General features: G+C 41.3%; 9 protein-coding genes and 1 long non-coding RNA gene across 16 annotated transcripts; 6 read left to right on the top strand and 4 right to left on the bottom strand.

The window, feature by feature from the left end:
• Positions 1-506: 506 nt before the first annotated feature.
• On the top strand, positions 507-35,694 carry LOC112574965 (deleted in malignant brain tumors 1 protein-like). 2 transcript variants are annotated; one of them, XM_025256417.1, is made up of 52 exons: positions 507-1,226; positions 3,473-3,583; positions 4,133-4,202; positions 4,895-5,067; positions 5,347-5,500; positions 5,858-6,054; positions 6,382-6,541; positions 6,988-7,151; positions 7,498-7,654; positions 9,189-9,355; positions 9,587-9,743; positions 10,392-10,561; positions 11,425-11,587; positions 12,471-12,664; positions 13,353-13,503; positions 14,264-14,436; positions 14,688-14,841; positions 15,131-15,303; positions 15,818-15,977; positions 16,189-16,361; positions 16,982-17,144; positions 17,798-17,970; positions 18,596-18,755; positions 18,921-19,084; positions 19,440-19,595; positions 19,953-20,129; positions 20,786-20,942; positions 21,189-21,364; positions 21,556-21,712; positions 22,480-22,649; positions 22,765-22,924; positions 23,238-23,410; positions 23,808-23,964; positions 24,179-24,351; positions 24,722-24,923; positions 25,765-25,934; positions 26,137-26,373; positions 26,764-26,932; positions 27,446-27,573; positions 28,073-28,238; positions 28,519-28,628; positions 29,821-29,946; positions 30,354-30,548; positions 30,851-31,090; positions 31,329-31,520; positions 31,963-32,157; positions 32,332-32,577; positions 32,824-33,009; positions 33,419-33,598; positions 34,092-34,251; positions 34,780-34,889; positions 35,256-35,694. In XM_025256417.1, the coding sequence occupies exons 1-51, from the start codon at positions 1,178-1,180 to the stop codon at positions 34,844-34,846; spliced, it is 8,355 nt and encodes a 2,784-aa protein (XP_025112202.1). In that variant the 5' UTR covers positions 507-1,177; the 3' UTR covers positions 34,847-34,889; positions 35,256-35,694. The 2 variants fall into 2 exon arrangements, with proteins under 2 accessions (XP_025112202.1, XP_025112201.1); XM_025256416.1 differs by lacking the exon at positions 34,780-34,889.
• Positions 35,695-36,233: 539 nt separating this feature from the next.
• On the top strand, positions 36,234-46,144 carry LOC112576338 (dopamine beta-hydroxylase-like). Its single transcript, XM_025258705.1, is given in 16 exon segments — positions 36,234-39,231; positions 39,639-39,856; positions 40,293-40,439; positions 40,809-40,982; positions 41,566-41,649; positions 42,070-42,135; positions 42,257-42,376; positions 42,509-42,611; positions 42,796-42,962; positions 43,343-43,379; positions 43,382-43,524; positions 43,822-43,881; positions 44,025-44,152; positions 44,609-44,762; positions 45,212-45,297; positions 45,768-46,144. Coding segments are annotated over 16 exon segments (1,980 nt in total). The 5' UTR covers positions 36,234-39,113; the 3' UTR covers positions 45,943-46,144.
• Positions 46,145-47,435: 1,291 nt separating this feature from the next.
• On the top strand, positions 47,436-52,823 carry LOC112576192. Its single transcript, XM_025258471.1, has 4 exons — positions 47,436-47,501; positions 48,338-48,445; positions 48,958-50,189; positions 51,080-52,823. The coding sequence occupies exons 3-4, from the start codon at positions 49,703-49,705 to the stop codon at positions 51,559-51,561; spliced, it is 969 nt and encodes a 322-aa protein (XP_025114256.1). The 5' UTR covers positions 47,436-47,501; positions 48,338-48,445; positions 48,958-49,702; the 3' UTR covers positions 51,562-52,823.
• Positions 52,824-53,448: 625 nt separating this feature from the next.
• LOC112576340 lies at positions 53,449-57,007 on the bottom strand. 2 transcript variants are annotated; one of them, XM_025258707.1, is made up of 3 exons: positions 56,937-57,007; positions 55,404-56,044; positions 53,449-54,544 (listed from the first exon to the last, which is right to left on the bottom strand). In XM_025258707.1, exons 2-3 carry the CDS (start codon positions 56,026-56,028, stop codon positions 54,144-54,146), a joined length of 1,026 nt encoding a protein of 341 aa, XP_025114492.1. In that variant the 5' UTR covers positions 56,029-56,044; positions 56,937-57,007; the 3' UTR covers positions 53,449-54,143. The 2 variants fall into 2 exon arrangements, with proteins under 2 accessions (XP_025114492.1, XP_025114493.1); XM_025258708.1 differs by having other exon boundaries at positions 55,404-56,037; positions 56,937-56,979.
• Positions 57,008-59,190: 2,183 nt separating this feature from the next.
• Positions 59,191-63,268, bottom strand: LOC112575754 (ribosomal protein S6 kinase alpha-5-like). The gene is made up of 8 exons (XM_025257761.1): positions 63,217-63,268; positions 62,804-62,940; positions 62,296-62,493; positions 61,705-61,895; positions 61,530-61,551; positions 60,765-60,865; positions 60,090-60,438; positions 59,191-59,745 (listed from the first exon to the last, which is right to left on the bottom strand). The coding sequence occupies exons 1-8, from the start codon at positions 63,266-63,268 to the stop codon at positions 59,191-59,193; spliced, it is 1,605 nt and encodes a 534-aa protein (XP_025113546.1).
• Positions 63,269-65,141: 1,873 nt separating this feature from the next.
• On the bottom strand, positions 65,142-67,879 carry LOC112575516. Its single transcript, XM_025257437.1, has 3 exons — positions 67,007-67,879; positions 66,690-66,751; positions 65,142-66,409 (listed from the first exon to the last, which is right to left on the bottom strand). Exons 1-3 carry the CDS (start codon positions 67,504-67,506, stop codon positions 66,006-66,008), a joined length of 966 nt encoding a protein of 321 aa, XP_025113222.1. The 5' UTR covers positions 67,507-67,879; the 3' UTR covers positions 65,142-66,005.
• A 3,713-nt stretch (positions 67,880-71,592) lies between these two features.
• LOC112576024 lies at positions 71,593-73,657 on the top strand. Its single transcript, XM_025258223.1, has 2 exons — positions 71,593-71,736; positions 72,370-73,657. Exon 2 carries the CDS (start codon positions 72,406-72,408, stop codon positions 73,267-73,269), a length of 864 nt encoding a protein of 287 aa, XP_025114008.1. The 5' UTR covers positions 71,593-71,736; positions 72,370-72,405; the 3' UTR covers positions 73,270-73,657.
• Positions 73,658-75,440: 1,783 nt separating this feature from the next.
• LOC112575132 (deoxynucleotidyltransferase terminal-interacting protein 2-like) lies at positions 75,441-79,962 on the top strand. The gene is made up of 7 exons (XM_025256738.1): positions 75,441-75,653; positions 76,289-76,534; positions 76,785-76,848; positions 77,809-77,898; positions 78,716-78,880; positions 79,466-79,572; positions 79,846-79,962. Exons 1-7 carry the CDS (start codon positions 75,529-75,531, stop codon positions 79,943-79,945), a joined length of 897 nt encoding a protein of 298 aa, XP_025112523.1. The 5' UTR covers positions 75,441-75,528; the 3' UTR covers positions 79,946-79,962.
• Positions 79,963-81,906: 1,944 nt separating this feature from the next.
• Positions 81,907-97,670, top strand: LOC112575131 (carnosine synthase 1-like). 4 transcript variants are annotated; one of them, XM_025256737.1, is made up of 10 exons: positions 81,907-82,229; positions 86,397-86,844; positions 88,537-89,054; positions 89,264-89,471; positions 90,018-90,088; positions 90,512-90,743; positions 91,208-91,470; positions 92,066-92,443; positions 92,763-93,081; positions 94,115-97,670. In XM_025256737.1, the coding sequence occupies exons 2-10, from the start codon at positions 86,427-86,429 to the stop codon at positions 94,702-94,704; spliced, it is 2,997 nt and encodes a 998-aa protein (XP_025112522.1). In that variant the 5' UTR covers positions 81,907-82,229; positions 86,397-86,426; the 3' UTR covers positions 94,705-97,670. The 4 variants fall into 4 exon arrangements, with proteins under 4 accessions (XP_025112522.1, XP_025112519.1, XP_025112521.1 ...); XM_025256734.1 differs by lacking the exon at positions 81,907-82,229 and adding an exon at positions 85,119-85,699; XM_025256736.1 differs by lacking the exon at positions 81,907-82,229 and adding an exon at positions 85,847-85,984.
• LOC112575134 lies at positions 84,807-85,916 on the bottom strand. Of its 2 annotated transcripts, none has more exons than XR_003101569.1 (2): positions 85,779-85,916; positions 84,807-85,122 (listed from the first exon to the last, which is right to left on the bottom strand). It is a non-coding gene; the product is annotated as an uncharacterized LOC112575134 (long non-coding RNA). The 2 variants fall into 2 exon arrangements; XR_003101568.1 differs by having other exon boundaries at positions 85,764-85,898.
• Positions 97,671-121,896: the final 24,226 nt, after the last annotated feature.

Raw genomic sequence — 121,896 nt, 5'->3', positions numbered from 1 at the left:
TAGTTTTCTAAAAGTTAAGAGAGAGGGATGAAAAATGAAAAGCTGCGAGAAAGAAACAGAAAAAGATAAACAGAGGGGGAAGGAAGATAATCCTCGAGGTTTGTCAAAATAGATACTAACAGCCAAACAATAGCCAAAAGTCAATGTTGACACCTAGACTTAACAACCGAGAGATCAAATATACTGCTTTTTTAACATTTTCAACATAATAATAATTATAATAATAATAAAAATACGAAGACCATCTTTATCGCTGGCTATTCTACTAGACTTTGAAAGAAAATACTCTTCTCTATAATTGCTGAGATATTTTGCTAGATTTCTGTAGTCACAAAGTAGCAAGGGACTACAAGTTGAGTAACAATTACACTGACTACTTGAACGAGCAAGTCAGTACAAGATGTTATTGTCGGTCGCGATAAAGACGCAGGTCTTTGTTTTATTTTTTTTATCATCTCGCCTCAGATATACTTTGTCCAGGGTGCGTTACGTATCAGTCACACCCATCCCGTAAACCCGAGCGGGATGAGAGAGGAGTAAGTTTTTATTGGTTTCTGTAAACTATTGAAAACAGAATAGAACTCCCCCGCCATACGAGACCAGTCCAACAACATACTTAGTTGTTATTTTGTCTGCGGATTATGAACGTGAGGTGAAGTACATCCGGGATTACGTGCACTCTCACGTGCAGCAGATGCTAGACGAGACCCCAGTGACGAAAGAGGGGGCGGGGCAATGACGTCAGGTTGGGACCTGGACTCGAGGTGTTGACTGCTCAGTTGACGTGTGTTGCGGTCCCAGGCACGTTGCTGTGCGTAGCTGTGCACGTGTAACGTTGCTGGCACCAACCGTCCCGTCTTCTCTTTAAGTGACCGCGGGCGGGGCGGCCTTTATTAACTTTCACCTGTTCGTCATCGCGTTCAAACTTCTCTTTCATCTTCGTGTAACTGCCATGTCAATGGACTTGAACTATCACTGGACTTCAAGCCGCGAGACAGACGAGCTCCCGTTTCATCTCAAAGTAAAGTGTTCAAACTTTTGCAGCAGTGCCAACGTCGTTTCCATCCAAAATATTATTGTGTGAAAGAGTACCATCGTCTTCGCAAGAAAGATCGTTTCTGCCACCAAATCTGAAAATTCCGGACAAAGACTTTTTTTAAAAATAAAATTGAATACGATGAGGGAAAGGATATGTTTATTCATCCTTGCAACAGTCTTGCTTGGAGGTGAGTAATACAACTCAAATACAATGACTTACTTAAGTCACTAAATGCTATTATTTCAGTATACTTTGATTAATAATGATAATTCAAAAACGATTTTCAGGGTTACATTGTAGTTAGTATACGGGGTTTTTATGTGTACAAAGTTTTTAAAGTGTTTCTTTTTCTTTTTATTTTTTTTGCATCGGTTACTAGAATCAGTGAATTCAAGTGTTAATTGAGTAACAGTGAGAATGAACAAAATTGGTCACATGGAATTTTAAGATCGTCACATCAAGAAGTTGTTTTGTTTTTGAAAAGTTAATGTTAACATGAAATGGAAGCGATTGGTATCGTTATCATTGAACTCGCAGTATTTTCTCTTTCTCTCTTTCTCTTTCTGTGCATTATTCTATCTGTCTACTTGTCTATTTGCCGTCCTGTCCGTCTGCCTGGTTGCCTGTGTGCGCGCGGGTGTGTGCGTGTGCGCGGCTCAAAACCCATTAAGGAACTCAAGGTAGACCTACCTTAATCGTCTTATCATCTGATATTGTAGGATAGGCATGTTCCCTTAGGATAATTACCTCCAGTTTTCTAGGCCGGACAATGAAACCGAACAGTCATAGTAGCATAGAACTGTTCAGTTTATACTGTTTCTTCAACTTTATCATAATCAGAAAGATGCAGACGCTTCCTAATTCCTCCCTCTCCACCCCCCCCCCAAAAAAAAAGAAAAAAAATCGACATAAACTTTGCAATCGACATCGCGTCCTTTGGTTATCTTCTGGCCTTTTGTTTTTAAATGAAAAAAAAAAATATTGTTGCCATCTAATGCTTTCTCGAAGAACAAAATACATCATCGCTTATCTAATCAGAATGAATAAATTTGACTTTTTATAAATTCGTTTTTAAATTTTTAAGTATTTCTTGTTTTAGTTACAAGTTTCACGCATCCACTAACCGCAAAACGCATGCGCAGTGGCATCTTTTATCTGGAATTCCCGCTATATCACTAGACCTGTTTAGTCCCTCATGAACTGACAGTTCAGGCAAAGCTACCAATGTCCATAAATGCGAGAAATAAAGACCAGAAATACCTGAATCCATATATTCAAATGCACTCTTCTTTTCCCAGGATACCGAGCGGTTTTGTAGATAACCTTTTTTAATTTAAAATTAGTTATCAGTATATTTAAAATCACATTAATGACATAAATAACAATTTTCAACTATCTAGAACAGGGAAAAAATCCAAGAAATTAGTAGCAGTGTTATCTGAACATTTTGTACTAGACAGATCAAAGTCTTTTACGAGAGTAAGATGACAAAGCAATCACAAAGGTAGACACGATAAAAGCTTTAGCTTACAAAATCAAGGGTGATACGGTAATTTACCGTAGTATAACTATGAACACATAGATACATTTCAATTAAATCAGATTAAGAAATATATTTAATTTATTTGTATAATTATCTATTTTAAATATTACAAAGGTCAACAATGCATACTCGGGCAGTAGGTCAGATAACTAGTATTCTTTCAATTAGTTACAGATAACATATTTACAGGTGTAGGGTTGAGATGACCTGCTGCAGATAAAAACTCGCAACTTCATATCTGAAACTTAATATTTTAATATTAAAAATCACTCACATTGAGACATTCCTTAAAAAAAGCTAAACATGGATTCTACTAATCTGGAAAAAAAAGCTCAGGTAGACTCATCTACCGGTCCGTTAGGTCACTCTCTCATTTTACTTTTAAACGATTAAACATTTGAGGAAAATAAGAGGCTAAAAAGATATTTAGTCATTCCTTAGCAGAATCATGGTCTATGGTGTTCTTGTGTACGCTGAAGGGTGACCTAAGGACAAATAAAATACACATTTTTGTACCAGGGTAACAGCGTTAAGAATTATTTTGTGTTCAGCTTTGATCTTTTGTTCAGGTGCACCATGTAATATCCTGCTGCTGCCGTAGTTATGAAGCGAGAGTAAGTCGTTGCCCAAGGGCAAAATATGGAACTCAAGGAAAAGCGTCTCGTTTCCAAGTTTAAGGGTGATGTCCAAACCCCGCCGGAACTCCTTTTTTTTTTTTACCCCTGTTGATTTATAACCAAGATACCATGAATAAAACAGCATCTGAGGGGTCTTTGTGATTTGGGGAACAAGACGCTTGTCCTTGAGTTCCCCATATTCCCTATTGAATAGTACACGAAGCCACTTGTTGCTCCCTTGCATCATAAAGTACTTCCGCTTACGTCATGCAGGTGCGAATGGCCAGACGGCAGCGCCGAATGAAGGCGCTCTGCGACTGGTGCCGGGTACGTCAAGGGTGTCCGGGGCAGGACGGGTGGAGATCTACCACAACAATACCTGGGGTGAGTATTTGCTGGGGTCTTCATGTTATGTGTACAGGTGTGCAGAACACAGAGTTCCTTGTGTGTTGCCGTGTGTGAGTGTGTGTGTGTGAGAGAGAGATACAGGTAGAAATGTGATTTCCGCGCGTCCTGGTATATGCAATCCAATGACTGGTGTCAATAAGCGCAAGTTAATGATGCGGCTATGTGCAATATGCTGACTTCTTTGTGGGTAGGTGCTCATGTGTGCAAGATGTTGGAGTACAAATTCGCAAAATATTAATAGAATCAATCAAGATACAACACAGTTATGTGGATTTGTGGAAGATACTGGCCAATAGACTCATACAAGATACAACATACTGAAATAAATTTTATAAAGATACTGCATTCCAGTGTTCCAAATACTGATGTTCATTTGTGGTGGAGATGGTAGAATCCCCAAAACACTATTGATTTGTTGACACACCAATGAATCACATAATGGTGACTAGTTGTAAACAATGAACAGTAAAACAGGGGGAACCCATGCAGTGTGAAGGATAAAACATACACGTGTACAATTTGCAGGAACAATATGTGACGACGGCTGGAACCTGAATGCGGCCACAGTGGCGTGCAGGCAACTGGGATATCAGTCGTGGGTATTCAGCGGATGACTTTCAACTCTTTCTGTCACGTGAGACAGTTAGGCGCGAGGGCATCATAAAAGTCGTTGACGCCACCATGCAGCCATCTTACCACCATCTTACCACTCCCAGTACCGTCAACCGATTGACACATTCCTCTTCAGTCTTCAATCAAAGAACTCGAGCAGTTTAATATAACAATCACAAAAAGCATCCAGCTTTTACTATTTAAGGATAATACTAAAATTCAATGGCAGTGTATTTCAAATATGGAAACAGGATTATCAGGGAAGTTGCAATATGGTGGTCAATCGGTTCCAAACAGAGATAGCTAGAGTCTGTCCATTAGTTTCAGACTAAAGTAGAAAGAGACGAAGGGCATGACTGCGAACATAACCTTTTTGACATTTGACTTTTGAATTAACTAAATACTCAGAAAAACATTTGACAACGGTGAACATGAAGCAAACAGTTTTTAATGATCATTTCAAGTTGTGTTTAATTGTAGTTTGTCATGTAGTGTTATATGACTACTTGTTATGATGTCTATACACACAACACCCATTCAATAATATAATGATACTGCTCTCTGTAGAAATAGAAGTAGGAGATAGAAGTAGAAATATTAGGAGGAGACGTGCTCGTAAGGATTCGAGGATAATGTAATGGGAATAATTTTGTGACATATGTCTGTTGCTACTAGACACCAGATAATCTTCAGAACTCAGGCTTTCTACGGAGCAGGGACTGGCCGCATCTGGCTGGATGATATCCACTGCACGGGTTCCGAGACCTCCATCCTGCAATGCCAGCACCGACCCCTAGGGACGCACAACTGCAATCACTACGAAGATGCTGGTGTAGACTGTTCTCCCAGTAAGTCCTCTTTCAGGTCATGTTGAGAGTTTAGTTTTAACGGGTCACCTAGCGACCTGTAAGTGGTTCACCGCGACAAAAGGGTAATGAAATGGACAAGCGGAGACAACTCTCGTTCCTTCTGTACATTGTCCCACTGTCAATGTTTTGTATCCTGAGTGTTTTTTCTTTCCACAGTGACGTCCCCTATTGTATGTTGACAAGCATCGATGTTTCAGTTCCTAAGTTCTTTTTGTCGCTTTTGTTGTAAGCTTTTGTTTTAAATGTCTGCACTGATAGGCAGCAACAACTACCCCATTCGTCTGAACGGGTCTTCCGTGGCCTACAAGGGCCGTGTTGAGATAATGTACAACGGCCAGTGGGGGACCATCTGCGACGACAACTGGGACGACCATGCTGCCCAGGTTGTGTGTCAGCAGTTGGGGTTTGTCGGGTAGGTAAACAGCATTGCACTCTTGATGATATTTAGCCTCCACTATCAAAGCTACATTTCTTCTTTTATTCTTCTTACAGACTTTGCAAAGAAAAAGTACTATCATGCTTTTTAAGGATTTTTTTCTTTTTTTTTAGAGCTGAGTTTTATTTTTTAATTCTTTTTTAACTATCTAATTTTATTTTGTCTTGCTTTCTTTCTTGGTTACCCAAGCTCTTTCATAACGTAATTTTACACATCTTTATTCTTCATGTTTCTTAAACTTCTTGATGAAGAAGCTTTCCCACAATCAACAAGCATCTTCATCTTCAGACTAGATGTATAAAAATATTTTTAAAATTATGAAACTGCTTTCAGGACCCTCGCCATTCCCATGACGTCAGCTTCCTTCTCTAATGGCACGGGCAATCCCAGCATTCCAATCTTGCTGGACGACGTGCGCTGCTCTGGCTCCGAGGCCTCGATAAGCGACTGCAACCACCGCACGTGGGGCACGAGCAACTGCAGGCACTCGGAAGATGCTGGCGTCATGTGCCTGCCGCAAAACGCTCAGGGTATGAACTGAAGAAAGTATAGTTAGAGAATGGTTCATTAAAGTATGGTAAGCGGACCAATTTAAAAAATAAGCTGCATGCGGACGTAGACGCTCTCCCATTGGCTAAGGTCTTCACAACGTAAATATAACCATAAACAACCTGATCTCTGTAATGTTGACTCTAACCTCTGTATGGCGATGGTTCTCGCCCACAATCTCGAGACGGATGGAAGACAGTATTCAGCGAGATTTGAGAAAGTAGCAGGTTTCCCCGAGGTTTGCCCAATCATTAGAAAACTAAGTTACACCCAACAGCTTTTTTTTGTTCTTTCTTCTCTCATGCCAGCCAGCGGACTCAACAACACCCTTCAGATCCGCCTGACAGGGGTGAACAGATACACCGGCCGTGTGGAAGTTCAGATGTACGGTATCTGGGGCACTGTATGCGATGATAGCTTCGACTCTCGGGCCGCCCAAGTTGTTTGCCGAATGCTTGGTTACCAAGGGTACGTATCAATCTCTTTTATGTTTGCACAAAAAAAAAAGAAATCTGTTTTTTGCAGCTTAGCAGGGGAGAGGATGCAGAAAGACGAAAAGAAAGAAGTCAGTTTACCGATTTACAGCGAAAATCCAATTTGAAACAGACGAGCAAGACGAACGAACGAACTAAAAACAGGCAATTAAACCAGCAAACCAACAAACCAAATGCCCAAAGCCAGTTCTTTAAAATTAAAGAAATAAATAAAAATGAAACTCAAAAACAAACACATCCCTTAAAACTTAAAATAACCCCAGACAACAATGAGACAAACTGACATTTAAAGGATGGAAATGAAGTGCGCGAGGTAAAAAAAAAAAGTCGATAAACGACGACAGGTAGATGACCAATGTTAGTGAATGGTTCGTTGCGAACAGAGGAACATAAGCCACGCTGAGCTTTTCTTTTCGACAGGGGGACGGTAAATCCGACACACTCCAATGGGGGTGGGGCAGGACCGATCTGGTTCGATGACGTCAGATGTCTGGGGACGGAGAGCAGCCTGCTGAACTGCACCCGGAAGAACTTAGGTGTTAACGACTGCAGCCATTACGAGGACGTTGGTGTCACCTGCACGCGTAAGATTCCCAGTGCTTTTCCTCTTATGTTGACTTTCTCCATTAAGTTTGCTTCATACGGGTGCTCACACATGAGTTTGTTCCCTGAGAAATCAAACACACCCCTGATAAGAAATGAGCACTGTAAGCTAAGATGTACTTTACATAAATCAGATTTATCATAATCTTTGTCACTTCTATAGCAGCTTGATAAAATGGAAATGTAAAAGCAGAAATGTAGAAATTTGGACATCAATTAGGAAAAAAGTAAGATTTAAAAACTAGATATAAAGAAGGGAAAAAATACGCAAACTAACAGATAAATTAATAAATATTAATAAATTATTCCATGTGCTTTTGAACACAGCACCCGGAAATGCGGACACTATAGAGACGACAATCGAGGGCGGTGGCTCAAAGGGAAGACTTATCGCCACCGTCAACGGACGACAAGGCACCGTGTGTAACAACATCGCCACCAACGCCGTAGCCATAGTTGTGTGCAGGCGCCTCGGCTTCACCGGGTGAGTCTGATGAACATTGCTCGTACCACATGCTCACGTGATGAACATTGTTCATACCACGTCACCGTGTCTTTCTGAGGCTGTCCATCTGGCCTGTAATGTTCGCACTGCTTATAGTATAATCATTGCCCCATTACATTTTTATTTAACTCTGTGTGTTTGTTTGTTTAGTGGGAATTTTGTAATCGATTTTAATCCACTTTCCATCGTCCTACAGGGTGGAAGTTCTCACTTGTTACAATACAGTATAGTGACAATGCAATATTTAAAAAATAGCAGCAGTCCACAAGTACTACAATAATTGTAAAAGTTTGTTCTTTAGAAAAGTAAAATGTCAAGAAATGTAACTCTGCAGACTTGATTTCGCTAGCGCATGCAATAATTCACTCCCTTGGACTGCGTGACAGAATTCTGTTTTCTTCTGATAATGTTCTTACGAAGAAGGCTATATTGAGAATTAGAATAATGACAGATTCAGTGTCATCATTTGAATATTTAATAGTCGTAATCGGTATTTAGTTCACATTTAATTAGAGAGGGTAATAAATATACAAAGTAAAACGAGAAAATCGATGATAAATTCAAAAAGATTTTAAAAACTTTTAATAAAATTTTTAAAATTTGTTACATTTTTTAGTTGAAATGTACCAAAAAGGGTGAAGTAAATGAACCTTAGGTCTCAGGATGTTCTTTAATACAAATAGCCTAATATATAACTGTGATGGCATTCTTGGAACTTGGAGCAATCCTGGATCACTCACAATTTTATATTTTAAATTATTTGTACTAAAAAAGATCTCAAGACGTAAGTAAAAAAATTACTTTACTCTTTTAAGTATATCTTAAATAAAAGTGTGTTTGAAAATTTTTTAATCACTTATGTTACCCGTTCTGTAAATTTCTTGGTGTCGCGTTTGGTGAGAGTAAACATGATAGTATAAGTATTGTTCATACAAAGCAAAAGGTTACTTCTTTCATGTTGTGATCTTTGTTGACATGTGGACTGTCAAAGATGTCATGTGGACTGACTTTCGCGCTGTAATGTACCATGAACATTGTTTCTGTCCTACCATTGTATTCTGCTGCAATCCTGTCCATCTTTGGCTGCTTCTCATATGTGCACGCATTGTAGCATGAACAATATCCTCGACATCAATCTGTAGCACAAAAAGTACACTGCAATGTACACTTGTTAATATTATCGTGACCTTTATCCCTGATACCACGTGTAGGTATCTTACTGATGTTTGATAATAAGTAATAACAATATGTCTGGTTGATTATAAAATGTCTCACAAGTTGATATCTCATATCGACATTTTTTTACGTTCTCAGACCAATTACAAATTACAAATTAAAATGTAAAACGAGATGCAAAAAATCAAGATAAAGATTCACAATTTCTTTCCGTAATAAGGTTTTTATTTGATTTACACTCGTTTATATTGTATGGCAAAGTTTGCCTACAGAAACTAGTCTATCACTTTGTGTGTATACAATTCAATAACGATCAAATTTTTCTCTATGGTAACAGAACCAATCCGGTCATCCTGGCCAGTCCGGCAGGTAACTCAGCCACTCTCCCTATTGTGCTGGATTTTGTCAGGTGCGTTGGCACGGAGGACTCGCTAGCTGGCTGTCGCTACAACAAACTAAGCTACTGCGACCACAGTAGAGACCTTTGGGTAGACTGCAGAGCTGGTGAGTTCAAGGCACCCTAGGCCTTTCATCCACCGATTGTGCGTGTGTGTGTGTGTGTGTTCGCGCGCGTGAGTGTGTTTGTATGCTTGCCTAAGTGTGTTCGTGTCTATGTGTACTTGTGTGCGCGCACGATGCTTTGAGCCTGTGTGCATGATGACGACGACGACGATGACGATTATTGATTGATTGATTGATTGATTGATTGATTGATTGATTGATTGATTGATGCAGGGACCCCCGCCAGCAACCTGCAGGTTCGCCTGGTTGGCGGTAACCAATGGCAGGGTAGATTGGAGGTGCTTTATAACAACACCTGGGGCACCGTCTGCGACGACCACTTCGACACCAACGCCGCACGAGTCATTTGCAGACAGCTGGGTCTGAGCACGTAAGTACAGATATTCACAGTTTGGGTCCGCGAGTTCCGGATGTTTCATGCCCACCATCTTTATTGGGCTGTGATTTCAGGAAGATTATTTAAATGTTGCGCGATACTTGCTGGCAAATGTTAGTGTTACTACTCCACACTGCCTCCCCTGTTTGCTCTGATTTGAAAAACAGATCTCCAGTTTTGGCCGTGGTTGTCTTATGACCCATGGTTATTTGCCATTGATGCAGTAGCAATTATACAGTGTGGTATAAAAATTAAATGTAAGCAAATCTGGAGATGTCGTTAAGTTCTTGTTCAGTCTTCTTAACTTTTTCTTATGGGCTAAAACTTTCCGCCTTTTAGATACACACCTATAAAACATGACCATGCCTAGAAAGGTTCTCTTCCTTTTCGTTTTGTTATACTTTGAATGTCTTTAAATGAATAACTTTTGTGGTCGTTTTTTTTTCTTTTCGTTTTTTTCACACATTGAATGTATGATTTCAAATAAATATTTTCAGATATTGAAACCTTTTGCTAATATACATAGTGTTCGTCACGTACACTGTCATTTTCAGAACATTTGAAAAACTGTCAACCGTAGCGGAGTTGCTATAACGGGAAAATTTCAAATTTCTTGTCAACTTTAATGGTTCTTATTTCCAGCGCTAGCCCAATCTCGGTGGGCATCGCTTCTTTCGGGCAGGGAACGGGCCGCATCTGGCTTGACGATGTTCTTTGCTCCGGCACAGAGTCCAGCCTCGTCAGCTGTCGCCATTCCAGCTTTGGGACAAATGACTGTCGTCATTCAGAAGACGTTGGAGTTCTCTGCCCGCGTAAGTTTAACTCAAGCGAAACATCGCAGGACTCAAAACTACTGACAATGCCACGGAACATATAATATAATACGATGTAATGCTACTTTATCTGTCTCTGAGGGCAGTTAGTAAGCAGCGCACACACTTATGGCCAATGAGAACAGACCGAGTAGCGACCATCTTGTACACAAATCTGTCTTCAAAACGTGTCGTGATATATTATTTCATTTTCAAGGGAACAAAAAAAAAATTGACTGAATGAAAAAGTATAGATTTGAAAGTCTTTGAAAACGACATTAATGAATGGCTGCTATGACATCCGACCTTCTTTTAAGACGGAGATCTTGGAAGTGAAGTTAAATGGAATGTAATCGTTTAAATAATAACATTAAATGGGAATTTATGCAGCGCAATATCTCAGCCAAAGGCGGGCTTAGAGGGATGAACAAGATCACAAAATAGTAAAAAGATGTAGAACAAAATCACAAAATAGTTACACACATGTAGAAGGAAGGACAATGCGAGGACTCGGTAAAGGGCGATCACTGGAAATGTAACGGTAACGACACCAGAGAATAAGGTTAGGGATACTAGGAGAATACTGGGAAAATATTGAGTAATCTTGAGAATAGTAAGAAATGTTATCACATGAAAACTGCAAGAGGGTGATCATCACTTCAATTTATTCAATGCAGATCAAGCTCGCCTTTCGTATTAGGCTAAAAAATAATGTAGGTTTGGTCGAGGATCAGATGAAAGGAGTCAAAGCAAGTAGTCGCACACACTCATGCAAAGGTGCACGCGCATTAACGGACTATTCCAAATAAAAAGCAGCAACAAAAAAGCAAGCAAACCGAACTGATTCATTTTTCTGTTGTCAGCTACTAATCTCGGCAACCCCATGAGAGTGAGGCTGGTGGGGCCCTCACCAAACGAGGGGCGACTAGAGGTCAGCTACAACCAGCAGCCGTGGGGCACCGTGTGTGACGACAGCTTCAACAATGCGGACGCTGCGGTGGTCTGCAGGATGCTGGGTTTTAGCCCGTTAGTATCTCTTTCTCCTGTCCTCCGTTAACTCTTTTGTTTTTCCTTGCACGCCTCATTCTTTTCAGTCCTGTCTCTCTCTTTCTAAACAAGCTATGCGCATGGAGCACCGAAATGTTATATAATAAAATACAAGCTTTTTATGTGGTTGTAAATGCATTCATTTTGTAATTATATATATATATGAATTTATTTTAACATTTATTCTTTAGTAGTTACTTTTCCTTAAACTTCATTATTAGCTGTTTTGTTTTTACTTTGATTATCACTGATTACCTCCCTGAAGTTACGGTCGTGAACTTATACTGAATAAAGAAGTCAGGTCATTCTTTTTCCCCTTGATACCAATGGTGTACTGTCATACATCGAAGAACCAAAATCATAAAAAAAATCTCTTTACATATTTTAATTATCTCCTTTGTCTTAGTTCTCTCTTGCTCATTACCTCTATTATTATATACAGTGTCATTTCTCTAATTTGATTATTCCTCCCATCCAACTTGTCTCGCTCCCTCTTCTTGAAACAACCCCCCACCACCACCACCACCCAATGCAACACACAAGCACGCTAACATACACGCGTGTGCACATACATACAAAAATACACACACACGCACGCATACGTATTTTTTTTCTTCCATCTTGATCCTGTCTTCATCCTCATGATACTTGGAATACTCAACGCCCGAAAGACATGCAGTCGTTGCAGAACACAACAAAACAAAGAATAAGGGCAAGAACAGCGAGGTGAAGAGCTTCTGATGAACTCAGAAAGATTCTTGCCCGATCAGAGTGACACTCACTTGGTCAGAGTGACATTCGTATCTGTTCAAAGTGACGTGCCTGGCACCGTACTAATTGTTGTCCTGCTTGTCGTCTACAGCCAAAACGCCGTTGTGCGCCCCACCAGCATTTACGGCAGTGGCAGCAGCAACATGTCCATCCTGCTGGACGACGTGCACTGCACCGGCAACGAGACCAGCATCTTCTTCTGCGCCCACAGCGCCATCGGCGACAACAACTGCGAGCATCGAGAGGACGTGGGCGTCTTGTGTGGAGGAAGCTCACCAACTGCTGGTGAGTAGAGAGCAGGGTCCGTATTCATGAAGCGAGATGAAGTCGTCGTCTCTGGCAAACCAAGGACAAGCGACGTGGTTATAAAGTGGTGTCCGTGCCATGCGGATTTCATTTAGCCTAAGATAGTAGTCATAAAGCAGTGGGTAAAATAAGATAAAGCAATATTCCCAGGATCTGTCATAACTTACCACCACCACCCACGCACAGGTCAAGGTCAACAACATAGCAGAAAGGATAGTGAACGGACATACTTATGTTGTGAAGGTTCTCAGCCTATAGGAAACCTTGAACTATATGTTAATTAGGTATAAATGTGTGCTTGATGTTTCGTAGGCGTGCATTTCGAGAAAGGAAGGGAGGTAAATCACTCAGGTTTTTGGAAATTCTATCTTGTAACGAAGTTTATTAAGTTATTTAAAAAAAAACAAAAACAAAAAACAAACAAAACATTCACACCACTTGTCTTTTAAAAGTAAATTTTTACAGGCAAATCAAGCTTCATAGATATTTACATAATACAAGCTAGGTAAGGGAGGCAAGCCGTGCTTATATGAAGTGAGAAATGCGTGAAATGTTCTCATCATCTATTGTTAGTGTCCACTAAATGCTGTGGGAATATAATTGAACCATGACTTTACGTTTAATCTTTGCTTTGTACGAAAATGTCAGTATGAGTTTCCTGGCTCAGGTCTGCAGCTGCGTGCGCGTCTTGTGAACGGATCTTCCACATCCAACGGGCGTCTGGAGATTCAATACAACGGCACCTGGAACACGGTGTGCGACGATGAATTTGGCAACGAAGAGGCGCAGGTAGCCTGCAGAATGGTTGGCTTTTACAGGTGTGTAATAAATGCTTGGGCTCCAAAGTTGTGCTTTCAGGGCTTTTATTTGTAAATAACATTAGTATTTTTTTCTGTGACTAATTTTCCTCATTTTTAGTTGGATAAAATTGTTGTTATTTTTTTTTATCACACTGAATTTTCGGTATAATTGTTTTGTATTTTTTACCATTCGCTTTTCCGTTGTCTACAACAGTAAATTATTTGAATTAGGTATTGTAATACTTGCAAAATGTGTAATATAATACTACACAAGTCATGTTATAGTTGTTGCTGTTAGATCCCCACTATTCCCAGACATGTCATTGGAAGAAGCAAAATAAATAAATAAAAAACAGAAAACGAAAAAAAAGTCTAATATCAACAGGCAAGAAATATTTTTAATTGGATTATTTCGCCGTCAACTATTTATCTCCTTTGTGTATTTAAAGTCCAGGAAATCCGAACAAACAGTTCTGTTGTGTAGTTTCCCTGTAGGGCTGTGTTGGTATCGGATTCAATGAGATTTAACCAGTATAAAAATATATACAAATTTACTGATTGCTATTGGTATCAAAATAATATTTTACTTAATAACCTTCGTGCCTTATTTTTAGCAATAACATTTCATCTTTCATAAATCAATTCACAGCTCGCCGAGAATAAGTTCTTGTGTGTGTGTGTTCGCGTGTCTGTCACGGAGTTTTCACAACATGTACGCGTACGTGCATCTACTTTTCTTCTTTTTTTATTTATTATTTTTTTGTTTGTTTGCTGCCAGCACCGGGGCCATTGCTGTAAACCGTGCTATGTACGGCAGCGGCACTGGCAACATCATCCTTGACGACCTCAGGTGCGTGGGTACAGAGACCAGCCTGGGCCAGTGCGGTAACAAGGGTTTGTTTAACAGCGACTGCGACCACAGGGAGGACGTGGGCGTTGTCTGCAACAGTCGTAAGAATTTATTTTTGCTTCTTTATTTTTCTATGTTTGAAGAGTTCTTATTCTTATTCTTATTCTTATTGTACCTTTCTTATTCTACCTTTCTTCTTCTCTGTCTGCTACTTTATCTGTTAGTCATATTCCCTTTCCGTCCATCGCTCTGTTTTCCATTTATTCATCCATTTTCTTTTTCTTCTAAGTCTGGAGATGAGAAGATTGATTACAAAGATGAGGTAAATTTTGATGTTTATAATGATGATCAGAGGTGGTCGCGGTGCGCCTGGCGGGTATACATCGTACGAGTTACCAAATGGGTCGGGTAGAGATCCAGATCGGACGTGAGTGGGGTACAGTGTGCGACGACTACTTCAACAACAACGCCGCAAAGGTCATCTGCAGGCAGCTCCACTACCCTTCGTAAGTTTCGATCGCGCTTTTCACTTGAATATCAAGTGTCTGTAAAATAGTTGTGTTTTTGAAATATTTATAATTAAAATATTTTAAAAGATACACAAAGTGATAAAGATCCTTCTGATGATTGTTTACAACTTATGTGAAAGTAAAGACACATCGCTTTCAACTGTACTTTCATAATAAACATAGCTGTACACTAAATTGTACATTACATTTTCACACACACGCACTTATGTGTATATTTCTAACTAAAGATCGTTTTGAAACTGCTTTATATCTGTTTTGCATTTAGAGGCGCAGCAAGGGTTGCGGCCGTGAATGCATTTGGGGCAGGGCAGGGTCGTATCCTGCTGGACAATGTTCGCTGCAGTGGCAATGAGTCAACTGTCCTGGCCTGCTCCCACAATCCCATCGGCCAACATAACTGTGACCACTCGGAGGACGTTGGTATCATCTGTTCTGACAGTAAGTCCAGTCCTAGCTTCTCACATAAAGTAAGGAAACGAAGGGCAGGTGACTCATGAGAGAATGTGTTTCTCTCCCTTTTTGTCCACTTGTCTATATCCCATCCACGCCACCACCATCAAAGAGACCGAATAAAAAAACAGCAACAACAATGACAATACTTAATGTGTTCCCTTTAAAAACACACTTATTTGAAACATCTGGAAGTTTAGGCCTTAAGACTTGTTTTATTTTTGCACATCATTTTTTTGTTATGTTTTACAGTTGTTATTATTGATCACAGCTCAGAGCATGCCTCTAGTGTTCTGCCAGAACGCTAAACAAAAAAATTATTATTTTTATTTCATGTTCAATCTGAATAATAATATTAATAATGACCATACCAATATTATTACAATACTAGTAAGAATAGTAGGAGGAGTAAAACGCCAGCAACAAAAAATAAATAAATAAAATAAAGCTTCTTTCTCAGAAAGATGAGGAATTTTGTACATCATGGTTCCATCTGTCTTAGCTTCCCCAACCAGCAGCCCAGTGACTGTCCGCCTGGCTGGGGGCACTTCTACCCGCGGAAGGTTGGAAATCTTCTACAACAACCAGTGGGGTACCGTCTGCGACGACGGGTTTTACACCCAGGATGTCATCGTCGCATGCGCCATGTTGAATATCCGTGGGTAGGTGCCGTGAACTTAAGTAATTACCTGTCTGTGTATTTGTCTTTCAAGTCATGCCAAAATATAAACTGAATTTTTTTGAAAATATAAATGTATTTTCTCTAGGCAGTCTTGAGCCATGGAGGTGTACTGTAAGGGGTTCAACGTGTTGAGGACACGGCACCACCTGCTTTTCTTTTCTCAGAAATCTTTCGTCTCCTCGCTTTCGCAGGGGTACACCTAGGGCGCTACCCATGGGTACCTACCCACCAGGAGCTGGCACCATTTGGCTGGACGATGTCATTTGCCTAGGCAACGAAACATCTCTTATAGACTGCAGACACAGGGCCATCGGCACTAGCAACTGTGACCATTACGAGGACATCTCCATCGACTGTGGACAGCGTAAGGCTCGTCCGCCTTTTACATCCGCACTTCCCTATGAGCTACTTTCCTTCAAATATATTATCTGTTCAAGAAAACAATATGTCAAAAAAGAAGAATCATTTCTACTTTTTAATTCTTAGCCAAGATGAGATTCATGTCCTTTTCTGTAACCGATAATGTAGTTATGAAACGATGTTATGAAATCCTATATGGAAGGCCACATTATTAATAAAGTTTCATCTGAAAGCAATATCGGTTAGAAGACTTAGTGATAGGAATATAGGTTTATTATTACTGTTGGGAAACAATTTGTCCTGATTTTGGTCGAAGGGATGTGTCTCAGCGCGCAAGCATGTATGTGAGAAATAGAGATAAAGAGGGAGGACTTACTGATTAATATAGATTTATTTTGTAGAGTATATTTTCTGTGATAAATACATTAGTTTTATTGCTGGTTGAAAATCGTTCATCTACTTTTGCTCCGATGGTGTATGTTTGTGTGTTTGTAGTTGTGTGTATGACAGAGAGAAAGAGAAAGATAGAAAGAGAGGAACAATGACGGTACAAAAACGTTGGACGGACTGACTGTGCTTTTTACATATGCAGTTTGTTTACGTAGCTGTTGTCATGGTTTCCAGAAACCGCCTCATCGACCCCGATTCGCCTGGTGGGCGGTCCCGTTGGAGACAACCGTCAAGGCCGGGTGGAAGTCCAACACAACGGCACCTGGGGCACAGTCTGTGACGATGGCTGGGGCATACCGGAAGCAAGAGTTGTCTGCAATCAGCTGGGCTTTACAAAGTGCGTTTTTAGAATAATCTATCGCACTTACAGTCTCCCAACCTCGCCAGAAACCTTTTAGCCTCCATCTGGTTCACTTCAGAAGTGTGTGATATTGTCTGATGACGCCACACGTGAGAGTTATCACCGTATATTATTACTTCACGCGGTTTGCTATAACGATATTAGTGCGCAGATACACAATCATGGGAATAACAGACTTTTTCTGAAGCAACTGGACTTCTCCGGAAAAAATTAGAGTACGAAAGAAAGATGCCAAAGGCACCGCGAGAAGAACGACTGATGAGTGGTGGTTAGATTCACATATACACATAACCGTCATGGAGGAAAAGAAGACAATTTTGGTTTATCGAGCGTTGAAAGGTGAACCATCAGGCTAATTGTTTTCTACCGAGTGCAAAATGAAGTTTATCGTGAGAAATTTTTTGCCGTGTCTGCAATTGTTTTTGTGGTGTGTTCTTTCAGGTTAATCGTGAACAAGTTTTGGTTTATGTCACTTTAACGAAGGTGAGGGGAGAGCAAGAAATAAAAAGAGGAGACTTAATTGGGAGAAGAGAGAGGAGGAGGAGGAGGAGGGTTGAGGTCAAATACAGTTCAGTTTTGACAGGTAATCACACAGCAAAGTTTAATTCTTTCGCTTGCTCTACTTTCAGTGCCTTGCCTGTTCCCATGGCAAACGCCTTCTATGGCCAGGGGACCGGGAATATCTGGCTGAGTAATGTAAACTGCGTCGGCAACGAGACGAACCTTGACCTCTGCTATCACTACCCATACACGTTTACTGATTGCGACCACTCGGAGGATGCCGGACTTCTTTGCTTGGACCGTGAGTATGTCCGTCCAGCTGCCGAATACAAATGCAACTACAAAACATCTTTATTAATCCTTTTCAGGAAATTGTCTGCCAATCTTACTATTAAATAATACATCAGACATTATAAGCATGACATTAAATATAAGCATACATAAAAAAAATTCACAAAAGACCGGGACCGGGAGCCAGCAGCGTAAGGACCTTTACACAAAGACTTGTCTTATCCATAAACTGTCAGACACCCATTGTGAACCGGGGGTCGGAGTAATGCCATCATGTAGAGGCGAGGCTGTACAGTTATGGTAGTGTGCTGTCACAGGACTGTGATTATGTAATGTCAATATTCAACAGTATCATTGTAATGTCATCATCCGGGGTATCATGGGATTATCATTCTGCAGCTGAATGGTCTATTAAAATTTATAGTATCGACGAATTGTCGAAATTCAGCTGTGCTACTTTAATCTACCTTTAATCGCAACACTAAAGTGTCACTATGGTATCTTCATTCGCCATCCATGTGTATGTGAGAGAGAGAAAGAGAGAGAGACGAGAAGTGAGCGAATACAAAACAGCTCAAATATAGAAGTATCTGTGATATTTGGACTTTCTTGACTCCCTGTGAACGGTTTCCCAGGTAACACAAGTCCTATGCCTGTGGCCGTGAGACTGAGCAGCGGAGCGTCAATGTACGAAGGACGGGTGGAAGTTCTGTACAACAACATCTGGGGCACCGTGTGTGACGACCACTTTGATGCTGTAGACGCTCAGGTGGTGTGTCGCACGCTTGGATACACGTGAGTGCCATTCTCTTGTTGATTACCTTTTCTCCTCTTCTTCTGGTTAAGAATTCCATTCACTCAGTGTGATCACGACAGCAAGACATGTAAAGTGCAGAAGTACATACATCGTAGAAATAAAACAGTGTGGCGATGTGTGTGTGTGTGTGTCTGTTCGTGAAGTGGCGGGACGGTGCTGCAACATGCTGGGCAAGGCAGGGGGCCCATCTGGATGGACGATGTTGGATGCACGGGCTCGGAATCAACGCTAACTCAATGCCCGTTCCCCGGGTGGGGTGAGCACAACTGCGACCACAGCGAGGACGTCGGCGTCCGGTGTACAAACCGTAAGTAGAATTCATCACCTGGTGTACAAATCGTAAGTAGTATTGAGCACCTAGTGTACAAATCGTAAGTAGTATTGAGCACCTAGTGTACACAGTCGTGTGCAAAAATCGACACATGGATTACACAGCCGTAAGTAGTATTCAGCACCTGGGATCGTAGTTATGAAGCGATAAAATTTTTTTTTAAAGTAGAGAAAGCAGGAAAGTCAGAAAGAAACTAAAATGGAAACAAGAAGAGAGGCATGATAATAAAAAGGAGAGGCAGAAAAATAAGAGGTCATGACTCAAGTAGGATGTGAAATACTCCAATGGTCTCTACAAATTGCCTCACAGTCGTAGCGCCCTCTGTCCCTAGCTTCCGTTCAGGATGTTCAGGTGCGTCTGGCCAACGGAGCGGGCCCTGACTCCGGGAGGGTGGAGGTGCTGCACAACGGTCAGTGGGGGACAGTGTGCGACACCAACTTTGACAACGCCGAAGCCGCTGTCATCTGTCGTCAGCTCGGCTTTGGAACGTGGTGAAATTAAAGCTACTCTATTTTCTTTCACGTTTTAAACAACGAAATCAATGTAATAGAAACATGGTCTTTACCACACGATGTGATATTTTACAATTAAAATAAATAATGTTTCAGTTAACGACATGTCATTGATATTCTCTCATTTTCTTTCATCTAGAGGCCGAGGAATAAAATGTACATGCTAAGCATTTAACAAGTCATCTTATGCAAAACACTTTTATCCTTTTTAAATCAGAAAATAACTCCATCGCCACTTCTTCAGGTAATATATTCTTTCTTTCTCTTGCTCCTCGTTCTTTTCATCGGTGATATTCAGGTTAGATCAGCTTCTTGGTTTTTTCTGTTCACAGCGGGAACGGCAACAGCCTTTTCAAGTTCTCACTTCGGACAGGGTCAAGGGGCAATAGCGGTCAGGAGAATGGACTGCAGAGGGCCGGAACCTCGCCTTAGCCAGTGCAACATCACCTGGACTTCCTTTTTTCCTACTTGCACGCATATGCACGAGGCTGGGGTGTCCTGCCGCGGCAGTGAGTTCTTCTTATATCATAATGGGCAGGCTGGCTGGTTTGTTGTGGCGGTTGACAGATGGATGGACAAAGAGCGTACGATGGAAAGATGAATGAATGAGCGCACACACGTTTGGGTATGAGAGAGAAAGTGAGTGAGAAAATGGGAGTGAGAGACAGAGAAAGAGGAAAGGAGCTATTAGAGAGAGATCGTGTATCACAGCATGCAATTTTAGCGACGTGTGCGTGTAAGTTTTTGTATGTGTGTACGAGTGTATGCACTCGTGCGCAAGAGATCGTGTGCATAACTTGCAGATTTGTGGTCCTTTACTAAAACCTCACTGGGAATTTCTTTAACAGCTTTTTAAAATTTTTGTTTTACTAATTTCTTTTATTATTTCCATTTAGCGTTTGTTTTTACATATTTTGTAATCTACGTATATTTATTAGTATATTTATCAGCTGATTATTTATTTTATGTATTTATTTAACATATCGTAATATGCCTGGATCAATGGACGTCGATGGACAATGATACCGACCATGAAGATGATATACACAACAAAATTAATGACTGTGTGTGTGTACAGAGAGAGAGATAGGAGGGCGTTCTAAGACCTTAAATAGCATTCAGCTAAGCATTTCAAACATTTCCAGAGACTTGCCTTTTTTTTCAGCTGCTTTGCCGTCGCTTCAGGTCCGTTTGATAGGAAACTACAGCAGCTACCAGGGTCTGGTGGTGGTGTATTATAACAACACCTGGGGTACTGTATGTGATGACGACTGGGACGTCAATGATGCTACGGTCGTCTGCCGCATGTTAGGGCTGTCGACGTGAGTGGACGCAGCTACTATGGGGTCTAGTCAAGCTTTGACAATAAGCACCTCAAGAAGAGCTTAAGAAAAAGATGCTGATGAAGAGATAGAAAAACAGTTTGAAAATAAAGAGCAGTAACTTCGGTAATAATTTTGAGAGGTTTGACTGCTCACCTAATGCTGTACATAATGTGCACGATTCCTCAAATAATGACATGCAATGTCCTAAGACATGTCAGTAACAATGTGTCGCCCTGTCTCCAGGACCAATGTCCGGGCCATGGCTGGCGGCCACTTCCGGGTGCCATCACCGCCCAGTAAGATCTGGCTAGATGACGTCAATTGTAACGGAAGTGAGTCAAGCCTCGCGCAGTGTCCGAGCAGCCAACTGGGGAGAACCAACTGCTACCATTCAGAGGACGCTGGGGTCGTGTGTGGAGGTGAGCGCCTGCTGCTGACACTGGCTTGTGTGTGCGTCGCGTGACATAAGGAAGTGACGTGGATCTGTGCGTCCGCTTTCTTTTCTTTACCTTGTGTGAATCATTATTTACCTTACTGTTTCCATCCACTACAGTGTATTTTTCTCCATTTATCTTGTGTAAACTTCTCTTACTTTTCTTGCTGTCGGTAGGATTTGTAACAATGTCTCCAATACGACTGGCTGGCGGACTGACCCCTCGTGAAGGGCGCGTGGAGGTGTTCCACAATGGCTCATGGGGTACCGTCTGTGACGATGATTTCGGAAGCGAAGAAGCTGCCGTTGTTTGCAGATCGTTAGGGTTCATGAGGTTAGCTTCCTTGCTTTTTTTCTCTTTCTAACAAGCACACATATAAAGGCACTTTCTGATGTGACCGTCTCTCTCTTCTCTCTCACTACAGTAAAAAGAAAGGGAAGATACTGAAATACAGAAGACTAAAGAGAGTAAATTTGTCTGAAATGTTGCAGTAACATACTATATGTTAATGAAACCCTTGATAGATATATTTTCAAAGTGCTTGCTTATACCAATCTTCATTACGAAGGACGATTTTACGATTAAAGATTGTAACAGGGTTTTATTAATACAACATTTTATTCATACATCTAAATAATTTTGAACAGTTTTGGTTTAAAAAAATAAACAATAGCATCCCTCCATAAAGATTTTTTACTTCATTTATTTTGCAGTTAGCGTAACATATCTTTAGAAATAGTTATTCCACAAATATCTAGATTATTCAGACAGTTTCACAAAAACACAACCTATTCTCTTTCAATTATCGGTTTCCTATAAGAAATGTTCTTCGATTGACAAATATTTGAAGAAAGATAAACAAGTAAGAGCAAAAAAAAAAAAAATTTAAATTAAACAGTTGGAAGCGAAAACAAAATATAACTCTGACGATTATTAAACTTACCGCTATCTTTATAGCCCTTACTATACAACACGTGAGCACGCGCAGAGAGATTTAAACCCCTTATACTTCAAGGTTTCATTCTCAGCTACTTAGTGTTGTTTATCCACGGTAAGTTTTGAAGTGAGTGCTAAGGAGATCACCTGGTTCACGTGTCCAGTCAGGGGGCCGTGGCATACCCGAGAGCTCGCTACGGGCCGGGTACCGGACCCATCTGGCTTGATGACGTCAGCTGCGCAGGCACAGAGCAGTTCATCGACAGGTGTGCGTACAGACCGTGGAACCAGGGCAACTGCGACCACAGAGAAGACGTCTCCGTGTCTTGTGGAGGTCTGTGTTGTTGACTCTCCCTTTAATGTCCGGATCGTTAAACCCAGTGAAGCCAGACAAGTAAGAAAGGCACTTCCGGTCCTTGCATCTTTAGGTATATGATGTGTTTCCTCAGGTGTACCCAGCAGCGTCACTGTTCGGCTGGCAGGGATAGGCTCCACCCCTAGCCAAGGTCGGGTGGAAATCTTGTACAACAACACGTGGGGTACGGTGTGTGACGACCTCTGGGACGCCAATGAGGCTCGAGTCATCTGCGCTATGCTGGGCTTCCCCAGGTATTTGCTGCATTCTTCTGTATACGTGCATTCTCTCTGCCCTCGATTTGACAGAAAAATGGAAAACTTTGATTACAGAAGCAGGGATTGTCTTACCGCTCACTCAGTGGCTCGTGAAGCTCGTCTTCCTGTCGCTCACACCAGAGAATGCTGGCCTTTTTCAGCATCAGCATCAGTTAGCAAATATTATAACAGATGAACTGATGAACATTAGCAACAAAACTTCATTCAGATCAACGGACAAATATGAGAAAGTTAGGGGAAGGATTCACCCTCGAAGTGGACAGGTGTAATGTGTAAACTCTGTTCACAGAGCCGGAGCAGTGGCTGTCAGCAACGCCCGCTATGGTCGAGGATCTGGACCAATATGGCTGGACGACACACAATGCGTGGGCAACGAGGCCAGCATCTTGCAGTGCCGGGCCAAACCTATAGGGTCACACAACTGCTACCACAGCGAAGACGCCGGAGTTATTTGCTCTACTAGTAAGAGTTGTCTCGCATTGTTGTATTTTTTAAGACTCTTCTTAACCACCTCTAATTAAGCAACAGATATCAATATATTATTTCTTACCGCCTTGACCACTTTGCAAAGGTGATCAATAGATAACATTTATCATAGTATAGTAACTTAACAAATGAGTTGGCAAAGACGGCAATCGCGTTTTCTGCTTTTTTATGTTGTTTTAGTTCTGATAGATTTTTGTCTTTGTTCTTCTTGTTCTTGTTCCTGTTGTTGTTCATTTGGCTCCCTGGCTTATTAGCTTCTTGCTTTTATTATTTCTCTCTTTTTGTTTTTATTGTTCTTGATTTCGTTGCTTTTATTTTCATTAAAGATTATTTGCTGTTATATCTATTGCTTTCTATTTTCTTTGTTTCTTAGGCATCGTCACACAGATACGACTGTCTCCTGGACCGACGTCTGGGCGGCTGGAGGTCAACTACAACGGCACCTGGGGGACGGTCTGTGACGATGGACTCACGGGCTCCTACGGCACTGGGTTGGCACAAGTCGTGTGTCGCCAGCTCAGACAACCTTAGTGAGTGGCTTTCACCTGTCACTATGCAGCGAGCACAAACGTACACTTGATCCACACGAAAAATGGATTGACAGACAGACAGACAAGATAGTTGGGGGTAGGAATAGACCTGATGTATGAATAGAAATTGAATGTCAAAATAAATGAGAACGGCGATTGACGGCTAAATTTCCAAACATTCTTTTTACAGTTTTTGAACCTTTCAATGTTCTAGCACCGGGGCATACGCAGTTACGAACGCGAGGCTGGGCCGGGGCACTGGACCCATTCTGCTGGACAGCGTTCACTGCTCAGGCTCAGAGACATCCTTGCTTCAGTGCTACCATGACCCTTGGGGTCGAAGCGACTGTTCTCATTATGAAGATGTGGGCGTCGTCTGCCAGGCAGGTAAGAGGTCTCTCGATGTCGTCTAGTCAGATTCTGTTTCGCTCCAATCAGAGTTGATTGCTGCAAGGATTCCTTGGACAGATGTATGCTTAATTCATCTTCTTGAAAAATAAAACTTAACGTTAAGCGAGTCAAAGCAGAAAGACGAGCTTGCCAGGTAGGTCAATGTAAAGGTCGCCTTCTGACATTATTATTAGGTTGATGAGGAGTGAGTTGTTTGAGACCTCACTTTTCTCGGGGCTACAAACACACCCACGCACGCATACAGACACGCATGAAGACTTTTTTCCAATTATGCTATTAAGATGACGTTGCTAGTACCCTATAAAAACAGTTTTTAAAGGCAAAATACTGGAATCTTCTATTTCAGGAACCAGTGCAATCAGTACCACGATGAGGCCGACAGCGCCTACTAACCCAGCTAATATGTTCGTCACCCTCGAGGGTACCGGGATAACAGCTTATGCAGGAAGGGTCAAGGTTTACTACAACGGCAACTGGGGTACAATCTGTAACGACCGCTGGGACTACAGAGATGCGGCTGTCGTCTGCAGCATGCTGGGATACCCGAGGTCAGTGTCTTGGTGATGGTGATTTTAAGTCTAGACGACGATAGTACTCCATGGCATTTACTCATTTTCTTCTCGAAGATGCAGCCCGAGGACGTAGAAGATGATGAAGAGAAGGCGACGATCATGATGATACCAACAATAAAATCTCTGGACGACTAGAATGAGCGATGAAAAGAATGACGACGACGATGATAATAACGATGATCGTACATTACAATTAGATGTGTGTGTAGGCTCGCACCAAGCTCTTGACATACCAAGCCCTAATTTAATTAAGACCGCGATCGGGAGACAGAGAAATCCCATAAATATAAACAATTAGCAACGAACATTGGATTGAGTTGCACGTAAAGTCGGACTTAAAGTTAACTAAAATCCCTGTTGGATGGTGTGTATGTGAGGTCTTGAAAATAAGACAAAGGTCCTAAGCATCAACTTAGTTTAGGCCAAACTTAGCGAAGTCGATCTACGCTTGAGTCTGATGACTTTTATGACTGCTATAAGGCCGGCAATTTAAGATTCCCTCATGTAACCGAGCCCAAAACTTATATGACTTTTTATTGTAGGGGGGCACGGTGTTGTTTCTGAGTTTACCACGTGTTATCAAGGCTGGTTTAAAGATAGGGAGGGCAGGGTTGTTCTTCGGGTACGCCGCTTTACCCATCCGTTCACCATTCTTCCCCATTGCCAATTATACATGTCTTCCAAATCGCCTCCCATAGTATGAAATCGCTGTAAACGCTTTTCTGTCTACTAAACCAACCAGCTAACCAACTAATCAAGCAACAAATCCTCCATCCACTTCCTGTCTCCCTAAAGTCTGTTTCTTTGGCTCGTGCAGGAACGGGTCCGTTGCCGTGACTACCACCAGCGTGTATGGTCAAGGTACGGGCCGCATCTGGATGGACAACGTGCAGTGCACGGGGATGGAGACCAACATCGGCTCGTGCAGTCATTCGGGGGCCAACTTCTGCGGACATAACGAGGACGCTGCTGTGTCCTGCCCAAGAAGTAAGTTGCAGCATACGTGTGAGTTTATCCTGCATCATAATCATTGTCGTCTTCGTTATCGTCCTATTCTCCCTTTTTATATCTGAGTTGTATTTCTGTCCGTTTTTTTTTTAACTTTCTTTTTCGGATATGACGATGTTAATTTTGATGGTAGTGAAATTAATAACAAAAGATGTATTGATGGAGGTGATTCTGTTTCTAGCTCAGGTGCCCAGTCAGTTCATTCTGTTCACGGACAGCACCTCTCAGACCCTGTATCGCATGGACTTGAACACCTACAGCTACATCAACATTCCCGTGGGTGGCAACGGCAACCCTGTCGCCATTGACTACGACTTTCTGAACAATCGAGTCTACTGGACAGATATTGCATCCGCTGAAATTTGGTCCTCCAACCTGGATGGTACCAACCTCATGACAGTGCGCAAACTGGCATCCGGTGAGTGACGGAAGTGTTTGCAGAGTTATGAAACATTTGATGATAATCTGTAGGATACGGTTAGATACAATATGACAGGATCCAATACACGGCAATGAGATACACTTTGCAATACGATTTGATATGATATAATTTCATACAAAGTATTATTATTAGCTAAAAGCTACTTATCCACATTAAATATTGTATACACACCCACCTCTGAAGTTTCTGAAAAAACAACCAAAACAAAACAATACTAGGAAGATAATTCGATGCAATACGTGACTGTGTGACAACCTTTCTTGATGCATACCTTGCGAGAGAAACGAATTCAATCGCATGATAACATGGAGTTGGTCTCTATGTTAGCATGTCACAATAGTGATTAAATGATCTGACCAATCGCAGGTTCCCACGCAGACGGCATCGCCGTGGACTCCATTTCCGGTTTAATATTCTACTCTGACACTGGCTTGAACCTCATCGTTCTCATGACTATTTCCGGGTTTGATCAGAAAACCATCGTCAACAGCGACCTGGACGAGCCAAGGGCCATCGTTCTGGATCCCCAAAACGGGTAGGTTATCTACCCATTGATTTTAATTGCTTCTTTCACACTCGGAATCTTAAGGAAGGAATATGTGAAAGAAACCTAAAAGAAGAAATAAAAGAGAAGAAATGAACAGAAAGATGGAAGAGACAAATGATGAATGGGAGGATGAATGAAATAAAGGAAGGAATAATATAATAATGGGCAATAAACAATAAACAATGAACGAAAGAAATAAAAGAATAAGAGAAAATTATGAACAAAAAAAAAAGAATGAACAAAAGAAAAAACCGAAAGCAAGAATGAAGAAAGGCAAATGAGGCTGGAACGTGAATAAAGAACGAACGAGTAATGAAACAATAAAAACAAGTTATAAAGAGTGCATGCGAGCGCATGTTTGTTTGTGTGTGTGGAGGGTGGATAGGTGGCTGTTTTGTGGGGGGGGTGTATGGGTATTCACTAGTATTGTTAAAGGTCTGTAGCTGTTTGCCTTGTGTTATTGAGCATCTCTCTGTCTTCTCCTCACGATGAATCTGTCAGAGTCCTGTTCTGGACTGACTGGGGAGCTCGCGCCAAGATCGAGCGGGCCAACTACGACGGGACATCTCGCCAGACCATCATCAACAGCAACCTCACCTGGCCTAACGCTCTGGCCCTTGACATGCCCAGTAAGTGTTTAGCTTGAAAAACCTTGCTGGCCACAGAGTAAAATCACCTTCTCTGTTAAGCAAACCAATCGTTCAATATTCTTTTGTGTTTGGTCCATGTTTACGGTTTGCGACTATAAACAAAATAATAATGAGACAGTCGTGCAACGCCTGAAACCTTCAGATTTTGTGAGATACATGAGATAGCACAGTAAGGTAAACGTTCATGTTTAGGGACCATTTGTTTGTGTGTTTTTGTACATAGAGTTTTGATCTTTTTTTAGTGAGTGAGAAAATGTCGATAACAATTTTGTTTTACTTACAATAGAGAAGCAAATTTGCGTGTTCGGTTTAGACCTCTCTTTCACCGTAAGCAGAAAAATATGTTAAACTGCTAGACCGCTTTAATAAAAAATAAAAAATAATTTGTAGCGGGGGTGGGGAAGAGATAGGAAGAGAGCGAAAGAGAGAAACCCCGTGAACGAACATCTCGAAACATTTTCTCATTTTGATTCCTTAGATCAAAGACTGTACTGGGTGGACAGCAGCAGTACCCAGAATGACAAGGTGGAGTATTCCAGACTAGATGGCACCGGCAGGACCGTCATCTACAGCGTCGCCAACACACAGTTCTTTGGCATGGCACTCTTCAACAACCAGCTGTTCCTCACAAACTGGAATGGAACGTGAGTGTTTATCCTTTGTGGCTGCAAACTTTCAATATCACTACGTACTGCATTATGTAAATTTTTGAAATAATTTAGTTCTATGTGTAGACATTTTTATTGAAATCTTTGCTCTCTGTTTGCTGCGGGCTTCTATTTCTGTGCCATCACAAGCATGTGCAGAACAATCCTTGTTAACTTGCTTTTCTGCGTTGTTGCTGCTGCTGCTGGTGCTGCTGCTGCTGTTGTATGTTTGTTAACGTTGGATCTTGCTTGCTGACAACGAACTTGATTTGTCCAGCGGTCTGACACGCATCAACACTGATGGCACAATGGCAACGACGGTTGGTCCTCCCATCTCCCATCGCCTGAACGATGTGCACGTGCACTTCAATGGCGCTGGGGGACAGGGTCAGTATCGCCCTCCTCTCATTCGTTATGCATTAGACACGTCACATCGTGCACATAGCTTTGTATACGTCACCTTCTGGGGTCGCATTATGAAGTGATATTATATAACAACAAGAAAGATCACTTATTTAGTGTATTTCCTTACAGGAGAGCAAGCTTAATGTGCTCCTTCCTAAAAGAAACGGTGCAAAAATATTATACAGAGAACTAAGGTATTGACGTTAGAGTAGAGTGAAAGAACAATACACGTTCAGAGTCTGTTGATGCTTTCGAACAGTTCAAGATGGCAGGTTTAAATGGTTTATATCTACACACCTTAGAAGAAGGGATTTCATGAGAAGACACGTCACATTATACAGGTCACATCACACACCTTTCTATATTTCACACTACCCACTTCACACTGCACATTATATTGGTTGTTTAGAAAGTATGATCTCAAAGCTGCTGAGAGCTTTTAAACAGACAGGTAATGTAGGTTTATGTTTAAAGGACTAGTGGGGTGCAATTTAATATTCTAATGACTTGGTAGTGGAAACTCAAAGGAAGATACTATTTATCCAATCTGGATGCGTACCCCCTTTTCGTTCTCTAGTATTATCGCCTATAAACATCATTATGCACAGAAACAGGTCAACAACACAGACATCAGGCGGGTACATGAATGTGTATACATTGCCAATGGGAAAACTGGGATCATGTGGTGGGATTTTATTTTTACAAATGGGAAAAATCCATATGAAAATTCCAAATAAGAAGTTAGTAAATCTCACATTTCATGGCACTCTTACTTACAAGGACTTAGGAAACGACCTGGGGGTGGCTGGAAATGGTTTTAAAATATAAAACTGTTTTATAGAAGTAAATTTAGAAATGTTTTTCCATTCTATTTTAATACTTTGCATTAACACGTAGGAATTTGTGCTGAAAATGTGACCGAAAGAGCTATTTTTTATCTTTTTTTAAATAAGTTTAGTATCAAAGTTTTAAATTGTGCTGTACACTTTGTTTCTATATAACTAAATATTTAAGCAGAATTGAGGTTTAAACATATTTGAAATTCAAAATGTGTTGTGCAGCTGGCTTTAGATGACAGGAAGTAGTGAACAACATTACATACCCTGATGATACAATTTTACACTGTGATGTTAACTTCCATCACAAAAACTGATGGTTTTTTTTCCTATCGTAGGTCCAAACGGATGTGCAAATAACGGTGGGTGTAGCCACATCTGTACTCCTCGGCCTGGCAACACCAAAACATGTCTTTGTCCCGATGGTCTTGTCCTTCAACCTGACAAGTCAACGTGTGGACAGGGTGAGCCTAGACCCAAGAAGTTCAGGATTTTTAAAACATCCTTTGAGTATGATAGTTAAAAGAATGTTGTGCTTTTGGTATAAATGAGTGGATCTCCCGCAATTTGTTTTATTTCAGAAGCATCAATTACAAGTTTTCTTTTAAATTACACAATTGTAACTTATGAATATAGTACAAATAGAAAAGATATGTGTGGAGGTAACTGATATTTAAAAAGGGAAGGAAACAACAAATAAATGTTGAAATTATTTTTCCTTCAACATGCTGAGGGAACTGAAGGCTCCAGTTACCTCTGATCCGTTTTTATTTTCCTTTTCTATCGACTAGCCTGTAGTCAATAATAATAACTTTTAAAAACTTAGTTCCACTAGTAAGCTTTAACCTGTTGTTGACCTTTCTGTCTTTAGGACAAGGCTGCACACCCCTCCAGGCTCCTGTGAACGGTGGCATTATGCCTTTCTCATGCACGAGTGGCAGTGTCAACTCCGGCAGCACGTGCACCGTGGCCTGCAAAGCCGGCTTCACTCTCAGGTCGCCATCAGTTCTCGCTTGTTTGCCATCCGGGTCCTGGAGTAACTATGGCCTCCAGCCTGTCTGCGTTGGTGAGCACCGATTTTTTGTGACTGTTTTTGAAAAGAAAAACCCAATGAAAACAATCGTTATATCGATAAAAGCGAATCAGAAGAACGATCATGAGCGGAAAACATTGCAGAAATCACAAGCAAGGTGAGATAACAATGACCAACTTAAACTGGAAAAGGAAGATAAAAATGTCAAACGAGTTTGTATTTTGATCAGAAATCAGCTATATTTGCATCTTCAACGTACAATTTCACAATTATAGTGAATAATAATAACAACAAAAGTTATTTTACTAATGGGGACCGTGTTTCCTGTCTTCCAGATACGCAGCCCCCGAAGATCACGTGTCCCTACAACATCAACGTCAACGCAGAGAAAGGCAAGACATCCGCCACTGTCAGTTGGTCCCCCATCGTTGCGAGCGACAACAGCGGCTCAGTCACAGTCATCACCAGCATGACGTCACCGATCGTCCTCAATGAAGGGATGTACACCATCACGGCCAAGGCCTTCGACTCCAGCGGCTTGAGCTCCTCCTGCTCCTTTTCTGTTAACGTTAACGGTGAGTCGCACGAACGTGAACCTCATTGGAAACGAGTCTATTAAGTTCAGTTGAATTCTGACTCAGCTACATGAATGTTCATAACCCACTTAAAAATAATTTTAAATGAAATATACCATGATCCTTTGCAAAGGGGATTGTTCCAATCAACCAACTGCTTATTGTTACTTCCCTAAGCAGATCCCCCCACCCCCATGTTCAGTATGTCTGTTGAAGGCTTTTTGTGTTGTGTGTTCAGTTAACAGGTGTTCGCCGATCACGTTGCCCCCATACACACAGTTGCTGACGTCACCATGCCCCTCCTATTACGGCTCCGTTTGTCGGGTCGCGTGTTCTGCCGGCTACCAGATGGCGGGTGCCTCTACCATGGACGTCACCTGCGAATCCCTCGGCATCACATTCCGATGGGACCCACAACCTTCATGCAAACGTAAGTAATTGGTGCTCCTATCCAAAACAAACAAAATAAAAACGCGACAGAGTAGAGCCAAACTGGATTTAAAGGGTTCGCTTTTTTGTTACATCTCCAAGAAAGAAAATGACTGAGTTATTGGACTTATTCTCTAGGAGATGTTTATTAAAATTACTGTAATTGAATTCATTTTTCGTGTTTGGGTAATTTACCTTATTTCGCACTTCAGATTTCAGTAGTGGTATGGCAGAGTAATGTGTAAATGGTTAGAAAGAGACAAAACAATAAACTACACAAAGACGAAAATGTGATCGACATTGTGTTTGAAAACCTTGTTAAATCTCTTTTTCAAGACATAAAGTCCTCTCGAAAGTTAAATAAAAGTTACGGCCTGTCAATCAACTCTTTCACGTGACAATGACATCATCATCAACACACGTCATTTCCTCTCGTCGTGCAGCTATTCCCTGCCCAGCGCTCACAGCCCCTGACCACGGGACGGTCAGCCCCGCGTCTTGTCTGACCCCAGGGTCACCGGTGGGCAGTCAGTGCAGCCTCACGTGTCAGACAGGCTTCACGCTCACTGGCAGCTCGCAAACCGTGACGTGCACTTCCGCTGGCCGTTGGGACAATGGACAGGCAGCGGTGTGTCTAGGTAAGCTGAGAAGATGTTATGAAGCCAGTCCTCTCGCCCTCTTCCCGCCCACCCCTCCTCATCATCATTTCAACCTAAGTAAAGTAGCAATATGATCGTCTTAATAATAATAATAATAAAACATTTCTCTTATCTTATTAGTTCTATTATTATTATTATCGGACTAATCCACAGACGTTACGCCACCGACGTTGAAATGCCCCACCAACGTCAACGTTGTAGCTGCTAACGGCATGACGTCAGCAGTGGCCAACTGGCCAACAGCCACCGTACAAGACAACGCAGGAAACGACCAGGTGGTCGTCACGTCCAGCCTGCCCTCGGGCATGACCCTGGAGGAAGGTCAGCACAGTGTTACCGTGCGAGCCATTGACCGCTCGGGTCAGTCGTCCTCCTGCACGTTCATGGTGACCGTTACAGGTAAGCAGAAACCAGTCTACCGGTCAAAAGTTGTATTTGATCTTTGGGAAGTTGGGAAGGCATTTCTGTAATCAGCGAAGCAGTGAACTGTTTACTAACGTATCACTTTGCTGAAGTCGAAACTACTGACCTGTGGGACAAAATCTTAAAAAAAAGGTAACGATAAATGTTTAAGGAAAAGAAAATCTTTAATAATAATTCCACTGAGAAGAAGATTTAAAAAACCCAATGTCGATACCGTTACAGTTCAGAGGTGCCCCTCACTGACGCTGCCTCAGCACGCGATCCTCATGACGCCATCTTGCCTGCCTGTGGCTGGAAGCTCTTGTCGCATCGCCTGCCGATCCGGATACTTATTGAGCGGAAATGACGAAATCACGTGTTCATCCAATGGGGCACAAGCGGCATGGGACAGCAGTCCATCATGCAACCGTAATTCTCTTTTTCTGTTCTTTTTTTCCCCATTTCTTTGCATCTTTCTCCTCGAGACAAAGATTAATTTTCTGCTTTTTAAGCAAAGGAAAACATTAAATTGGAAAAAAACTTCAAGAAGATAAGAGGAGTCTCGGTGTCAGAAATAACTGTTAAATCTTTGAACTTTTTTTCAAATGTACTGCACAGATAAGTTTATTCTATCTCGTGGCGCATTTCCTGGTTTTCCTTTTATCAGTTTTTAACTAGCAGGTATCACGCCTCTGGTAAATTTCATTTTCTAGGGTCCTGCCACTGCGCAAAGATTTTTGTTTTCTATTCAAGTATGGTCATAAGAAAAATTGTTATTATTATTATTGGCGTGGAATATATGGTTGGGGTATCAATAACATTTTTTTCGCTTTGGCAGCCATCACGTGTTCGAAGCCACCTGTGCCAAGCAATGGGGCACTGAGTGGATGCCAAAATGCCAGTCCTGTTGGAGCCACGTGTCAACAGACGTGTAACAGTGGGTTTCAGATGACGGGCGGCACGTTAGTCAGAACCTGTGATGTCGATGGCCAGTGGTCCGGCGAGGTCGCCACCTGCTGTAAGGGGACTGAAGCTCGCTTCACTGTTTATAAGCTCTTGGCTAAGTCGAAATTCACTTATTTGCATAAATAAATTATTTAAAAATTAAATAAAACAAATGCTAGGAAAATTGTGCCTCACATGTAGTAGGACTCATCTCGTAGGAAAGAAGAATATTCCGACAAATCTATTAAATCAGAGTTCAGTAAATTAGTGCTGTTCATAACTAGGAACAGTACTAAATTCATGTGGTTTGCATATAGGAATCAGGCTACCAGGCACCACGCCATTCTCTGTTCGCTTATAAAATTACTTTACCTGACTTGTTTAGGCATACCATACGAGTACATACAAAAGGATAGTTTACCTAATTTAACTATCTCATGCTACTTTGTATGGGATGAAATCTTGGAATAATTTAGCTTTAATAAATCATTTTCCTATCCAAAGAATATTTCTGTAGGATGAATATGTAGGTTGTTTTCTGAACTATCCCGATTCTTCGCCGACAGTGACAGGGGCTGCTGCGGCTCGGGCACAGCAAGGTAACAGCGGCGGTGGCGGTGGTAGCAGCAGTTCGTCCAACACTGGGTCTGTCGTCGCTGGCGTTGTGGTGGGCATCATCATCATCGCGATCATCGTGACTGGAGGCTTCCTTTACTACAAACGAATGTGAGTCAAAGAGATCGTTTGTGTTCACGGTTGATTTCTCGTGAATGCTCCAGATTTCAAAATTTCTCGTGATTCCGCGTGATTGCGGATCTTCACGATTCATTCCTCGCGATTTTTCGAAATTCCTCACGAGAAATATTTAAAAAAGACCACCGGTGGAATAATTTACGGCTTAACTGCCTGGCCTATTCATTTATCAGAAGAGTTCATACGTCTAAAACAAACATTCTTCATAGTGTTTAAAGTTTGCCCGGTAAATATTAAAAAAGACGGAAGATGAACTGTAGACGTGGAGGGTTCTACTTCGTGATGTTTACAAATGACGTGTATTTGTGCGTGTGTATATATATATATGGACGAGCTTGACGATCTTGTACGAGCTCGTGCTAATCATCCAGTGTACACTGAATGAGATAGGCTAGAACAAGGGTGACCGCCGCACGCGCTCTATATACTTTTGTGACGTATGTTGTTGAAACCGCGCAGTTCTCTCAACACTAGCCTCTCAGTGTCCACGTTGGTTTTCAGGCAAAACCTTGTCAGCGGCACACAAGGTGGTCTTGACAATCCGATGTACAGCTCAGAAATGATGTGATCTGGCCGTTAGTCACATTCAGAAGATTTGCCCCAAAATAAGAGTAAGGAGTTAAGGAGTTTATTAAAATCTATTGCCTATGATTTTCAGAGCAATGGCAGTTCTTATGCACCTTCTGAAAGTCGGGGACTTGCAGTTTGACTCGAGCCTTTAAGCTGTTTCTCGCAATGAAATCCGCCGTCTGCAAGGTTCAAGAGTTAAAGAACATAATGTTTATATAATTTGTTACACATTATAATTATGTTTTGAGGGTTTGGTAAAAACATCGGTTATTTATTAGCTTCTAGGCTCATGTGTGCCGGTAATACAGTAGCTTTTATTTCGCTTCCATCATCATCATAGTTTTCGTCTGCTTTGCATCTTTTTCATCTGGTTTAAAGATGGGATTTGTTATGTCCTTTGGTTGCAGGCTATGGGGCCCACAGAGCAGGTCAAGACGAGGTATACAGCTGACATCCACTTCCGGAAGTGGCCTCGACAATCCACTGTATGATACAAACTGATAAACAAAGACAAATCTTGCACACTTGCACGTAAAATTCAGCCGCTCATATGACACCCATTCCTTTTTTTCTGATTTATTTTATGTGAGGACAAATGCTAACAAGTTCATTGAAACCATTTTCATTTGTCGTTTCTGTGTTAATCTTCGGCCCATTATTAATATTGTTAGTTTGTTGATGTTGCTGGGCTTTTTTCGGGTGTTGGCGGGGATGGGGGAGTATTTATTGAGCATCTGAAGATTGAACGGTGTGCATAGAAGGATATCTTAGCTACTGCTTGTTGTGTAATATTCAGAATGCTAGTTTACTGAAAATGATGAAATAAAATTTTGTTATAAAACCGTATCCAGGTTGTGTTGTGAAGTGTTAACTGTGTAGTTGTGAGTGGTACAGCTGATATATTTTGTAGGATGCACTTGAACGGCTTATGCATAAAGTGTCTCCCACATCTGCAGTTTTATAAAAAAAATTAAAATACCTAATTTTCAAGTGATATCACCAAAGGGAAAGGCTGTCCGCTGTACGTTTGGTCGTTTGGGGGTAATGTGATAGAGCTTTTACTCAGGACAAGCTTTATCTGGGGGCGCTATCCTCCTCCTGTCCCTTTCTGTCTTATCTTCCCCGAGTTTTCATGAAGTCATGTTTCTACTTCACAGAGTAAAGTAAATAAGTTTGATGCTCCTCTCGGATTTCGAACCTGTGTGTGATCATGTTCCCTGCCGAAGACGCCAGTCCTCTAGCTATCCGCTTCTAACTGATATGACGAAGCCAGATGAAACTGAGAACATAAGAATGTAAAGATTAAAAAGTTGATAGGTTAATATAATTTTCATTCACAGTCTATGAACGTTAGTCAGAAACTTAAATTGAAATATTGTCGACAGTAATGTTATCGCTGTGTTATATACGTCACGATTACTGGAAGAGAAAAATAACGAAGCCATTCTGTCATCTGTCTTCTGTTTGGTTTTACTCTGTTGTAGTAATTCAAGCTAGGAGAGGGTTTCAGGTGACGACTAAAGACGGTTTGGGGGGAAAACAGTTGACGACAACACATGGTGTCAAGTGAAAAGCGTCAAACCCAGACGTCAAATCCCTTCTCCCACTCAGGCAGTGTTCTCGTCGCAAGAAAATAAAACTTGACGGCTGCTAGCGAATGCAAATTTGATCAAGGGAGACTACCAGAAAAGAACGAGCAACCGCATTTGCACGCACGAGATCACCAAGCTAGGCAAAGCATGAAACCGAAAAGAGAAAAAAATAATCACCTCCCTTACCGCTTCCATCGAGTTCTCATGAATCTCTCTCTTCTCTCTCCCCTCTCCTTCCCTCTCTCTCTGTCTTCTCTCTCTCTCTCTCCTCTAACTCTATCCCTCTTTCCCTTCCTGGAGGGGCAACCTTATTGATGTTCCTTCTGGGAAGTTTATTTTGGCTCTATAGACAAGCCTTGGGCAGCTACCGTATGATCAGAAGGATTTTAAGAAGTGTTGTTTTCACGGTACAAGGCTACAAAAAGGGTGTACACAAAAGAGTTAATCTGTTTGTTACTGCAGTGCTTTACATTTTCAGAGAAAGGTAACAGTATTTATGTTTATAAGTAGGCGTTTGTGTATTAGACTGTATTTGTTAAATTATATGTTATTTGGTCTGTTTTGTCAAAATGTTGAGTTTCGTTTTTTTTTTTTTTGTTTTTTTGTTTTTTTTTCAAAGCACGGTGATTCTAGCTTTAACTTGAAAAATCGCGCTAAAAAACTTCTTTTTCTTTCTTCTTCTTAATTAATTTCAATGAGCATAAACATTTATTTACATATAATAAAATAAACAAATTGCTATCAGTGAATTTTTTTTTAACGTATCAAGTTTAAATTTCCATTTATAGCATCCAGTAAGTTGTTAGTTTAGTAAAGCACATGCCCGTATACACAGACACGCTCACACGCGCACACACATACCACAAATAAGATTGTTCACTCACCGCACACACAGAATTAATTCTGCGACTACAACATACAGCTGGAAGAGCCAAGCATCGTCCAGGTCTGCGCTTTGAAGTTCTCCTTCCCATAATTCTTCAGCAGAGTCTGAAGCCCTTCAGCAGGACCCATGGTCTATTTTTCAAATGAATGCAATTATTTAAGCGTGCAGCAAGCAGCTGGAATGAAAGAGGAGCCCGCCTCAACGTCTGGTCAGAGAGAAGATCCATTTTCCCAACGGAAATACGATCATGTCTGCCAATCAACAGTGATTTCCGTACTTGCACCGAAGCGAGGTTTAGCATCCTTTTGGGAGAAGATCCATCAAAAAACAAAAACTGTCAACCTGGTAATCGTGGCGCAGTCACATCTAAAAGTTTGCGAAATCCTTTAAAAAGAATTATAAAGTGCATTAAATTGCTTCCCATGTAGAAACAGAGTGAAAAGCAGTTGGCTTTAATTAAACACGATGGAGGCAAGATTCTGAGCATGAAAGATCAGCAAAGGGAGTTCACAGGCCATTTTTATGGCTTAACGGACGTTTCCAGAACTATTTAGAGCCCTAATGAATACTTGAAATAGAAAGAGAAGTATCGTGCTGAAAGTGCTAACTCAATTGGGAAATACATTCTAAAACAATGAAAACGTAAACCGACTTTATTCTCTTGCTTTTTTTTCTGGGTTTTTTTTGTTTTGTTTTTTGTTTTTTTTGGTTTTGTTTTTTTTGTTTGTTTTTTTTTGTTTTGTTTTGTTTTGATTTTTGGTTTTTTGGTTTTTGTTTTGTTTTTTGGTTGTTGTTTTTTTTAAATCTGCAGATTGATTAGCTGCAGCATACAGAAGTCAGACACCATGAGATTTTTTTTACCTAAAATTTTAATTCACTTGAATTGAGTGATAGACCTCCACCAGTCTCATCCTCGCCTTTGGAGATTCACTGTTTTAGATACACATGCACGTCAGCAAAAAAAAAAAAAAAAAAAAAAAATCCAAATGAGGAAACTGCAGATATTTTCGCTAATAGTTCTCAAATATTGAGACGATATTTAGGGTACCTTCCCACCAACAGACCTGCTCTTTCCTTTTTTGAGCAAGCCCAGCAGAAGAGATGAGGAAATGTTGAGATATAGCTCTGTGTCAATGTATTTATTGAAGAAGGCCTTGTAGGACATGAAGGTGGATGGCAATCTGTGTGGGACATGGTCCCGAAATCAGAGGACAGAAACGGAAAACGTTTTGCGTGTGAGTTGAGTTGGCGGGGGTTCGGGAGGGGGGAGGCAGATGGCGGTTGGAAGGGTGGATGACTCTTTAGATAGTCTGGCACTGAATGCTCCTTGCCTCAGCCTCCAACGACGGGAGAATTGAGGAAGAATGGGACAGGAGATTACAAACGTCTTGTGGCCGCCTGCTGGATGGTGGCAGTCTTTGTGCCAGCATGGTCTTGACGTTAAGATCGTTTGCATATTTGATGAGCTGAAAGGCTCTGCCTGCCTATATAAGGTCCGTGTGGACGGACATGAAGCTCTTTCTCTCTGTTCTAATAAAAAGATATCACTTTCTGGAAGATATCATCAGACTGTATGTTTAGTTTTAGTTTATTCCTTTTTGCTCCTGGAGGAGCATAGAGCGCAAAAAGATTGTAGATAGGTTTGTTGTTTTTTTTTTCATCTAAGCAACCACGAGGTTCAGCGTTTACTCTAAATAAATATATCAGAAATAAACAGCCACCTTGTTTCGGTTATAGAATCTTCTCGAAGAGTCCAGTTTGTGGATGTAACGAAGGCTTTCCGTGAAATGTCTCACTCACAGGTCTGCTATGCTTCAGGGTCAAAGGGTGTGTCTTATTTATTACTCATTTGTGTACTGCTTGGGCGCCTGTGTATGGCGTCCGTCCGTGAGATGCAACATTCAGGTAAGAATTTTTCTCTCTCTCCCCATTCAAACCCCGTATCTGCTAGTTCCCTCACCTACCTTTGTTTTCCTTCATCTTCAGTCGTTAAATCACATCATTCAAATACTCGTGAACCGATTTATCATTATGGATTGTACATGTATACACAGTGTATACACAGTTTTTTTTCTAAATATTAAAGTGGAAATATAAGTCGTATAAGTCTTCTGATCGAAAGCAGAATAACGATTCTTTATGTGAAATATTTAAAATCAAGTTAAAAACTGTAATTCATCAACATAACCCCTCCGCCAACATTGCAGTAGTTATTGCGATAAAGAAAATTTTGTTTAAAAAAAATCAACTTCAGTAAGCCATCAAAAATATAAATTATTTTTTTCTCGATCTTTTGGCATGGGATCTTCCAGAAGACGGAGAGTTCTCTTACTCTGTACCTCTGGACAGCGAAGGTCACCTAAAGCTGCTGTGGAAAGTAAGCTATGAGTCTAAACTAGTATACTTCCGGTTGCGCGCGCACTTTCGCAAACCGGCATGGTTTGGTGCTGGATTCTCCGATCACGGGGAAGTGGCTTCGGCAGATGTTTTTATTTTCTGGACCGAAATCAACGGGCTCCATCATTTTCAGGTAATGGCATTACCTTTTCCAATTAATAACTGTTTCAAGGTATTAATTTTATCATGTCAGGTAATGGCTGCGTCCTTGTCGGGCAATAACTCTATTGATCATCATTTGAAGGAACTAATTTTTTCCAAATCATAGCTGCTTTTTTTTTAAGACAGTAGCTGCTTTTTTTCCTGACAACAGCTGCATCATTTCATGCTAATAATGTCTTTTACATGTGATATGAAATCATTTTCATTCGTAACTGATTTTATTTTTGTTTTCATCACCGTCGTCAAATCCGCAAACCCTTTTGCTACTTGGTGTAGTCTAATTTCTCAGTTCACGAAACTTCACGTTGACGCAGCGGAAAAGGGAAAAGATAAAATAAAATAAAGAAGAGGAGAGATCAGAATAAAGTTTTGCTGGAAGTGGATCTCATCAAATGCGACTTTTTCAGGACGGTTGGACCGACCAAGATGGCTTCATAAACATAGACACACAGCAGGACTACAAGCTGAAAGCCTCGTTCAGAGATGACGATGAGATGGTCCTCGATTTCTCCCGCGCCTTTGACACGTGCGACGACAAAGATTATCAGTTCGACGTAAGTCATGCCCCGACTTTTGTTAAAGTTTGAATGTGTTAATATAATAGTCACAATAGTCAATGGAGTGAGGGACAGAAAAAAGAAAATAACACATAAAACAATACACATTGCATACTCAAACATTTTAATTTTTGATATTTTTTTAGAATTCTAAAATATACTGTTTACCGTTCATGGAGGCTTAACCAAACAACAGGTGTATTTTTAAAATAACAACAGAAAGTATGTAGTAACAATGAAAGTAAGTAATCTTGTTGATAACTGGAAATTTTGTTTGTTCTAGTTTTTAGCTTTCTGTTACAATTTTCGCTCTTCAGAATTCGAGTTCGATTCTGCCAAGTTCTATTTTCCTATTGGTATGCGTAGAATGGCACGACACACATAATCTATTTCATCGGGGAAGGCAGTCCTAGTGGCATCAACGACATCCAGGTACCGACATTGCTCCACGGGGTTCAGCGAGTACAGCTGCTGAAGCCTGATTGGCCTGACGTCAAGATGCCTGATGACGTCACAGTTATTGACATCACAGTTCCTTCTGTAAGCAGATGATGTGGCTACTATACGAAAAAATCTTAAGTTATTTTTAAACTAATGGCTAACTCTTATAAAGCAGCATCGACAAAATTAAATGTTAAATTACAGTCAGAAACTGAATAAATAAAATAAAGGAGGTAGAAAGACTGGATAGACTGAAAGATACATATACAGATGGATATTGAGGAAGACATACAATACAACTTAATTCATGCACGAGGGCAGTTCAATATAGTGCTCGAGCTAGATAATGTATATATATATTGAAATAATTTATATCTCTCTCTCTCACACACACATTCCCAGCAACAGTAGATGCATTTGATAATATTTATGCAGGCAGACAGAAAAAGTTCTGTTTCTCTGATTTTGCAACTTTCGTTGTTTTCATTTTCTGTTTTCCCATTTCAATTTATGTTTTTATTTTAATCCGTATGGCTACGAATCTAATTGATTGATCCGCCATTACTCCAATGTCACTTATCTGTAACACTTGTTTGCTATTCCTGTCGTCTAATAATTTAAGTGGAAGTTGTAACTTTGTCAGCGTTAGTCCACCTTAAAATGTCTGCTTCCGTCTGTGCAGATCCACGTGCCTTCGAGGGAGACAACGTATTGGTGGTACGTAGCTCGTCTTCCCTCGTTCCGGACAAAACATCACGTGATCAAGGTGTGCTTCTTAGATGTTCATATTTTATAAGAACTGCTTGAAAAATAGGCTGTCAATTCTATGAAAGGCTAATGAGTAGACACTCATTGTTTATTTAGTTTGTTCCTTGGTTGGTTGATTGGTTTATATTTTTGTTGTCGTTTTTATTCTCTCCCACTGATCAATTTTCTGTTTATACTAGTCACTGTGTTGGGTATCGAGCTTTGCAATCTGCATATTGACAATATTTACTTTTTAAAAAAAATCTATTAATTGTTTGCTGAAGGGCTGAGATTAACATGCAGAGTGACTTGACACTTAACTGTCCCACTCAGTCTTTGCATGTAACTTTAAACCCTCAAACTTCACTTTTAATCAGACGTAAGGACGTAAAATCCGTATCTGCCATTGTGTGTGACTCACGTGATTTTTTACTTGCAGTACGAAGCCGTCATTGACAAGGGGCATGAAGGCTTGGTCCACCACATGGAGCTTTTTCACTGTGAGGTGAGGAGCCATTAGCATATTAGAGTTATACATGTATGAAATACAGGTGACTTGGACTGTGAGGTGAGGAGCCCTTAGCATATTGTATGGTCATACGTTCTTCTTTCTTTCGTTCCTCAAGGTGCCTCCAGGTACCCAGATACCAGAGTTTAACGGACCGGGACCAGGTAAGGGGGAGGAGAAGCCATCACGTTTGTCCAGTTGTCAGCAGGTGCTTGGCGCCTGGGCCATGGGGGCAAAGGTCAGTGTAGATCACTGAAATCTGGGAATTCACGTGCGTTATACAAACATGTTGAAAGGAATTGCTTAACTAGCGAATATTTTCATTTCAGCGAAGAACTTTAAAACCAAATTGTCAGAATTCGCTCTGCAGGCTATGGTGTACCCAGAAGAGGCTGGAATACCTGTTGGGGGAGAGCACTTCTCACCCTTTGTCCTTCTTGAGATTCACTACAACAATCCAAGTCGCATACCAGGTGCGCTGGTGTCTAGTTTTTACTTTTTTCTTTGTGTTTTTTTTTTAAAAATTTCTTTAATTCTTTCTTGCTCTGTTTCTAATCTTTATCTCCTTAATTCCTTCTTTCATTCCTTCTACTCATAATCCAGACTATTCGTTCCTCGGAAAATGTAAGTTGGCGAGGAGTATATTTTATTTTACAGATCTCGTCGACTCCTCGGGAATGCGCTTCTACGTGACGTCAAAGCTGCGCGAGGACGATGCTGGCCTTCTGCAGATTGGATTAGAATACACGGACAAAATGGCCATCCCTCCTCACCAAAAGCTCTTCACTTTGACAGGATACTGTGTTCCTCAATGCACGCGAGTGGTACGAGGTGATAGGTTCCTCTTTAGCTGTATACAATATTTTCTTCGCTTCGTCCTAGTCAGCCTTCCGACAGACTGGTGAACGTCAAATAGAAAACATAAAAAAGATACAATTTTTTTTTGTATCCTGATATATTTTTATACTTGTATACGTGTGTATTGTTAATATGAGTATATTAAAATATTCATTATTAAATCGGTATACATTCATATTGATCAATCTGTGTACCCCTATATAAATATGTATACGTATACCTTATGTTGCTCAATCTGTATATATTTGGCTTAGCTGGTTATCTCAACCAAGGGGTCAACATTGTCGAATCTTTCATCGTTTTGCTGTCGTCAAAGACCTCCTAAGCTCATCAATGTGTGTTATAGGCATTGCCTCCATCTGGAATCACCATCTTTGCGTCCCAGCTCACTCGCATTTAACAGGACGCCGCATGCGCACAAAGCATATCCGGTTTGGTGTGGAGCTTCCGGAAGTGAATCGGGACGATCACTACAGTCCTCATTTCCAGGAAATTCGCCGTCTGCAGCATCCTGTCAAAGTGCTGCCTGTAAGTGAGAATGATGTCTCTTCCCACAGTTCCTCCTGTAAATCTTACTCTCATTGGCAGGATTCTAAAACCCATTGCCACGTGCTTTTTGTACGCAGTACTGTTGACATATTGTCATTGTTTATTTTACTCGCATCTTGGACACTATTTTGTGTTTGGATCCCCCTTAAAGGAATCTTTCCTGCGATGACATAACTGGACACAGATGAAAAGATCTCTTTTTACAAGAACGAGGCTGTTACTTGCGATGTGGTCTGTTGTTGTGGATCCTAGAAAGTGTTTGCTGTGTGTGTGCAGGGAGACGCTCTGATAACATATTGCGATGACAGTACGTTCGATCGTGATCACGTGACAACGGTCAGTTCACGTCATTTTCTATCAGTGTGTGCGTTTACGTGCGTGTGTGTGTGTATTTGTGTGAGTGAGAGAGAGAGAGCGTCTCATAAAGAGGGTTTTTAAGATTTCTAAAATATCTTTTCCTCTGTGCTTGTGCGTTCCAGGGAGGTTTATCCATCCAACAGGAGATGTGTGTTAACTACGTCCACTACTACCCTCGTGTCAAGCTTGAATTGTGCAAAAGCTCAGTGGACACTCGTACTCTCAACGCCTTTTTCAACTTTATGAGTGTGTTAGTATACCCGCTTCCCAGTTCTGTCTGCTTCACCCTCCCTCCACAGCCTATTTGTTTGTCTGGTTTGTCTTCCTGTCTTTTTTCCACTATCTGTCGATTGGTAAACATCTACATCGATGTGCAGGCTAATCTTCTTTGATACAAATGTTTGATAAAGGATAATTACATATTATTTTTGTACTTGTGGTATTGGTGTGATTGATTGATTGATTCTACGGAAGAAAGATACAGATTGTCAGTCACTGATACGAAGGAACTCGTCAGTTTTTTTAGGTAGTGGAATTAGTAAACTGCAAAAAAAAAAAAAAAAAAAAAAAAAAAACACACGTTTTTCCCAAGCTAGTGTAAAGACAAATGAACTCATGTGTGAGGTATATACTGCTAGTTAGTTGCATATCAAGCATTCACCTAACAGCTTTCTGTTTTGATTTGTTTTTTGTTTTTTTGTGACAGGATGGAGAACGAAGAAACGGCTGCTGACAAAACTCCCTCAGACAACTATGAAAAGATTTCTTGGACGCCTCTGAACGTTCATTTGCTGAAAGCTTTGTACCGGGAAGCGCCGTTGACTGTTTTATGCAACCGTTCAGATGGCACAAGTTTTCCAGTAAGTCAAAAAGAATTTATAGACTTGTCCTACACACATCATCAAGCTTTTCGACAGGGCTATCATCATAGAGTCCCCTTTCAGTTGCATATAAAAGAGTAGGTTGGACAACTGCATCAAAAAGCTTTAAGTACGTTTGTCTACTCATGTTGTCTATATTTTTAGGGCTCTATGTCAAAGGTGGCATTTGAATGCTAACTGCTTAGCCCCTTGAAAAGAGCTCACGGTTATCATTAATGTAGAACCTACCTATACGTAACTGTTGACTACATCTAGGGCCATTTCTCCTAAAGACCACGTTTCCAAAAATCCCCCTTTCCTAAAGACTAGCTTCGCTACAATTAATTTCTAATCAAGCGTCTCCAGTGAGTTAGCGAGGCAATTTATCTGGTTTTAGAGGAGAATGTAGTGGCAGATGCTGTTTATTTTTGTGCCCACGTCTGTTGCAGGGAGAGTGGGAAGGTGTGACAAAGCCTCGGATACAAATACCAATTCTGGAACCTGCGCGGGAATGTTCCAAGAAAATGGCGGGCTCGTAAGCTGGCTGTTGACAGGCGTTTTCAAGAATCCAAGAAGAACCCTCTATGTCATCTTTTATTTATTTATGTGACTTGGACAGTTTATCTGATCTATTGCCATTCATGTGGCTGGCCTGCTAAGCTTGAATTACTCAAACCACGTGACCACAAACCCATCAACTGTCCCCTTCCTCTGGGGCTTTATTCTTTCCTTCGTATTCTGGTCTTTAATAATTCTTTTCTCTTTTATTTCTTGCTACTAAATTTCCTGCCAAATCTATATGCTGCTGTTACTAACCACTGCTACTGATAGCGTTTCTCATCAATCATATGCTGACGATACACAGCTGTACTGGTCCATTCCACCGGCTGAGTCTCACTATGCTACCAGCACCATAGAAGTCTGTATTAATGAAGTCAAAGACTGGATGATGTCAAACAAACTTAAACTCAACGATGATAAAAAGGAAAACCTCCTATGTTCCAGAAGAAGAAATCCATCTTCACTCGTTTGTCTACCAAATCACACCAAGGTGGGCGAAGCCAGCATCACCTTTGTGTCCTCCATCAGGAATCTGGGATTCATTGTCACTGCAGACATGACTCTTACCGCTGTCTGCCAGTCGGCCTATTATGATAAACAAGTGACAGCTCTTGTATGAGCACTTTCATCTTTCGAGAACGGTTGAGCATTTTAACATTTCTCGAAATAAAGGCATTTGACAAAAGAAGAATGTCTATCATGAATGAATGAAGCGAGTGATAAAGTGAATGAGTGAGTGAATAAGCCGATGTAATGATACTGAAGTCGATGTTATGTCCACTATTAATTAAACAGTTTGATAAACTCAGTACCTCCATTCTCTCCCATAATTAGGCAGACTGACCAGGTCAGTAACTATCCTGACAGGATAAAAACTTTTGTAAAATGTTTCTATATGTATCCATGATATCATCCGGGATTTTTCCACCTTCTCTTCTCGGAATATTTTACTAGTCCTATAAATTTGTAATTTGTAGACCTGGGCTCGTCTCAGAATTTCATTTGCCAGAATGGAAATAAAGCTTTTTCTCTATGTGTGCTACTCCGCAGCTGACTCCTCATGAAGGAAACATCCGATTTTTTTCAGAAGATAAGTTATCGCAAGAAAAAGTAAATTTTCGACACTCCTGATAGAGAGACGGATAGGGAGCGACCGTTGGGGAGCATGTTCGAGGTCAAGCAAACATTTTAGAACTTGTGTTTGTATATTTCTCCTTACAAACCAGGAACTGGCATATATCATGTATGTGTAAACATAATTAACCTTTGCCCTGCAGTTCATGGCCGTGGAACTCTACTTCGGTTGAAGCAATACAAACCTAGCTTATGAAACGAAGTGTTTCAAGTACTTCAACCGTAAAATTATGTAAGAAAGTTTTTGATCAAGCACAAACAAACACAGGAAATACTTTATAATTGTTTTAAAATAAAAAGCATATTTTAAATATTGCTTATACAAGGAGTAGTAAAATATGCAGAGAATAGGCTCATCAAAGAACACTAGCAAAAGAATACTGGACAGCAGCAAGACTCCTTGCTTCATTTCCATGAATTTAATAAAAAAAAGTATTTTAAAAGGAATAAAATAAATGTCTGCAACGATCTCTTGGAGGAATGTAAGAAATTTAAAAAAGAAAACGAATTCTTCAGAGAGAAGCCAGTCAGCCGCCGTGGTAAGATGTTGTACCGGGACAAAATGAGAGCAAGAAAAATATCTTCTCCGAAGTTACAGAGCTCGTGAGTATTGTTTTCTACCCCAGTATATCTTTGCCACTGCTTTATAACATCCACAGACTCTGTACAAATGTAGAGACAAAACCCTTATCCTTAATTTTCCCGTTTTGATGTTTGGACGGTGACTTACCCTCGCTTCGTGAATACGGCCCTCGTACAGAAAATCTCATCTTTCGTTATGTTTAGAGAAAGAGTAAACACCGACCCACTCATGAAACTGCTCAACAGCTTATCTTCCCTCCCCACAGATATTTACGAAATACCAAGTGCACGTTTTAAGATCCGTTACTGCCAGCATGATTTTACTTATCACTTTTCCAGAAATATACAGTTTCACTAGAAAGATTTAAAGATAGAAATAAATCTTTTTTCAAGGAAAATAGTAGATCCTCTCTCTCCACGTCAACTACCTCACTTGGTTACTGGCCTCCCACCACAATACACGTATGCTTTTTACTCTTGAACTTTATGTGTAATATCATATGTATAGATGATTAGTAATTCAATATTTCGATGAACGAATTTTTTTCTAACCTGAAATAAGTATCAAATATTTTTTTTGCTATTTGATCCTTTATTATTCCGTTTCCATTCTTGAGAGTAGTTACTTGCATTTCTACTAATACCATCCCATCAATCTCTCTACCATTACCTCTAATGCCTCTTTGCGATTATCGTCTTCATTTTCTGTCTTTTATTTTATTTGTTCTCCCTTTTTTCGTGTTAAGTATCATCGTTACAATAAACCTGAATGTAATATGTGCAAATCAGTCTATTTGTTAGAGGTAACCTGAATCACAGGTTCAGAAAATTGTGTCCGCAATAGTATTTTTGTGCTTTTAAAAATTGCGTGCTTCTTGAAGAATTAAGAGTTTGGTAACTGTAAAAGCTGAACATCCAATGACAAAGACTTTTGTGTGACAGTGCTTTATAAATTCCAGTCCAACTCAACTTACGGTGTATCTTTACCTCTTTGCACTCATTTTTGTGGTCTTATTGTGCGATGTTTGGTGAGGTGCATTCTCGATCTTTAAGAAACATTTTTTTCACTTGGATATTTGAGTTATCATAGTTTATTTTCGACATAGGTGCATTTGTTAAAAAATGGATTTATCAAACTAAGCAATGGCAATCTTAAAGGAAAAGGCAAGTAAAATGGCGGCGATTCATGAAACTTTTAAGATTGCAAAACAATCGCTTACTTACAATCTTGTCTACCTTACAATTGTATCGACATGTCTTTGAGTGACTTGGTTCCACCCATTGGCGCAACTCTTCAGTTGCAGTCTCCTACAGTCTACAAAACCCTGGCATCAGGGATCTGGTGATCGTCCACACACTTTGGATCCCGACTGCAGTGAAGAAGAGCTGAGCAAGGAAAGACTGGAGTAACAAAGAATTTCATTTTCCTTTTCCCTTAAACGTTGAAAATTATTTCCTCAAAATAAAAAAAAAAATTACTGCCACTGTTTATTTTTACCTATGTTATCCGACTTCATCTAGCGGAAATTTTAAAACGTTTTAAAATTACGTTAACTGGTTATTTACAATATGTTTACTTATGTGTTCTGATCGAAATACATGATTATGGTTTTGTTATTATTATTATCTTAAACATTATTGTTGAAACTTGTGATGCATCTATATCTATACAACGCATTCAGCTGTGTTTAATGAAAACAAATGTAAAAGAAACCACAAAAAGTTGTAAAAGGCTATTAGTAAATAAGGTGTGGCTCGTCCTAGGGCATAACATATAGTGGATTTCTGTCTGTAGCCTAAGATGAAAGGTTAAGAAAATAGGGAAATAGTAAACAAAATCTGAACTTTTATTTCTCTTCTCTTTCCTTTGTGTTTAAAATGATTTAAAAATTAAAACATTTGGCTATGTATGTTTCAGTGTTTCTCTTCAATCAAAGCAGACCGGAAGAAGCTAAAGATGTCAGCCATATTTTACGTTATTTTCATGATTATCTTGGTAAAGTGCGACACTACCGTCGTAACAAACGGTCGCACGGAGAGCGTTACACCTTGGTCTAGTAGGCTAGGTGAGGACAGTGAGGGTTTAGAACCAGGAACATCAGAATCACTTGCTCCATCTGCATCTCAGGGATCACGATCAAATGTCAAAGTCTTTGCTCGTTTCTGGGAAAATGAGCCAAAGGAAACACGTGTCTCATCAACTTCTGATCAAGCAACTGATATCAGTTTAAATGCAAGCAGCACAACTGCAGATGAAGATGAAAAGGAACAACTGCAACTGATTAGAAGACGACGTGATATGAATGAGTCCAGTTCTTTCCAGGTGACTCGCCTTGCCATCGCCATGAAAGCAATCGAGTTAGAAAACACTCAGCTAAAATCCACTGTCAAGGAGCTTCAGAGTGCAACTAAGAACTTTGCAACAAAGGAGCAAGAGTCTGACTTCGCCTTCTCGCAGGTTAACGCAGCACTTCAGCAACAGCAGCTGGCGATAGGACAGTTACAGCTGCAGGTGTCGCAGCTGTCCACGAACATGATGAAACTGCAGGACGAGAACGAAGCTCTTCGCGCAAAGACGTGCTTGAGAATGGAAGACACCGACTCTTCCCAAGAGCGGATGATGAAGATTTTCAAACCTAACGACCAAGTTACAAGAAGAAAACATGTCTATTTATTTACAGCTGTTGAACGTTTCATCTCTGATATCTGAATTACAAGCAGCAAACAGTTCTATTTATTCACAGCTGTTAAATGTTTCAGACTTAACCTCAGGGTTACAAGCTGAAACCAGCTCCATTTACTCGCAGCTGCTGAGAGTGTCAGACCTAACAACAGGGCTACAAGCAGAAAATGGTTCTATTTATTCACAGCTGCTGAATGTTGTTGATCTGATGGCGGGGCTACAGTCAGACAACAGCTCCATCTACTCACAGCTGCAGGCTTTGTCCGCTGACGTCATCCAGCGTGGGGCGCAGTACGAGGAGCAGCACACGGCCTTGCAAGAAAAAGTCCGGATGCTTCAAACACAGACGACTAACCTGGACTCCAACCTGTCCAAGCGCAGCTCCGCACTCGAAGAACGGCTAACGTCTCAGGTGAACCAACTTCAACAGAAAGACCAGGAACTGGTGCAGATGGTCATAAGACGCAGTACGTAGTTCGCCATTAATCACTCTTTTTGTCTTAATTAATTAATGCTGTTAATCTAATTATAAGCTAGAAAAGACAAAATGTGTGCAGATTTGTTGACATTGAGTTTACCTGTAGACCGTACATTTTCTGTGGATGGAGATTAAGTTTCTAACAATTAATAACCAGGGTACAGTTTTACAGTGGCTCGATTTAGCTGTGACGTCATCATTGTACATGGATACGCTGCGTCAAGGCTGTAGCCAGTAGTCAAGCTAAGAGTATACTCAATAGGTAACTGACCTAATTACGTCACTGATTGACCTTTTCTTGTGGACACATGAGATTATAGATGCTGTAAACAAGGATTTTCCTCGAAATAAAGTGAATTATTCGCTTATAATTTTGAAATTATATCAATGTCTTAAAATTAACGAACATTTTTTTTTTTATCTGAAAGAGCAAAACTAGCAAAAAGGTTTAGAATCATCATCGAAATGGTCACGACACCCAGACTAGTATTTCTTTAAATCCAATGCCTACAACTAATTTTTATAAACATGATAAAGAATATTTCTTTAAGGGGTCTGCATCGTATTCGTCACTTAAAACAAGGCCACGATGCTGTAGGGGCGATACACCTCTTTCATCACTGCGAGTTCAGTTTGAAATCATGTGGTTCTACTGAGTACCCTACCTTTAGTTTCGAATTATTTCTCACCGCTTTTTACTAATCACCATAACGCCTTTCACGCTAAAAATTGCAAAATTAATGTTGGTGAAATTTAATAAAATTCTAGAGTCTTTTGTAGATGTTTCATACTTGAACGACGCCAATCAGTTTGATGTTGTCCTTGTCTTAATTTGGTTTTTCATTTTTCTTTTTTTTTCTTTTTTCTTTTTTTCTGTAGCTTCAGAAGATTTGATTGGATTTCATGCAAGGTTAAGCCAAAACGTGGCAGGTGCGACCACCGAAACCCTTAAACTCGACGTTGTGCATTTCAATGGAGGGGGAGGTTATGACTCGACCACGGGTATCTTCACTGCCCCGGTCACTGGCCTCTATCTTTTCATGGCCACCATAGGTGGCGTCGGTACTAGCACTGCTGCAAGGATTTACATTGAAGTCAACGGGAATCCACTGACCGGCTGCTACTCGGGATTAGAAAACGATTTAGAGCTTGCCACTTGCCACGGTGCAAACAGGGTCTTGAAGGGTCAGCGGATAAGGATCGTTAAGGAAGGTTCAAGTACTCGCCAGATCTGGGGAGGCAACTGGACGACGTTCACCGTGGTGCTGATCCGGAGAGAACCTGAACGGACAAACAACCAGCGAGGAGTCAAAGAACTGGGTCTCGTGGTCAGATTACATAAAAGTGTTTTGTTGTTGTGACTATAGTGTGGGCTGTCACATCACTAACGGCAGAAAACAATTCATTTTTTATGTTTGTGCCTACCAATCCACTCATCATCTTGGTGACCGAACGTTTGCTTGACCACTGTAGACTGTCTTTGCTAAAGTTCCTGAAATTAATTGATTACTACGTGCACATGTAAACATATTTACAAATTTGTGTATGACAAATGTAACACATCTGTAACTTGTCTGCATCTTGACATTTGACTCCAGTGCAACTCGTATTGTTGTATTACTGTGTATCTTTATTGCAGCACTGCTAATATTTGCTGAAGTACAGTTCATCTTTACTGTAGGCTTTGTAATGAGTAATGTGTAATATAATGACAGTTGTGTCCTTTCGCCAAATATGTGGGAGCGGCCCGGTGGCGCAACGGTTAGCGCCTGTCACCAATACAGTGAAGGTTGGCTGCCCAGAGTTCATTTCTCGTCTCGGGCACGCTGTTCTTTCTCTGCATGTGGCATCTGTTTACAGGGCTGGCTGCTTGCCGTAATATAGCCTCAGTTGCTGACACGGCGTAAAACACCCCCTCGCCAAATATGTCTTCAGTTCGGCATAAAACACCAAAGCCTCGACCTCACCCTTTTGTCACTGAATCTACATCGACTTGGGTGTCTTCTGTCATCTGATACATTTTGTTGTTCCGGATACTTGTTATCGAGTGTAATATTGTAACCGAGTGGTGGTCCGTTTTTAATAACCAACCTTTGTTCTTCATATTTCGCCAGGCTAGTTTTGTTTTTGTTTTTTTATGTTTTTGTTTGTTTTTCTTGATGAGAATTCTTGTCCTTATTTCTCAATAGCTGCAATTTGTTGAAATTTTCGCTAAGTGAATTTTCTCGACTGCTTCGATATAACTCATACTTTCTCATACATTTGACGACATTGCTCCTTTCAGTTATTATTATTGTATGATGTTTGTTTTGTAAAGCACTTCCAGTCCGGAGAGGAAAGCGTAACTGATATCAACGTCGTCGTCGTCGTCGTCGTCGTCGTCGTCGTTGTTGTTGTTGTTGTTGTTGTTATTATTATTATTATTATTATTATTATTATTATTATTATTATTATTATTATTATTATTATCTTCTTTTGGAGAAGTCATCTTTATTTTAGTACTGCTTATCTTTATTGTATTACTGTCTTTTCAGTATCTTTACTGTATCACCTTTCATTTTTACTGTAGTATATCTAATGTTTACTTCACGACTGCAATGTTAATAAAAGTGCTGTGCAATTTTACATTTTAATTTTTGGTGATTTTTTTCATAGTTTTCTATCTTTTAAAATACTAGCTTCCTGGAAATAAAGTTATAATATTTTTCGCGAAAAGGGTAAGTGTTTTCATGAAAGTGTTTTCCCTTTTCACGCCATAAAGACATGTCCCGGAAGCAGAAATCTTGAACACGAGTGAGTGATACTGAATCTGATACTATTCGACCACCAGTCAAACAATAACACAATTTAATCTTAGCCCCTATTTTTCCTATCATAAACCACTTTATACCTTATGCAAACACCTCTGGATCAACATCATTATTGATCATCCAGTCAACGCACGGATTAACGAACGTGTAAATAACACAACAAACATACAATATCAATGTACATGCGTATGAATGACCACCTGCGACTGTTAAGTTATTCGTCTTTGCTTTCGTCAAACAATCTGGTCTTCTATCGACGTCTACCTCTTGCCGTGATTCAAACCTTCTAGAAGTGGTCAGGACTAGGTCATGTAAACTGCTTTGCTCTTTCGTTTCACCGATTGGTCGCTCCTTCTTTCCTTCCTTCGGTTCTTTAATTATTCATTCATTCTTTCTTTCATTTGATCAGTAATTTCATTCAATTATTCTCTCCTTCAATTACACATAATTATGTTTATTTTTTGTTACACAACCAGATTTTGCAAGTAAATGCCTTTACTCAAACATAGAAATGCTAATATTTCAATTTTTTTCGAAATGTGACAAGACAATTTTTTTGGCCATGAAGTTAACATCTGTTATGGGGAGATTTCCAAGGTGGGCACAAGTTTATGTATAATTCCACAAGATTTATTACTATAGTAAATATGTACTTTACAACAGTAGTAACACTACAGTACAAAAAGGATTATTAGTCTAATAAAGTAAACATGTCAAGCAAATTATTTGTTACAGACGCGGGAACTTTTTATACCAAAAAAAGTTTAAATGTCATCTGAAGATTACATTCTAAGCAAGTTAATTGTAAAATATTATGTCTTAAGACAAAAGATTGCTTGCAGGCAGGCAGGTAGGGTTCACGATATGAACTCCGAATATTTAGTTGAAGCAAGCAAAAACATTGAACAGTAAACCTTCAATGGTCAACTCTTGCTTGAAGATGGTTGAGCAGAACATACAGGTAGACAGGGTCAGTTTATAGGGGAGTGTGTAAAGCTTATAGTCACTCGACAATACATGGTGTTTCTTGTAACAAAGTGAGGCTTTTACTCGACAGACCACGTCTGTTAGATCAGGAAAGCATGAACATGTAACATGGATTTCTTTCATTGCTTGATGGTTATTTTGTGTTCTCAGCTTTTTATCAACACCCCAGTGAACGTGGTCCAGAAGTCTCCACGGATTTTATAACTGGCCGATCCAACCATAACTACCCTCACTTGGTTACCCTTGATAAGTGATGTTGCTGCGTGGCAACTCGCCATCTCTATCTCAGTAGAGTACCGCGAATATGTTTTGCAGAGTTCATTCTGCCCCAAAACAATCTTTATCCAAACCGATTCCCCAGCAGAGTTGGCAGCAATGTTGACCAAAAACAGATAAACGCCACCAACAGGGGCCGTGAAGATACCCGTTGTCTTGTTATAGCCATCCCCAAAGTTGAATTCCACACTGTCCAGCACGAGAGTTCCGGTCGTCTTGGCGTCGATGGAAATACTAAGTCTGGCGTGGAATCCAACCTTATCAACATGAGCTATGAATAAAACAAGAATAATTTATATCACATTTCTGTTCTCGAGCTACAAGCTGCAGATGTCACCATGCACAAAGAAAAGTCACAGTCGTGATGTCACGTTTGTACATGAAAAGACCTTATTAACATTACAATCCCAGCTTGGTAGCCCGCTGAGGCCTTCCCATTAATATTTGTATTTTGATATCTTTCTATCAATGGTGATGTTTTGTGGAGTGTATCTCAAGAACGGAACGTTGAAATGACTGGTATTCATCTAAATTTTTACAAAAGTATCTTGCATTGTGTTTTACCCAATCATTTTAAAAAAATGCATCCTACTAGTCCTGAATAAATGTAAGGTAGTAATAAAAAAAAACATAAATGGAATAAAATTTTGCATTCTTCTTTATTATTTATCTTTTGGGAGAAGAATTACAATGCCAAAACTCCCGCTTTGCTGCGAGAAAAAGTAGACTACTCAAAACTTCCTCTTTTACGATTTTAACACGAGCTACTCTTGGAAAAACGAGGCGAAAAATTAAGGAAATTAAGGACCCTGCTCCTGTAGCCATGTAAACGGATGTGTCCAGACTAAACTTCTTGAACTCGAAAAGCTCGTACAAATTTCAACAAAGAATCGTCTGGCTTCTCCAGTCTACTAAACTTTGAAAAAATGCATTTTCATAGAGGTTCTGAGATGTATAGACCACCATTTCACCCTCTTTTTCTGTTTACACGCTGAAACTGCAAAAACTGCTTCAAGTTGATTGGATGTTCCCTTAAGATTACAAATCGATAGGAAATAGAGTCATTTCTAGAATAAAAGTAAATAGCAAGTTTAAAAACCCAACAGAGTGATAAATGGTCAACTACTTACTGCGATTTATAATCGTCTGCATCAGTTCCTGGTCTTTCTGTTGAAGTTGGATCACTTGAGAGGTTAGGCCTTCTTCAAGAGCAGAGTCGGCTTTCTCCTGTAACGAGCGCACTTGTGTGTGAAGAGCCTCGTTTTCGTCCTGCAGTTTCATCGTGTTCGTGGAAAGCTGCGACACTTGCAGCTGCAGCTGTCCTATAGCCAGCTGCTGCTGCTGGTTGACTGCAGTAAGCTGAGAAATAGCAAAGTTTGACTCTTGCCACTTTGTTGCAAATTTCTCTGTTGTTGCTTGAAGTTCCTTGAGAGTGAATTTCAACTGTTTGTTTTCTAATTCCAGCGCTTTCATGGCGACAGCAAGCCGAACCGGACTAGAGGAACTGGAATCTTCTACACTGTATCTTCTTCTTCTCTCCCCTGTCTCAGTATTCCCGAAGGATGCAATAGCTGGTGAAGATCTTTGAGTAGCGATTTCAACTTGATGATCCGAACTGTCGTTGTGGAAACTGTCACTATTGTCTCCTAGCCCTCCATGCCTCGGTGTAGCGAGCTCTGCGTGGCCATGTGTCACGACAATAACTCCTCGTGTGACCAGCATAAGCATGAAAATAAGCAGCAATCTGTCTGACATCTTTAGATCCTGTATGCTTTCACAGAGACAACAAACACACACACACACACACACACACACACACACACACACACACACACACACACACACACACACACACACACACACACACACACATATTTATATATACATAAATAAATTTACATCTTAGCAACCATTACAAGTACTATATGGAGACCTCATGCCCTCATTTTATTTAGTCAGTCTTCATAATAAAGATGTTCAAAAATGGAGGGATCCCTTGCCCTCCGCACTTCGCAATGCCAGGCCATCAATTTGAAATACAACAGAAAGGTTACAAGTAATATACTTTCTCTTTTTCTTGCCAAAAATCACACACAGAGACTAAAAAAAGAGAAAACATATCTTAACCACTGACAACAAAGGATTTATCGAAAAATCGAGTAACTGCAAGAAGTATTTCTGAAACAAGAAAGTCTTGAATATAATCATGAAGCTTAAAACATGTATTAAGGGCAGACGATGAGAAGGAAATGGTATTAGTCCGCGTTTGGTCTGCTGCAGGATGATACTGTGAAAGACTTGTTGAAACGCCGGGAATAGAAAAGGAGGCCTTAGTTTTAGTTCGCTGGTCATCCAGGACCTCACATCTGTGACAGAACATTCCAGCTTTGGGACAGTACTGACATATCAGAGTTGGGCTAGGTCCTGCAGCTGGGTTTCACTTTTAACGATAAATTTATTTATTTATTTATTATTTATGTGCTTCTTATTGCAACTAATGTCAAATTACTGAAGTGAATTCTTTTTATATCCGTGTTGTATTGTTCATTATTCATCGGTATAGAAACGGACCTAAGTCTCTGGAAATACTAGACATTAACAAAGTAACTTAACACATAATAAGACATGATCATCGAAAAATCAAAAACTGATGTGGACTATACCTTATTTTTCCCTTTTGAAGCTTCGCCCACACATATATTTACGGGCCAGTCACCAAATGCAGACTGTTGTGTCGCAACAAGTGTCCGCGTTTTATTCGTCTGATAAGGAAATCTCTCCATCTTTAAAGGACTAGTAGGGTGCACATTTATTCCCAGTAATTAGGTAAAGCTCTCTTTAAGATGATATTCCACCAAGTGCGGGTCAATATCACTCTTTCTATGCATGATGCTTTTTTTCCAGATCAGAAATTTACCCTGACTGGATATCTTGCACTGAACTTTGCCCAATCACTCGAGACAAAGTTCACCTCACTAGTCCTTTATAAAAAATCTGCTCGTGGAAACGTGGCGTTAAAATTAATTGCGCAACAGGTAATAGGAGCGAAGACTACTGGTTTTTAAAATATTAATTAAAAAAAACAAAGCTTCTCGATGCCCACCATAACCGAGAACTTGCAGGAGGAAATATTCCTTGTCAGCTTTTTATATTCTCAAATATTTCCTTTTTTCATGAGCGATTGTTTTCTACGACAATTGCCATTGTAAAGGAGGTCACATGACTCTGGAAGCCACATGTGCTTGGCTTTCAAAACAATGAGACCTTGGCACCCAAGTATTCGGGAAGTAGGAGAAACAGAACAAAGAGAAATTGTTTTCACTCTGATAATGCAAATAAGGTTGTAGCAACTAATTAACTCATTCAACAGTTGCTACACGCAGAGGAAAGAAGTCAGACCTGTCTCACCCCAAAATTCTTTGTCAGCAACATTCGAAATATGTCTTTAAAATAGCGTTTAAAGAACTGTACTTTACAAAAGTTGTGAATAAAGATTGGATGAACACCATACCTAGCACGATGTTGAGATCTTCGTTGCTTTCAAAAGCATCGTGGAGCGTGACCAGAAATGGTTTATCGTGCACTTGCTCAAGCACGTGACGCTCATTGTCGCGTGTCACGATTTCGACTTTTCTCTCAGCGCCTGGGGATGCTCCTATTTCAGTAGAGCAGCTCACAGCAGACGACGGTTGACGGCCATTTTTGTTCAGTTCGCGGGGAAAAGGTCAAGGCCTTCTCCCGCTGACCGTAGCCGTGCCTGACGTCACGCTCTTGCTACATCACGTGACCCCCAGAGAGCAGCGTCCCTCGAGGCAGTTCTGACCGAGGCGCTGAGCATCATGGATAGGTTGTGTTTGGAAGGACGGCTGGAGGCCGTGCGTGGAGTCTAGGCGCCGGTTAACTCAAGCCGTGTGGGCTTCCTGTGTCAGGTGTCCTCGGATATCTACGGGAAAGTTTCTTCCATTTCTATGTGGAGGACAGATGACCATCAGGCCTTAGCACTAGCCGTGTGGGTGAGTGCGTATTTCCCCTTGTATTTTTATTTTTATTTTTATTTTTTTTGGAGGGGGGGGCGAGAGGCTGCGCATGTCTGTACATTAGCATACGTGAGTATGTGTTTACTCAGTAATAGTTTACCTTTTTCTTTCTGTAATTTAAAGCTTTGTCTGCTGAGGAGCTCTTTGACCGTTTAAAATAAGAAAAAGGCATTCGTTTATATTAGAGATACAACACAGTACAACCTGGATTAATATATTTCAGAAAGACTTTTGTTCTAAATTTGTACTCCATGTCCCTCTCTCATTGATTCAAATTCACATTTATTATAAAAACTGTAACACAAAGAACAAATAGCATAACAAAATGTGTATTAAGATATGTTATTGGAGAAAATCATTTATACATGAATTTCACTGTCACACATTCATGCTGTTCAAGAAACCTGTCGCTCTGTGAGAAAGGGGGGGGGATAAAGACTAGAGTCCAATCTTTAATATCCCAGATAACTTTATTGAAGCAGTTTCTTAATAAAGCTTCATAATAAATCAGGTAATCTCATTACTTATTAGATATGTCAGTGTTTCCAGAAATTATCTAATGGCAATATTAGCATAAAAAAATGCTATAGCCCTTTACACTCTCCTAACATCAATCGTCGCTTAAGAAAGTACAGAACATCTTTGTGTTTCCCATCTCCATGTTTACACCCTAAGCAGCAGCCAGGTTTGTGCAGGGTGGAAGAATACTCTAGTTTCACAAGTAGATGTGGTTCATGTTGCGCGGATGAGTATCTCCTTCCCGTTGTACTAACAGACAAAATAAATTGTACAACACATCTTAATTTATCATCATCATCAACAGCAACAAAAGGGAAGCAAAGAGCCAGCCATGACATCAACTCATGTCAATGACAGTTTATCATTTGATGCACCCGAATACCTCACGTGGCAGAGTAAAAAAATTTCGGTTTGATTTCTTCTTTTCTCTGCGCCGCTTGCAGGACACGGCGGCCGCCGCCATAACGTTCAGAGAATCTTTCAGGTCGTCGACGTCGTCGACTTCATTTGCGCGTTCGCACTTGGTGGGCATGAGCCGTGATTCACTGGGAGAGCTTCTAGGAGAAGAGCCCACTGTGACCCCTGAAGGGCTGGAACTTGTTGCCTCTGTGGATCCTCGCAAACCGTTCGAACCCTTTGTGACTGAAAAGCTCGGGCTGGCGGTCGGTCCACGTGAAGAGTTGTACATCGTACGGCGCTGTTTGTCACGTGTCTCTGACGTCATGGAGGGCGACGTGCAAGGAGGAGACGCTGCACAGCGGGGGGACAACTCTGAGTGACAGGTGTTGGACGATGTGCAGTTGGTGCGGCGGGGCACGTTGGCCGTTGCGGATGTGGGTTCAATCCTTCTTGTGTCCGGCAGTTCGGAATTCGGACTATCGGCCACGTGCATGGCCGGCGGAACATAATAAAAACCCTGAAACATATTAAGCATTTGTTGCGTACACAAATTTAACTCAAGCAATTTTATATAATTATAATGTTATATAATACACTCTGCTTCAATACTCTTCTCGTCAACTGTGCAAACAGAAGGACAAAGCAACTGGATCTGTAGTATGCAAGGGATAGCAAAGATGGCCTGGACTCAAGAAACATGAAGATGTGTCCGCGGGATTTCAACACCGTTTTATTATATCTTTTCCTTCATTCCCCATTTGCTCTCGGTAAACGACTTACTCTCGCTACTTAGGGTCCCAGGAATTCGTCAGCAGCTACCAAAATCTACTTTTCAGTATTTTAGGATGAAGATAAGCTTACCTCGAACAATTTACTGCTTGAATATGTTGAACTGCATAAGTTGTTTGAGTCGTATTTACCAGGCATTGATGCTACTTCTGCTGTTTCCTCAATCGCCATGTTGGTAAATTCTTTGTCAAAGTTACTGACATCGAAGTCGTTCTCTAGGCGCGGGACGAAGGGGGCCGCAATTTTTTTCTTTTCAAGATCTTTCCAACGAAGTCCATCGAAAAAGAGAGTTTTCTTTAACTCGCCTGCTCCGTGTGTTCCCAACCGCTTGTCGGGGTCTGTCCTCAGCAGGCCCTTCACCAAATCTCTCGCTTTTAGAGACATGGTACTTGGGTAGAGTGGACTGTTCTTCAGTATGCGCCTGCAAGGATGGATCTTATTTTAATTATTACTGATACTTTCTATCTTACTTATCTGTTTATCTATTCTATATTTCTCCGCCTACATTTTTATTTCTCTGTCTTAATCTCCATTTAGTCTCTCTCTCTCTCACACACACACACACAACCTTTATTTTACTAGTAACCTGTAACCAGTTTATTGCATTTTTATAGCCGGTAAGTAGTTTGACTTTGTACGCATTAAGTATAATTGACTATGAACCACGATCTGTGTATCTGACCCCAGGTTGCCAGGTTCATTGCACACCATGACAGCCTCATAGCAGGCGACAAGAGATTGACAGACCTGGACACAGCTGTGGAGTCTTCAGCTCCGTGCAAAGCAAAGGGCGAAAGTCCGGTAAGAAACTCGTAAGTGATGACACCTAGTGCCCACCAGTCCACCGGCTGAAGAGAAAAATTAGTTTAATCTTAGAAGTAAACAAATAATGAATCTTTTTCAATATTCTGCACGTTCATTTGTCTGTCTTACGCCAGTTGTCCTCCCCTGTTGTGTAGATACTATCGTAACCTAAAATTATGACACGTTGTCACCTGTTATACCAATTGTTCTAGAAGCTCTACTGACTACCCAGAATTCTATCCTGATTCTTTTTTGCCACACTGTGGTGCTTCTACCGAGGTGGTGTGTAGACATCTAACGCTTTGTCACGTATTGCCATGTAGTGTCACGTATTGCCACGTAGTGTCACGTATTGTCTTTGCACATCTTCCTCTACCGTTGCTGGTCCTACACAAGTTAAGTCTCTACAACCTCTGATTTCTTAACCGTGGTTTAAAAACGAAAACTTAAAATATAAAGACACGTACTGTCAACGTCCCACCTCCTCTACACAAGACTTCACTGGTCCTGTACAACATCACCGTTGTGTCTACAAGCCTTAAGTCCTTATCTTGGAGTTGAAAACAAAGAAGTACCAGATGAATAATGCTTGCACGTTCCCTAGGTCCTTTCTATTAAAGGTCATTAATCAGATATGTGTTCTTACATGGCCAGGTCTTTCCCCTTTGCTGTATATAATGATTTCGGGTGCCATGTAGGCTGTTGTACCACAGGGGCGATACTTTTCATCCTGAAAATAGACGAGCAGCAATAAAGAGCGATGCACAGTAGACATGTCAACTCCATGTACAATGAAACCCTTATTGAGATATGTACACGTGTTACCGTGTGTCTGCCAAAGACTAATAAGGGAAACAATTTTTGTTTACTATTGCGACCTTACAAGGCGATAGAGACAACATGTGTGCAGTTGAAATCATACAAAATAGCAAAACAGCGAACAGAAGTGAAGAGTATAAATATTACCTTGTCGCAAGACAGGAACCTGCTTAACCCGAAGTCAGTAAGTACCACGTGACCTAAAGAGTCGAGGAGAATATTTTCCGGCTTGAGGTCCCCGTGCACGATTTTGAGCTATAGACAGAAATAAAAAAACAAAAAAATAGCAATCTCACTTAAAACACAACATAATGCAATGAATACAGTGGAGGTCATCTTTATAAATATCTCCCCCGTCATCAACTTTTATCACAGGTAGGCCAAGACGCCATTTTACAAACTGACGAATACCGACGGATACAAAAATGTCATCCTGTCATTGTTTTCACAATAGGCAGACTTACAGATATAGTTCAGTAGACTTTTGTGTAAAAAAAAACCAATGACGATTATTTAATTATGCTGCACCATTTGATATATGTGCAAAGGAAAGATAAAAACATTTAAGTGAACAAAAAATTTTAGTCGGAGGGATTACTAAAAAATGTTAAAAACCTATCATTGCTTTAATGTTTTCGTTTAAAAAGACACTGACCTGATGGAGGTGTTGCAGAGCCAGCACCAACTCTCCGATATAAAATCTCACTTGGCCCTCAGTGAGTCTCCCGTGTATCGACATCCGGGTATGCATATCACCTCCGTTGACATAATCTGAAAGAAACAGAACTCGGGTCACGACAGGTGAATCGTTCTGACAAATGTAGCGAACGTTGTTCTCTACCGAAGATTCAGTCTGGAAGATATCACCAAGGAAACCAATAAACAAATGGCGACACAGTAGCCGGAGGTCAGTGTGGCATCGGGCTAACTGATTTCATAATTAATGCATTTTGAAGTTTCAGTCAAGGGCTAATCAAATGCGATGAACACAATATAGATATGTTGGAAATCCTGTAATTGTCGCTTCGTGTCTGCCTTTAAAGAACTTTACAAAAGTTGAGAATAAAGACTGATTGGTTAAACAGCAGACCTAGCACGAGGTTAAGATCTTTTTCGCTTTCGAAAGCATAGTGGAGGGTTGCGAGAAATGGTTTCCAGCGCACTTGCTCCAGCACGAGACGCTCATTGATGAAGTGGTTCATCGTCCTCAAGTTGGTCGTCTTCCTTACTTGCTTTATGGCATAGAGACGACCACTGTCACTTCCGGTTATCTTCCGCACTAGAGTTATCTTTCCATAACCTGGACACATTGCACAGCTTGGTCAGTATATTATTTAATTAGTTAATTAGTTGTTTCTCGGCTTGAATCTCCTTTTTTGAGACTCGCGGTTCTACAGTGTTCGTGATGCTGTATAATTGGGAGGAAGATAATGGTGATGCTATAAAGCTCAAAACTGAAAAAAGTAAAATGAATTTAATGCCTTCTCTCTTATAATCAAATGTGTACATTGTATGTATATGAAAATGAATATAATAATAGTCTTCACTGCATATTATCGTCAAAGAACACGCTTACCTCCCTTGCCGATAACGGCGATGTTTTTGAAATCTTTATCTCCTACTTCCATGTCGACTGCAGAACACACAGAACACTAGATAAGCAATGTGGTCATCTGTAGAGAAGACAAGTGGGGCGGAAAGAAGAGAAGCAAGGAAGATGATCACAATGTGGAGTCACGTGGCAACGCCTCAACACCACGTGTCGCGACTGTTTTCGCATTATTTGATATATTTTTTTGCACTGAAGAATCTATATCAGAATTGTGACTACGTTGGTGCCATCTCATTGCCTAGTCTCGGGAGGTACACGGGGAGGGAGCGAGGTGTACCATCAATCTGCAATTTTGCCTTACAATTCCCATACAAGGGAAAGGATGTTTGTGTAACATTCTTTGCTGATGTAAAATAATAATCTTCCCATCGTTGGAGAAACCCCTTCCTAAAAAATAAAGAAAGGTTCAATGTGTCAGACGGTGGATGATACCGCATGCAGATGCGTGCTCTCTCTCTCTCTCACACACACACCCCTGTATAAGTCCATACCGAAATGAGAAGAAGAAATAATCTTACCTTGTATCAGAAGTAAGCTGACCACTTGAAATGATCAAAACAATTTGCCTCTGCAGGACTGATCTCTACCTATGTCGCCAGAGAACTGATTAATGACAACGTGGACAACTGCTATGAACTTGTGCGACTCTTGACCACCTCCCCTCTAACTAGAAAAATTCAAACCAATCCCATTAGCTGATGTAGACGGTCCACCTGGTGATATTACGAAACCAGTCAACCGGCCGTAGGACACCTTAGGTACGGCCCGTCGTCAAGGTGGAGGTGCCAGACCATCCAGTCCTCAACCTCGCCTCGGGAAACATCAAAGAACAAAAGAGAAGACAAGTCAGTGAGCACCCTGGTTAGCAGTCATCACCGTCATCGTAATTAGCGAGGTGTTGGCACTAATCCGTCAGGTGAGCGACAGGTAGAGCACTGCGGGTGGCTAACAGCTCACCGACCGTGCGATAGCTACGTCACGGTGTGTGATCGGCTCCCGGAGGCTCATTATTTTTTATTTATTTATTTATTTATTTTTGTACACGTCTGAGTGAAGGGAAAAATTTCGGGACCCTTCGGAAGCGTGACGTCAGTGACCTCGGCAGTCAGAGGAACCCTTCAAAGATTGCCAGCCATGAAGCTTGTTCTGGGGCTAGTTCAACAACTTTTAAACACCATGAAGGGCTGAATAAAATTAATTGCGACATGCAAAATAACTCAAGGCCTAAAACTGATGACTGGTAAAGGTCAAATAAACGAGGGCCCAAAACAACCGAAACAATGTCAAACTACAGGTAGGTTACATTAGTGAAGATCGCGAGCACCGTCTCCGTAGCATAGGAGTTATCTTGAGAAAACAAAAACAGACTGATTAAAATAAACAATTTCAGTAAGGAAGTAAACATTGATTTCTTCTATTTTCTTTTAAAGACTTGATTATATATATATCTTGAAAAAATAATTTTTCAGTGCAGATCAGATAACAAACCAAACACTGAAGAATGGGAGATAACAAGCAAAACCTTTTTTTATGTCTTACGTCCCTTTGATTACTTTATCCTCTGCCAGTTTGAATGAGTTGCTTAGTGTGGCGTCTATGTATATAGTCAAAATGCTCAGGTTATAGTGCTAGAAGATTTTTTTTAAATCATCGAAAACGAAAATGTAAAATGTCCTTGCACTTTTATTAACATTGCAGTCATATAGTGAACATTGAATGTACTACAGCAAAACTTAAAGCTAATACGGTAAAAGATGGACAATATTATAATAAACGTTAGCAGCACTAAAAGATGCCTTGTTTTCAAAGATGAGCATTGAAATAATAATAGTAATAATAAATTATTATATTATTATTATTATTATTATTATTATTATTATTATTATTATTATTATTATTATATTTATTATTATTATTAAAAAAACAGCGAAATTGTAGCTTATTCTTGAACCGAGGAAGTATAAATATGAATTATCTTGAAACAGTTGAGAAAATTCATGAAACAAAAGGATGGACACACTTCTTATGAGGAGTTGAGTCGACTTCCTGTACACGGACAGATAAATCCAAACAAGCTGTAGAATGGTTCTACATCAGAAAAAAGGAAGATTGACTGGTCAGTAAATCAGAAAGTGTGACGAGATCCGTTCATCAGAAAAGATAATTGTTAAGAAATGGAGACAAGTATATTCATTTAAAAAAAATACTGACAAGATGATCAAGAAGGGCAATAGGTTGGTTGTAGATACCATTAGTGAGAAGTGGTCTGAACAGTCATAAAACTCTCAAAAACATAGTTATATGGAACAACAAAAATTAACTAAAGCTATATTTGGTGAACAGACATAAATGGTTATATTGCTCATTACACATTTCAAAGCCTTAAGATGCCCTGTAGGTAAACAAAGATTAGTAGTGCTACAATAAAAATACACAGTAATACAGCAATATGACCTGACTCCAGTCAGAAGTCAAATATGTGGTGAAATTATAGATGTGTTACATTTTTCATACACAAACATCCAAAATATTTGTACAACGCAATGTATAAATTGTATACAAACAAAGACAGTGGACAGGTGTAAAGCAACCTTTGCTTTGACCAAAAATGGTCGAGCAGATTCACAGACACCAAAATCGAAAATAAAGCGTTTGAGGACTTTTTCTGACCTGAAAATCCATACTATTGTTTATTGTTTATGTAATCTGACCACGTGACAGTTCTTTGAGCCCTCGTTGGATGTTTCGTGCGCTCAGTCTTCTCTCTGTATCAGCACCACGGTGAACGTCGTCCACCACCCTCCCCTGATTCGGCGTTTATCACGTTCTGTAACAATCCTCACCTGCTGACCCTTCACCACCCTATCTGCCCCGTGGCAAGTGGAGAGCTCTATATTTGTCGAATATTTCGAAAAACAACCGGTCCTTGCATGCCCGTTAACTTCAATATGAACGTTTGCGGCGGCATCACCTGAAGAGGCCCCTATGGTGGCCAGAAAGAGATAGAGGCCAGTGACAGGGGCCGTGAAGATACCCGTTGTCGAGTCATAGCCTCCCCCTGCATTGTACTCCACTCTGTCGAGTACAAGGGTTTTGGGGTTCGGAGCATCTACGTCGTTGGTTAACCTTGCATGAAATCCAATCAGATCGACAGAAGCTGTATAGAAAAACAAAACAAAACAAAATCAAGACAAGGATAGGTGTAAACTGATGGGCGGCGATCAAGTAGGTGACATAATATCTGACTCGAAATTTTCGTTAAATTTCACCAACATTAGTTTTGCAATCCTTTTCAGGTAAGTAAATCTCCAGCCACAGAAAATGTACGGTCTACAGGTAAACTCACTTTAAACGAAAATGCACGCAGCTTGTCTTTTCTAGATTAGATAAACAGTATTAATTAAGACAAAAAGAGTGATTAATGGCAAACTACGTACTGCGTCTTATGACCATCTGCACCAGTTCCTGGTCTTTCTGTTGAAGTTGGGTCACGTGAGACCAGGGCCGTGCTTAGGGGCAGGCGGACGAGGCATCTGCCTAGGGCCCCGCGCTATTGAGGAACGTTACAAATAAATTAATCGTAGGCTTATATTGTAATGTGTATCAGCGTGCTGTCAATGATAAAAGACGAGATATCCCTGAGGAAAAAAGTGACTTTAGATCCCAACTAAAACCGTGTGATCGTGGCGTGAGGGCCCCGCACATGCCCTTTGCCTCGGGCCCCGCGGGGGCTAAGAACGAGCCTGCGTGAGACGTTAGCCGTTCTTCGAGTGTGGAGCTGCGCTTGGACAGGTTGGAGTCCAGGTTAGTCGTCTGTGTTTGAAGCATCCGGACTTTTTCTTGCAAGGCCGTGTGCTGCTCCTCGTACTGCGCCCGCCGCTGGATGACGTCAGCGGACAAAGCCTGCAGCTGTGAGTAGATGGAGCTGTTGTCTGACTGTAGCCCCGCCATCAGATCACCAACATTCAACAGCTGTGTGTAAATTGAGTTGTTTTCCGCTTGTAACCATGATGTCAGGTCTGAAACTTTCAACAGCTGTAAGTAAATGGAGTCGTTTTCTGCTTGTAGCCCTGAGGTCAGGTCCGAAACTTTCAACAGCTGCGAGTAAATAGAACTGTTTTCCGCTTGTAATTTTGTCGTCAGGTTTGAAATCATCAACATCATCGACTGCATCCGCTCGTGGCGAGAGTCGGTGTCTTCCATTCGCAAGCGCATCTGTGCTCGAAGAGCCTCGTTCTCGTCCTGCAGTTTCATCGTGTTCGTGGACAGCTGCGACACCTGCAGCTGTAACTGTCCTATCGCCAGCTGCTGTTGCTGAAGTGCTGCGTGAGACGGCGAAGCTAGACTCCTGCTCCTTTGTTGAAAAGTTCTTTGTTGCACTCTGAAGCTCCTTGACAGTGGATTTTAACTGTCTGTTCTCTAATTCGAGTGTTTCCATGGCGATTGCAAGCCGTGTCATCTGAAAAGAACTGGCTTCATTTATATCACGTCGTCTTCTCATCAGTTGCAGTCGTTCTTTTTCATCTTGAAGGCTGCTTGAGCTTCTTTCAGTTAAACTGATATCAGCTGCTTGATCAGAAGTTGATGAGACACGTGTTTCCTTTGGCTCATTTTCCCAGAAACGAGCAAAGACTGTGACATTTGATCGTGACCCTTGAGATGCAGATGGAGAAAATGATTCTGATGTTCCTGGTTCGAAACCCTCACTGTCCTCACCTAGCCTACTAGACCTCGGTGTAACGCTCTCCGTGCGACCGTATGTCACGACGGTAGTGTCGCACTTCACCAAGATAATTATGAAAATAACCAGAAATATGGTTAACATCTTCAGCTCCTTCTGGTCTGCTTTTTTGAAAAAGAAAAACTGAAACATACATAAAAAACCAATGTATTGGCAGTAATCTTTAGGGTCAAAGGTAATGCTTATGTATTCTATTAAAACATTAAGGAAGGAGTGGAAGAGAAGGAAATGTCACATGATTGTGACTGCTCCCTTGTTTCTTCAGAAATTCATCTTCGGCTAGAGACAAAAAGCTGTCAATATGCTATGTCCGATGATGAGCCACACCTCATTAACCATTTGGCTTTTATTCCTTTTTTTCCATTTTTTATGATTATTACTTAAAATTTTTGACTTATTGTGTTGTATTCGTTCAAACCTTTGAAAGTTGTCATGGGTGTCCCTACACTTTTGCAACTCACAAACAAAACATCAAGTGGCCCGCATTGCAAAGTTATTCATATGCGTAGTGTCATCTGTTTTTTCGTTAGTCACGGTTACTGGCAATGTAGGCAATAAGGTGAGAAATCACACACAAAATGATCCAGTGACAGGGAACATGAAAGAAACAGAGAACAAAATAAACGAAGCAGAGAATGAAGACGATGATCGCAAAGAAGAAGATGTATTAGTGGTGGTGTTAGACGAACTAATGGAGTGATATTCGTAGAAATGAACAAACTACTCTCAACCATCGACGAAAAAGGAATAGTAAAGGATTAATTTAAGAACAATAAAAAAAATAGTTTTTTTTTTACTATATTAAGTTAGGAAACATGCCCGATGAAAGCACGTTTCATCGAAATATTGAATTACTAATTAAATACATACATGATATTTCAAATAAAGTTCAGGAATAATATTCATACCTATGTTGCACCTTGTCTCCCTTGGGAAGCTCTACCAGCTCCAGTGAGCGGCCAGTCAACAAGTGCAGCAGTTGATGTAAAATGAGAGAGGATATCTCCTCTTCTTTACCTGAAAAATGCTTATTTTCATCTTGCTAGTAAAGCTGAATGTCTCTGGAAAAGTGATAAGTAAAATCGTGACGGCAGTTCAGATTATAAATAGTAACGGCTCTTAAAACTGTTACTTGTTGTTTCGTAAATATCTGTGAGGAGGGAGGATAAATTGCCCCCCTTCTCCCTTGTGAAGCTCGACAAATGCAGCAGTTTACGTAAAATGAGAGAGAGAGAGAGAGAGAGCATCTTGTCTCCTTTCCCTGAAAAAGATTTATTTTATTAAATGTATGAAACTGAATGTTTCTGGAACAGTGATAAGTAAAACCGTGAGGTTTTTAAAAACTTGTTATTTCGCAAATATCTGTAAGGAAGGAGGATGATCTGTTACGTCCATTTTCATAAGTGGGCCAGTGTTCACTTCTTTCATAAACATGATCGAATGATATGTCCTGGGGCCGTATTCACGAAGCCATGATAAGTTTACCATCCAAAGATCAAAACTACAAAATTAAGGATAAGCGCTTTGTCTCTGTGGTTGTAAAGAGTTGTCCAGACTCTGTGGATGTTATAAAGCAGTGGTAAAGATATCATGGGATAAACTATCATTAAAAAATACCCGAAAACACTGGACAGAGCATCGTGATTTCAGAGACAGGCCTTTTTCTTCATGTTCTTATTTTCTCCGTTGCAACGACTTATTGCGACGGACTACGGTTTTGCTGTGAAGAATTCGTTTTCTTTTTTAATTTTTTGACAGAACTTAAAGACAAACATTTATGATTATTTCTATAAAAATCTTTTTGCTGAAGTCATAAGTCCTAAATTAAAACAAGGAGTCATGCTGTTCAGTTTTCATTTGAACATTTTTGAACATTTTGAACATTTTATTTAATGGCTATAAGCCCAGGGGCATTTTTAGCCATAACCTCACAATCACAAAAAACACAATGACAACTCCATCGCAACAACAAACTCACTACAGGTGACGACAACATAGCAAACACATGCAAATAGACACATGGCACCACGTATAAATACATACAGATCATCCAAACAATGAAAACACCGTTTGAACAAATTTGCTCAAATCAACAAGCACACGCCTGGAACCAACACTCATCAGCTGCTGAAACCCAAATTCGCTCGGATGATATACAAAACACACCGGAAGTAGCGTTCTCCGCGAGGCAACCAAAAAATGGTGGGTACACACAAGCAAATAATGAAATTCATCGCCTACCTCATCTAGATTACACAATGGACATGTTCTTAAATATCTGGGTATACCGCTATATCTTAATTGCTGAATAGGGAGTTTATGACAGCTTAGTCTAAATTTTATTAAGTTTGATCTCAGAGCTGGTGGCAGGTCTATTAAGTAGTTTTCAAAAATGAAATATTCTTTAAACATTCTGTAAGCGGTGCAAATCGCATTTGTATATATTCTGAATACAGTTTTTTGTTAATGTTCTGTAATTAACCTGTTTTCTGTTTCTGCATGGTTAAATTTTATGTTTCACTACTTGTTTATGTAAATACAGACTTAAAGCATCTGAATAATCGAAACGTCTCTCATTCTCTCTCTCAGGTTGGTTTTGACTGATGGCAGTGTTGTGACTTGTGTACTAGTATGACTTGTACACTGCTCGCAGCGCTTGTTGATCGCGAATTGTAACAGAATTATTAATTAACGGATGGGTTTTAGAGGCTGTAATTTACAGGTTACTTTTATATCATCTCTTTCTATCGATATCTGTAATCAATCGATCTGTTAGTCTTTAACCAGCTCCCCAACAATCACCCCCTATCCGTCTTCCCATACATCGTAAATATCTTTTTACTTTTTAAGAATTTCTAAGAATTTGCAAATTTTTGTTTGTTGTTTATTGAGGGGTGGTGGTGGTATTGATAATTAAGATGTGCTTGATAATATATCTACCCCATCCTTATAGTAGAGCAATCTGCATTTTTCATGTTCTTAAAAGATCTTGAACCTGATCTCTCTCTCTCTCTTTCTCTCTGAGTCTCTCGATAACAGGCTTGTTAGAGACGGTGACTGAAATACCTGTTTAAAAATGTTTGAAAATGTTTAATAGTCTCGACGAAACGGAAAATATACTTTAAAATGATTTCAGAGTTGTATCAGCTTAAAATTTTCACTAAATATTGGGCAGCCAAAGTACGTAAACCTGCAAATACAGAGGAAAAGCCTGTATTTAAAAGTCAGTAGTGTTTCAGCACAGAAACTGTAGCCCCTAGCGAAGACCAAGACAAAGACGGAAAGAACGATACAAATACGAAGTTTAATTTAAAAATATATATATATACCCAAACACGAATACACACACACGAAAAAAAACAAAACCGGATCAAATAAAAACGGATAAAAATTACACATACGAGAATGCACACCCAGGACGTGCACCAAAGGCGTACACAAAAAGCCTGAAATAGATAAACAAAAGAACGAGGATCACAATGAGGCAACCGTCGTCTGTTGTGAGCTACCTTACTGAAACAGGAGCTGAGAGAAAGGCAGGACTCGACAAAATCATGACAGCGACACAGATGTTAACGACAGTTCTCTTCAAACAATTCCCAGAGGTCGTCAACTCTCGGAAACGAAGGAAGGAAGCTATTATGAAGAACAAGGAGCTCTTGTTTCAGCCGCATGCTAGGCGACATATTTTACCGAATGCATCTCACTTTGCACTACCAACTGGGCTTGAACAGGGAAGTAAGGTAATGTGGATTCATTTTTGAATGTTTCTGCATTTTATTAACTAACCAGTAGTAATTGAAACTTTTAAAGAAACTTCTCCCCATTCCCTTGACAGATGTATAGCGTGAATTTTATATGGTCAACCCTCCATTGATGCTGAATGGGATGCTTTCATGCAATCTCTGTGTCTCTGTCCCTGTCACTGTTTCTCTCAGTCTTTCTCGATCTGTACGTGAAACCTGTTCAAACGTTCGGCCGTTGGAGGTTTCTTTGTTCCTTACAGTGTGAAATCAAATGAAATGGAATACTTTCTTGCCAAAACAATCAACCAGTCATCTTTCTCTTACTCTATGTACCTTTTCATAACCTCCCTCTGCTTTCCCCCTGCCCCATCTCTCTCTCTATAATAATTCAGACAATAACTAAACAAAATGTATGATTATACAGACAGGCAGGTAGGTAAACACAACATGCTTTCTGGATTTTTCTCATTCAATATATCTTTCGTTTTTTATTGACCAGTCATGACATTTGTTGTGTTTTTGTGTTATTTCCAGTACTATTTTTTGTTTGAGTTCCTCTATTGTTTTTTGCTGTTGTTTTGTTGACGTTTTAATGATGATCATTCGTTTTTGTTTATATGCTTGTTCCAGTATTTCCTTTACAAGAAAACCTAACCATCTCTAACAATGTCAGCCCGACTTCTGGCTTCTGTAACATTTGTGCTGATCATGGGCAGCGCCATCGTCATCATCCACGATCGTACAAGACACTTGACAGCGAGGTCTAGTCGCCTAGGTAACGACGGCGTTTTCACGGAGACGACAATGGACACTGGGGATGATGATGTCCCAAAAGCTGCCGGCAATTCGGAGTCAAATGCCGCAGCTTTCCCTCTTTTTGTCAAAAGTGAGACAGATGAGAAGAATTCTTTCCAGAGTTTTGCTGGTGAAGATGATTTCAGTCTAATTATGAATAATCTAAATGCCGCTTTGAAGGAAAAGGTTATGGAACGAGAACTAGTGGAGGCAAGAAGATCGGCCAGAAGACGACGTAGTGTGGATGATGCAGGTTCCTCCCAACTGACTCACCTGACCGTCGCCTTGAAAGCACTGGAGTCAGAAAACACCCAACTGAAAGCCACCGTCAAGGAGCTCCAAGGAGCGAGCAGGAAATTCATGGCCAAGGCGCAAGAGATCGAGACGAAGTCCAACTTGGCCATCTCGCAGCAGATGACGCAGGCAGCTGCAGCACATCAGCAGCAGCAGCTGGCGTTAGGACAGCTGCAGCTACAGCTCTCGCAACTGTCCACAAAGACGATGAAACTGCAGGACGAGAACGAGGCTCTTCGAACGCGGCTACAGAGCTTGACCTCTGACGTCACTGCGGGTGAGCGTCAACGGTCAGCCTTGCGCGAGAAGGTGGAAATGCTGCAGCTGCAGGCGAGTGTTCTGGCATCAAACGTGTCGGAAATCAAGTCTGGCAGCACACAAACCGTTCCTCGTGAACCAGAATATTCGCTGGCGGGACGCCGTGTTCCACAAACAAAATAAGCCTTACCTATCTGTATCCAGCCTTACCTATCTGTATCCAGCCTTACCTATCTGTATCTAGCCTTACCTATCTGTATCCTGGTTTCAGCAAAGCCAGTATTTGTCTACGCAGTGATAAGTCTGCCAGGAAACACTACCTATCTGCTATTGCTTGAAAAGCAAGTTGCAAACGTTTATGTTTAAGCAAGGTTCAGAATATGGCTCATTGAGCTGTTAACTCAAACTTAGCTAGTCTTAGTGCTTTAATATAAAAATGATTAAAATAACTGAAATTGATAAAGATATTATTTATAGTATTAAGTCCTTAAAAAGTATTTTGAGTCTCAGAAATATTTTTGTTGAATGAAAAAATATTAAAAGTTACATATACATATGTGGAAAAGTATCTCTCGCTTTGTGCGTGCCTGCGCGCGTGCGTGCGTGTGTGTGTGTGTGTGTGTGTGTGTGTGTGTGTGTGTGTGGTGTGTGTGTGTGTGTGTGTGTGTTTACTTTAAAAAAAACACGTACGTGTGTGTGTGTGTTTACTTTAAAAAAACACACGTTCTTTAGACACTTGATTTCTTGAAATGTGATCTTATCTCTTCCCCCCTCCTCTCTCTCTCTTACACAAAACCCCCGATGCCTGTGGACAGGTGTCACATACATATAGAGTGTCCCTAGACGAGATCTGAATCCCAGGTCGGACACTGCAGTGGTGACAAACTTTAATTTGATAATTGTTGGTGGTCTCGCACTGTGTGTGTGGGAGTGGGGGGGAGGGGGGAGGTTAATTTGATATATGACCTGTTATATTGTTATACTATATAATACTTTTCGCAAAGTAACGGTGTGCGTGGTTACGTACCCTAGCATGGAAAGCTCACGAATCCAATAGGTCAATCGCCTAATAATAAAAATTTGATTCTTTGAAACGTGAAGGGTGAACAACAACAACAACAATAACAACAATAACAACAACAACAACAAGACGAAGAAGAATCATATTTTCTGAAAAGATAATTAATATATATGGGTTAATAATAATATTAATATATATGGCTTTATAATTGTTAGCGCTCAGTTCAAAAGCCACACGATTAAAAACAATATACAGCATTTGTCTTCCTCTATTTTCGCTCTTGGATCATTTATAAGGTTGAATGGTTATTCATAGTTTATGATATCTTTATTAATTTTTGATGCCTTCATTTTAGGTGTGTGTGTGAATCACAATACAGTGGAACCTCGGTTAGCGAACGCCTCGGATAGCGAATTTTTCGGTTAACGAACAAAAATTTCGCTAAAAATTTGTCTCGGATAGCGAACAAAATTTCGGATAACGAACAAAAATTTCGTTAAAAATTTGTCTCCGATAGCGAACAAAATTTCGGATAACGAACAGCCACGTGAACCACACGTGACCGACCAGCATGTAATCATTCGCGCTCGAGACAGTTACGATCAGTCGTTCCTTACCTGTGCGCATCCTTCTTATTTAGTGATTGTTGTGCTTTATTTTAATAAGATAATCCTCAATCATGGCTCCAAAGAAGATTAAGAGCAATTAATAGTAGTGAGGTAATGACAAGGACGCGGCCAACAAATGAATTGAAAAAGGAAATGATTTCAAAGTATGAAGGTGGCATGCGTCTGTCGGATATGTGATGTCGTCTTACCGAAGAGTTTTACAAAAAAAGGCAGAAGAAGCAGACACTGGACAAGTTTTTTTCTTCAACCTCAAAGCTACAGAAAAGGGAAGTCTCCCCGATTTTATAATGTCACGTGTGCTCATGGAGAGGGGATTCAAAGCAGTAATTCCACCCCTTCCTCCCCACACCTGCTTCCAACCACGCCGTCAAAACGGCAAGTTTTCTGTTTAAATGCTTTCGTTAATGTTTTTATGTTTATTTAACTCCATTTATATTGCATTATAACTGTTCTCATTAAAACAAATACCTATATATATACAGCCTGTAACTTTCAAATAGCGAGTCAACAGGGGCTGGGAACCAATTAAATCTATTTCCTTTATTTCTTATGGAAAAAAATTGTTTCGGATAACGAACATTTCGGTTAACGAACAGCTTTCCAGAACGGATTAAGTTCGTTAACCGAGGTTCCACTGTACATGTATAACTGATACCGGGACGAAAGGGCGCCAAGGGAGATTACTGATAGCGGCACTCCGAAGTTCTCGGGAGTTACTGTTCGTGAGACTCACGTTGTCGCTGGAAAAGACGAACAGCGTAGGAGGGAGACTTCTTTCAAGTAATTTTTTTAATGGAGTCCTTTTCTTCAAGTGATGACGAAGATGAAACTAACCCTGAGAATAAACGAATGGAGAATCTTGCTAACCTGCTGTTTCATAAAATGAAAAATGATGGTATTATAGCAAAGCTTGAAAGGTTTGTCACAGAATTTTGGTTTTATGATCAGCTGTGCTGTTAGAGCATGTTAAAATGAGATTGTGAATATTATGACCATGTTGAGTTATTGGCTGTTTAGTCACAATGTCAGGATTGTTAATCTCATCTCTTGTTTTTATTAGGTTCCTCTGTGTTTTCTGTATTTCAGATTTTTCTTCGTTTAGTACAGTTGTTTATTCTTTTATAGTTCATATGGTATTTGTCTGTTTTCCTGTCCCTCGTATGCTGTCCATGTTTTGCTCTTGTTCTTAAGCACTAGCAGCAAACTCCTTAGGAGTGTGAGCATGCGCTTTACAAATTTTGTACTTATTATTTGTATGTAAGAGAATGTGTGTATTGGAGAGCAAGGTAAGATTTTGATATCATTTTTTTACGTACATTGTGTACTTTCATAGTATTAATGTATTTGTAAAAGGTATTAGTTATGCTACAATAATTTTTTATTCATTTTGAGTTTCATTTGTAACAGTCGGTGTAAGTTGTGCACTTGTTTAGAGAAGTTTCACAATGTTATCACATCTACTGTTCATATATAAATGATGCATATACACTTAGGATTGGCACTCTAGCTCTTGTGTGTAGTAATCATATAACATAGTTACTACTTTTAACAGGCTAGAGGAAGAAGAAGCAGAAAAGAAAAAGATAGACATAGAAGAGGAGGTAATATTGGATGACCATCCACATGCTCTACCTGAAGACAAAGACAAGGAAGATGAAGGAAGCAGCTCAGATGCATCAGACTTGGATGACCATTCACATGCTTTATCTAAAGAAAAAGACAGGGAAGGTGAAGGATGCAGCTCAAATGCATCAAAATTACCTGAAACAAAACAGAAATATGAAGATAGCAACAAAGGGTAAAGAGTTATTATTTTTCAAGAAATGAGCAGAAACATAACTTAAGTGCAAATTTATTATATAAATTTTTTACACCACATTTAAAAACCAGTCATTTTTTCCATAGATTTAAAATGTATTTTAGTGTATCCCATTCTAGTTAGTGGTGCAGTTTCAATCATTTTCTCAATACTCCATGCAGCAATAAACAAGATAGCTTTTAATTGCACCGTCCTAGTCAATTTTTAAAAATATATTTATGTTGGACAGGAAAGAGAAGTACAGCTGGAATCCACCTACCATTGCTGAAATGCACAAACATCAAGCTGAAGAGGTATTTTAAACAAACTTTTGGGGGTGAGGGGGTCAATGTAAGTAATGACAAAAATAATCTATAATTCGTGCTGATTTGTGCTTCTACAAATGTGTTACCATACCTAAGGCCTTCAGTTCATGAGCAAAATAAACAACCAAGAGAGGGAACAGTTTTATTATCTTCTTGGTGGAAAATGTTTAGGATAAACCAAAAAGAAGATATAAGTACTGCTTATTCATGTGCAACTGTCAGATTTTTAGCAGATTTTTAATTTTGATTTATATTTATGACATTAAAACTATTCAGTTAACTTACAGTATATATGATAGATAGGTGTTCATGTCTAAGTTGACCTCACTGTGTTCCTTTTCAACATTTATTTTGGTAAGAAAGGAAATTTGTATTGGTTTAATTATTTTCTTCATACACATAAATAAATATTTAGCTTGGTTATCTTTTGCAAAGTACACACTTCGATGTTTTCTTTTTGCCATTGGACTTTGGCAATGGTAATCGTACTGTAGCAAAAAGGAGTACATTTCAGAGGCATCCACATTGCAGTCTGGAAGTATTTAAGCATTATTTTTTTTCCCCACTCACCAATATTGCCTTTTGGGCACATGCTTTCAGTACTTGTCAGTATTTTCAAAAAATTTAAAAGAGAGTATAAGGGAGCACTATATTTTTTCTATATTGTTAAATCTCCAATTTTCAAACAGCATTTTTGTTGGGAGTTAGGGGGCCTAGAAAGTCATGCACAGTGCAACATTAGGAATGTTTGTGCAAATGTTCATTTCTGTTTTAGTAAATCTGTGAAGACTATGTTTAGCAATTATTATATATATATATAAATGATTTCCATTTTTCTGGAAACTTATCTGTTAAGTTCTGCAATTGTGTTCTTAGTTCTGAATATGAATGCAATGCTATGCTTGTGCTGGCTTGATAATATTCATCATACTTCACTGCTGTTGTTAGGCACTGAAGGCATCAAGGCTCGATGCTCTGCAGAAGGAAACAAGTGATTTTCGCATGCTGTCTGCAAGACAGAAGAAGAAGCTGTCAAAGGTTTATACAATTTTAATAAACCATGTTCTTGGACCTATTGAAATATTGTTTTTCACTGATAGCAGATAACAAGTAATGTCAGATGCACTATGATGCATGTATTCTCAAATTTGGCCAAGGCTTTTCGACTTTACTTATGCCCCACCATTTGGAATTCTCTCCCCCTTTCTCATGAAACTAGCTCTGTCCAATTTCAAGTCCAATCTCGAAACCCACTTCTTTAAGAAATGCCAGCTCATTTCTCCATTTTCATCCATGCACTTTGTTCACGTTTGTCATAGTGCCATCTGTTTACTTATCTTGCTGTTTGTAGATGGCTAACCATTCGTTTGTTGTCTTTTGTTTACCACACATTGAGCTTGTCTTCATTTTTATTTGTATGTGCTATTATTAATAGTAAAACTCTAGTTTTGTGCCACTGGTAGTTTTTCTTATATAAATTATCTGGTGGAGTTTAGAAATCACTTGTATATCAGACTTAGGACTTTGCCTTTCTCGTTCATCCATCCTTTTCTCAGTTTCTGTCTTCACCTTCTTTTATTTTATGTTTATGTTTATAGTTTGAGTAATTTTGTTTTGCAAAAAAAAAAACAATGGTGTAAATGTAGCTGCAAAATATTCCTTAGTTTTCTTTTAAAACTTGTTACTTTTTTTTTTTATCAATCCCAATGTTTATTTAATAAATGTAGGTCCAAGATCTGCCTTGCAGTATGACTGCTGAACCTGTTTGTCTGGACCAATACAGTACTATCTTACCACTTGTTGATCATTTTGTCTTGCATAACTCTGCTTTCTTACATTTGGATTTTGTTTGTAGTCAGAGCGTGCTAAGTTGAGTAGCAAAGGCTGGGGTGGAATGCACGCAAAGGAGGAACCAACAGATGAAGAGAAGCTAGACCTGATGGTGCTGAAGATGAGGGGCACAGTAGACACCCAGCGTCATTACAAACACACAGATATCAAAGCTCCAAAGTTTTTCCAGGTGCGTGAGACTTTGAAACTTTTTAAGTTCCTTTTCAAAACATTGTAAAGCATTGTTGTCACAAGCAAAGCATACAAGCATGATGTGTTGGCATATAAATATGTCATTTTTGATGATGCAAAACTTTTGCGTTGGGGACAAATAAGCTCCGTTTAAGCATAAAACATTTTGCAGGCAAAATTCTCAGCATTAAAACAAACCTGAGTGTGGGTAGCACCCTTTTGCTTATTGCCCATGCTTTACGTCAGCCTGTGTAGCTCTTTATCTTTGCTACAGCTTCGTTCTGTATGTTTATCTACACCAGTGGCGCCCAGCATTTTCTTGCCCTATTGCCATACAGGACATGATATTAAATCTCAGGGTCAGAACATGGCGGTTTTGCCAGAATCATGATGTTAAAAATGAAATTTTGTTGTGTATAGTTATAATGAGTGGGCTAGATGTGGCCTGCGGGCCATAGGTTAGCACCCCTGGTCTATACTCTCAGTCTGTCTCTTTCCACTTATAATGAATTTTGGAAGGTTATCCATAATCAGTAGAAAATTAGCATTGCAGTTCATAGTTTCTTTTTTTTTTAAAATACAGTTTGGTACAATAGTCAGTGGAGCTCAAGATTTCCATCATAGAATCCCCAAGAAGAAACGAAAGGCTACAATGGTGGAAGAACTCATGGCAGACATGGAATTCAGAAAGTAAGAGATTTAAGAAGTACTCTTTCAGAATACAGAGTATTTTTCATGATAGAATTTCTGGTACATTCAGTTATTGATTTTTGTTTTTAGTGTTGTTATAAAATGCTCATTTCTGTAAATTTTATTTAAAGAGAGTGTACTTTTAAATCCTTTCAGGAATCATGTTTTCCACACATTATTTATAATAAAAGACTTTCCAGGTGGGTTTTTGCTGAAGACTTGCATCATTTTTTTATATGACTGATGTCACTAAATTTAATCTATATTTTGCAGGAAAACTAAGAAGAACTACCTGGAAGTAATGGAAACCAAGCGACAAGGCAAAGCAGCATACCAAACCAAACCTCCCAAACGAAAAAAGAAAACCAAATAAAGTATAGTATAAACAAGTTCCTGTTTTGCTGTTTAAATCAAGGCAGTTGTGTGCTTTCATTTAAAGATCATCCTTTGTTTGGTTGGGTTTTCTTTTTTATGTTTTCTTTTCACAAAAAGTTTAAATCTACTAGTTTTAGCATTCATGCCAAACTTAAGACATTTTTTTAAAAATCATTAACTTCACTCTTAGTTGTCCATACCATGTAATGGGGTAATGTATGCCTGTATTTAATGTCTAAATATTTGTATGGATGTTAGCATGTGGGTTTATTTATGGAAGCAATATGAGCAAATTATTTTTGAAATGCTCATCAGGGCTTCTGCTAAGGCTAAATTCTTTGGGGTCCCAGGGACCCCTTCTTCAGATTTTTAAGGGGTCTCTGTTCTTCGCCCAAGTAGAAAATTTTCATATTTTATGTAGGAAAATATGGAAATATGATTTTCGAGGTGTTCTACAGTATTTTTTTGTGGTGGCGATTTTTTTTTTTTCATTCAGTGCCTAAACCTAGTTTTCTGTCTGCCATTTTCCAATACATAGTTTGCACACCTGAGCTGGAACCATGCCACCCAAGAGTTGCCCAGAGACCTGTTGTGTCACAAAAGACTGACATTTCCTTTCTTAATCTAAATCAGACCTTTTCTAAATCATACACAACTAATTGGTTGAACCCATTAAAAAGAAAGTGGAGGGGGCAGCTATGCATTTTGTGCATGTTTGCTGATGTGACATCTCACATGTCGGTTAAATGACATTATTTAAGAAGACCCATAAGTATGCAGTCGCTGAGAAAAGTCCACGCTTACTCGCCCATACAGTATTTTAGCTAAGCTTTTGAAAATATTAAATTAAATTAAATGCACCAGATATTTCTTATTTTCCTCCATGATCTACTAGTCTTTTATTTTGATATATTAAAGCAGAAAATTTGGCACTTGAATAGGTAATTTCGAAATGTGTATGCACTTCTTCCCCCTCATACAAAAAAGTTAACAGTCAGTCAGCACGGAACGTCCTCAGCGATCAGCGACATTAAAAATTCCTCCTACCCGTATTTTTCTCGTGTACTTCAGCTAGTTCAGATTTCCGAGCAAGGTTTTGGAAAAATAACCATTTGCCTATCTAGGTCCATTCATTTATTTTTGTATGCATGTATTGAGGCTAAATCAGCCCTACCCATGAGGGAGGTGACGCTACCTACTTTATGAGGCGTATAGATATTTGAAGCAGACTGGCGTTGCTTGGTTGCACACAACACATGTATTGTGCTGTGGCGATACATGGAGAGTTGGTTTGGGAGAGTGAAGGTAATAAGGCCCAGCCCACACCATTGAAGGCTTTGGACCTTTTTTTGGCTATTGTGGGTGCGAGGGAGTGTTCGTTAAAAGCCCATCCGGTACATGAAGGGCATTGCCGTCAGGGTGGTTTAGGCACACCTTTACACACCTGTGCAGAACGATGAGGTTTACACTTTGTCCTTTTTCATTTAGAATGATGTGTAGTTACACCAAATGAGGCACATGCGAATGTGAGCCCGGGTACAGGAATCTAATAATAAAAATATAAATATTGCTTCACACATTCGCTTGATGCGCCCGCCGTAGAATTACAATAGTGCCGCTCAAATTGTATAAGTCGATCGTTGTTCCGGGGCATCATGGGGAACTCTAGGACAAGCGTACATCTTTGCATAACCGTATGTATGAAGGTATAAAGCAGTGTCCATCCGTCACGGCTGTTTTTTTTCCTATAATGAACGACAAAGAGGTCCTGACGGGACGTAAAACCGTATTTTACGGGGTCTGGGAGTGGTTAAACACTCAACTGTCACTACTGCAGAGGAACTGGGTTCAGATCTGGTTTCGGGACACTTTCTGTATGTAACACCTGTACGCAGGGCTGGCCGTCGAGCTTTTTTATTTATTTATTTATTTATTTATTTTGGGATGGGGGATACTCTGATTCAGCCAATCAAGCAACTGGACATGCCTTGACAACTATACGAAGTCACGGAGCATCGGAACATCGATTTGCCGTCGCTCCATAACTAGCGAGTCCTGCTACTTAAATCAGGTTAATGAGAGGGGCCTCGAGTAAGGTTTCAGGTAGGGCTACAGATCGATGACATGTTTGGACTACAAATCAGTCAGTTGTAACTTGTCAACATGTCATTGAGGCGAACACATAGACGCGGCAGCTGGCAGGACTCGCCACTTTTGCTTATTTTGGGAGATAGTGAGCCGGTCCTGTACAAGACGACTAGTCCAGTCATTCTTTGTGAAAGGTAGGTTGCTAAACTTGAGTTCTAATGGTCCCAACAAGAATACAGGATTTTATATGGTTACAACTAAAGTAATTTTCGATGACCAGTGTCAATATTAGTGTCATGGGCCGATAAACAACTACACTAGGTTAAATAATTTTTTTTTTTTTTTTTTTTTTTTTTGCAATGATATAAAATCTTAGCAATTCGGTAGTGTCCTATGGCCACCAAAATTCAAGCATTAATCTGACACAATGGAAAGGTTGCAGAGATGTACAACCAGGCATTAACACACCCTTAACGCATTACAACCACCCATCTGGTTAATGAGAGATTGTCTCCAAACATACAAGATAACTAATAAATTGATAATGATTGTATACTCTGACTGTACAACCTTACATGAGTATTCCAAGTAATGATGGGGTAAATACATTAGGCCTCTGGTATGTTCCTATTTCCTTGTCTGCTCTCCAACAAGAAACTTTCATTCCTTGGCAGGTCACAGTATCCTCCATTTGAAGCTTGCATCTGTGAGCAATTCTCTTGTGTTGAACACAAACTATGAAGCTTGCTGCCAATCTCAGTTTGAGCCGCTCATGCTGTTAAACTTTAACCCCAGTGCTCAGCGGAAATCGCTGGAAATAGAGCATAAAGTATCACAAAACATATTCCAGTGGTATGTTATGACGAAGAGAGAAATTTGTTTTTCTCTTAATCGCACCTGGATTTGTCAAGAAGACAGGAAGTGACGAAAGGGAAGTGTTGTTTTTTTAAACAGCGTCCTCTGCATGAACGGAATTCGAACTAATTCACACTCATTGGAGGTCTGAACACAAAGCATGATCACCACTGATGATTATATGTTATATACGATTATGCAGTTGAAACTTGAATATTTCTAGTGCTGCTGAAGGAGTACATCCATTAGGAGCAGCTGCGCAGTTGTGGCCTGTGTTTCTCTCAACATCAACTTTCAGTGAACATCTTGTATGTGAAGACAGACAACTAGGGACACGCATGTGTGTCATCTGCTCCTGTTGCTACCTTGATATATATGTATTCATGTGTAGATCCCTCATCAACATTATATTATATAAGAAGGATTAGGCATTCCCATTAACTTCACATAGAGAGAGCCACATGAATGTGTGTTGTTTGTGTTTGTTTGTAATGCGCAGAAGGCCGAGCTTTGGCCGGGATACAGCAGCTGAAAACATCATAAACAACCGAGAACCCAAGCTTTTCGCATACTTTGTGTGCAGGTTCTATCTTGTTGATGTCCTTTGATGTGCCCCTCTCCGTTAGCTTGCTAAAATATAAATAGGACTGTGTCAAAATTGTTTGATTTCAGGAGTTTGACATTTGATAAAACTATGTATGTCATCATCTGTCATTGTATCTCATCTAAAGAGTCCCCTTTAAAAATTATTGGGTTGATGTGGAGCATATTTTGCCTATTTCTTGAATGTCTTTCTCATCATTTTAATAAACCATTGATTATGTTTTAGAACGGGGCAGAGAATTTTTAAAGAAATTTATTTTATTTTATTTATTTATTTTATTTATTTTTTTTTTTTTGCCAACTCTGGGGGACAAAATGGAATGTATTTTTCAATTTATATTGCCTACAAAAATCAAGTTTTTTTCATTCTTAATCCTGGCTCAGCAACAAATATGCAACAACGCATTCGACAGGCTTCAATACAATACCAGAAGTGGCTGAGGCTATGGAAATAAGTATAAGTAGACATAGTAATTATGCTCGATTTTGATATTGGGGGCCAGCGGTGGAGGATGCAGTTGACTTGCACGGGGCTATGGAAATGAATGTGAAATTGTTCTATACGTGGAAGCATTCTTCCATCGAAAACTACAACGTACAATTGATACCGCGTATAATCAGACAATTAGTGTGCCGAGTGCATGGAGGAGTGGGATACAGGTCACAGGGCGCCCAACGCTTCTGGGGAAGGAGTGAGCCACAAAAAAAAAAAAATCCCTACGTTGAACACATGTACACCCACTTAAACATTACACGAACATTTTCTTTCAAAATTTTTTTTCACTTCGTGAACTGCTTTGAATGACTAGATGAAATAGCTTTCCGCAACAGCACACCTGTAAGAGCGGCCCGAAGCTGTGACAAACCAGCCGTGACGACAGTGAGTGCACTTGGGTCGGTACTCAGGGACCCTCGTCAACTGTCGTCAATTATCTACTCGTAGCTTTCAGCCTCACTTTTCGTGCGGTCCATGCCTCCTTCTTCCCCATTCCCACGCGCCCTCCACTCCGGAGGGATGTTGACATTCTTACATTCTTTTATTTCCGTATCATGAGATACCACTAGCTTTCTGACGGAGAGATTTGTTGGCTGGATGGGTTATTTGAAAGAAAAAAAAAAACTGTTCACTACATGGTATTTTTGCCAAGATGATCCCTCAATTTGTAGAAGCGACGGAGCTTCATTGAATGAAAGCCTGTGGTAAAACCTGAGGGCGAATTCGTTACCATTTATTACAAATTTTTTTTACAGGACGGCCTCTGGACAAAACTGAAATGTAAGAGGAGGAAATTTTAAAAAATAATACTGCCAAACATATTTAACAATGTTTTATTATTAAGAGCCTTTACCTTATGCTTTCACAATTATTATAAATATATTCCATGTGGATATACATTGATGGGAGATTGACCGTCAAACTCAACAAAGAGGAAGGTCTGGTTCGAACCACCGAAGCACTGTACATTTCGAAGATGCTCACCACCTCACTGGACAGATCGTGTACAAAGAAAAACCTGTCGACCTCCTGCACCACTTTTGCAGCAAAAACTTCAAAGAACACAAGCCACCAGTCGCTGAAACATTCAGTACCTTGTTAACAAATTTATTAATTCTCATTTCTCTGTCAGCCTGAAACAGAAAAACAAGAAACAGTAAGTGTGATGAAAGTTTTCCATGTTTCACGAGTTCTGCATTTGTGTACTCCGTTTTTTTGTTTTTTGTTTTGTTTTGTTGTTGTTTTTTTTTTGTTTGTTTGTTTGTTTGTTTTTTGGGTTTTTTTTATATTGAGTTTTCAGTTCCTTTGTGTGAGTGAGATGGGTTGCACTGTAGTTAATTGTTGAAGATAAATAACATTGTTTTACTTGTGCTACAGTATTATTTTATGCAACCAATTCTACCTTTCTCTCTCATTCTCTCAGTAACACATACTCATTTCATTCATTATTATCACCTAGTCGCAACAAATATTTTAGACAGAACACGCAGAAGAAAAAAAAAACCTGCATCTCACCAAATCATATTTCTTCACACGTTCTGCGCTCGGCAATAAACATTTTATGACGACTTTGCCGACGACTAGCTATTATCATGCTAATTCTGAACACCATCACACTCCCCTAAGACGGTTTAAATCATCAAACGTCACTAGTGGTGAGCGTCCGTTGGTGGAGAAATGTCGGGAAGTACAGCATCGTCTTACAGTTGGGTAATCTGAGAACTTTTCGTGCCTCTCTCAAGTCCAAATTAATCGCTCTACCATACAGACTTACTTGCAGTGTCTATACCTTCTATCGAACGTCGGGTCACGCTCGAGCGGAGGGCGCCTATAACGCGTTCCGTGTCACTGCCTGCGTGCGACCTTCGGGCTGACGTTGGGTGCTGACCGACTTTACTCCCTGTCGAAGCTTTTATCAACACCAAGCGAGAAGTTAAATGCGCAGAAAGCTTCGGGAGCCATCTTTGAATTTGCCTGTGCGTGCCACGCTCGGGGGTGAGTAGACGAGTAGACAGACAGCTCGACCCGTCACATTCTCAACCGCCAGAGACTGGTGTTGGCCTGCTTGTGGCAGCGGCGTTCGTTCACTTCAGTGCGCCACGCGCATGACTGCAGCTGCGTGCAGCTGCACCGGAGTATCGCGTGGAACACATTACCACCCGCCGTATCCGCTCGTTGATTCCCGGATCTCGAGCTGTCGTGGTTGGAGTGTATAAAGAGACGTGTTGTGACACAGTTTGTAGTTACACCTCACGCGGGGCATTTGCGGATCTCCTTTCTCACCGGGAGTGTACGAGGTGAACTGCACACACCACACCGACATAACCGCCATATTTGTCTACCTCCTTCTCTTCCCTGAGGAGAGAACATTATTATTTTTTATTTATTTACTTTTTTATTTGTTCAGGTATCGGAGAAAAGTCTCCCAGCGGAAAAGATGGACTGTGACCGCTACCCACAACGCGGGTTTTTCGAAGGGAAGTGGAAGTCGCTATGCGACCACAGCACGTGTGAGAAGGTCCAGGACGCCCGCTGCTACTGCATCTACTGTCACCTGGGCCGCGACGCCGACCACAACACCATCCTGTCCCAGAATGGTGTCAACTACGACTGCTTCCACCGCGCGCTGCTGCAGGCCGACCTCACCATCGAGGGCAACGGCGACCAGAAGGTGTGTCGGGGACTGTCCTTGTGCCCGGTGCAGCTAGAGTTCTTCCTCCTGCAGAGAGTTCTGAGGGAAACCGGTCGGCCGCCCACGGTGGACAGGAGGGACGACCCAAGATGTCCGGCAGGGAACGAAATCACGATTGTTTACCTCGCGGAGTTGCAAGAGAGCCAGGCGCCGTTCTTTGAGGGTAAATCACTTATTTTGGTATTATTTATCGCACCTTTGTTGTCGTCTTTTTTATTGTCATCGCTGTCATCTTTACTGTCGACTTCGTTGACTTCGTCTTCATCTCTATCATTTTCGTCAAGTAAGAAGAAGTGATGGGACTATCATTTAGTTATTTATATCCCCATGTAATTTTTCTTCTCCCTACCTTCATTTTCTTCTCCCTACCCACACCGCTTCTTCCTCCATCTCTCCCTTTCCTTTCACTGATGCTGACATTCCTCGTGGCGACTGGCATTCCACCCTGTGTGTGTGTGGCTGTAAAGCACGTTCAGCTCGGCTGGCTCTGTGTAAACACCAGTGAGATTTATTTAGTCACAAAGGCTGAATGAACAATGAACAAACACTCAGTCTCAACTCCCTTGCGATCATTCTTTCGGAATTTTATCCACGAAGCTGTCGTCAGAAAGAGGACACCTGCACTGTTCGTTAGAAGAACCTGCAGATCGAACCACACCCGCTGCTCTATCGGCTGTTCTTCAGATAAACATCCCTCAGCTTCCTGTCCTGGTCTGGGAGGGGGCGTGGCAAACGATCACGTGGGAAAAGGTTCACATCACAACAAGAAAACGAATCTCAACAAACGAACTTTTGCATGATAACGGTCTTCGGCTAAAGTTTGGTAACTCTTACCCGGCATGCGTAGATTTTTGGGCTGTATTATCATTACGATTGTTATTATAATTATTGGTTCAAATTTAGTATATCGAGGAGCGAGTGTGCTCGACCTACAACGCAGTAGGAATGCTGGGCGAGATTGTGAAATGAGTTATCATCCATAGGCCACGTGATCGATTCTGTCCAATGAATGTGTTTATTTATGTCAATTTTTTTTTCATTTTTTTCCTTGGATAATACGAAGTCGTCTGCTCCTGTCGAAGACGGCGTACGCAGAAGATGTTTGAGTACATTGAAAGGAGAGCGTGAATTCCTTCAGTAGTCTGCTACCGCCTAAAGGAGTTATTCTGAAAGGCAACGAGACCATTTATTTATGCCATTGTGGAGCATCCTGGGTAATCTTTCGGGTATCTTCGCCGCTCGTCATTAAGGACAATCTACGTGTTGCAGACAAGTTAAGGATTAGGAGCTTTGAGCGGAGAGACTGGGTACGAGGATGTTGAACAGAAGGGAGCGGAACTGAACAGTTGGACAGAGCGGACTGAGGCTTGGAGTTATGAGCCTTCAATGATCTGCCTTTAATCACGAACTTGTATTACTGGACTGCTGGCAGACATTTTTTTTCCAGTTAGCTACTAAAACGAGGCATGATACTACAAAGCTTCCGGTTTAGTCACATTCTTTGTTTAGGCTCGCCGAGACTAACAGCGGAGAACTTCGCAAGAGGCTAAGCATTGGTCTTGGCAGACAGCAATCCAACTATACACACATCCAACTCTCCTGTTCATAACAACACGTGTGCCGACAGTAGGTATAGAAATCACGTGATCGATTGAAGCCACTGGAGCTGGACGAGGGTGCTGCAGTTTAAATGTGGTGAGAGTTGAGTTCAAGAATCGGTAACCATGGCTACCTAGTTTAAATGGTAAGGTAAGATTGCCAGAATCATCGTCAAAGTATAAGCTTTTCCGCGAAATCCATAGTCGTTTTTAATTCTTTGAATAGTTATGTTCATGTAGTGTTTCTTCCTTTTCAGGAAATCGCCAAAGCCCAGGCAGCTTTCTCTTGTTGATGACAGGATCATGGGCGTCGCGAAAGCCGAGTGCCGAAGACCCGTCCTTGTCGTCGCTTTTGGTGCACACGGCCATCACGGCCGACGCCGGCGGCCAGACTTACTTGGACAGCTTCGACCCGCCGCGCCGCGTCACCTACGTCATCAACCACCTCAACGGCTCCACCACGGACGGCCGGCGCTACGAGGGCGAGAAGCTGGTGACCTTTGACCTGGAGTGTCCGGTAGCCAGTTCGCTCAAGCTCAACCGCCGCACGGACAACAAGCTGCTGACTCGCATGATGTGCGCGGCGTCCGGCGTGCAGCATCCGGTGACGCTGGCCCTGCTGCCGCAGCACGGCATGGCGGTCTACGACAACATGTACGAGGCCATGCCTAAAATTACCGTCCACACGCGGCCGGCGACTGGAATGACGTCACAGTGGCTCCAACCGCTCGTCGAGAACTTCTTGGCGCAAGAGGCCATGAAGCCCTATGACAAGGTCAGTTCGTGCCTCGGCGCAAGACTAGAGAGCAGGTGATTTCAGAATAATTTTCTGTAAAATTGTACACACAAAACTAAAGGTTTAAAAATATTGGTGAATTCTTTGGTAGCCTGGTGGCAGAAAAGGCGATGAAGGGTAAGGGGCTCACAGTGTCTACGTAACGGCATGAGACGATTTAAGTGAATTGACTTTTTCCCCCATTGCAGGTGGTCGTGAAACCGTTTGGCCCTCTCTGGAACTGTTGTAAAGGTGTGTCTTTCCACGACGTCCACGACGTGAATTCTATCGTTGAAGGGATCCTGCAGCTAGGGAGCCGCATCGATCAAAATGATGGCATCCTGCTGGACTCCTTCCACAAGGTCTTCAAACCTGCTCCGCCCACCAACATCGGCCATCACGCTTTCAACCCGCACGGTCAGCTTGATGTCCAGTGTGTCGCTGGCTATCGTCTTGTGCTTGCTGTCACGCGCGCACACACACACTGACACACACACAAACACACACACACACACACACGCGCGTTCACACAGACACGCACACACACACACACACACAAACGCACACGGGCACGCGCACACTGGATATGCGAAAAGTTTTCTAAACCATTCTTTGATTGCTTGACGATTTATTCAGAATACTTCGGAAATAATTTGTCCTGTCTTCAGTATTTGTTTCTGTGTAATTCGTAGCCTGCTGCTTTTTTACGAACGTTCAGTAAGGTGCTGTCATAATTACGTACAATAAGAAGTATGCTGAAAAATTAATTTAATGGACTGGTGGCGTGCACATTTTTTTTTTTTTTTGATCCAACAGTTGGGTAAAGATCAATACAAGATACACCAAATCTGGGTGATAGTATGACTACTACCAGGAATAATTGTGAGTGTTTATTGTGATTCCACCATTGCAACTCTTTCAAAAATAAAATGTTGAAGACATTTCCCATGCTCTCATTATCAGACAGGGACATCAGCTTCAGGATTCGAGCGATCGCGTGCCGCACTCCACAGAACGGGGCTCGCATGACGCAGGTAGGTCTGGGCATCAAAGCACTTCTTGCCGCTCTCACACCTGGCACCTAGGTATGTCCTTCACAAAAGGGCAAGGCAGGAAGAAAATTACACAAACTGAGATCTGTTATGTTTTAATTTCTTTCAAGAAGATAAATCGGCCCCTGGACACTGTGAAATGCCTAACATAAATATTTAATAACTTAAAAACAAAGCAGGTGGTGATGAACTTAATTAAGAGGGGGAAAATTAAAGTAGCTTGAAAACAGTACAAAATGAATAACTTACAACATTGTCGGTCGTGCAATGAAGATCGCAGGTAGCTAGTTCCACCCACCACCCGCATTTTGTTTCTTGATGGAGCCAGCTGTTCACTGTTTTGATGCTGTTTTTGTTTTTTTAAGGCACGATCGTGATTTGATGTTGCCGGTGTTGCGGTTCCAGGTGTTCACAGGTGTGGCCGACGGCGGCTCACCGTTCGGCGGCTCGGAGACGATCGGCACGTCACTGGACACCACCCTGCAGCGCTGGGGCCTGACGGACCCGTTGCAGCGACAGGAGTTGAGGGACAGCATCAAGCAGTCGTCGGAGAGACTGATGCTGACGCTGATCAGACTGGAGGAGAAGCTAAGCGCCGAGGAGCGGGGAGGGGTGGCCGCGCAGACCGAGATGATCGGTGAGGAAGATGGCGTGTCTGCCCTCCGACTGTTGGTAAAAGTGCGACACACCGGGGTGTTTACTGCATAGTTCTGACATTCCGTGCGTCTAACATTGCAACTAGATAATTATTTCTCATCAAATTCGAAAAGGGTGTGTACCTGTGTGTGTGTGTGTCTTCAAAAACATTTTGCTCCTTTCTTGTTTTCTAATCAACAGATTTTTCGTAAGAAGTGTACAGAGATCATGTTTTAATCGAAGTTCGAAGTAAATCTCTTCTTCCCGCTTCTCAGTGCACATCTGGGCTGAGTTGCATACGTGGTCTTTAATTAATAAGTCTTAAACAGCCAATCTACTTTTCTAAGCTTTGGAAGGCTACATTAATGTTGCCAAAAGGTTTATTTTAGCAACACAGTGTGAGAACCTATGATATTGCCTTCTAATGGAAATAAGCATTCATTATTTTAGTTGTGTGTGTGTCAGGAATGGACTTTATACTGACCAGCATGAACGGAGTTATAACGCCCTTGGTTATCGAGGTGAACGCCCACGACTGCCTGTATGCAAGTTCTCTCTACGAATCCTCAGACAAAGAGGTGAGGGGTCAAGCCACCCGGACCTTGGTGCAGACGATGATTGCGCGGTCTCAACGCTTCCTCATGAAAAACAAAGTGGTGCTGGTGTTGGGGACCGGAGGTTTCGCCAACAGGACTCTGTGGAAAGATGCTCAAGACTTTGGGGTGAAGGTTGGTGGTAAATTCAGTTTGACGGAATTTTTACTTTTACGGAACTCAACCCGTCAACCTTTTCTTCAACCATCAAGATAGTTGAAGTCAAGGTTGGTGAGAAATTAAAACGTACTGAACACTACTTTTTTCTTTTCCTCTTATCCCCTATCGTCTCCCAACCCCACCCAAAGCAGTGAAGGTAAACGAACAAATGGAATAATAGAACCCTATACTTTTTTAATGCGGTGAGGTCAAGCGTTTGTTGTTGTTTTTGCAATAACCTACTTTATTTATCTTAAGAACCGAGTGAATGATACTTTAAGCGTTTCTCACCAGTAGAGTGATAATCTGTCTGAGGTCAGATCTCGTTTCCGGCATGTTCTCTGCATGTTTACAGGGCCTGCTAAATACCTCCTAGCTTGTAAAACACTAATTCCTACCCTCCCCAACTCCCGGCCGCTCTTTTTACACTATCCCCCTCTATCTTCATCCCTTACCTATCTTATGCTTTAATGACGGATAGATTTTTTTTTTTTTTTTGTTTGTTTTTTTGTTTGTTTTTTTTTTTGTTTTCTTTACTTGACCGCTTTCTTTTTTACATCCTCATCTTCAGATAGTTCTGGTGGACTCGAACATGGATCACTTCGCCCGCGAGCATGTGAACAGGTTCCTGTCATATGACTTGAGCGACCACTCGCGCGACCGCGAGCATGCTGATGTCATCGCTCGCCGCGTGAAAGCGGACGTGGAACGCGTTCACGGATGTTTGGCTGGCGGGGAGGACTGCGTGGCACTCGCCGCCCTGGTGGCAGAAGCACTGGGCTTAACGCATGCGCCGTCCTACGCTTCCGCCATGGGGATCACCAAGGGGCTGGTCATGAAGGCCCTCTTGGGGGAGTACTGGCCCCCGCACCAACCAAACACCTACCATTACGCCAGCCCCACCGTGCGAGTGACGTCACCTGAGGACCTGGTGCACGCCGTCAAACAGGTAAAAGCGAGAGATGGAAAAAAGGGGGTGAGCGGAGGGGGAGCAGGTACTAATAAGGTTACGGTCAAAGAGTAAGGTAAAGTGGATAGCGAAGTGGTTAGGGAGCAGGTGTCAGAACTGTAAGGGGCGCTGGTTCGATACCCGAGCAGCGCAGCCAACTTCCCCCACTTGACCCAGCTGGCAGGAATGGTTGCTCAGAGGGTTGGGGAAGGTGAGGCATCGAGGGAGATGAGAAGAGCACTGCCCTCACGTAAATCTGGCCCCCATAAGGCTTAAAATAGAATAATTACATGGTTTGTCACGTGACCTTTGTGGGCAGGTTCCGCTGCCGGCCGTTCTGCGGCTGGAGCACGGCCCACCGACCGGAGGCGCGCGGCACGTCAAGACCCTGCAGGAGGCCAGGACCTTCATGCAGCAGGCCCAGAACGCGCTACTCTCCGACAAAGACCCCTCTGACATGGGATTGGACCCTGTGCACGCCTTCGTGCTGACGAGGAGCCTGGAGGGCACGGACCACGACGTGAACCTCGTGATATTTGAGGGCCAGGTCATGGCCGCCTTCGTCTCCGACAGAGGTCCTCCTCGGCTGCCTTCATTATCCGAGACCACGGCCGCCATGCCGTCTGTGCTGTCCAAGGGTAAGTTCGTCCGGTTTGTTTTTCGCTTGACACATCTTCACTTTGACAGGACCTAGGATCGCCAAAACACACTTCCAGAAACCGGGAAAGCGGTTGTGGTTCATGTACGGGTTATTATCTATTTCTACAGCTAACTTTTACCCCCTGACTTCATCTACGTCTCTAACTCCCTCTTTTCCGGTTTGTATATCATGGGCTTTGTCGATGCCGTTGGTTTTAACCGTGACTTTGTTCTTGTTAGTGGTGGTCTCCATTCCGAAGACAATAGCGCTGTCGGGGAGTCTGTTGGTAAGATCTTCTCTGTGCCTGGATTCAGATCGAAGTCGTCTGCAAAGCGCAGGCTGGTTATCGGCGTCCTACCGATAAAAATGAAGGAATAAATATTCCGATAAGTTATTCGTATGATGACCTTCCAAAAGTCTCAAACGGTCCAGGTGATAAGGGGCCGCGACTACTGTCAGAACGAAAGTTCTCGCTTGGCTATCCAGTCGTCCATTGGTACAGTTGACTCTGTTAACCAGAACTCTAGCAACCGGCACATTCAGGTAACAACAAAAAAATTAATGAAACTTTAAAATCAATTTATAGCGGAAATGTAATTCACTCTACAGTTTTACGAAAGAATGTGTGTCTAGACACATGGCTATAAACTTGACTAGATAGCATTCTTCATTGTATTTGTTAGAAATATTATACATAATTGTCAGTATTCACACATTCTGTTTGTCACGCTTGGTTTGAGTAAGACAACCCAACCCCCACCCAACCTTTATTATCTGTGCAAATGATATAAAGCTCTGTTTCCTTACATTCCATCATTCCAGTACATAAATAACAAGCATAGCAAGTTCACTCAAATTTGTAAACGTTCACATCTAGTCCTGATTACTACCGAGGTTTGCAGCAGAAATCAAAGCTTCGCTTATGTACCCGAGACTGATGGTGATATCGACAGCAGAATTCGGTCGGTTCACTAGTGACAGGTGACATCAGTGACCACATTTTTGGGAGGTTTCTTTGTTTCCTGCTGCAGAGCAAGAGCGCCAGTTGCTGATGGCAGCTGACTCAATCTGCAGTAAGCTGAGCCTGTCCAACGGTGTCTTTAACGTGCAGCTGACGATGACGGCGTACGGCCCCCGCCTGGTGGGGCTCCGCGTTGATGTGGGAGGCCTCCGGTATTTTCGGGAGTGGATCCGTGCCCTCTACGACGTCGACCTGCTACATCTGGCGCTGATGGCAGCGTGCGGTGTGCAGGCGGTGGCCCCCAACAGCCTGGTGCAGGGTTACTGCAGCCAGCAGGCCCGCCACGACCGGGGGCAGCTGATGGGTATGGTGCTGTACTCGTCCCGACACAGGCAAGCCCTCTCAACCACCGTCACCCCCAGCCATCTGCAGCGACTGCACGACAAAGGAAGCGTCATCTTCCGGCAGCTGGCCGACAGCTTCGAATGGGACTCCGTCCACGAGTCGTCGGTGTTGGAGGAGCCTCTGGGCAGCGTGGCCGTGCGGGCTCCAACGGTCCAGGCGGCACGTGCTAAGCTCACTGGACTGTGTGCTGGGCTGGGGCTGGAGACAGAACAGTCCATGACCGAAATGCTGCAAGACTTCGTGATATTCTGGTAGAAAACTGGACAGATTGCAGCTCATCGCAACTCTCTTATAGAGAACCGAGCAGACAATCTTAGACAATATTTTTATTTGTTCTTGCAATAACCAGCTTAACTATAGAACAGAGGGGTTCCACTGAAGGCGCAGGTTTATGGTATGTGGTTATCCTAAATGAACGATTTTCCCACATCACCGGGCTGTTAAATAAATAATGTATCGGAAAAATAACAAATAACAGCAGCGCAAAAGCATAAGTAACTAACGGTAATGCGGTACAAAAGTTCTTAATATCTTAACCATTATTAGCCTCATTGTTATGTTTTTCCTTTTTTTACTTAACACAGTTTTGTTTTTACTTTTGTTTATCTTTTATCTGTGTAAGTGTATTCCAGCTTTGGATGCATGGACAGTTCATTGTGTATAGTTAAAATTTCTCCATGCCCCTCATGGGTTGACTACATAAAATAAAATGTCAAATGTCAAAAAATGATAAGAACTGAGAAGAGGCAGATATATCGCAGGAAGTGTTTAGTGGTAGAGGGTAGAATGTCGGAATCTAAACCAGAAGTTAGTGATACCTGAAAATAAAAAGCTGAAACATCAGATTATATGAAACAATGCACCGCATACATAGATGATCGGAAGGTAGAAATTATGTCCCCTTACGACTCTGTTTTTGCTTTTTTTTTATTATTACTTCTATAATTGCAAAGCTGGCTGCATCCGGACACTCACTTTGTAAATATATTCATATTCTTGCTTTGCCCTAGTAGTGTCCGGGTGCAGCCATCTTTTGTAATTCAAAAATGCGTTAAAAAGCAAAAATAGAGTAGTAAGGGGACGTAATTTCTACGTCAGAGCCCGTTATGTTTGTACGTAAGTATTCGCCATGCACAAACAAGTGCACAGTGCACACATGCGAGCACCACTTTCACAGACCATCAGCAACACTAGCGATCTGTTTACAGCTGACGCCAACGACCACACGTAGGCTCCTCCTGCTGACATCACCCACATTTTAAATGCATTAAATGTGGATCTCACAGTCGTGAGCCTTGGGTGTCCCTTGTCAGTTTTCCTGCCGACGGGATGAATAATAACCGGTGATCTTTTATAGCACGGCACCCCTGCCAAAGCCAGGCTCACTTCACTTTACAATTAACAATTATCTGTCAATAAAGTAATTAAAGATCACAATTCATTGACTTTGCAACAGTGAGCACTAAACTGTCGATATCTTCCCCTGGTCTTGACAACTGTTTACAGGGCTGGATGCCTTGATGTAGCCTTAGTTGATGGCTCGGCGTAAAACACCAATTCCACCTGGTTTCTGATATTACTGCGCCTTTGATGTTGTTCAGTCTGGTATCATGCTTACTTATATGTTATTCTCTCTCTCTTCACAAGCTGGTTTTGAATCGCAGCAATCTGTGATTGTGGGAAACAATTTCTGTCGATATATTTTATCTTCAATAGAACCTTGTTGAGAAGTTGCAGGTCTTTTTCACTTGTTCGGACACTTGTAATGTATGAATCCGACCAGAAGGTTATACTGTTGTTAGGTTTTATGGCGATTTCACCCTTGTATGACCAATGAAACAAATGCGAGTAGAAATGCTAGCTCAAGACAGAGAATCGTCTGAATGTGTTGTAAGACTGCAAAGAGATCAGTAAAAACAGAGCGTATACTAAGGCCATGTGGCATTATTTGGATTGGTATACTTATTTGTGGAAAAAAAAAATGTTTATACTATTTACTAATGTTCGTATACAACATCGGCATCCCCCCAAACCTCAAAAAAAGTTTATCTTATCAAGATTAATTAATGAAATGATAAGCTCACAATTCGTGTTTGTATAATGTGTTTTCTCTTTGCTTGCTGTGTACATATTATGATAAGACTATTTATCCCAGAGTGCAAATATCTCAGTAATGTTATATTTACTCATATTTAAACTATATTTACTCATCAAGTGCCTATCGCTTTGATCATATATATTTTCGTATATGCCAGCCATTTTTATTGCAAGTTTGGTGAAATGTATCTACATCATATATCTACATAATATATCTATATAATATACAATAATATATCTACATACAATTTTGTGAAGCATACAAAATCCTGTGATGTATTTTACTGTTGGTATCCTTTGAGATAAAGCATTATTACAATGACCAAATAATGGTGTATTTTACAGTGACCAAATAATGGTGTATAACACAATAACATTATTATCATCACAAGCTGCAAGTACCTAACAAAATAGAGTAGCTACAGCCACGATAATTAAAATGTACCCCTCTTTCCCTGTCTCTCAGATATATATATATAATTAATTATGTGTGTGTGTTGCACGCACCTCTCTTTTCTCTGTTTTATTTGTAAAATAATCTCTTTACCAATAACATCTGTCAAAAAACTACAGCGTTCTCTGGTATTATGTACATTTCACATTTACTTCATGTATATGGCTGTGGTATTTAAAATTTTTATTACTAACTACAATATTGAAAAACATTATGGTTACTAATGATATTTTTGTTGTTGGGTAGTTAGTAGTAGTAAATAGGGACTAACTTCAAACAGCCTTGCAGCCTATTTATACATCCTGTCTTTTAAATCTTCTCTGTAGTTATTTTGATGTGTATGTGTGCATACACTAGCAGATTTTACAGGACCTGTTATCTACAAAATATAGTTGTGTGTAGTTTTCTTGGTTAAAAAAAAATGCAATTTTGTTAGCGTTTCTGTTTAAAATATTATTAGTAATGAATAATTCATTTTGTATGTATGCTGTCACTTGATACATATAGATAATCTATTGCTTAAGTTCTCAGGTACGCTTAATGACAATAATCTCATACGAGTCTCTCTATGATCCAACAGGTAGCAGTTGACAGAAAGAAGTTGAAATGGTTGTTTTAAAATTTTTTTTATTGCAAGACTTCTAATCTATTAAACAGACAGAACATTTCTGCTCATGCTCGTTTTGTATCATCGTCACTAATTATTCTAGTTTAGTGATCACCTGAAGTTCACGAAGCAATATCCAGGACTTAACTGAGTGATAGACGCTAGCTACCGTCCAGGGGCTGACTGGTCGAGAACCGACTAATAATATGGTAGAGAATACGACAGACGACAGAATATAATGGTGTAGTGTGAGATCTTTGGAATGAGGCGAGGAGAGGCTGCATCGAGTACTTGATGTGTACACTGACACGACAGCCTGGAGTCCCAGTGTGCGCCAGTGGTCTTCATTTATGTTCATTGTTGCTAAAATTCTTCCTTATCTTCGTGATCTTTTCTTCTCCTCAGTTCCACCTTACAAGGGTAAGAGTAAAGCGAGGGCTGGATGTTTCACACTCTGAAATGACAACTTGCCTGCTTGATGGATGTGTAACGTGGCATATCTAGGTAATGGAGTTAGCGACTCATCTGACGGATGATGATCACTCATCTTTTAGCATGAGACATAAACCACACAAATATTTTAAACAAACGTGATATATAGTAAATGTTATTTTAACACCAACGACCTGTGTAAAACGTGGTGGGTACTTGTTTTGTATGGTGGGGGATGTAAACAAATAATTATGCGCCTACTTCGAGCTTAAAAGTAAACATTTCTACTTGTTTCAAATACTACAAAAATGTAGTCTATCGAATTTTTTTTTTATGTTTGTCATAAAATCGGCCCTTAACGTCCGTTTCAATGTTGCCGACAGTTAAATTTTCGAGGTTCTATATTCACCACTGTAGTCTGACAGCAAACACAAGATATTACACAGAAGAGGTGATAAAAGATATAACTCTGAGAGGCGTTGTAACAATTGCAGCGGATGGGAGGGAGAGAGACCATAATACATTTTGTCTTTGGAGAGAGCAAAAGAAAGGCGATAAAGGGACATAACCGTCGTTATATCGCAAAGATGTAAAAAGAAGAGTTGCGTCGCTTTATCGCTGAATGGCGTCTGCAAGTTTCTCTTGCTGCAGCGATACGCGAAAAGCGGACAAAAGGAGTAGGGGATAAAATCAACGCTTTTAGTTTATTTCTTTACCTTTTTAAAAGATTTAAGTGTGCAATAAAATTGAAACATATTAACCTCCTGGAGATATACGTGTACAGAACAGGAGAACAGATCCAACTATTCCATTTATTTATTTATAAGTTTAGTAGTGATTGTGGTAGTCGACCTAGTCTTATACAGATTTACACGCCGCTTACGGATCTTTTGTCGAGTTCTGTAGACACGGGAGAATAAACTCATTGGCTGACGCAGATACATGGCCTTCCGGCGTTACTGACCTTACGAGGTCAACATCAGAATTTCTTCGTTGACTGTAAACACTTGACCGCGTTTGAGAATTGTCACCTACCGCTCCCTTTCCACCATTACTCTCACTTTCTACAGATGACAAACAGACGGTGTATTGTAACGTCGTGTGTGGGTGGTGGTGGTTGTTTTGCGGTTTTATTTATTCATTTGTCTATAGTTCCTTTTTTAATTTCAGCGAAAGAATGAGTGGGCTGAGCAAGATCACATTTCCAAACTCTAAATTACTCAATTGCTGCATGAAATTCAAGTATACAGAAGTCAATGTGGGTAAACAAAAGGTCGAAAAACATTTAAAACAAAATTGTACATGGACACGCTTATGTTGTGAAGGCTATAGCCACTAAGAAAGCTGGAAAAAAAATTATGTAATTAATGCGTTTCTGGGGACTTAAAAAAATGCTTCTAAACAACGCACGTGCAGTCTCATCCATTTTCGGGAATCTACATTATTCCAGGCGGTTAATTATCTTTCCGTTCTGATATAGGCTCGTGAATGTAGTAATAATAATAATAGGATTTAGTTATAGTCTCCTTCTCTAATTAAGAAGGCTCAACAGGAGTTTCATAGAGAAACAATTCACTCAGACTACACAAGATTCTTTTCTTAGAAGTGTTGTCATGGAATCGCAGATGTCAGTTGAAGTGAAGATCGCATTTGGTACAAGCTGTGACCATGTCTTTGAGTTTTTGGATGTTTGTTGAATCCGTCAGCAAAGCACACAGGTAATATACAAAATGTCTGTCAGAACACGACTAGAGAGCAGGTTCAAGATCATTGCAATGTTGACCTCGCCACCATGATGCACCAAGGCCTGAGGATTTTATTCATGCAGGGTGCAAGTGTTCTGTACCCAGTCAAAGCACCCACGCTATCTACCCCGGGGTGTGAGTGGGTGGGAAGTACTATGTTCACCTTGGCTTGGTAACACCATCTCTCTTGCTTTGCATTGTATAAATTTTCCCTCAATTCAACTGGCAACATCAACGTCGCCTCCACAACTTCAAACTACTACAAAGAGCAGGGAGGTTAATCGGATCTTTTTTCTTGTTAGCACTACCATCCCAGTTAGAAATGACCCAGCTGCATAACAAATCACTACGAGCTAAGGTTTTTATTATGAGCTGTTAGCTACTTCCAACACCCAGGGTTGTCCCTGGCCCTGGCGGACTACGTGCGGTACAGAGGGACGTGTCCTCATTTCAGCTCGTCAGACGACACACAGTAAACGGTCTGACCTTTGGGTTCTGCTCTTAAGGCCACCTCTAGAGACTAGCTTTTGCATGGAAGACTTGGTTACACGCCTGTGCAAGTGCAGTGTGCAGTGGTAGTGTGATCCTGGTTTGGTGTCTGGGTGCGCGGACACCCTGGGAGACAAGCTCCCGTTGTATGTCGTGGGTGTGTAGGTGGTGGTAGTGGTGGTGGTGCTGGGTGAGTGGGGACCGGGGTTAGAGGAACACTGGTTGGCGAGACTGTGAACATACAGATAAGCGAAACATCCGAAATAGCAGAGACATCTGGTGAAAGTATTGTCAAGCGCTAAATGCGCATACATACATACCAACACGACGCCCTAACAAGCAAACATAAGAATCAATGAAGGGAAACGGCTGAGGACAATGAGTGTTGTGTGTGCGTGAGTGAGTGGTGTGTGTGTGTTATATATGTATTAGTGTGTGCATCCACGGTGAGGGTGCGTTTGTGTCCCCGTACGTTGATCCACACACCTCTTAGTTCGCCCCTCCTGTACATCGGAACTGAACCGTGACAACACACTTTACTACAAGACTCGTTACAACCAGTCTTCAAAGCAAAATTGTTATTTGCTGACAACGCAGAACTGTTATACCTCCAACTCCTATTGGTGACTGCAGAAAGGGAAACTATGAAAAGAATTGAAGCATGACCTTTCTAGAACTATCTTTTCACTCTCTCCACTCCCCACCCCACTTCCACCGCCTATACCCCTCCCATCCCACCTGTTTCTTTGTTCGTCCAGCAAAAGAGCTTTGCCAGCAATAAAAACATGTGTACTTTGCCACCTGGACAGGTTCAGATGGACTCACAAATATTTCACAACGAAGTACAACAAGGTCGAATTAGGTTAGTTCTTGTATAATTATGGTCACGTGTTTCTGTGAGTAATTTTGACAGGTCGTTCCTGTGATGTTAATGCTATCGTCTTCGATGGTTGGAATTAAAGTAAAATTAGACGGTTTGAGAAGAACTGAGGAAAGAAAAATAGAGAGAGATTAAAACGACGAAATGTGATAGCTTCACCCCGACTGAATTCTAAACACTGTAGTGTGGATTTATTATGACAAGGCACAACAAAACTGAAGTTAGTATACACACAGCTGTGTAAACTGCAATGAAAGCATGCAATTAATGGCTGAATCAGAACTGTGCGTGTAGATGAGCGAGAGAGTAAATGAATAAGTGTGTGCGTACGTGTGTGTGTGTTCGAGCCAGCAAACAGGCAAACAGATGCACGCGCAGTCTCTGGAAATCTGATTTTCATCGCTTCACTAGACAATGTAGACGCCAGCCTTCCCTTCACACAGAAACAAGTCCCACCGCCGAAGATCTTCTGATAAAAGCAAACAGAAACTGTGTTAACTCAGACATGAATCCTAACAGGGTGACACGGTCTGAGAACGGGTAGCGGTGGGTGGGTAGTGGAGGAAGAGGGTTAGGATTGAGGTGGAGGTAGGGGACGGTTAGTGTCATACGAGAATTCGTGTTCTTGCCCGAGTGCTTCTGTCTGTTCTTGTTCGTGCACCTTCCCCGCAGTTTCTTGCACATGCATGAAAACGACGATTTTCTCTTCCTTGCAGCAAACAAAACCTCCATTTTCAATCCAGCCGAACCGGTTAGACGGGTGACGCCGGGTACCGCACGGCTCATCATCGGACGTTTGCAACGTCGCTGAGCCTGCACCCACCTGACTTCTTGCTTCAAACTCTGCTGGTCCGATGTGGGCCATGACGAAACGACCGATAACATGCAAGCCGTTAGTTAATGTCTGTCAGCACTCGGCCATGAATGAGTCTGTGAGAGTAAAACGATCGTCGCCGGAGCACTAAATAACTGTGATAATTACTGGGCACAGGTGTCGGGACACGTGACACAGGTGACACGAGGCCGTTGCTAGAGGTGTAGAGGGGAAGGCTGGGGAGTGGAGGAGAAAATTGTGCGATGGAACGCAGACTCGCAATCACTAGCATGAATGCACAGATGTGCACGTAGGTAAATATGTATATGCGCGCGCTCACACATACAGACACGCTAACCTGTGCTAACATGCACACACAGACACACGTTCGTAGTCATTCAGCCATACATACACTTAAACACACGCAGGCCGATACACACGGATACCTGAACACATTCGCGCACTCAAACACACAGATAAATAATATATACACACACACACTCACACATACACTCAATTATTTATGATTTTCACAGCTTTTTTAATAAACTGACACACACGACTCTCTCTCTCATCAAACAACACACACTGGTATAGACATTAATAAAACATTATTGTGATAAGTCCGACCATACCTGGTGGTAAAAGTTTTATTGGGTGACAGGTATGCAAGTAGACTATTGCTGTTCACGCATCTGATGCGCCAGCTGCTTAGCAAGTTGTTAATTCGTGCTTTCACGGTCGATGGACGAGTATTTCCTGAGGCAACAAATGTTTCCTGCATTGTTCCTTCTCATCAACAGCTTCTCATCACCTTCTCTCTCTCTCTAAAACACACACAACAGCTTCTTTTCCCTAAACCCACTGTTCTCATACTGACATCTTTCTCTTTCTCTCTCGTTCTCTCTTTCTATTTAAACGTAATATTATTCTCCAGTTTTGTAAAAAGTCTGTAAAACCAGTTAAATAAATTGTACAAGGAAGCCTACAAACTACAAAAAACAAATAAAAACAGATTAAGTCTCACAATGTCATCGTCAGGAGTACAGGGTGCGCACAAAGTCCCTATACCCCTATCTTTGGGAGAATTTTGAAAACTGAAGGTAACTTCAGGAATCAAAAAAATTTGTATGGTCCCTCCATGATCTCTGCATAGCCGAATGTGCCGCAGGTTCTCATGTTCATCTTTATGCTTTGGATTCCTAAGAAGACGAATACCATCAGACATTGTTTTACACCTGGGGCCGTAGGTGGCAAAGTCGTCCTAGGGATCATTTTTATGAGGAAGTGACTTACTCTCGCTTCATGCCTATGGCCCCATGCACGAGATACAAACACAGAGTAGGAAAGGAATCAGATGGCGAAGATAGAAAAAGAAACTAATAAGAAGTAAGAATTAGTTGGGATTTTTTTTTTAAAAAAAAAAGGTGGAGGGGGAAAGGCAGACATGAGGTTATATTACTTTCCCGTGACCTATTCGAACCAACGGTCTAGTAAACATGCGCGCACCTGAAATTTCATACTTCACCAAAACAAATTCCGTTTGTCCGTCATTGTAAAACATGTAGGTGGCATTGAAGTCTTGAGATAAATAAATAAATCTCAATGTTTGCTAAGCTCGATTAACTAATTAAGGAATCCAACCATATCTCCACTCACTACCTGGAGTAATCCACTTGATGGCCTTGACCCTTACAGGATTATACGGTAGGAGGGTTGATAATCTAGTAAACATCACGTGGTGCTCATGCATGACCTCCCCTTCTGTGTGACTCTCCATTTATAAAGTACCGAAACTTACAGCGGGGTAGCGACACTACCTGGATCCTGATTCCTTCTCCAGGCGCGACGGAGCGCTGAGTCGGCATATTATGGTCGCGTTACACGCATGACTGACTTTTTACTTTCGCTTCCGTGCGCACGCGTAGGTGTGTGAGAGAGAGAGAAGGAGGGAAAGTGCGTTTGGGCGTCTGTATGTATATGAGTGATAGAAGTGTGTGTGTACTATGGCCGTTTGGGTGTTATATTTTATTGTTTACTTGTTTGTTTGCTTGGATTTTTTGTTATATTTTTAGGTTTCTTTCGCTTTGTTATTTTTGTGTGTGAACCTCCATTTGGAGGATTAAAAAACACTGACGAGTTCACTAAAGTTACAGAAAACAAGATTGGGGCTGCTGATTTTTCTAATGTCCCATTCAATCGTCTCTACATTCAATAGCTTCTCTTCTTGGCCAGTGCAGCAGACGACAGCCAAAGACATAATGGACACAGGGCACGTGCGAAGTGAAGGACGCAAGAAAATTACTGAAAATAAAAAGAGAGGACACTATTGATACGTGGAAGTTCGTCAACATGGCCGACACGAGCAGACACAAGGCAGAGAACCAACAAGCATTTTTACGAAAAATGTTTGCTCATAAAAGTCGTGACAATTTGGTCTCTTTAATTTAATTAGCCCATAGGCATAACCGACATTGAGTTTCATTTACAGGCCAGCAGACGAAGTGCAGTGACTTCAGTAACACTTTTCCTTCTTTCGCTCGACGGTGAAGCGCGAGGTCGTCCAGTCTCCACACGCACTTGGACAAACATTCAGACAAACAAACAAAAACTATCGACAGGAACGAGGAGGTAAACAGATTGTTGTATCTTAGAAGCAAACAGTATTTACACGTCGGGAGAAGCAACTGTTTTGTCTTGTCCAAGGGGAAACAACCGGACTGTCCTGTCCAGAGAGCGAGGTCTTTGTTCGCGCTGCGGCCTTTGCAAAGGTAAAACAAGAAACTTTATAGAAATTACCCAGATCCACGTATGTCTGTCTTCTCTCTGTGAGAGGTGTGATTGAAGGACAAGGGGGACAGGTTCGACACCCTGTATATTTTCTCTATGGTAATCTTGCTGTTTAAACGGGTACGTGACGCCTTAGAAAGTTTGGATTAGAAAATTGGCGAAGGGATGAAAAGAAATGGGCATCAAAAAAAAAAAAATGCTGGGTCCCGAGATAAGGTTGTATGTGCTCGTTGGTTGAAGGGGAGGAAAATAGATCACCTGGATAAAAGTCAACTACGGGTAGGTAGTGTGGCAAGACAGACCTACATGAAGACACTCGTGGATGAGTGTTCCAATCAGTGACAGAGAAGACAACAGCGAAGTGTCACTGGCTGGACACCTGAGAGCATAATTACATAAGACCTGACAATGACAGTTACTCAAGATGACCTACTGACACATATCTACTGTTCACAGGTGTAATAATCGTTTCTCATTGTTTACTCCGGGGTTTAAAGAAGGTTAATTTACACGATTTTACAGGTGTTTGATGTCCACAGGTGTGTTTGCTGACGTTGTCATTGCTGTGTGTAGATATATATGAAGAATAGTAACCTACATCCATTTTTTATATTGCCTGAACTGAACATTGAACTCACGCCGCTATAGCTCACAGCCTGCTGACTCACTACCTGAGAACATTCCAGGACCAAACTTCGCTGACTACGCACATTCCAGGACTCATTGACAATTCACATTCCAGGGCCAAGACTCGACCCTCACTGCGCATCTCATTGGCCAAAACTTTTTTATTATTGTCACCCGACTCTCTTGCTCTCTTCTCTTCCCCAACACCACCCTCTCTCCGCACCCTGATTTACAAATACACCCACCTGTAGATATCCACCCCGGGTACAACACAAGGCGACATCATTCTTTGACAGAGAGAAGTGCTGTCCTCGAACGATTGGAAACTTGTCAACCGTACCCCACTCACACCCACACACACCCGTATCGGTTCCCTTCCTGTTGTTTGAGTGTACAAGCACCATTCCACCCACCGCAAAAAAGAAGTGCACGATGGCCGATATCACTTCGCGAACACACTGGACACGGTGCACAGGCCCGGCGCCAGGCGGGACTTCATTTGTTCCCAATCTGTCATCACTGCTCCTCCCTCTCCTCCACCCGTCCTCCCCTTCCCCCCACTTCTGACGTCGACAGCAAAGCAAACAACTGGAGGCGCCCTCTCGCCGGTGAGAAGTTCTTTTCCCTTCCCTCCCCTCACCGACAAGGAGACTTTTCTACTTTTATGCTCTCGTCTTCTCGAGACCACCCAGATGGCGCTCACGTATTAGCTATGCTATCATAGCAGGTCCTAGCAGGGTTGTTGGGTCATCTCGTTCTCCGCGAACTACTGCGTTTCTTGTATCGCTTTCGTGGCGCTCGCATTCAGTCCTGTGTTTCTTGCAGACCTTCTCGATGGTCTAACAATTAAAGTATCCCATAAAGCATCTGAAAAATGAAAATCGAACGATTGAGCTTGTATTTCGACCTCGGACACCGAGATTAGATGGATGGTTAATGGCCCGCAGAGCCTGTTGTAGAGAATCAGTAATGTTTGTAACATAAGAACATAATGATGCTGGCGTGTGGATGATCAATAACAACTGAGAGAGAGTCTGTCTACAGAGTCAATAACAACATGGCGCAGCTGGTATTTAAAGGTCTGTGAATGGTGTTGATGGTGTCCTGCGTGTCAGAAGACTACGAGGATCTGTGTGAATTTATTTGTTTGTTGTCCCAATGTGGAACTCCATCCTGGTGGTGACTGCTGGATGTACTCGATGGTGTCGCCCTCGTGCAGCAATCCGTCTCTGCCGCCGGTTGACCTCAAAGTTCATCGGAGCTGAAAGTTTAAAGGGATGCCTTTGGCCACACGATGAATGAATTTGCCTCACTGGCTCCTATAGTTCGTTTAGCTTGATGTTGTACTACTAGACGTTCTCCTTTAAGTTGCACTTTGTTTTTTCTTACCATCCACTAGCTTGTCGTCTAGCAGTTGGCGTCGGGTGCGGTGACCTTCCATCCTGATGACATGACCCCAATTTAGTTGAGCTTTGGGGAGCATGGCGTTGATGCTGGTACAGTCTGCCCTATCAGACATATGCCCTATCCTGGGCCGGTAGTCATGAAACTAGGGTAAGTATTTGCCCTGAGGCAACATGGGGAAACTCAAGGACAGCATCTTGTTTCTAAAATATTGTTTTATCCCTGGAGCTGTAGTGGCATTTGGGCCCTGGGGCAAAGAAACACGAAGTAGTGTCTGCAAGGTATGAACATCGTTTTGTAACTTTGGAAACAAGACGATTTTCCTCGAGTTCACCATTTTATTCTTGGAAACAAGTCACTTTCATTCCACGGTGTTCTGGTACAAGCCCCTCAGGTCTAATGCACTAGAGTAGATCAGATGAGCTTAGATAAAGTTTGCAGTTTAATCTGATTGCTAATGATCTCAGTAGCTGACATCAATGCCCCAAGGTGTATTTTGTCCACTTGGGGCGCTGCACTCACACATCCTGTTGTGTCCGCCATCTTAGGGATCGAGGATGGCAAGTGGTTATCATTCGCTTGCTCTCCTCTTTGCCCACACACACGCGGAGTTCTCGGGTAAACAACCAATTATTCCTGGTATCTGGCCTTGAAACATACCCTCCTCCTTCTGACACATCCTTGTTCCGGGAGTTGAGTGGGGAGAAGGAAGTAGATCGTTGTTTTTGTTTTGGTTTTTTTTGTTGTTGTTGTTGTCATTGTTTGTATGGGGTGTTTTTTTGTTTTTTGTTGTTTGTTTTTTTTTTTTTGTTTTTTTTTTTTTGTATGAGAGCTGCAAGACCTCTGCGTATCCGCTTTCTCACTGAGGTCAGCAAAGATTGAAAAAAAATAAATAAATAAACGAGGTGAGGATCACATTTCTGACCTCATCCATTGTTTACAAATACCTTTGATCTCACTGGTGGAGAAGGAAGGGTGGAAGTCGTAATTTTCATCAGTGGTGGTAAAGGGGACATGAAAGTCACACGTTTGAGTCCCTGGCAAAGTAAAGATGGAGGCCGGTATTCTGGTGTGACTAGAGGAGGGGGTGGAGTAAAGTGTCACCAAACACTTCTTTTGTGGCAGGTCGGGAAAAGATGGAGGTTGCAGTCAGACGTGACTTCAGTTAAAGGAAGTCACAAAGTCCACACGTGATCTCGGTGTCTTGGTGTAGATAGTTCGGAGAGAATTTTACTTGTAGGTGGTACATCCCTGTACGTGTAGGAGGTCTCTTGCTGCTCTGCATGCCTGTCAAGGAGATGTTTATGTTAGATGTGTGTGTGCGCGCGTGTGTGTAAGTCTGTATAGATGTGTGTGAGTGTGTGTGTGTGTGAGAGAGAGGGGGGATATAAGAACAAAAACAGAAGGGAAAACATAGAGACGTATAGAAAGTGTGAGAGAACTAGAGAAAGAGTGAAAAAATATATACTCGATAAAGATGGTTAAAGGACAGAAGGAGATATATATATACACGGAGACAACGAGACAGAGGCAGACGAGCGAGAGAAAGAATGCAAGTAAGGAATGAAGAATGTGAAAACAAACCATAAAACAAGAAAGAGAAAGACATGAAGAATGGAGGAAGGAAAATAAGAGGCAGAATTAAGAGGCAGAAAGAGAGAGTGTGTGTGTGAGAGATTAAAAGAAAGAGAAAAGGAGACAAAAAGAGGAAGATAATCCTGAGAAAATGTAGCTAAGGCTAAGTCAATTTGCGTAAAGCGTGTGTTCAGCGCATTAATATTCGCCACTTTACGGCCTCCAGGTCAACTCAGGTGACGGCCGTTAACGAGCCACTTCCGCCGGCCAAAGAATCCGTTGAAGACCTTTTGCCCCTGTGACGTTTGACAGTGGTCTCCCCTTAGCAAACGCTGTTCCGTCTGCAGCGGAAGTTGAATGTTACATTTCAGTCGTCGGCGTAGTAATCATCGGCGTAATCGCTCTTGTGTCACATGATTCATGCTTCCATCTTTCTCCCCATCCTTCCCAGAATTCCCTACACCTCCCACTTCCTCACTTTTCCTTCTATTTTTTTTTCTTTTTTTCTTTTTTTTTTTTTATAATCGGGGAAACAAAGTGGTAAGTCAACAGCTTTTAAACTCGATGACGAGCAAGCTAAACGGTTTGACACCCCGGTGACGTAACGGTCGTCTCCCATGTGCGTTATCTACTGTGAAGTGGTTAGATGACTTGGTTGAGAGTTTGTGGAGGTAAGGCAGCGAGGGGAGACGGGTACATAGTTAAAATCTCTGTTGGCAGTAAATTAGTGCAAAGAAAAAGGCGACTAGGAGACATACCAATAATTGAGGATACGGGGGATCATCAACTTTCCATTTTTCATGATGTGACACCTTCAATTAGCTTTAGAAGACTATTGTAGCGAAAGGACACAAAAGGTTTGCTGTCCTTGGAAATACTTGCAGGTGTCCTGATGATGGTCGTTCAACACTTTAAAGTGTTTGCGAAGCATTCTTTAATTTCCCACAAAGAGTTTGGAAGTTTACGGAGTTAAAGACTTACCTGTGCCAGCTTATTAAAAAAAACTTGATTACCAGATAATTAGTTTACCTAAGTATGTAAAAATGTCTGTGTGGGCACTTGAGTTCGAAAGATCGTGAGATACAAAAGATTCAAATATCATCAAGATTACAATCAATAAAGGAGAGGTTCATGTTGTATTCATCGTCAAAAACAACTTTGACTTTTGTCTATGTCCATTAACATACATCAATAGAGGACGGAACGGACTATGGGTGGAGATTTTGACCATTAGAATCGTATCAATACCTAAATCAACTCACTTGAAAAGATTTGGACTCGAGTAAGTCTTTAAGTACGAGCAATGAAAGAGCTTTAATAGTTCTCATTCAAGAAACTCTGTTTGCTGTTCACACTTCAACCTTCTTGAACTCAGTTCATCGCCGGTCCTTCTGTTCTTTGCTGCCTGACTACGTGAGGACCGTTCATACAACATACACCATTGGTGTCATGAATACCAAGATGACATTTCAAAACATCAGGGATCTACAATAGCCGTTAATAGGATATTTTCCTCTCTTGTGCCACATGAAAAGCAGATTTCGCTGGCTCATGGTTCGTTATTCTGCATTGTTCCATACAGGAAAAAAAAAAAGAGAAAAAAATTTATAAAGCCTGGATAATATTTGTTATCAGTTATTAATAAAGACTTTTTTCTTTGCTACTCAGGTAAATTTCAACAAAATTTAAAGTAGGAGAGACAAATCTCCGAACCTGTTTACTTTCGTGGGGCAAAGGGAGATAATCGTCAAAGGGGCGCAAGCCTTAAGGACCTGCGTGAATGGACGCTCGTTGTTACAGGACAAGAGTTCATCGCAACAATAATTATTTGCCCTGTACTTTGCTGTATGCACGCTGCCAGAGGGCGTGTTTGTAGCACGACTCGTGCTACGTGAGATCGCTCCACATACTTACGTGACTGAGGCTCGTGCTGGCGTTGCCATGGTGATAGCGCGCGTGCTTGCTGTCGCATGTCCGTTAAATTACCCTTGAACAGAATCAGTTAATTTTAGATTCATTAAGTCGGGAAATTGTTTATTTTTTTGATTCAGGCGATGGATGAGATTAAACTGTGATGGTCCCTACTGCACAGAAAAAATATTTTTTTCTCTGACTTCAAACGTGTACGAGATCGCAATTCTATCAGTCGGTCTTTTTTTTTTTAAAATCCATGTATCTATCTTTTATGTATATCTCTGTACGTATTTGCTAAATACAAAACGATCGTCAACCAATGCTCTCTCTCGTTGGAGACTTTAAAAGGTGATGTCTGTGGGAAGCGCAGGGCGACATGATATGAGCTCAAGCAAAACCCTTTAAACTGTCGCAAATTTAACTTTTGACCTCGCTAAGTCCACAGCAGGGGTACCTGATAATACAACACCTCAATAAGCAGGAATGTGCGGAGTGATACATTTTTTTTTTTCAAATAACAGCCAGAGATGAGTCACCCGGCCGACAAACACGCTGCTATTCATGCACCTGTGCAAAAGGTGGCGGGGGAGACATGCTCCCAGCCTGTAGCTGTTGTAGTTGCTGTGGCCATTTTAGGCGTTGTCGACTTATGAAAAGGTTTTCGATGAGTCTGTCCATTAGTAATGCCCTTTGTTTGTTTTCCAGTCCTTTTTTCTATGTCTTTACAAGGTAACGAAGGTGCTAAATATTGTCAGAGGTTTGGCCACACAGTCGCTCGGTTACTTTCATTTTATCGTTCTAGCAGAAATAATATTGATACGGAGTTTCAAACAAACAAATTCAGAAACATACTAAGAGAGAAAAATAATATATTTTATCTTTATTAAATTTTACTTCTTATATACTTTATTTACGAACAATGTGCACGGTCTCTTAAAAATGCTTCATCTATAAAGTCCGCTTCAAAAAAATATGTTTAACAGGTTCTGCATTCTTGTCTTTCTGCTCTGCTGGGTGTGTTTAGTGTGTTTCACCTGTACACAAGTGTATGGTTGTGTATACAGAACTTTTCTCTCTTCACTTGCTTTGCTAACGTACGGGTCAGCGCAGCTCCCAGAAGAGCCGTGGGAACAGCTCACCTCCCGCCCTGCGCGATCCTTACACTGACGTGTCCTTATGAACGATCGTCCTTTGAAGTCGTGTCACTTGTAAGTGGCACAGTGTGGCTAGCGGCGAGATACGGCCTGCCCTTTGACACAGGAGCTGCACGATGTATACAGTTGGGTGGTTTTTTTGTTTAATTTATTTTTCAAGAGAGGGAAAGAGGATTGCGTAGGTGTGTAGTCGAGGATTGAAGCGATTTAGAAGTCCTGACAATAAAGACCAATAGCAAGGTTCCGCGTTATCAAAAAACAAACTTAGAGAGGCCAGCCTCTACCCCTCCACCCCAACAGCCCCCTCCTTTCGTTTAATTTTTTTTTTCCTTCTAAGCAAATTTTTTTTTCATTTGTCTTACCTGCCCACTCACTCACCTGCACTTACTGGCTTGGAGGGGACTGCACTCTTAATAAAAATCACGTGGCCTTTTCTGACCCCTCCTACTCCACCCTACCCCAATGTACGGGTGTCCATTTAGCCTTATAGGAAGGATATTAAAAACCTACTCGGTAGGTCGGAGTGGGCGTGGGTGTGACTGGTTTCTGACCTCAAGTTTCAGCATTTACCCCAATGAGGGAGGAGGAGGTATCTCAAGAAAAATGTAGTTACACATACATAGATAAGACTCCCCGTGTATTACATACAAGACACTGTTTGGAAAACACTTTGACATTTCTGACTCCTTCATTAGTTCCCAAACCATACAAAAAGCGAGTTTAGATTGTGTTATCATCACCTGTTTGGCGAGTTTATTTGATTGTTGTCAATGTGCTGTCAAGAGTTGTGCCTTGAGGCTCCCATACCCGACTCTTGCACATGCATGTATGTAAATAAAACTGCTGTCGAGGGCCAAGTGTTGCAGTCTCGTAAAGATAACAGCAAGAGTTGCGCGCCCACGCACACACACAAGAGAGAGGCGCTCTATTTTATTTAACAACACGTATATGTCGCAAAATCGCATTATTATCATCAGTTAAGTTTAAGATTGTTTCTCCTGAACTTGCAGGAAGCTATAAGCACATAAGTACATGAAAGTGAGTGAAGATATAACGTATCCCGCAGTTTGCGAGATTACACGAGATGTGCACGTTGTCAGTGCGTAGGAGCACGAACTAATATCCGTATATACGTCCGTGGTAGGAGTTTGTGGCAATCATTGCCCCTACTACTTAATGCCATATTGGGATGGAGGGATTCCACTCCCTATCTCCTCTACAATTATTTACGAGAACAGAGACCACGCTGGGAATGTACGTCCGCCGTGCGCCATGCTGTACCATCGTGTTTAATTTTATTTAATTTTTTTGTTTGTTTGAGAAGGGCGTAGAATAAATGACAATGGTTCCCCTCCTTTTCTCTCTTTCTCTCGCTAACACCCATCCCACCCCAACATCGGGCAGAGCAGCCTGAAATAGTTGTAGTTCGACTGGTGTGTGGTGGTCGTGGCAATGGTGACAATTGCCTCGCGAAAGGCTGTGGAGTGACATTTTCAGACGACTTCCCCTTCACACCCCTCTGTATCCCCCTTCCCATTCCCTTTTTTTAAAAGTGTGCAGGGGCTGCGAGGGCTGGAAGTACAATGAGAACCTGTGTGTACTGCGTGAATGAGGGTTCACCATGTTATTTCACGTTCTCGGCATTTTGAGATAAATTCTGCAACACAGCATTGCCTCCTAGAGTCTTCAGTCTTCCAGAGTGCATGCTGGGATGAGGGTAGGAGGGTCATGAGGCCCTAGTACTGACTTTTTTAAACCCGCTAGTGGCGACACCATGTTGTGACGTTTGAAGTACGTCACGCTACGCTTGCACGCCTGGCATGAGGAAGGTGCACACCTTTCACGGTTACGTGCGTTGTGGAGGAGACATTGAACAAACTGTCGTAGCACATAACTGTAGCGGGTTATCCGTGCGCACGCGCGTGTGTACACGTGTTTCAAACTGTCTTCAGAGAGTGGCAAGAGTGCATGCTTGGGTAGATGACAGGGTGACGTTCACCAGGTGTAGAGAGACGTCGAAAGGTGGTTCGTGCAAGTCAGGTGCGTGTTGTGGAGGAAGGTGTGGGGTGGGGTGGGGAAGCTTGGCGCACAACGGACATTGTAGTATACAGGATAGGCTTCCCCCTCTACCCCGCAACAAAATACATATGGTATTTCAAAGAGGAGATAAAAGCCGCCGGAAGGGCAGACAATTCACTGAACAATCGCCGTAAAAGCAGGATATTGTGTCAGATGTCAGGTGGCGTGAGCGAGGCTGGCATTAAAGTGCTTACATGTTAACGGGATGACAAGACATGTTGCACTTGCACTGAAATTCAATTTAGTTCTTGAGGGTAGTAATGTCCAGTGCAGAATAGACAAATAAACCGTTATATTATAAAGCAGTTCTGAACATGTCGTGTCTCAGAGAAGCAGGTCAGGTTGGTACTGGGGTAGGTGATATCTGAAGAGTGAAGGCACACCTGCGAGGTGTTTTTATAATAATAAAACTTTTATGTGGCGCTATTTCCGAGTAACAATCAACGGGCTTTACAATTTTTACACACTCTTGCACACCCACGAGAGAGAATGTGTGTCTTCGAAGGAGGGCGGAATTTGATTAACCCATTTGTTGTTTGTTTTTTACGAAGACTTGTCGGGTGTTCTTCTGTCGCTCTTATTGAGCGGCAACCATAACCCTGAGGTCTATAGAAAATTTGCATTCGCTGGTCGTTGCGAATAGGTAATTTATGCGTTTTCTGGGGATTTGGAAAAGGAGTTAATTTCGTCAGCAAATGGTCGAAGACCACAGAATGGTCGTAAAGAACAAACATCTTCGAATGGTCTCGGCTTAAAGGTCTACTCTAGTGCACATTTTTTCTGATCACTTGGTGAAACAGGGCAAGGTGCTATCAAACATAGCACAACACACATATGGGACACTGATTTCTTTTGGGATCATTGATATATCTTACTGTACTGAAATTTTCTAGGTCGGAAAGACAGATCCAAATCAAATGCCTAAGCAAACTGCTCAGAATGTCTTATAAGGAGCACAAATCCAATGATTTCATAGGAGAGCGGTCGCCATTCTTATGGTTTCCCATAAGACAGCAAAGTTGGTCGCCAAAAAGACACCTATTGTCCTCCAAGGGAATGTGGAAGGATGGCACCATCGAGGCAGGCAGAGAAAGAACTGGATGGTGAACATGAAAGAGTGGACCGGCCGCTCCATGCAAGTCCCACCCAACACCGAGCACGACCGTCACGAGTGTCACATCCTGACTGTAGCTGTGACTAGACAGGTCCTCCAACTGACCGACCCCAGCTTGACCTGCAGACCACTTTATCTAGTGATCTGTACTAACCAGTTAAGGAATGACTGAACATTTGAAACTATTAAAAAAATTTAAAACATGCTGCTCCCCACTAGGCCTTTAAGTTGCACGATGCTGTCTGTCGTTGTTGTTGTACCAGTGTTTCAAAGACAGAGAGAGGAGGGAGAGAATGCGTGAATAAGAGAGATAGAAGAGAGAATTAATCGATTACATTTTTTCCAACTCAATGCTAATCATTGATGAGAGCAGCGGACTACAATCCCGGAGGAATAGGGTAGAAATAGCAAATGAGACGGGGAACAACTCGGGTACACAAATTAGGCAAAGAGAGTGATCACGTGGCGAATTTCGAGAAAAGCCCGCAGGATTTTTCTCGAAAGAGGTTTCTGCCACTGCTAGGGGCCCGAGGCTAGTTGCACAAAATGTTTGTAAAACTCAAAACTGTTCTAAAGAAACAAATTTATAATTTTTTTCAAAAATCGTTGCCATGCCAATGCACAAACGTTTACAAAAAATGTTCTGATCGGAATGAAGGCCTGGCTTAAAACGATTTACCGAACTTAAAAACAATTTAAGTTTTCAAAAAGTTCTCAAACTATGTTGTGCAACTGGTCCCCTGCCCGTGAGTTCGACAATCAACTGACATTTTCTAGAAAGCAAAACATCGTTGCACTTAATTTGCCGGAGATGAGCTCCATGTTGTGTCACGCATGGATGCACACAAACGAGTCACCAATTCATTCCTGCAGTCACGCAATTCACACACAAGAAAGTAGATGTGTTCACACAGGTAGATGTGTACAGCAAACTCTCCCACGTTGACATCGTGACGTCACGTGGTTTGTGACGTACAGGTACTCAGGTGTGAAGCAAGCGTCACAGCACCAAGTCAGCCGCCTTGTCAGGTACATTCTACCTGTCATCTACTCTGAGGAGGTGTCATGCTTTGACTCACTGAGTACTGGCGATTTTCTGCATAATTCTGAGCAGGGTAGGGTTCACGTGGAGTGACCAAAGGTCGCAGAATGACGTAGGAGCAAGGGGGTTAACCTCTTCTTGCTTGAGTTTTGATTTCTCCTTCTTTTGTTTTCTGATTACTTTTAAAATAGTTATTTAGGGTTCGGGTTAGGAATAAAAAAAATGTAAAAAAATGTTCACCCAACTAACTCTCTTGTGCCCCCGCTTTACACACATTACCTTCATTTAATAACAATAATGATAATAAACAATAATAGCAAGAACAATAATAAGGCTGATTTATATCATGCATGTTCACTGAAGGGCACAGTCAATGCACTTTACACACACGCAAGCAGATGACATCTGTATACAGATTTAAAATACTCATAGCACACCACAAACACGTTAACAAACAATGATATGGAGACATAGCAACCGACAGAAATGCGAGGAGGACAACAAGAGGATGATGCACAGAAAGCCACAACAACACTGCAGCAAACGAATACAATCAGTCCTAAAGCAGACATGGAGTTTTATACGAACAACCACCACTCACCACCACCACCACACACCACCAAAGCGACGGCAGACGTAAAGAAGAGGAGGAGAGGAGGCATGATGGGACGTACAAATATCGCCTCATGAGCCACCTACAACAAAAATTTTAATGTGTCATCTTTTTTTTTTTCTTTTTATTTATTTAGCCAGCACAGAAAGATGTTGCAGATGAATCTGCATCAATTACGAGAAATTGCGCTTTGTCACTCGGTTCACCAAGGAGGCCATGTGTCACGTGTCATCGACTCGCGTGCCGTGCTGAAGACGTGCGAGGTCATCGTGACCCACACCCGCGCTCACCCGAGACACCCGCAGGTTAGAATGGAATGCTCTCACACCCACCCGTCCTTAGTCATAGAACACGTGCCAGAGCGACGTGGGGAGAGCTTTACTAAAGTGAGAAGTCCACTCCAACTAAGGTAGCCATTGCACTGACAATTATGGTCCTTGATGATGACAGGCGAGATGTTACGCGTGAGAGCATTCGCGTGCAGTTCTCGTATTGTCACGTTGATTATAGTCCTGTGACAGGCCTGCGATGGATGGACATTTTTCTCGCTCCGGATCGAAGATTATTGCACTACAGGGTGTTGTCGTCTGGTTGTGTCGTCTGGGAGGTTGCATATGAATGTGTACCTGTACCTCTGTATAAATGTCTGAGTGTGTATGTGTGTGTGGATTGCATATAAATATGTACATGTACCTTTGTGTAAAACCTGCGTGCGTGAAAGAGAGAAAGATTTAATCGTTATGTGGTAGAAGGAGGGAATCAAGAAGAATAATCTATCTAAAAAAAATTTTTTAAGATGTTTTATGTCTGTCTATCTGTCCGTTCTTCTATCGCTTTTTTTTAATCTTCCTTCAAAATCATTTCTGTAATGCTTCAGCTTCGTCCTTCGGGAAGCTTATGCTTTTCCATCCATCGACCAGAAATTGTGAAACATTAATGTGCGTGTGTCTCTAAGCCGTCCACCTCACAGAAGTCAGACAGTGTGCGGCGACCTTAATGACCTGCTGCATGCCTCTCGTGTCCATGGACAAAGCATTGAGGACAGGAGAGTGCCTGGTCTCCCGGGGGTAGTGGGTTGTGGGGAGAGGGTGGGAGGAGAGAAAGATCCCGAGGATCGAAACGGATGATGCCGTCATCTCCGGACTGCGCATGCACGCTGCCATTTCCACGGATCTCGACATTTTTATCGCCGTCTTCATTATTGACGAGCCGTGGCTGAAAGCAGGAGTGAGGTGGATTTTGGTTTGCGTGTTTATTCTTTTTTTTTCTCTCTTTACTTTTCACTTCGCCTTCTTTCCCTCCATATTACATTTTTGTCGTTCGGCAGCTTGTTTTTGTTTGAACTCCTATTTTTTTTTGTTTTTTATTTTATTTTATTTATTTATTATTTTTTTTTTTTTTGCTTGGCTGAATCTGACGTTCTTCAATCTCACGGCATGAACAACGTGATTAACGTTCTTCTCCATCATGGCACTAGATGGCATAATGACATGCCTGTGATATGAATGCCAAGTAACAACAGTAAGGTGTCTTTAGGATAATACAGGTTTCTACCCATTGTGTCTATTTTAGGCTATTAAAGAAGATTTTTTAATTCGTTTATTTACTTTTGTTCGTTGCATGGCTACAGATGTATTTTTAAAATTTAAGTTAGTTTTAAGAGATAAGTGTCTGGCCCAATCTAGTGCAGAGGGCAAAGTTCACATACGGGTAATTTTTTTTTTTTTTTTTTTTTTTTTTTTTGCCATTTTTTTCAAAATAAGAAGTGTTAAGTTCTTCCTCAATTTATATATATATTTTTTGATTCCATTCAATCATCTGTTCTTCCACTCATTCGGTGGCTCACCTGTTGATATTGTTTTTATATTTATCTCACTCTTTATCATTCACTATAATTCTGTTTCTTTTGTTTGCTTTTAATAGTTTGTTTTCGGCTTAAGTTAGAAGACTGAGTGACTGGTTAGCCAGGCAAACAAACAAAAAATTCTTCACATGAGTCAGCTTTGCTTGGTTTTTTTTCAGTTTCCCGTTTATACCTCACTCTGGACTGTAATTACTGCGGTCCGTCCCCTGTTTCCAGAGGACTCTGTCTAATCATTGGTCCTGTCGTCCCGAGAGCCAGAAGGACACTTTCTGTCTTTTTATTCGCCATTCCATCAATAATACATCCCCTGAAATGCTTCGCTGCACTCCGCTCAATAATTTCTTCCAACTCCCCTCCCTGGAGTGTTCTCCCCCGAGACCATAAAACAGTTCTTGGTAAATGCCAGAGGGTGGCGACACGCGGCCAGCGGAGCGCAGCATCGTCCGTCCATTGCCAGGCCTTCTAGAGGCCGCGGCGCTCGCGGACAAGATCTCCATCAGGACCAGCGCGCTCTTCGCTGGAAGTTGGTCAGTGGGACAATATTCGGTTTGATGGGTATGGTGCTGAAGTTTCGCAAACAAGAAACATTCATTTTTCGTTCAAAATGGCCGAAATCTTACAAGGCAAGAAACAAAATGTTTGCAGAACAAAATTTCGTAAACTAGAACCATAAACCGCGCGAGTTTGATGTGGATAAAAGTGATTATCGTCGATGACAATTTTTCATGTACAAAAGCCGAAATTTTGCATAAAAGATTTTTCGAGAGTACAAACAGAAATTGTGCGAACAAAGCCCACGTGTCACATCCCGTCATGCACTCGAGCACACACACAACATGACAATTTTGGGTGCATGTCTTTGCAATATCCGTGAAAAGTGTGCACCTTCCCCCAAGCGTTACATGATGTACTTCAAATGTTACCATAGTGACGCCAATCGCTGGTTAAAAAGCAGTTGCTGGTGCCTCCTGACCTCCCGACCCTCATCCCCGCCGGAGTCTCGACAGGCGACTAATGGATGCCAATAACCGGCAAAACCTTTTCTCTCCCGTCACCACCGCCAACTGTGAACTACAGCTTGTACCGTTGTCTAGACACGAATTTTTATCTTCAAGCTCGACTGTTGCCTGAAGACATTCGCTCTCACATGCAAGAGCCCTCACGTGTGCCTATGTGTGTTGTTTATTACATATTATTGTTGTTGTTCTTTCTATCTACTACACGTCATCAGATTGATGTCCTATTCTCGCCTGGCGACCTGTTTACTCTTAAAACATTCCAAACATTTTATTTATTGACTAAAAGCCATGGAGGTATTTTTAGCCATGGCATCATATAACAACAATTACACAATAACTATCTCATCAACACAATCAATCTGACAACAGATGGTGACAATATGGCAAAGTATATGGCACTCTGCCAATTTTTTTAAATACATGTAATCACAGCTTTTTTTAAAAAAAAATTATATTTTTGATTCTGTGTTTAGTCACTGACAGACCAGACAAACAGTGTTTTGACCTTTGCTGTATTTCCTGTAATTCTGAAGATTACCCGCGATGATTACGGAAATCATGTCAAGGTACGCAACTGTGAACATAAGAAGTCGTCTCGTTAGTGATAATCATGGATGATTGTCGAATCGATCGTCAGTTGACGACGGCGCGGTGCTGCTGGAGGTGCGGCAATGATGTCCAAATGTCGTTGCAAATTACATCACGAGCGCTTGGCATGAGCCTCGACGAGGCAAACGACAGTAATTGGAAAACTGCAGCATCCAGGGTTCAGCTTCACACGGAGGGCTGTGTCCTCACGGCAATCATGGAGCAAAAAAAAATATTAAAAAATGGACATTAAGTTTGAGGTTGTCGCGACTCGAGGGTGCCATTGATGAAGGGATGAATTTGTAAGATGATGAAAGTTCATGAACACATGTGTCACAACACAGTGAAACAGAGTAGCATCGGAATACACAGACTGCTGGCTGGGTAGAAATCATTCATTCAAGCATTTATTCGTTCCTTGATTGCTACCAGTTGATAATCGGTGATGCTGGTCCGCTGGGACTGGTCGTCGGGCTTGGCGGGAGGACGACAGGATAGATGCAGCGGCTGACAAGGATGGCTCTTAAAACTGTCTTGAGCGACTTAGTCATCTCCTACATGTTTGTCAACATGTTCTTCCTGTGTCCAAGGCGGCGTTGATCCCGTTACTAGTTACCTTTGAAGAAAGGTCGTAGGGTCGTGTCGGGTCACGTGACGAACCAGATGAGATGTATCAAACAACCTACAGTAACAGTAAGACATGGTGTGGAAGGGAGTTGGTCAGTCTCTCGTCAGATTATCAGGTTCCGGAAAAATGGAGAGCACTGTACAAAATGTTCATGTCTGATCAATTACGTGTTCAGCAATTCATGAACACACCGCGCCCCGAACATCCAGGCGGGGATGGGTAAGCAAAGCCAGGAGAAGGATGTTGACAGAGCGGCCGCCATCGCTGTCTGCAGGAATAGGAGTTAAAGACCTACTAGAGGCCAAAGGTTGTAGGATATTTGTGTGACAGGTCTGAGATCAGTGACAGATAAGGCAAACGTCCTGTCACCACGATTGTACGACAACAGGCTTGAATTGTCATGGCTACAAGCTACAGAAGATCAAGGATGTCATTGGGGAGGTCAAGGTTTGAACTTTTTGCTGAACGAGGGTATTGCGTGTCGACTCATATTTTAAAAACATAGAAAAGGGTCGGGATGGGTTTTGATTGCACATATTTTGGAAATCCCATCATGCACGGAGCTCAACCCAGTCATAAAGAAATTTACAAGGATGAACTCAAGTGGGACTTCAACGATTCTCTAGTCAACATATCGGAGGGAGCTGCAGCGCGGTTCTGAGGAAAACAACAACAACAACCTTAGTTAATCGGACGGCATGAAAAGTTTTCATACTTATCTCTTCTTGTCTGGACTGGAGGACGCGACCAGAATTTACGACTGACTGTCCTGCGACAGCCACAACAAGACTCACCAACTACCCTGACGTTTAACGAGACAACGGTGACGTCATCAGCATCCAGCTGCACCGACTTGCGCTCAGAAGACTAAAAAAGCACGCCCACTCAAGATACACATAAACACACTCTGTCTCTTCTCCAGCTTTCTCCTTCCCTGACAGCGTCTGAATCGTGAAAATTTGAAAACAAACCACCGTTGTTTTTGTTGTCGAGTTTTGATACAACACCTCCACAGCCTGTCCTGGCTTTAAACACGATACAGTTTACTGCAGCTTTGGGTCTTCGCCTCACCCACCCCAAGACAACGTGGATTTATTTATGACTTTTACACCACACTAAAATGCTGAGGTAACACCGGCCGTTTTAAACATTTATACAGCTTTCTCCCACTTTCTTTCCTTTTCAGAAAGGTCTTAGACGTACATGAATTTTCTTTCTTTTACCTCCTTTCTATTTCTCTCTCTCCTATCACATGTCGTAGTAAAGCATCATCCGGTATTTAGTAATTATTATGTAATATAAAGCGTTCTTGAGTATTTTTGGCAAGGATCATTTTCAAGATTTGTTATATTATGTTCAGTTCGAGGTTAGGAACAATTATCTTAAGAATTGTTACACAACTTGGATTAAGCCATCGACACCATGCTAGACAATTTCAACAGACAATAGATTTTGACAGTTCCATTAGGATGACATCAAATGATGAGTGACTGTAAAGAAATAAAATTTTAAAATAAT

The sequence above is a fragment of the Pomacea canaliculata genome, linkage group LG11, assembly GCF_003073045.1.
Source record: "Pomacea canaliculata isolate SZHN2017 linkage group LG11, ASM307304v1, whole genome shotgun sequence".
Classification (NCBI taxonomy): domain Eukaryota; kingdom Metazoa; phylum Mollusca; class Gastropoda; order Architaenioglossa; family Ampullariidae; genus Pomacea; species Pomacea canaliculata.
The sequence above is the reverse complement of the archived record's forward strand: the minus strand, read 5'-3'. Positions and strand labels throughout refer to the sequence as shown.

What these genes read in the sequence shown, in the direction of transcription:
- LOC112576024 (XM_025258223.1), top strand. Translation starts at nt 72,406, where the DNA reads ATGTCAGCCCGACTTCTGGCTTCTGTAACATTTGTGCTGATCATGGGC.
- LOC112576192 (XM_025258471.1), top strand. Translation starts at nt 49,703, where the DNA reads ATGTCTATTTATTTACAGCTGTTGAACGTTTCATCTCTGATATCTGAA. An exon ending in GCAGATGGTCATAAGACGCA is followed by an intron (nt 50,190 to 51,079) that starts GTACGTAGTTCG and finishes TTTTTTCTGTAG; the next exon opens with CTTCAGAAGATTTGATTGGA.
- LOC112575516 (XM_025257437.1), bottom strand. Translation starts at nt 67,506, where the DNA reads ATGAAACTGCAGGACGAGAACGAGGCTCTTCGAGCACAGATGCGCTTG. An exon ending in ACACTCGAAGAACGGCTAAC is followed by an intron (nt 66,752 to 67,006) that starts GTCTCACGCAGG and finishes AGCACGGCCCTG; the next exon opens with GTCTCACGTGACCCAACTTC. An exon ending in GCAGATGGTCATAAGACGCA is followed by an intron (nt 66,410 to 66,689) that starts GTACGTAGTTTG and finishes TTTTCTATACAG; the next exon opens with CTTCTGTCGATCTGATTGGA.
- LOC112575131 (XM_025256734.1), top strand. Translation starts at nt 85,667, where the DNA reads ATGTCGGGAAGTACAGCATCGTCTTACAGTTGG. An exon ending in CCATGAAGCCCTATGACAAG is followed by an intron (nt 89,055 to 89,263) that starts GTCAGTTCGTGC and finishes CCCCCATTGCAG; the next exon opens with GTGGTCGTGAAACCGTTTGG. An exon ending in TCACGCTTTCAACCCGCACG is followed by an intron (nt 89,472 to 90,017) that starts GTCAGCTTGATG and finishes TCTCATTATCAG; the next exon opens with ACAGGGACATCAGCTTCAGG.
- LOC112575132 (XM_025256738.1), top strand. Translation starts at nt 75,529, where the DNA reads ATGGAGTCCTTTTCTTCAAGTGATGACGAAGATGAAACTAACCCTGAG. An exon ending in ATTATAGCAAAGCTTGAAAG is followed by an intron (nt 75,654 to 76,288) that starts GTTTGTCACAGA and finishes TACTTTTAACAG; the next exon opens with GCTAGAGGAAGAAGAAGCAG. An exon ending in AAGCTCCAAAGTTTTTCCAG is followed by an intron (nt 78,881 to 79,465) that starts GTGCGTGAGACT and finishes TTTAAAATACAG; the next exon opens with TTTGGTACAATAGTCAGTGG.
- LOC112576340 (XM_025258707.1), bottom strand. Translation starts at nt 56,028, where the DNA reads ATGTCAGACAGATTGCTGCTTATTTTCATGCTTATGCTGGTCACACGA. An exon ending in GCAGACGATTATAAATCGCA is followed by an intron (nt 54,545 to 55,403) that starts GTAAGTAGTTGA and finishes TTTTATTCATAG; the next exon opens with CTCATGTTGATAAGGTTGGA.
- LOC112574965 (XM_025256416.1), top strand. Translation starts at nt 1,178, where the DNA reads ATGAGGGAAAGGATATGTTTATTCATCCTTGCAACAGTCTTGCTTGGA. An exon ending in AATCAGCTGGGCTTTACAAA is followed by an intron (nt 17,145 to 17,797) that starts GTGCGTTTTTAG and finishes CTCTACTTTCAG; the next exon opens with TGCCTTGCCTGTTCCCATGG. An exon ending in GGGCGTCGTCTGCCAGGCAG is followed by an intron (nt 24,352 to 24,721) that starts GTAAGAGGTCTC and finishes CTTCTATTTCAG; the next exon opens with GAACCAGTGCAATCAGTACC.
- LOC112575754 (XM_025257761.1), bottom strand. Translation starts at nt 63,268, where the DNA reads ATGGAAGTAGGAGATAAAGATTTCAAAAACATCGCCGTTATCGGCAAG. An exon ending in CGCCGTTATCGGCAAGGGAG is followed by an intron (nt 62,941 to 63,216) that starts GTAAGCGTGTTC and finishes CAATGTGTCCAG; the next exon opens with GTTATGGAAAGATAACTCTA. An exon ending in CTCTGCAACACCTCCATCAG is followed by an intron (nt 61,896 to 62,295) that starts GTCAGTGTCTTT and finishes TTCTGTCTATAG; the next exon opens with CTCAAAATCGTGCACGGGGA.